General features: G+C 39.7%; 1 protein-coding gene across 1 annotated transcript; it reads left to right on the forward strand.

Annotated features, from left to right (window-relative positions):
- The first annotated feature begins 18,906 nt into the window (after positions 1–18,906).
- On the forward strand, positions 18,907–116,703 carry LOC117421535 (guanine nucleotide-binding protein G(q) subunit alpha). The gene is made up of 8 exons (XM_034036058.3): positions 18,907–19,089; positions 19,828–20,006; positions 50,833–51,017; positions 71,243–71,397; positions 92,877–93,005; positions 93,405–93,534; positions 104,888–105,041; positions 107,044–116,703. The coding sequence occupies exons 2-8, from the start codon at positions 19,871–19,873 to the stop codon at positions 107,232–107,234; spliced, it is 1,080 nt and encodes a 359-aa protein (XP_033891949.1). The 5' UTR covers positions 18,907–19,089; positions 19,828–19,870; the 3' UTR covers positions 107,235–116,703.
- Positions 116,704–118,053: the final 1,350 nt, after the last annotated feature.

Below are 118,053 nucleotides of genomic sequence, written 5' to 3' on the forward strand. Positions count from 1 at the left end.
TAGTGACTTTATTTTTTTTGTTGCTTATAATGGTGTTGAGCATTTCAACATTGCGATTATATAAATGTAAACATGAGTGGGTTAATATAATCAGAAAAAAACTTACCTGAGAAAGGGGTGTTCCTAGCGTCTGGTCCAGTCTGAAACCTGTAAAAAGAATGATGTATGCATGAGTTTTTAAGTTTTGCAGTGACTGTGTGGATTTTCGAGATTAGGTGCACATTTGCTTGGCAATGGAACAATCTGTTACAAGCGAGTTTATACATTTTAGGCTCAGAATAATATTTAGTTAAAAGGTTAAACTTGGGGGGCATGTGTGATGACGTAGGGATTTAATATAGCCAGGAGTGTGCCCAATACAAGTACATGGGGGTATGATAAGGGTGTGCCGGTATGTTATCTGTAATGTATGTATTTATTTTGTGGTATTCAGGGGTAAATAAGTTGAAGTAACCCAAATGTTTCAAAATTACGGATTTCAGTCAAAGGGGGAACTGGATGTACTTTTTCTATGTCTAAAGTGTTTTGGACTAATTCAAAATAAAAACTCCCAACAGTTTTATTTCATGGATTGTTGTTTATTTTGATTATTTTGCAATGTACGGTAACTTATTTTCGTACTTTTGGCTACGTTAAAGTAAGTGTGTTTGTAATGTATTCATTTGTTGATTTATAAGTTTAATTTAAAGCATGGTTAATATAGATATTAGTAAATTTATTTTCTTTTTCACATCAGTTTAGCTTATACTGTAGTGTGTTAATCTACATGATTAGTATGAGAAAGACATTACTAGCGCACTTACTTAATGTGCTCAACAAATATTTTTTATTTAACCCAAAACAAAATAGGTAAACGTTTCGTAAGTGTGTGAGTAATTGTGAACAGGATGGCTTTGTAGGGGTGACGTCAGACCAGAAACACAGATTCAACACAAGGAATGGCGGTGCAAAACTGAAATGCTATGGCGTTCAGTGCGTTTATTTAATAACAAAACAAAAGATTTAAACAAAACAAAACACCAAACAAAAAAGGCACAAGGGCCAAACAAATAAACAGTAACAAGTAGTATGCTGGTTGCGAAACCAGCATATGTAGCAATTGTTTACTTCTCTTCACAAACTCATCTCTCCTCTGACACTCCTCTTCTGCAGCCAAAGCTGCAGGTATTTTATATTCTAGCAGAGGGGTTAACTAGCTAGTAATTATCTTATTACCCCTCGGCCATAGTCTGCACAAGTTTAATAAGGATGCGTGACTGTCAGCTAGTAATCAGTAGCTGATCAGTCACGCATCCTCACAAGGTTTCTAAAATATAAACACAAAACAATAACAAATGATATTGGCTTTCGCCATCATATATACAAATCAATCATAATATACATAAATAAATAAAGGGGTGGGACACTCCGCCACAGTAATGATTTTCTCATACTGATTTAATTTTGTACTTTGCACCTTATGCATTTTGGAGTGTGTATGCTTTTTCTTACTTAATTAAAATAAAAATAAAATGTTTACGATTTTCAGTCTACTTTCTGGGGTACACCACTCACAATACTTTATTTATTTGTTTATTTATTTTTAAATAAAGGCTTGTGACAGTCTGGCTCGCAGTGGTGAGGTGGATGACATCACGGACCAGGAAGTAACTGACACCAAAACAGTGGATGGGCGGGTGAAGCTGAATGCAATTGCATTCAGCGTATTTAATAAACAAACAAATGATTTTAACAAAACACCAAACAAAAGGGCACGAGGGCCAAACGAATAAACAAACAAACAAGTAAGTGTCGTGCTGGATACTCCAGCACGTTTTAGCAATTGTTTTTAACTGTCCTCCTTTCTCTCCGCTCCCCGTACTCTCCTCTCTACACCCAAAACCCCGAGTGCAGAGAGCTGCAGGTTTATATACTCTGGCCGAGGGATTAACTAGTTGTTAATTATCTTATTATCCCTCAGCCAGAGTCTGCACGCGTTTGGTAAGGATGCATGACTGTCAGCTAGTTAAATAATCAGTAGCTGATCAGCCATGCATCCTCACGGGGTTTTTAAATATAAAAGACGCGGCGCTTTTATCCGCGCCGCAAACAAAAATACTAATAATACATAGGGGCGGGACACTCCGCCACAAGGCTACTTTGATTTTTTTGGTAAGAAACTATATCTGGGCAATAACTTCTGTATTGGAACCCACACGGTTATTATTATTATTAATGGTTCACAGAGTTATCACTGCCATAAACCCAACAAAATGTTGTTATGTTGTTTTCTTGTGATTTATTTTCAGCCTTAGAATAGTCGCCAGTTATTATTATTGAGGTGTACTTGCCGCTCGGTGTGTGTTATTGTTTTCTGTCACACCTTCCTGTTAGTTAAGAAAAGGCTTAATGCAAAGCTTGTTTTAACGTTGTCTTTATTATGCCGGCCAGAGACCCACGCTTATTGCATTAACTGCATTGTCATATTTTCTACATTTTCTTTAAATTCTCAAATTAATAATCGATACCCAGGTAGTAAAAAGAGCCCACCGTTGGGTCAAGTAATTTAAAACCCGACGGTATGATTTATTTAATTTAATCAACTAATGAGTTGATCGCAGATTACACTATGTAACACAATTTTTGTTCCTGGGTAGTAAGTGTTATTTCCTAATTGCTTATGCCTCAAAAGTATAGAAAATGGCTATTATTCCCCACAAACTTTGCTTTTGTGACCAGGAGTGATATTTTGAAATTTACCTATTTCCAATGAGAAAACGGGCGAATTTGTGTCTTTTCGTTCACATAAAGTCAGAAAAAAACAACATATGAATCCAAATTAACATGTATTTATACTAAAGTAATACAAAATGACTACAAAAGATTTAGAAGTGAGAAGTTTTTTGAGATTTACGATTATACTGTAAATCACTTTCACGAATCAGCTCCAAATGTAGTCTCCCATCATGACTGCGGGGTCCAGGGGAGCGCATAAATCCTGTTCGCCTGCGCGGGGGCGTATCAACTTCAACCTCTGTCTCGATCTCCTGCCTGTCACTAAGCAGCGAATGCACGCACACACACGACAGACAGCTACCCTGTCTCAAGCATTAATACCCTGTATCTTTGTAAACAAGGTTAGGGGATCTCCCTAATAAAAGCTGAATCTCAAAACAATAAAGATATAGTACAGTAATTGTTACAGCTGTGTATAATGGTAATTAAAACAGGATTAATTTATCTGCCTTTTTACATATCCGCCCTTACTATGGGGTCCCATCGCAGTCGGATATGCGATGGATTACTGTACTTTTTATTTTATTCATAGGTTTTAACCCTTTGCGGTCCTATGTCGGACCAAGTCCGACATTACAATTTTCCCTTTCCATCAAAAAGATGTAAAACACAGGTCTCTAGTCGTTTTTTTCTCCGGAAAAAGCCAAGAAAAGCATTCAATAGCCGAGTGAGACCGATAGGAACCGAAAGAAGCTGAAAAAAGGGGCGGATCTGAGCAATACACTTGGCCCCGGCACCACAGAGATAACACGGACATAAACAAACAAGACAGCTGCTTCTGCATCCAGCGCTCAAAGAATATCACTGATCTTTGCAGAGCTTTTTGAGATGTTATAGTAATAAAATAATGATTATTGAGGAGTTTGGTGATAAATCGAGTGATCAGGAGTTGATATATCGGTATGCACGACTATGAAGAGGTATGTGAAAAATACAGCGAACAAGGGATGGGGCAGGCTGGAGATGCAGTACTGAGTGTCCTGTTGATATGCAGTGCCTTTTAAACCTGTTTTACTGTGAAAATAAATACTTTTAAACAGCATGTCTAAAATAAACTGCGCATGTGAAAATAAATTGGACCTGACGCGCCTGAGACGCACTGAATAAATGGACCGCAAAGGGTTAATACAACTTTTTTATTAGTGTTATGAGTGTCTTAATAAAGACTTTTAACTGCATACACGCTTGTTTGTTTTGATTACTGTACTGGTGATTGGGGGACATTTTGAATGTCAGGTTATTGTGTGGGAGTTTATGCCATCCATCGCTTACTGCGGGTGAATCACGTTAACACAAACGCGCCCATTCTAAGCATTGGTGACTGTGTGTGTGTGTGTGTGTATATATATATATACAGTCAGCATTCAGATATCCGTTACTCAGATACACATCAGTCGCGTTTTACCGCCCTTGTGTTAAGAATAAAATCAATCCCCATGTAACAAGGGAGATCTGTGGTGACTGTCTGACGCATGCATGGATCTGCAGGAAGAGGGCAGCAGCCTCATAAGATCCGCCTGTCAGTCATGGCGATGACACGGAGAGGTGGGGAAGAGGGTGTGTTGGCTTTCCCTCTCTCTGAGTGGCTGAGTGGCAGGTCTTGGGGGATTGCTCGGCCCATAAGTACTGCACTTGGTTATACATTCGGGTGGCCGTGACTGGGAATACCCAGACACGCTGGCTGAGAAGGCCAGTGTAAACATAGACCAGGCAGGAACGCCAGTGGTTGGAGCGAGAGAACAAACCAGACAAGCACGGCTGAGGAAGACAGCCAGTTTAGTGAAAGAAAATAATAAATAAAATAAATTGTTACGTACCCGAGGGAGCATGTGTAAGTAGAAGGGGAACCTTGGCCACCCCAGTGTATAGTGCATAACAGAGCGTAGGATGGAGACCCGAGCTGACCGGCTTAGCGGCAGTGGGGGCACTGTGTAAGCAGCACCTTTATTTTGTAGTATTATTACTGTGTTTTATTTTCCCTTTTCATTTCACCTTTTGTTTTCATTATTATTTTGAGCACCTGTGAGTGCGCCAGCATCAACCTGACTGTATACCTGTGTTGGTAACTGTGGTCCTGATTACTGTTGCCGGTATTCAGGCCACAGACAACAGCGCCTTCTGCAGGCCAAAGTAAATCAGTGCCACGGAGTGGCGTTTCAACTACAGTTCTGTCTCCTGTGTGTCAGTGAATTGCCCACCACCCTTCCACACCCTATTATATATATATATATACAGTACTGTGCAAAAGTTTTAGGCAGGTGTGAAAAAATGCTGTAAAGTAAGAATGCTTTCAAAAATAGACATGTTAATAGATTATATTTATGAATTAACTAAATGCAAAGTGAGTGAACAGAAGAAAAATCTAAATCAAATCCATATTTGGTGTTACCACCCTTTGCCTTCAAAACAGCATCAATTCTTCTAGGTACACTTGCACAAAGTCAGGGATTTTGTAGGCATATAGTCCGGTGTATGATTAAACAATTATACCAAACAGGTGCTAATGATCATCAATTCGATATGTAGGTTGAAACACAATCATTAACTGAAACAGAAACAGCTGTGTAGGAGGAATAAAACTGGGTGAGGAACAGCCAAACTCAGCTAACAAGGTGAGGTTGCTGAAGACAGTTTACTGTCAAAAGTCGTACACCATGGCAAGACTGAGCACAGCAACAAGACACAAGGTAGTTATACTGCATCAGCAAGGTCTCTCCCAGGCAGAAATTTCAAGGCAGACAGGGGTTTCCAGATGTGCTGTCCAAGCTCTTTTGAAGAAGCACAAAGAAACGGGCAACGTTGAGGACCGTAGACGCAGTGGTCGGCCAAGGAAACTTACTGCAGCAGATGAAAGACACATCATGCTTACTTCCCTTCGCAATCGGAAGATGTCCAGCAGTGCCATCAGCTCAGAATTGGCAGAAAACAGTGGGACCCTGGTACACCCATCTACTGTCCGGAGAAGTCTGGTCAGAAGTGGCCTTCATGGAAGACTTGCGGCCAAAAAGCCATACCTCCGACGTGGAAACAAGGCCAAGCGACTCAGATATGCACGCAAACACAGTAACCGGGGTGCAGAAAAATGGCAGCAGGTGCTCTGGACTGATGAGTCAAAATGTGAAATATTTGGCTGTAGCAGAAGGCAGTTTGTTCACCGAAGGGCTGGAGAGCGGTACACGAATGAGTGTCTGCAGGCAACAGTGAAGCATGGTGGAGGTTCCTTGCAAGTTTGGGGCTGCATTTCTGCAAATGGAGTTGGGGATCTGGTCAAAATTAATGGTCTCCTCAATGCTGAGAAATACAGGCAGATACTTATCCATCATGCAATACCATCAGGGAGGCATCTGATTGGCCCCAAATTTATTCTGCAGCATGACAACGACCCCAAACATACAGCGAAAGTCATTAAGAACTATCTTCAGCGTAAAGAAGAACAAGGAGTCCTGGAAGTGATGGTATGGCCCCCACAGAGCCCTGATCTCAACATCATCGAGTCTGTCTGGGATTACATGAAGAGAGAGAAGCAACTGAGGCTGCCTAAATCCATAGAAGAACTGTGCTTAGTTCTCCAAGATGTTTGGGCCAACCTACCTGCCGAGTTCCTTCAAAAACTGTGTGCAAGTGTACCTAGAAGAATTGATGCTGTTTTGAAGGCAAAGGGTGGTCACACCAAATATGGATTTGATTTAGATTTTTCTTCTGTTCACTCACTTTGCATTTAATTAATTGATAAATATAAACTATTAACATGTCTATTTTTGAAAGCATTCTTACTTTACAGCATTTTTTCACACCTGCCTAAAACTTTTGCACAGTACTGTATATATATATATATATATATATATATATATATATATATATATGTGGTTGTGTGTGTGTAACAAATTAATGCATTTAGCTGTCACACACGATTTCCGACTCCATCACCAATTCTCTGATGCAAAGCCCATCTCTTCAGTGTTACAATTTGTCTGAAAATCCGTCACTACCTGTTTTTTTTTTAATTCTCTCTAATGCCAAATCAGTCTGTCTGTTGTGCAGTTACACAGCGTTTCCTCCAGTTTCACATGACGAAAATGCAGCCAAAACGAAGCGAAGCGAATGAGGTAATGTAACAATTAATCATTAAACAGTTCTAGCTACTGTGATGTACTGTGATGTATTTTTCTTTTGTTGCTTTTGATTTGCAAGTGAACTGTGACATTACGGTCTTATCGAGCACTATATTCTGCAATTTTGAATACTGACTTGGGATACTGTTTTAATTTTGGAAACAGCGTTTTTGTTGTTTTTTTTTAATCTTTTGGTTTTGCTAAATTGCATTGCCTTTTACGTTTTACGCAGTTCTATGCATGGATAACATTTTATTTTGCTGTTAGGTCGTTAATGGGAAATTTTACATACTGCTACAATACGTACCGGATTTAAAAGTATGTCCTGTATTACAGTTAACGTGTTGTCTCTTTAGTTTTGGCAGGTGATATTTTCAGAATCGTTCTGAATTAAAATACTACTTCTGTTGAAAATATAGTACTGTACCAACAAAACCAATACAGTACATCTAAATGGAAGCCTACTTATTTTAAAACACAGTCCTTTCAGATATGTATTTTTGATATGGTATCTTTTTTGTGTTCCCTGAAAAACAGACAAGGGTTGGAACGGGCCAAAATGATATAATCAGATATGCATTACACGTGTTTAACCATCACTGAAGTCAAAATTTTATAGTGTCGGATATGTGAGTGCTGACTGTATGTATTTATTTATTTATTTATTTATTTATTTATTTATTTATTTATTCTTTTGTGTTTTGTTTCTAAGGTGCAACACAGAAAATATTCCCTGGGGCAAAACAGTCAGACGTTGCAAGAGCAATGAATGACCCCCCCAACATAACCCCTGAGGACACTAACAGTTTTTCAGAAGGTTTCTGGTATTCCTTGTGGCCATAACATTACCAAAATAATCCTCTTTTGCAACTGTGGCAATTGCGAATGAATGGAAATTCTCTATATAAAATCACAATGAGGTCAGAAATTTGAGCTACACTCCCCCAGTAGTACATTTTCAAACCACTTCAGTTTTTAGGAGTCTTTTTCTGAAGTAGACCCAGTGGAAAAGGTATTTTATTCAATAGAAGCAGCAATAGAGAACCATGCTGTAAGCGGTAGGGGTGGATAAGAGCAGTAGGACCGATACCAGCCAGGCTACAGTTGCTTCTGGGTTGGAAGTGGAAGGGACATACATTTTTTCGGACATTTGCGAAAAAAACGTGGCCCATTGCATCTTCTGCTGGTTTTCCTGGGCATCTCACTGCTATTCTTGCAGTAACTCCAAAACTGGTTTGTATCCAGGAGTGTACTGCTAGGAGGCGCTATAATCCCACTCTAACACCAAATGTAAGCGGTAGGGGTGGATGAGACATGTAGGAGTCACAAAAAAGAGAAAAGTCCAAAGTATCAGATGCAATTCACACAGTATATATTTAGTATTTACAATATATACAAGCTTGTACAGTTCCACAGAACGGGACAGGAGTTGGCTCCTGTCTGGACTTCTCTGCTGTGGTTTCCTTCGGCCCTGGTTACAAGGGCCACTTCTTGGTTCCATCCTGGTCACAGAGACAAAACAGGTTTTAGATACTTTCCATGCAGACAGCCGGTGTTTCCCTTTCTCTCTCCCCACCATCAACTAACCCTCTCGTGCTAACGCAGTTCCCTATATTGTTCCTGGTTCCACTCATATTGATTGAGTGGAACCAGGAGCACCTGTGCAGCTGCCCTTACCAAGATGGCCACCACAACCCGACTAACTATTGTCAGTTCTATGTTGATAAGGGCAAGAAAGTTAACCTCAATAGCACCTTCGTCTATTAGAGGTTTCCATGTGACTGGACCCGAAAAACATATAGGATGGCATGGAAGGGTGTGGGAAAACACAAGGCAGACACCAAGCTCAAATATGAAAATGCCGGCACAGGCGCCCAGATTTATTAGTTTGCACTCGGTTGGCAGGTGTTTCTGTGGCAGTTCGGGGCACTCTACCAACAATGGTATTGTGCTCCATCTTCATACAACACACACACAGATGTGTAAAACAAAAACAAATAAGTGAAAAAGCGAAAGGAAAACAAAAGGAAAAACTACAAAATAAAGTGTGCAGGTTTTTAACAGTGGCTCATTTCTCCCTTTAGCGGTGGAAGCCCTTGAGAAACAGGCACTGCTCTGTACCCGCTCGTAAACACTGTGGGACGGCTCAGTCCTGCTAAACTCACTATCTACAATAGTAATGCAGAAAATAACCGGTGTGTGGCTTGCTTGCACCACCAGGTCTGTATGCCTCGCGCTGGGGTTGACACTCTGTCTCCTCGAGTCGCTGCTCCAAAGCTTCCAGTTTCCCTTCCGAGTCTCAGGATTCTGCCGTGAAGTCACGCTCCACTATACTTCCTGTATGAGACAGAGAGGATACAAAACAGTGCCTTTTTATTCATTCATTCACCCCGTGTAGTCCCACCCCCCAGCCAATGACAGAGCATCAGTTGATTTCTTCACAGCTGACTCCTGTCAACAAGACATTGCCTGACAGCGTGGGAATACACGGGGTGTATGGACCCCCTACAAGCTCCCGCATCACATGACGGCCAGTCCAGATCCCTCCCCTCTCACACATCCTCCCCCTCAGAATGGTACCACCGGTCCATTCGAAAATCCTACACCCCTATGCCTTCCTGAGAGAAAAAATCTGCATTTTGGTGCAGTTTTCCTGCTTGGTGGACAACCCTGAAGGCATAGGGCTGCAGCGCCAGGTACCACCGCGTGATACGGGTGTTGTTATCCTTCATTCGGTGGAGCCATGCCAAGGGGGCATGATCTGTGAAAATTGAAATTTGAAAGTCCATATTCATATTGTTAGAATATTTGGAATGTATGGTACTTTCAATGGAGAGATATTGAGCACGGAGTTTAGGTGGGGTATTTTGGAATGCAGGGTCTGTCTCAATAAATTCCAGATTGACTAGAGGGAGAGCAAATATGACCATTTATGGGCATTTGTGAAGAGGGTGCCCTGTTCTGCTCTGTTTGGTTGCATGGGGTGGTGGAAGAATCTCAGAGATAACAGATGTAGAGGAATGTTTGTCAGGCTTGAAAACTTGCCACGTACACAGATATAGTGGGGAGGGGTCATAAATGACATAATTAAAAGAGTGTGTTATGGAATCTACAAAACTGAAGTGAATGCATTTTCTGGTGCTTAGTTCTATCAATCTCACTGCAGCCCAGAGTGACGCGACTCTGTTCAATACAATTGTCTATTCTACGCTGTACCAGTAAACATATATAATTAACAACTAATATTGTTTATCAATATCAATTTTTCCTTACAAGTGTCGCCCCAGGAGGTAATACCGGAGTGCCTCGACTGCCCATTTTACTGTGAGACACTCCTTCTCGATGGTACTATAGTTTATTTTTTTCACGGGGAAGGAGCTTCCTGCTGATATACAGGACCGGGTGCTCACTTCCCCGCACCTCCTGGGACAACACTACCCCGTGACCTGTCTCAGATGCATCCGTCTGTAGGGTAAACCTCTGACTAAAGTCCGGACTGCACAGCACTGGCTTGCTACACAGCCTCCTCTTCAAGGCGAGAAAAGCCCTCTGACACGGCTCCGTCCACTGGACCGTATTTGGGGCAGCCTTCCGGGTTAGGTCTGTCAAGGGAGCAGCGAGAGTAGCAAAGTTTGGGATGAACTTACGATAATATCCCGCCAGTCCCAAGAAAGAGCGCACCTGGGTTTTTGTTGTAGGAGTCGGCCAGTCAGCCAAGGCTTTCACCTTTGCAACAAGCGGTCTGATCTGGCCGCCACCTACTCAATACCCCAAATACTCCGACTCACTCTTCCCAATTGCACACTTCTTTGGGTTAGCAGTGAGCCCGGCCTCCCGCAAGGTTTGCAGCACTGCTGCTACCTTACACAGATGACTCGGCCAGTCCTCACTGTGGATAACCACGTCATCTATGTAAGCAGCGGCGTACTGCTGATGGGGCCGCAAAATGCGATCCATCATCTGCTGGAAAGTGGCCGGTGCTCCATGCAACCCAAAGGGCATGGTAGTAAACTGGTAAAACCCGAAAGGAGTCAAAAATACTGTTCTCTCCCATGATTCTGGGATTAGAGGTATCTGCCAGTGCCCCTTCGTTAAATCCAGTGTCGTCATAAAATAAGCCGTGCCTAAACGCTCCAGAAATTCATCCACCCGGGGCATGGGATAAGCATCAGACTTCGATTTTTCATTGACTCTTATAAAATCAATACAAAATCGTCTCGATTGCCTGTCTGGCTTATCTACTAAAACAATTTGACTATTCCAGTCACTCCGGGACTCTTCTATTACCCCCAGCTTGAGCATTTCCTCAGTCTCCGCTTTCACTACATGCCTTTTACATTCAGGTATGCGGTATGACCTTTGACAAACTCGTGTCCCCGGCTCAATTTCAGTATGATGATGGGCTACTCGAGTCTGCCCCGGGACTGGAGAGAACACGTCAGGAAAAGCAGCCACCAGATTGTGAACCTCATGTTTCTGTCTTGGTGTCAGGTTACTTCCAACCTGAACCGACTCCATCCTCGCCAAGACAGAAAGATCAGGTCCCTAATCCGTGACGTCATTCCTTGCCACTTTGCCAGGAGTTTAGACAAGGCTGGGTAATAATAAAAGCACTTTATCCCCCGGCTGAAATGTGCGCAAACAGGCCCGTCTATTGTAATTGGTCTCCTGTCTGTGTTGGGCCTGCTGCAGATTGTCACAAGTCTATTGACTTACAGACTCAAGATGCCTGCGCAGATCCAACACATACCGGACCGTATTGGTTGAATTATCCTGCTGTTCCTCCCACATCTCTCTGACGAGATTGAGCACACCCCGGGGTCTCCGCCCATACAGCAGCTCGAACAGGGAGAACCTCATGGAAGCCTGCGCTACCTCTCTAATCGCAAAAAGGAGGGGAGGAATCAGCTTATCCCAGTTGCACACATCGCTTTCAATAAACCTACGCATCATGCTTTTTAGAGTTTTGTTAAAACTTTCTACCAAACCATCAGATTGAGGGTGATAAACTGATGTCCTGATAGTCTTAATCCCCAAAAGTTTGCATGATTCGTGGACCAGCCGTGACATAAAATTGGTTCTTTGGTCGGTAAGTATTTCTCGGGGAATCCCCACCCGGGAGAAAACTTTAACAAGCTTGTCGGTGCCAGATTTAGCAGAAGCAGAGCGAAGTGGTATGGCCTCTGGATAATGCGTAGCTCCAGCGGTCCGATTATATCTACCCCAATACGCTCGAACGGAGCTTCCACCAGTGGCAATGGCACAAGGGGAGCTCGTGGCACAGCTCTGGGGCTGGCACGTTGGCACTCTGGGCATTGCTCACAAAACCACGTCACGTCGCCATCCAGCCCCAACCAATTGAACCGTGCCTCAAGTCTTGCTTTTGTTTTGTCCCTACCCAATTGACCAAACAGGGGAACAGCATGAGCCAGATGCAACAAATCCTCCCTAAAGGGTTTAGGGACAAGCAACTGGCGACGCACCTCCCTGGTCTGTTGCAATTTATCAACCCGATACAGTAGGTCATGGTCAATTTCAAAGTGTGGGTACGTGGCGACATGACCGGGCTCAACCACCCGACCATTTACCACAGCTGCTTGATCAAAGAGCCGGCCTAGTGCGTCATCACGTCCTTGCTCGAGTCGAAAGTCACGGGAGCGAGTTAAAAAATCAGCTCCCATGGCTTCCAACTTGGGGTCAGGTCGGTCCCGAGCGGAGGTGGAAGGACCAGGCCCCTGTGAAACTTCACCAACCGCCCCCACCCAAACATGACCGGACTCCCTCCATTGCCAGCCCTCATTCTTAGTGGCCCGTGTTCCCTTTTTGTTTTTCTGGGTTTAAATCTGTGACAAAACCAAGCCGGGTCGCGGAAGAAAAAGATATCTACAATTACTTCCTCCTTCTTTACCAATGGGGAAGACGGGGCCATCGCAGCAGCTACCCAATCATTAAACTGCTGGCAGTCCTGCCCCAAAATGACGGGTTGTGGCAACTGAGGAACCAAGCCTACCTGTATGCGTGTCGTTACAGTGCCAATTTATAGTCTTATCCATTCCTTAGGGTAGGTGCGAATATCCCCATGTACGCATTTAATGTTAACCCGTCCCAACAATCGCTTATGTCCCGGTGAGATCAACCCTTCTTGTATTAGGAACTGACCACACCCTGAATCCAAGAGAGCCCAAGTTTGTGTCCCTTCCACTGTCACAGGAAGTACAAAACTCATTTGCTGGAGTGACTGAAATAATTGAACATGCTTACCTGGCCCAGCGAGGTCACACTCCATGGCGGGGCAGTCGTGAGCCAGGTGACCCAGGTTGTGGCACATCCAACACCTCGGTTGGCTGCTTTCTCTTCCTGAAGCCTCTGCCGGAGGTTGAAAAACTGGAGCAATCAAAGGGCGACGATGCGGTGGCCACCCGAGACCCTGGCCCAACACTGCAATCGGTTGTGGAGCAGCCCACCCCGTCCCAGTTCCCGGACCGGGAGCTCCTGCAGCCACAGCCCGTCTAAACTTGTATCTCTCGGCCATGGTGACCACCTCAATCAGGGTTCCAGGTCCCTGTGTACCCACAGTCCCAGGACCGGTCCCAAAGCCTCCAGGAACTGCTCCAACACTACCAACTCCACGACCCGGTCCTTTTAGCCACGATCCAGCCATTCCATGGCATAATCGCGGAGACGGTGGGCCAGTGTACGGGGATGTTCTGTCTCACCTAACCTCCCCTCCCCGTCTCCATCGGTACCCTTCAGGGGTGGCTCCTACTCTGTTGAGGATAGTTGTCTTAAGCGTAGTTCCTCATCTCCTCCGCGGACAGAGTTTGGGCAGCAGCTTGCACCTCCCCGGTTAACTGTGGCAGTAGATAGCTCGCCCATCGGTCCTGGGGCCACTGATTAGCCTCAGCCAAAGCCTCAAAGAGGCGGAGGTATGCCTCCGGGTGATCCTCAGCCGTCATTTTAGTAGGCTGCTGCTATCTGGAAGCAGCCCCGCCCCCTCCCTGCACCGCCCATTGTCAGTGTCTGGCGCAGAAGGGTCATCATTTCTGCAAATTGTTTTTTTTTTTAATGGGCACTGCTGTGTCTTGGCAATGCCAGTTATCCCACTCTTCACACCACGTGTGGACGGATGTGGGAAAACACAAGGCAGACACCAAGCTCAAATATGAAAACGCCGACACAGGCGCCTAGATTTATTAGTTTGCGCTCAGTTGGCAGGTGTTTCTGTGACAGTTCGGGGCACTCTACCAACAATGGTATTGTGCCCAGTCTTCATATACACATATGTAAAACAAAAACAAATAAATGAAAAGGTGAAAGGAAAAAAGAAAACAAAATACTTTAAGAAAAAACTACAAAATAAAGTGTGTGGGTTTTTAACCACAGCTCGTCGCTCCCTCTAGCGGTGGGAGCCCCGAGAAACAGGCACTGCTCTATACCCTCTCCTACACACTGTGGGATGGCTCTGTCCCGCTAAGCTCACTATCTACAATAGAAATACAGAAAATAACCGGTGTATGGCTTGCTTGCACTACCAGGTCTGTATGCCTCGCGCTGGAGTTGACACTCAGTCTCCTCGAGTCGCTGCTCCAAAGCTTCCAGTTTTCCTTCCGAGTCTCAGGATTCTGCCATGAAGTCACGCTCCACTATACTTCCTGTATGAGCCAGAGAGGATACAAAACAGTGCCTTTTTATTCATTCATTCACCCTGTGTAGTCCCACCCACCAGTCAATGACAGAGCGTCAGCTGATTTCTTCACAGCTGACTCCTGTCAACAAGACATTGCCTGACAGCGTGGGAATACACGGGGTGTACGGACCCCCTACAAGCTCACGCATGCACCTGACAGCCAGTCCAGATCCCTCTCCTCTCACAGATGGGAAGAGCCCCTATTGCTCGGAGGACCACGTTCTAGTGGCCTGGGTAGACTCGGCTTCCCAAGGGGCAGAAAAGTCTCGGACCTGGAAGCAGAAAGAATTAGACAGTGCTGGGCATGACCACAGCCTCGAGGACGCCGCCTGGTGCCAGCCCTGTCTAATTCTGTCGTGAGCCCCGAAGGGACCTGTGAATAAGAAGACAGTTAGAGGCCAGAGCGCGAGATTTGAACTTAGCTAGTAGAGATTAGGATAGAGCCTATGTAGAGGTAAAGTGTATGAGATGTTAAAGCACAGGTGTGGCCGGGGGTCCCCTCTTGCTTCCCGTGAGAGCTTCTGCCATATTGGCATACAGTGCAGTGAAAAAGTATTTACCCCCTGTCTGATTTTCTGCATTTTGCACATTTTTCACATTGTATTTGGTCAGATTTGTTTGTGGGTTGTAGTAGTATATAGAGGGAGTCTGAGAGAAAAAATGACACCAAAGTTTGGTGCTTCTTTCATTTGTTTGGTGTGCAAGGTAATCAAACATGCAATCTTCAGGTGTGAAAAAGTTATTGCCCCTCCTAGTTAACTCAACCCAATTAAAGGGATAATTAGGGTCAGCTGTTTGAGTAATTTGGTTAACAACCAGGCCTGATTTGGGCCAGCCCTGCCCAATATAAATCTGACTAACTTTGGGTCTTACCATCAGGGTGAAGTTGTCAGCACACAGGTTCTAGAGGCACATCATGCCACGAACAAAAGAAATTCCTGAAGACCTTTGGAAAAAAGTTGCTGATGCCTATCAGTCTGGAAAGGGTTACAAAGCCATTTCTAAGGCTCTGGGGCTCCACTGAACCACAGTCAGAGCCATATTGTCCGAATGGAGAAAGTTTGGGACAGTAGTGGATCTTCCCAGGAGTGGCCGTCCTGCCAAAATCTCTCCAAGAGCAAGGTGTAAAATCATCCAGGAAGTCACAAAGAACCCTAGAACAACATCCAGGGATCTGCAGGCCTCTCTCGCCTCGGCTAAGGTCAGTGTTCATGACTCCACCATCAGAAAGACACTGGGCAAAAATGGGATTCATGGCAGAGTAGCAAGGCGGAAACCATTGCTCACTAAGAAGAACATGAATGCTCGTCTCAAGTTTGCCAAAAAGCACCTGGATTATCCTCAAGAGTTCTGAAACAATGTTCTATTGACAGATGAGTCAAAAGTGGAACTTTTTGGCCGACATGGGCCCAGTTATGTCTGTCGAAAACCAAACACTGCGTTCCACAGTAAGAACCTCATACCAACGGTCAAGCATGGTGGTGGTAGTGTCATGGTTTGGGGATGCTTTGCTGCATCAGGACCTTGCCATCATTGAAGGAACCATGAATTTTGCTCTGTATCAGAGAATTCTACAGGAGAATGTCAGGCCATCCGTCCGTGAGCTGAAGCTGAAGCGCAGCTGGGTCATGCAACAAGACAATGATCCGAAACACACAAGCAAGTCTAGATCAGAATGTTTGAAGAACAAGAAATTTAAAGTTTTGGAATGGCCTAGTCAAAGTCCAGACCTAAACCCCATTGAGATGTTGTGGCAGGACCTGAAACGAGCAGTTTATGCTCGAAAACCCACAAATGTCACTGAGTTGAAGCAGTTCTACATGGAGGAGTGGGCCAAAATTTCTCCACAGCGCTGTGAGAGACTAATCAATAACTACAGGAAGGGTTTGATTGCAGTTATTGCTACTAAAGGTGGCGTAACCAGTTATTGAGTCTAAGGGGGGTGATTACTTTTTCACACGGGGGCATTGGGTGTTGTATAACTTTCTTTAATAAATAAATGAAATATGTATCAAATGTTTGTGTTATTTGTTTACTCAGGGTCCCTTTTATCTAATATTAGTTTTTGGTTGAAGATCTGATAACATTAAGTGTAAAAAAAATGCAAAAATGCAGAAAATCAGACAGGGGGCAAATACTTTTTCATGGCACTGTATGGGCACTGCGGCCAGAACCCGAGGCAGGGGGAGTGAGCTTCACTGCCCCCCCAGATGGAGCCCTGTGCATTTGCTTTGCAGTATAGAAGGAAGTGGAGGAGGAGGAAAAGACAAATGCAAGACGAAACATGGGTGTTGTGATCTAGCTTTTATAGGAGAGTATAGATTGACAGGTAAATTAGCCAAAGAGAGTTCCTGCTCACCCCACCCCCCCGGGAACTGACGTTTTTCAGCAGTACCTGGAGCAGGAATAAAAGATGGGATTCTGGCATGCGGCAGACCTTGTATCCAAAACTACACGCATTGACTTGGCCAGAGTGTTTGGGAAAGACTGCATCGAAGCAGAATTGAGGTAAGGATAGGAATCATATCAAATTATGCCTTAAGGCTGACATGTAGTGTATTAATTTAAAATAGAAGATAGTTGGCAATTAAACGTTACTGACAGTGGTATTATTGATCCACCACATATGTGCAGTGTAAAGAATAACATTGCAATACCACGTTGTTGTATATTTTGGCTTTTTTATTTCATTTTTATGATGGACTTATTGAAGTCTTGTTATAAAAATAGATGCCATAGCTCATCCTTTGATGACAAGGTCAATGTACCAAACTCAGCCTTTAGATTTGTTGTGTAATGAAAGTAACAACACTAACTGTATGCTTTGCAGTCATACAAAATCAACTTCAGTGGTGCTGCAGCCACCTACAACTACAGCACAATAAGAACCACAGGAGCCAAGAGAGAATTGGATTGTGAAGCATCTCATGATTGTTTTTCTGTTTTGATAGTTTTCCTTTTTAAAAGCAATTCGAAGGAGCACTGTATCACAATGATTCATTCTACCAAATAATAAAGTGGAATAGTTGTATGCCTTTGTCTTATGTAGGTATTCACTTCAATTCAGGCCACTATTATTTAAATTTACAAAAGCTGCCTTATTTTGAAAACTCAATGTTGACAGGTATGTAACTCTATATAAATGTATTATATTTTTGCTTGGCCCTTTTGGGAACTCCCCAAGTAAATATATATTTGTATAAACATGATAGTTCATTTCTCTGTTGAAGTGGACTGTATTTACAGGTATATCAGACTTAGTGAATGATTTGTATGCTTTTGTTACAGCTTTTCTATTTTATTTTTTCTAAATTACAAAGTTCAGACCTATTATCCAGTTAAAGCCATTTGTTTTATTGTTTGTAATAAGTGATTATTTTGATGCCTGTAAAATTATATATATATGTGTATATGTAAATATGTGAAAATTACATAACAAGTCAGTTCTTTGAAATGTTTTGCTGATTTATATATTGAGTGCTTACTTAAAATAAATTATAAACATGTTTAAACAATGCAATGGATCATGGTTGCATTTGTAGGTGCAACATTCCACCAGTCGATGTGATTGTACTTTAAATAACATTACTATGTAAACAGTAACCCATTTATTTGTTTGGTTATTTATTTAAAAATATTTCACACGGTGAAATTCAGATGGCGTAGCAGTATTCAGTTCTAAGGCACAAACGAAGGTGAATATCGCATATTATATTTTTTAAGTCTAGATGAAGGAAATGCGCATCCTACTACTGGTGTTATTATTTCAGATACATCGAATACTGTATAGCAAGATGTCCTTATGCATTTCGCAGTGCATTTCCTTCCTCTGGTTACCGGTAATTGTATCTGTTATGTAAGATTTTTACTGAACCTGTATCTCAAATAGATACAACCTTCCTAGTAAAGAAAGAACTGCTTCATACAAAGCGCAACCACCTTTAAGGTTACTAGAATTAAATCATAGAAGATTAGATTACGTATTGTAGTTTGTGAATGAATTAATTCACGTTTTATACAGTCCCTTCCTGCACCAATAAACTGCATATGTGTTGAACCTAGAATATATGATGAATTAAATGTACATGTTTAGATAATGTTGTTGCGATTGTGTAAAAGTTTTTTTGTTTTTTTTTAATCTGTATAATCTCCGCATTTCCTTGTAATAGAAAGAGGCAACGTTAATGGTCTTCTCCTACAAGTCCATTTTTTAAATTTTATAATTGAAGGAAAACGAGTGCTCTCATTCACTTCACAGCCACAGGTTAGAGAGCGTGTGTGTGTGTGTGTGTGTGTGTGTGTTTCCTTCAAAGTTGATACATTCTCCCCTCCCCAATTCCAAACGTCACTTTGCTAGGAGTGGATGGTGTGTATAATAAAATTACATGCTTGGAATAGAGGAAAAGGGGAAATAAAGAACATTTTCTTCGTTGGAAAACATCTTGGTGAAAAACAATTTTATGAAATACTTTATATGGACATTGGTTGGCTTGGCAGCACTATTTGTTTCATGAGGCATGTATGATTTTTTTTTCTTTCCAAACGATTTTTAACTGGAGATAACTGTATTCTCCTCTAGTGTATTGGAGTGAAGGTCCGCCATATTCTGCCTTACCACGCCCGGGGAGCTGAGCCATTGAAAAAAAAAAAAAAAAAGAAAAAGAAGGCTGGATGTTTGTTTTTGTTCACATAGTACACAAAAGGAAATATTTTATGTTGATGCAATGCCTTAATTATATATATATATATATATATATATATATATATATATATATATATATATATATATATATATATATATATATATATAAAAATAAATTAGGACATTGCAACAACATAAAATAATACAACGAAGAATATTTAAAGAACCAAATAGATCAACAGGCCAGACAGAAATCATTAATACGATTATTCATATAGAAGGCAACGGGCACTGTTTCTAAAGGATCTGTTGCTCAAAGTGAGAAGGAAAAACAGATTAGCCCTATGATTTTAACAGGGTTTGCTGAGGGTTCTTAGGGTTGCAATTTTGTTTAAAGGGGGAGTTGACAATTGCCAAAAACAGGAGGAAAATAGGGCCAACTGTACTATTTTTTGAGTGCTGTTTTTGTTTTAATTTTGTTCTAGTCGTGGATGTGTCCAGGTTTAGGGGGCTGGTCTGAGGAGAGATCTGATCTTAACGGTGCAAAGTATTTTGATTTATATCATTTTGTATTATAAAAAGGATACAAATGTCATATTTGTAAATTAAAGGTTGCAGTCGAAGGTTGCAGTCTGAATATATATTTATTGAAGAATGACTCTGGAGTCCATCATGGCGTGCTGCCTTAGTGAAGAGGCAAAGGAAGCGAGACGGATCAACGACGAGATCGAAAGGCAGCTCCGCCGGGACAAGAGGGACGCTCGCAGGGAGCTCAAACTACTTCTTCTCGGTAAGAGACTTGTGGAGATTTAGTTATTTACAGACACACCAAAGAGTGCACTGGTAGCGACTTATTGTTACGTTATTTACACAGACATGCGGTTCATGCAAATAAAGTGGTTTTAAATGTAAGGAAATTACCAAAAAGGCCACATAACGAGTAGTATGCTATTATTCATGCAACTATTTTTTCTGAAGTAGTTTTGATTGTATGCTGAATTACGTAGTTACATTATCTTCTTAGATATATTTATAAATATAAGTACAGTATTTTCCTGCTGTAGTCCAAAAAAAAAAACGACCAAAGTCTATTTATTGGTTTTTCGTAAACGCACAAGATGTATTTGCCTGCAAATGATTAACTTAACAGATTTAAATTATCTACACTGTAGTAAAGAGTATATCATGAACCTGAAACTACCTGAAAGTAATACAGCCCAGTATCTGCACCTAGACATTAAACATATACATACACTTCCAAAAAAACATACAGTGAATGTTTCATGACAGCAGTTCATGGGTTATATATTCTATAATTGTTTGTAAAATGTCTGATTTCCATGAAAATTACAATAATCACATCGGCCACATGTTTTTGATTTCCAAAAGCAGTGCGGCGTGTTCTTCAAAATGGGTGGAATGCAACTTGTTGGATGACTTTTTCAATGTCTATGCATACTGTTAGACTCAAAATTGGTTTTGCCGTCTTAAGTTGATTGTATTGTTTTAACTGTTGTGGCAGAGGTGATAAAATATTAAAATAGAAAACAAAAATCATAATATTTTACATATTCATAAATAGAAGCAGTTATAATAAATAAATAAATAAATAAATAAATAAATAAAAACATTTGCACAAGGCCTGTTTTAAATTCAGTGGTTGGTAAATGTAATCCATGGCACCCAGAGCAGTACTTACAGGCTGCATTTGTTTACCATAAAGATGTTATGATGAAGTGCATAACAATGTACAGCATTTACTTCCCATACTTGAGTTCACTACTAATAGTAATAATAGTATTAAATAATAAGCTTGTTTTGCAACAACAGTATCAGAACAAAATGGTTATGGTGGTACATTTGAAATAGACATACATAGGCTATTCTTAACAGAAATGCATATTGCATAGTTTAGGTTTTCAAAACAGTAGCAGTAATTTGTTTATTAGAGATACAGATATAGAAGTTTGACAACCACACACAAACTATACTACTAAAGTGATGTGGAGATTCGTTTTGTTCTGTCATGTTAACCACAAGAAGGGCTGTTACTCATTGGGAAAGCCAGTACTTGTTTCATGTGAAGCATTTAGAAAAGCTCTGACCGAAAAAGTGTAGTTCATTGCAAGTTGAAACACACGTCACACGTTTCCAGGACACTGTTGTTACACAACAGACAGCTGTACTTATATATCCAGTATGTTTTTTAATTTTTTAATTTTTGCAAAGGGGAATGTTTCATTATGCATACAAGCATTTTATTAGCTTATTGTTTAGAACATTTAAATAATTTCATATAGTGTGTTAACCTGTAGTTTGGTTTTCTTATGTCATTTTGAATTTAAATGATCACCATAAACAACTGCTAATTAACACACAAAGGTGATTCAATTGGATCTTTATTAGAACAGAAGTAATTCGATCTAAAGTCAAAAACCTGTTTATAAGATTTTCAATTAAGTGTTTCTGCTCCCTTCCGTGAATATTCAAAGCATTCAGCACTGAATTTATTTGCCTTGCACTTCACATATTGCATCACATCTCACCCTCATGGAATTAATGTATTTTGAAAGCCTGTTTGTGGAATGTTCTTCTTTTGGGGTTGTCTTTGGAGATGTCTTAGCTCATCCCTGCGTGTTCAGCAAGGTTTAATTTAGGTGAGGATGCAGTCCATGGAGGCACGTGGCTGTCTGTCTGCTGTAGCAGAATGGGCATGGGCATTGTCCTGAAAGCATTGTGGATATAAGTTTGCATTGCCAAAAACAGTACAACTGTAGTTAGACTTCTTCACTGTATTGACTAATCAAATTATGCATGTACATTGCACATCAGTGTACAGTATTTACTTCCCAGTGTTTACTGGGGTAGTTTAAAACATGGTCGGATCTGGGTCTGTGTTGCCTGTTGGAGCCTTACAACAACAAAAAAAAGGACCACATGATAACCTCTCAACCTCCCAATACCTGGTATCTCTCAATGCCAGTAGCCTCATTTCAGTATTAAATTAAACAAAAACCCTAACTTTGTGTACCCTAGACATTGCCTGGCCATGTATCAGATATTGGCCAATTAATTTCTTCCTTTTGTTTTTACTGTAGTACAGGAGGTACACATTTTACCCTGTAATTGCTGTATTAGTTTTACTGGTCGGTATACCTTTTATTCGTAGGGGTCTACTTAAATCGCTGTAAATTTACGTATTTTTCACGGGTATGTTGCGGAATAAAATTAGGATTTCGCGGACATGTTTAAACATTAAATAAACCTAAGTAGACAGTATTTCAGAACACTATAAAGCCTAAAAATAGTGGTACTCGCTTCCTTACTAAAAGAGAGTGCTGTCATTTGTTAAAGGCAAGTATGCAGCATCCCCCTTCAGTTGACTTGCCCATACATTGAGATTGCACGTCTGCTTCCACTGAATTGGTTGTTAAGGCAAAGCTTTGCCAAGTTATACAGATGTGGAAATCGATTAGAAACAGCCCCAAAACTCGGTTACACAAGGGCATCTGGCATACTTTAATAAAGTCAATGTATGCAGCACGTTCGTTGTTGTGTTATTTGTCCCATCCAATAATTTATTTTATTAGTACCGAGTCAAAACAAAGACGACGTGGCTATTCGGGTCTAAAAGTACAGTACAGATCACATAAAAGCAGTAAAGTAAAGACGCACTGATAGGCTGATTAAAACATTGTCATTTGAATAGTAAACAAGAACATTAACTGCTTTGGAGAATTTATTTTGTAAATGTTACTTGTGGACATTTTTTGTTTGTTTTTTGCTTAAGTGCAGTGCACACGGGACGGCGAAGGAATAAAAATGGGCTATCTGCAGAAGGAAGATATGTAGTTTGCGTCACTTGCGTTGTGCAGTAGTTCATTTAAACAAGTTTTTTTTTCCTCTCTGTACTTGTTCGTATGCATTGGCCCCTAAGAGGTGAATTTCGCAGTGACCCCTCAATTTCACGATTTCCGCGAAATCGCGAATTAGGTAGGTCCCTATTTATTCGTATGAGAAATATCAGTTTATACTGTTGTTGGCTTGAGTGACTTTAATTCTTCGATATTTGTTGATAGTGGCTGCAGAGCTAGATACAACATGTGTTGATACAATATCCTGGTCTAATTGATAATGTGAGGACGCTCTTGGTTTGTGTTTCTGGGTAATGAGCATATTAAACATCATAGAAACATCTTATTTTTAAATAGTCTCTAAAACATAAACAGGTAGTCTTACTGTCACCATTGATGCCATGAAAGGGCTGCTTTCCGATCCTTGCAGCAAATATTTAATATGGAAGAGTAGCATCATAAAGAGATTTTAAAGTGTTGAGTCATATTTTGTCTAGAAAAGGCATTTTTTGAGGATGTGTTTTGAATGAAATCATTTTTTTTTTTTTTTTAATAATAGTAACTCTAAAATGTATTGGCCTGGGCCATACTTTGTATAGACCAGTTTAATTTGGTACTGTATGTTTGCACATGTGCATGGTTGACAGGATGGCTATTGACTGGGAGCTCTGAGCTGTTCATACTATCCATTTATTTAGATTTTGTCTAATCATCATATTTGTTAAAATGTTTACATATAGTATCGTGCTTGTTTGGAAAAAGGTTTGAAAAACACAAACTTTCTTTTATTTCATAGTCACAATGCCATCATCTTCATTTTTTTCAATTTTGCTGACCTCTAAAACCAGTGCTATATTTCTAGTCTTTTTATTGTTTACCAACACCCTGCCCAGGTTACTGTAAAATGATCAGATGTAGTCTGGATTACAGGTAGTTTACTAGTTCAAGGTTAATGAGCTGTTCATACAGGTTGAGTAAGATGGTTTTCTTCCTGCATCAGAATAGTATAATAAGAAATGTAGAAACGGAAGGACAATAAGTCTGAGGATACATCTTGTAAAGGGAAATGTCTCTCTGCCAACTCACTTTGTACTGTAACCACTTCTACATCTGCCTTGCTTTCCTTTCCTTTGAGAATACTGTAGTTTTTAGATATGCTGAACAGATTTTGAGGACAGAGATCTCCCTGAAGTTGGTGACAGGGCCAAGTAACTGGGAGAAATAATGCTCTGTTTAATTTTAGACATATCCATGTTTGGTTTCTTTGCTTAGTACTGTCCCAACACATTTATTCATTCATGATGTTACAGCATTTAAAACTGCCACCATGCAGTGACATCTGTTCACTTTTAAAATGAATTTATTTAGATGGAATTTGCTTTTTCTTATTTTAATTATTAAAGGTTTATAGACTACAGTGCATTCTCAAAAAACATAATAACATTGACAGGAAGACCATTTTATCTCTATAACACTGTCTGAACAAGCTTGAGAAGTCTATGGAGGCTGCATAGTTTTTTTTCTTCTCTCTCTCTAGGTTTGTAATCAAATAATTCCATAAATCTTACCATTTATGCAGTTCTGTTCACTATACATGTACAGTTTTGAATGAAACTCAGTATTTGATACTACACTTAGTTAAATAAAGTTCTACATTTTCTAGCCTTACTTTCAGGAATCTGTTACTGTTTCAATTCATATGTCACTTTTACCTTAACAGTCTTCAGGGTCAAAGCATGTTACTGGCAGCTAAGCATGTCAGTCAATAGGGTGAGCAGCTGGTTGGTTAAAGACTGGAAAGAGGGCTTTGAAGGGTTGGGGACAGTTTCATTCTCCATTTGAAATGAGCACGGAAGTGCAAGACTACGTGTAAGTAAGGCTTACAAACAGAGATGCATCGTAATAGTATAGTAATAGATATCATGCTCTGAAATGAGAGAGAGAGAGAGAGAGAGAGAGAGAGAGAGAGAGAGAGAGAGAGAGAGAGAGAGAGAGAGAGAGAGAGAGAGAGAGAGAGAGATTGTAACCCAGTGGCTAGAAGGGTAAGCTGGAATCAGAATAAAAGCGCTTGGAGGCTGAAAGTGGTCTTCAAAGCAGGACTGGCAGTTTATTACTTACAGGTTTGAAATAAACAAGGAAACAAAAAAAAACACAGCACCTCACAGGGCACAAAAGAAAAGGCCTAGCTCTCCACAGAGCACTAACTAAACACAGGCTTTCCTAAACTACGGTTGGAACGGATAAGCCGCTTATCCAACAAACAAAAAAACAGTTACCAAACCGTAACTAAACACAGGGTTAATTTCTGTAGTAAGGGATTATATTCCTTTTCACAGACCATGTAAAATAAACTTGCCTTTAGTCTTCCACACTCTCTCACTCACAATCACCGAGCACTGACAAAGAGACAGCTTATATCTCTGCCTGATTTAGCTTAATTGGAGACAGCTTGACTTCAGCTGCTCCTACTAATCAGCTAGTTAAGCATGAGAGAGAACTGGCTCCTGATCCCCTAGTGGACATTCTGCACATAACCCTTTTCTACAAAAAGTTTTAAGATCAGGAGCTTTCTGGGAACAGTGCCCTCTTCATTCTCAAGCTGATATATCTATTTTCCAACACAATTCCACACACCATATTACACATCCCTCCCCTCAGCTCAAACCCCTGGGTTAGAGCATCTGACTTAAAAAAACAGTGTACCCTAGAGAGACCATCTGCATTTCCATTCTTGCTACCACTGCGATGTTCTATTTTGAATTTATAAGGCTGCAAGGATAGACACCACCTGGTCACTCTAGAGTTTTTTTCTTTATTGACCTTCATCCACTTGAGGGGTGCATGGTCAGTGACCAGTGTAAATTCTCTGCCCAGTAAATAATACCGTAACGTTTCTATTGCCCACTTTACTGCTAAACATTCTTTCTCCACAATGGCATATTTACGTTCTCTGGGTAGCAACTTCCTACTTAAAAACAAAACTGGATGTTCTTCCCCATTCTCTACTTGTGACTGCCCCAAGCCCTACATCTGAAGCATCTGTCTGCAAAATAAACCGTTTTTTAAAATCAGGTACCCTTAAGACTGGTTCACTGCAGAGTATATTTTTCAGATAACCAAATGCTTTTTCTACCTCGATAGACCAGTTGACCATTGTTGGTCCTTTGGCTCTGGTCAGCTCAATGAGGGGGGCTGCTTTGGTTGCAAAGTCAGGTACAAACCGCCTGTAATACCCCACTATTCCCAAAAAAGCCCGGACTTGCTTTTTATTCACTGGCCGAGGCCAGTTTTGAATGGCTTCAACTTTACTCATTTGTGGCCTGACAAGTCCATTGCCCACCACATATCCTAGATATTTAGCCTCTTTTAACCCGACATAACATTTCTCTGGGTTTGCTGTCAAGCCTGCTTCTCTAAGGCTACCTAACACAAGCTCTACCTTAAGATAGGTGAGATTCCCAATCCTCAGTATATATTACGATGTCATCTAAATAGGCCGAGGCAAACTTTAAATGAGGTCTTAGGATCCTATCAATCAACCTTTGGAAGGTAGCGGGAGCACCGTGTAGGCCAAAGGGCATCACCGTGTACTGATACAACCCATCTGGAGTAACGAATGCAGTCTTTTCCTTGGCTGTATCAGTAAGTGGTATCTGCCAATACCCCTTAGTTAAGTCAAGAGTGGTTAGATACTTAGCTTTTCCTAGCTTTTCAATGAGCTCATCCACTCTGGGCATCGGGTATGCATCGAACTTTGAGACTTCATTCAGCTTCCGGAAGTCATTACAGAACCGCCAGGTTCCATTGGGCTTAGGAACTAAAACTATAGGGCTTGTCCACTCACTTTTCGACTCCTCAATTACTCCTAGTTGAAGCATTCTCTCTACTTCCTTGGTTACGTCGGCGCGTTTTGCTTCTGGAACTCTCACGTTTATTTTAACACCGGGGTCCGTCACACTGTCATGGCTTATCACATGAGTCTTCCCTGGGAGAACTGAAAAGACATCTGTGACAGCTTGTAACATCTCAAATACTTAATGGCACTGGGTTTCGGTCAGTTCAGGGCCTATGTTAATTTTAGGAACAGGTGACCTACTACATGCTGCCCCAACCTCAGTTGCCACATATGCTGGTTCCCTGTCCTTCCAAGGCTTCAACAAATTGATGTGATAAATCTGCTCTTTCTTTCTTTTATCTGGTTGTTTTGCCTTGTAGTTCACCGGGCCAAGTGCTTCTATGACTTCATAGGGTCCCTGCCACTTTGCAAACAATTTGCACTCTGAAGTTGGAACCAAAACCATAACCCTATCCCCAGGCAGAAACGTCCTAACTTGCGCTTGTACATTATAGTGTCTAGACAGTGCGGCCTGTGCGTTCTCGAGATGTGTCCTAACTATAGGTGTCAGGGTTTGTATTCTTTCTCTCATACCCATTACATGTTCAACAAGGTTCTTCCTATGACCACCCTGTTCTTCCCACAGCTCCTTGGCAATGTCTAGGATCCCCCTAGGTTGATGACCATACAACAATTCAAACGGGGAGAACCCAGTTGACGACTGTGGCACTTCCCTAACAGCAAACATGAGATACGGAAGTAGCAAATCCCAGTCCTTCCCGTCTTTATCAATAACATTCCTTAACATGGTTTATAAGGTTTTATTGAACCTCTCCACTAAACCATCGGTTTGTGGATGATAAACTGACATACGGATTGGTTTAATCTTTAAAAGATCACACAGATCTTTCATCAGGTTCGACACGAAGGGCGTCCCCTGGTCTGTTAAGATTTCTTTTGGCACACCTACCCGTGTGAACATGTGGAACAGTTCTTTCGCTATGGTTTTAGCTGCCATGTTTCTCAAGGGTATCGCTTCCGGATACCTGGTGGCATAGTCCAAGACCACCAAAATATACTCATGCCCCCTAGTGGATCGACTTAGAGGACCAACAAAGTCCATAGCGATTCGCTCAAAGGGTGTTTCTATGATAGGAAGCGGTACGAGAGGTGCTCGTAACTTAGCTCAGGGACTGGTTTTCTGACACTCAGGACATGAGTTACAAAAACGTTCAACTTCCTTATATAGTCCGATCCAAAAAAACCTTTTTAAGATGCGCCGAGTGGTCTTTTCAATTCCCAGGTGAGCGCCAAACAAATGACTATGTGCCAGGTGCATTACGGTATTACGGTACTGTTGAGGCACTAACAGTTGTTCTACCTGGTCCTCTCCTACTTGGGTGACTCTATACAACAGGTCATTCTTTACTACATAATAGGCTCCTGCACCCCTACTTGGAGCGTCCTCCATGGTAACACTGTTTACTTCCACCACCTGGCTTTTAACATTTACTAGAGACGGATCATTAGCCTGGTCTCTCACAAACTGCACACTTGGTACCACCCACTGCTCAACGGCGTCGGGACCATTTCCGTCCATTAATGCAGGCGTAGCGCCTGTCTCATCAAGTATATCCTGGGCCTCACACTGAGTGCTAACTCCCTTCTTATCCCTTTTTGTACCCCTTCCCAACAATACTAAAGCCTGTTAAAAAATGTTCTTATTCCACTGATACTGGTCAGCTCGCTTTTCTTTGCGTGTTTTACGTACTTTAGTGCTAGGTGGGTCCAGTTCCTGGTCAGTGAATGGGAGCACCTGTTTCAAGCCCTCATGAGGGTCACTCTCACCCTGCACACCACTTTCAGTAGGGGGGGGGCAATTCCCCATTTAATTTTACCAAGTCTTCAAAACCTGGATAGTCTCTACCTAATATCACCTCGTGTGGCAGTCTGGTTATCACTCCAACTCTCATAGCATTTATTATACCGTTAAATTCAATGCTAACTTCACAGGTGGGGTAGTAATTAATATCTCCATGCACACAGGTGATACCGGTCCTACGACTATTGTCTAATTGTTCTGGCTTCACATATTTAGGTGAAAACCACTGTGACAGCACTTCCGGAATCATTGAGGGCTTGAGCTTGTTTCCCGTTCACCAAAACCTTTACCATAAACTTATGAGCAGCTAGGGCCACATTTACCACACTCGCTACACCACAGTAGTTCTGCTCACCTACATTACACTGCATTGGCTCAGTTTCATTGGGACATTGTATAGCTATGTGGCCAAACTCATTGCATTTAAAACACTTGTAGTTTTTATACCGTTCTACAATTGGTGGATTAACAGCTCCTCTATAATCCCCAGTTACCCCCAGTCCCTTTGCAGCCACCGGCCGCTCTTCCTTTAGTTCTGGCTTACCCGAATTCTTGTCAGGGTGTTGTTTCAGTCGGGGGGACCGTAGACCACTCCTGGCTGAAGCGACACTTGGATGGATGGCTAAATCCTCAGCGGCCATAAATCGCTCTACGACCGCAACAAAGTCATCAAGAGTTGAGGGTTCATTTTGTCCTACACACCTCCGCAAAGGGGGTGGCATAGCTCTCAGGAACCTGTCCAGGACCAGTATTTCGACCACTCTGTTAGCAGTATTCATATCGGGCTGCAACCACCGTCTGGCCAAGTGAACCAGGTCAAACATTTGTGACCTGGGAGCTTGTTCCTGCTTGAAACTCCAGGCATGAAACCGCTGGGTCCTTACTGCGGTGGTCACACCTGCCCGGGCCAAGATTTCTGTCTTGAGCTGGTCATAGTCGGCCGCTGCATTATGGTCCAAGTCATGATAGGCCTTTTGGGCATCACCTATTAGAAATGGGGCCACAAGGCCAGCCCACTTTACTTTTGGCCAAGCTTCTCTGGTGGCCACACGCTCAAATGACAACAGGTACGCTTCCACGTCATCGTCCCTGGTCATTTTCTGTAGCAGGTCAGTTGGCTTCATGTCAGTCACCCTTGTCCGGGAACCTTCAAGGGAGTCAAGTCTAGCAGCCATCTCCACTCTCTCCTGCCGGGCATGTTCCAACTGGGCTTTCTGTAGAAACAACTGTTCCTGCTGAAGTCGGTTAGTCTCCCTCTGGGCTGCAGTCTGATCCTGTTGGGCTGCGGTGGCCTGTAACAGAGCTTTCAGTACATCTTCCATGGCAGCAGTGGAATTTTATTTGCTTGTCGCTTTCCCTCCAAGACACTAGGGGGTGCTCTGATCCCACTTCTGACACCACAATGTAACCCAGTGGCTAGAAGGGTAAGCTGGAATCAGAATAAAAGCGCTTGGAGGCTGAAAGTGGTCTTCAAAGCAGGACTGGCAGTTTATTACTTACAGGTTTGAAATAAACAAGAAAACAAAAAAACCACAGCACCTCACAGGGCACAAAAGAAAAGGCCTAGCTATCCACAGAGCACTAACTAAACACAGGCTTTCCTAAACTACGGTTGGAACGGATAAGCCGCTTATCCAACAAAAAAAAAACAGTTACCAAACCGTAACTAAACACAGGGTTAATTTCTGTAGTAAGGGATTATATTCCTTTTCACAGACCATGTAAAATAAACTTGCCTTTAGTCTTCCACACTCTCTCACTCGCAATCACCGAGCACTGACAAAGAGACATCTTATATTTCTGCCTGATTTAGCTTAATTGGAGACAGCTTGACTTCAGCTGCTCCTACTAATCAGCTAGTTAAGCATGAGAGAGAACTGGCTCCTGATCCCCTAGTGGACATTCTGCACATAACCCTTTTCTTTAAAAAGTTTTAAGATCAGGAGCTTTCTGGGAACAGTGCCCTCTTCATTCTCAAGCTGATATATCTATTTTCCAACACAATTCCACACACCCTATTACTATATATATATATATATAAATTTATTTATTAGTGCTGGGACGAACACAGGATTTTCATGTTCGGATATTTGCTCATAAATTTTATATTTGTTCTGATATTCATTCATTTTCAAAGAGTAATAAAAGCCATTATATTGCTCAGAACGCAGGCAGAGGCAGAATAGCAGCCGGGGAAGGGTTTGTGGCCCCTGTGTGTGTGCCTTTTATTTTACAGCTAGATGTTACACTATGTAACACGTTAAAGTAGAAAAATAAAGTAAAGACTACATTGTGTAGGCCTTACTTTACCCAAGTGAATTAACTACAAAACAAAGGATGCCAAATAGCAGTTCAAGTTAAACGTTGTTTTATTTATTTCTGAAATAAATAGTACATGAAGTTGACACCACATTTTATTTATTTATTTTTCTTTTTTTCATTCCTTGCCATTGCCCTTTCTTCAAAGTAAACAGTGGCCAATGACATGTTTTCATAAAGTAATAATATAGGGTTTACTTGTGCCTTTTTGTAGCTGAACAATCAAATGAAAACTGAAATTGTATTTTAAACACTTCAAATAAAATGTGGACATGGCATTGTAAAATGAAGAGGGGAAAAAAACTCACTGTTTTGGTTCTCATTTATTACATTCCACATAACAGAAACTCGCAACAAAAATATATAATTTATACTGAGTCTTTTCATTTTCATTTAAAGTAGGAGGCTAGAAATCCCAAGTAGAAGTCAGAGGGGTGTGGGGGTCCTCCCCCAGCGCGGGTGTATGTACCAACACCCCAGCTGAAAATGAATTTTAGGGTTTTGCAGGGGTCTAAATCCTGCATACCCCTAAATATGTGCCTTAACCCTCAAGATACCAACAGGGGTCATTTTGACCCCATGCATATATTTTATATCTCTGTGGAGGTTTATTAGATTTTTCTCAACTTGTTTTGAATAAATCAATGTCATTGTTAATTGTATCTGCATCAATATGAACCTCTTATAATTAAAAATAATTTGGGGTCATTTTGACCCCAGTCAAAAGCACCCAATTCCCCCTATGAAATTGATGGAAGCATTTTTAGGGTCTGTGTTTCTGTGGGGACATTAGATCAAGTGATACACACCCTCGGGGGGAAGAGGGACCTCTGTCAGTAATTTTTCAGCAGGCAGACAGATCAGCTGCAGACTCAGAGCTCACCATGTGCGCAAGTCACATCCGGAAAAACTGCTCCTCCTTAGGTAGATCATATTCAGAATATATATTACCTCTGAATTATACACAGTTTATATGGTTATGACCATATATTTATGTTGTATATTATGAAATAAGACTGTAAAGATTGAAAAAAGTTCTCCCTAAGAGACATAGCATTATCTATGTCATATGCGTGGGAAAAAGTGCAACTGTAACAATTTTTGATGCTGCAGTACACAGTTGGGGGAGGGGCTTAGCCTACAGTGTTTCGGAGCCTTGTTTAGCTCAGATGTATTTTGAATGCTTCGATGTGAGGAATATTTGGGTGATAAATGTTTTGTTTTCAGATAACAATGGCAAACAGATCAAGACTCACAAGATTTGATGTAGCAGAGGTTGTGATACAGATTCTGAATGACCAGGGCAGTTCTGAGGACAGTGAGGATTCAGGAACTGATTACGACAACCATATGTCAGAGGTGTCTGAGCATAGTGACACTGAAACTACACCTATAGAGGTTCACCCTGTCACTGCAGAACCTTACATAAATACTACTGAGCAGCCACTGATTGAAGGGAGACAAGAAAGGGGAAGAGCAAGAGACAGAGGTGGGGCAAGGGGCAGAGGGAAGGCTAGGAGCAGAGGTCTTGGCAGTGCTCATTTGAAAAGGCAGAGTAGAGGTCGAGGCCATGGAAATGGTACTCCACATTCTGATGTTGGAGGATAGGAGATTGATCAGGGCACAGAGACTGTTCACGTAGCTGAGGAGACTGACACCATACCATATGTCAGCAAAAATGGGATGGAGGGAAAACACCCTCCCCCAGCAGGGCGCAGACGCGCAGCCGACATCATTAGCAGTCAGCCAGGTATTACAAAAGCAGCACAATGCAAAGAAGTTGTAGAGTCTTTTCATTTATTCATGACCCCAGAAATGATTGACACTATTTTACTTGAGACAAACAGAGAGACCAGAAGAAGAATCAGGGAGTGGAATGAAGGTAATCCCATGAGTCATGCGCGATGACTGGAAAGCAGTGGATGCCACAGAGATGCAAGCTGTCATTGGCCTTCTTATCATTGCAGGGGCATCCCGAAACAACCACGAGTCTTAAATTTCCCTCAGGTCAGAGGCTGACGGCAAACCTGTGTTTACTGCAACAATGCCAGAACAAGATTCCAACAAATATTGAAATATATGAGATTTTATGACAAGGCCACAAGACAAGAAAGACTGGCAACAGACAAGCTAGCCCCTTTTAGAGATATATGGACTATGTTTGTAACCCAGCTACCAAAATTCCTGATCCCGGGCACAGACTTGTGTGTGGATCAGCAGTTTGTTGGTTTCAGAGGCAAATGCAGTTTCCGCCAGTACATCCCATCAAAGCCAGACAATGGAATTCAAATCTGGTGGAACTGTGATGCAGAGACCAGTTACCCACTGAAAGGAGTGGTGTACCTCGGCAAACAACCAGGAGAGCAACGAGAAGTAGGCCAAGGGGCCCGAGTTGTCAAACAGCTTGTGGCACCCTGGAACAAAAGTGGTAGAAATGTCACCGCAGACAACTTTTTCACATCCATTCAATTGGCTGAAGAACTACTTTCTGATGGACTAACATATGTTGGCACTGTCAGGTCTAACAAACCACACATTCCAGATGAGATGAAGGCCAACCATGCCTGAAGAATAACACTTCGCTGTTTGGATTTCATGGGCAGCTTACCCTGGTGTCATATGTACCAGCAAAAGGCAAGGTGGTGCTGGCATTATCTACCATGCACCATGACACTAAAGTTCAGGGTGAGCAGCAGAAACCAGAGATCATACTACACTACAGTGCCACCAAGAGTGGTGTTGACAATCTTGATCATCTTGCAAAAATGTGCACAAGAAGAAGCAAGATCAATGGATGGCCCATGACACTCTTCTTCAACCTGATAGACATTGCTGCTATCGCTGCGTTCATCATCTGGATGGGAAATTTCCCTGACTGGAGGTCCTCAGATGGGAGCCGATGGTGTATTAATTTCTTGAGAGAATTAGGGAACGTCCTCGTCATGCCAAACATCAAGAGAAGAGCTCAAACTCCAACGCTCAAGTCTCCAATCAGAGCTGCAATGCTAAGCATGGGGGTGAAGAAAACAACTTGCGCTGTGAAAGTGCCACACTCTGCTACCAAACCCACTAAGCACAAATGATGTGGACTCTGCAACCGCAACAAAGACAGGAAAGTAGCAAGTGTCTGCTACTCTTGTCAACAGCCAGTATGCTCTGAGCATAGCATTCATCAGATTGTGTGCCATGACTGCCTGTAGAATATGGGGGTATCATATAACGAAAATGAGTCAGCAGTCAGTTTGAACAACTTTCAATGTGTGATGGCATATTTGGTATGCTAGACTATGTTTTCATTGTTGTTTTATGCTCTTTAAAAAATTTCGTACATTGATGTTCATGCCAAGTACCACAGATAAGTAGTTTTCTGTTAGTTAGTAGTTAGTTAGTTAGTAAGAGTTTTCTGTTAGTTGCTGTTCTTGGTTTTATGTAAATTCCGTTAATTTGAACTAAATGCATATGAAAAAATGAACATTTAGAAAAAAAGTTAAAATATGACAGAAATGCATGAATTAGAGGATTGAGAAAGAAGAGATGATGATGTCATATTGCCTTTTTACAACTAAGGAATTCGTTTAACAAAATGGCAGTTTATGATACAAAAAGTTAGTCATATTTCCGTTTTTTATCATTTGAAATTATATTTAGAATTTGACAGAATTATATAATATTTGGTTATTTGATTCAAAACAAGTCATTTTTGACCTTTCTGAAAGCTTAATAAAAGAAAAAGTGTTGTTGTTGCAGTGACTGTGGCTTTATTTCAATAGTTTCATTTTGGGGTCAAAATGACCCTGTAACAGGGTGACGTGTTACATGTGTGGGTAGTCACTGGAAAATACTGACAGACACAGAGCATTGGTTTTGATACGCCGCTCAGGCGTGCATATTTAATTTTAACACCGAGCTGACACTAGGGTACCAGCAATGGTAGACCCAGTGTCGCATTTAATAAGGAAATAAAAACTAAAACTAAAAATAAAAATAAAAGTTTGCCACACAAAAAGACGAGTGCTAGTCCCACTAAAAGGAACGTCTCGCTCCAGGAATCTACTACTCTATGGTAACCCTCTTTATACTGTTTTGGGATCCACATCCCCTAAGCTGACCTACTTCTGTTGTGTTGTTTCTGAAGTCCTGGCCTCCCAGCGACTCCGGGCCATTCTGACGGTCCTGGCTGCGCAATCGCCTTCACAGGCCCCGTCTTGCAGTTAAAGGGCTCCGTAGTAGTAGTTCTCGCAGAGCAGACGCTTCCCTCCTGATGTAAACAAACACTCTCACTCAGCACCCGTCTGCACAGCAATGGCCTTGCAGCAGCCCCGAGCTGTAGCGCAGCCACTTTTAATAAATAAATAATACATTTTTAAAAATGCTTATGAGAACTGCAATTTCGAACACTGTTGAGTTTACAGTTTTCAGAAATTCGTTTCTGTTGCATATTCTGTAAACATTAAACAGATTTCTACAGCAAGTTGTATTTTTTCTTTCGTTTTTAATATTTGTTTTAATTCTGTTAACTGTTGCTTGATTAAAATAAATACAAATAACAATAAATAATGCATTGGCATTTACTTGAACAGCGTAGCTTGAAAGTAAAAGTCCAGTACATAAATAAAGTTATAGGGTTATGAAATGAAAAATCACAACTTAAAATGGAAAAGAGTAATGCTGAAACGGAAAATCACTTTGGTGTAGAAATTACATACACAAATGGTTTTGGATGTGTCTTTTTCATTTTATTAATACAGATTAGTACAAACCGACATACCACTTCTTTAGGAGATTAGCATACGATAGGAAGTCTGGAGCAGCTTCCCTTTTTGGCTGGTGAAGTTGGCTGGTGCTTGTAGTCTGCTACAAAACACTGCAATACACTGCTAACTAGCTTTTAATTTGTATTGAATTAAAGTATGACCACTTACTGTAGAAATCACATTAATGTTTATGTAGTACCCTGGACAAGGGTAAAAGTTATTAACATAGATTGTATACACTCTATTAAAGAGTTTTAATGTAATACTGCTGTAGCTCAGTGTTGCCAGAATGTGTCGCTGAGCCAACTGTACAGCTGGTGAGTGTGTAGGAGTAAAAAGTTTCAAAGTGAAAGCAAACTCAGAGTTAACCCATTCATTAATGCCTAATTTTTTATACTGTGTATCTATGTTTGCACCATGCCTTTTAGCACCCTAAAGGCCTGGACATACCAGCACTTTGCTTTTTGACACACAGTAGATACATTTAGCGTGAAACTACGTGGAAAGACATGGAAAGTGTGATATCAACAGAAGAAGAGGAGGAAGAAGAAGAGATTTATACTGTACATAAGTTTGAACATTTCCATTTGACTTGAACTTCTTAAAAAGGGAATTTAGATAGTAAATTGATAATTTACCTTTGATTAGTAAACGTCTAAAAAACTATTCAAATGTGCACACATCTGGTATTTTTGAATTCAGGACACTCAGAGCAATTCAAGACTAATGTATTTTTACCTAAAGCTGTCAGTATTCTGCCATCTTGTATGACAAGTTATATGACAAGCTACGTCACTTAAACCTGCTTCACTATTGGTTGACACCCTTATGACTAATCGGTCTCAGTCAGTCTTAGTTGGCAACTGCCACACACAAACAGGCTGATCACATCTGAACGAAACTGCGTCTGAAAAAGATTCAACACGTTCAATATTCAAATCTGAAGACATCCTGACTGAAATCTGCATAATCTTGGTTTTAAGTGCACGCACACTGCTACGATTCATCCAGACTGTATGGCAGTTGAGGTGAGATGAGTTGGGTTTCTCTTACCACGCAGTATTTCAGGCAATTTACCACCATTTAGTGCATGATGCCCTTAGACAGCAAACTAGATTATGCGCGTGCAAGCATAGTGCTCTCTATGGAAAGCTATCTGGGTCAAAAAAGTGTTGTCAGAATCTCATGGGACAGAAAAAAGGTAAGCATGTCTTCTTCCATATTAAATATTTGCTGCAAGGATCGGAAAGCAGCCCTTTCATGGCATCAATGGTGACAGTAATGTAAACTGTAAACATGACAGTACATTTAAAAAGGAGTGGTGGCCCATCAATTCCTACATTGATCATTTATGCACCATGTCTTATGTGGTAAACTAATCACCCTGTATATATGTGTGTGTGTGTGTGCTTCTTTCAACACTGCACATTTGAGGCCTTATTTAAAGCCACTGGCGACAAGCCATGTATTCTATAGCACACAGTGCTTGTCCTTTCTCTTCTTGTGTAAACCCAACAGCCTTTTTAAAGGCTACAACAGCATTAAAAGAGAGAAATTTCCTTGACAGTAGTGTCGTATTTACAAATTGTTATCGATATTTCTGTCATATACACTCCTGCATAAGTAAAAATGCACGATTATACTTAAAAAAAGTAATGCACATAACACAAGCAATCAGCTTTAAACTTAGATTTTTTTCTCAGTCGCTTGTATGACACAACAGAGCAGTGTACTTTATACTTTATTGTATAGCCTTCGCAATCACTAGATCTCAATCCATAGAAATGCTTTGGACTGATCTGAAGCTGTAGCCAAGCATTGTGTATCCACTTTGTCTGAGCTGAAGAAAATATGCAAGACAGAATGTGCCCAGATTTAACCAACAAATGTAACGTACTAGTTAAGAATGATCATAAACATCTGAAAGCCGTAATAAAAGCAAAAGGAGGACACATGAAATAATAAAGCAGGGGTGTCAGTACATTTGTACTGAATGAATACTTTTAAATACATTATTTTAATAACAATTATTTGTTAAATTACTTGAAATTGTGTTTTTAGCTATTTTTTTTTTATTAATAAGTGATTAAAGTTTACTAAATGATCCTTAATCTGTGACCTTGAATCATTGTATAATAAGCACAGCGTGCCAATAATTCTGTCTGCAACTGTATGTTTAGATATGAGACCTGTTTTATTTTTGTATTTTTAGAAGCCATTAAAATGCCAGATTTTTGTAAAATGCCATCTGCAACAGTAATCATCTACAGTAAATTAAATACCAAGACTGCTCTGGTTGTGAGCTGAGGTCATAGGCGGGGCAAAGCTGCCGTATCAATATAACTACTTATTAGTAGTGGGAAACACACATAAAGCAATAACGTAGGGCACAGCCAATAGCCAGGACCAGAAGTAGTGGATGAATAAATGTTAACAGATATTAATTTAGCAATCTCCTGTGTCGTGACGCGTGGTTTACGTATTCCCTCTGCGAGTGACCTACCACTTGCAGTTCTGACTTGTTGCTGGTTGTTCTTGCTCTGTGCTACTTCCGCACGACACGATCACCACTTCTACATTCAAAATCGGAGCCCTGATTGGATAGCATATTTCCCAGCCTACTCAACATTGATTGGCTGGGTGCTGTCAATACGCCACTAAACGCGCTTGCACTGGGTTTTTAATTTCATCCGAATCACACTTTTGGAGAAGCCACTCCCTGCGGGGCAGGCGCGATTGACTTGAACCACTGCGTTTGCAATTGCACTCATTTCATCAGAATAGGGCCCTATGTATCTATTTCATAATGCATAATGTTTTTTCTAACTTCATAGAGTTCACATAAACTGTTTTAAAATTTCTAAAAAGTAAATGAAAAAATCATGACCGAGGGGATATACATTTTTACAAATTTGACAAAACAACCCTTTTTCCTATACCGTCTCCTGGTCCACACAGAGAGGGAAAATTATTTTAAATGTTGACACTGCATCATGATAAACAAGCAAGGCAATGCACACTCCACGCCAGCCTCTGAGAGTTTGTTTGGCAGGAAGTTGAGTCCAGTCAGGTGCATTGTGAACCAGTTCTGGCACTCACATATGTAAAGAGAAATACGTCTACAGCTATTTTGTTGTTTTAGAATGAACGAGAATGCCATTGTCAGTATGCAATTGAAATCTAATACAATAATACACCAGGGATACAATGATACAGACTTGTCTGCTGCTTAATGTTGATGATTTGCACGTGTTTGTAACCATTTCGTATCAGGTTGCTGCAGCAGGATGTCCTTGCGAACATGATGCTTGCATCTTAGTAGACTTGTCTGTAAATAACATGACAATCAAAATAAAATAAATAGCTTAAATGTCTTGCTGTGAAAGTTTGCTGATCCTGTGGGTGGGAGATAACCTACTGGGTTACAATAGTAAAAATTGGCAAGACCACCACAGTACAGTTGTCAGTGTAGTACAAGCCCACTGTAGCACAGCATGCAATCCATAAGGAGAGGATTTTACTAAGCCACCTGCACATTACATAGTGAAGGAGCCTGTTCCTTTTCAAATTATTTCCAGATTTAAACAGGCAGCAGAGCAAAGCTTGGCTGATACAGGAACCTACTGAACACTATCACTGACCATGTAAAAACTGTTTTCATTATTTATATATGTAGTGCAAATCTATTAGACACTTGTCAGATTGCACTGATCCCCCCCAAAAAAGTAATCATACTATTTTGTAACCGATTGGAACTGACAGACTGAAACAATAGAAATTAGCATGGTATTACTAGTGTTGTAAATAGGAAAGATGTTACCAAACCAAAACTGACATTTGCATAAAATTCCAAACCAAAACTAAATTTCTTGTGCAGTGAAAAAGCATTGGCAGTTTCATGAGTACATCACACACTTTGTTGCATGTAGATGGTTCATGTTAACATCCCTTAACAATTTTAATATGGTAACATTAATCAAGTTATAGATAAGACTTAACTGATTGATTCTGACAGCCTGCAGTAGGAATAACGAGGCTTCAGATGGCCATGTCTGTTTTCAAACAGACATGTAAGCCTGTGTTCTGTGTAACTGAAACATTTTGTTAATAAATGCACCTTAAGCCCTGAAAAGCTGAATCTGGAAGTTTTTTGAGTTTAAAAAAAACATTATATATATATATATATATATATATATATATATATATATATATATATATATATATATATATATATATATATATATATATATATATAATATCTATCGCATGAGCTGCAGTTGTGCTTAGACGTGATTTGCATGTGACACTTGATGATGATGGGGGTACCGGGGTATAATTTAATGCCTATTACATTATTCTTTCTGTATAGTATCTACTTGTATAATATATTGGTATGTGTGATGCAGTAACATTGTATTGAGCTTATTTGTCACAGTTAATAAACAACTTGTGTATAATAATGGTATCTCCTGTTCCCTTGTCTGCACAAATGCAGTTCGGTTTTTCGGCTTTAAACTTTCATTTCGGTTTTACTGAAACTTAGTGGAAGTCAAAATGCCTGAAAGAGTTAATAAAAAACTGAACCAATCGTCACCGACTTGCATCCCAATTTTGAAGCGACTATTAAATGTTGTGACACCATTCGGGAATTGCATTCCCTTGTCACGCAAGTATGCCTAGTTTTATTTCAAAATTGTTCTTAAAGCACAATGAAAACAATAAACTAGCTGTTGGTTTCAAAATAAATCCATAAATCTTAGTGTGTAATTATTTGTCATATAGGTTTCAAACATGCATTTTTATTTAAAAACATATCTGATACTACACTAGTTTAAAGAAATCTCTGTTTGCAAGCCATGCTTTCAGATAGCGTTGCACTCCCTTAGTCAATTCACCCGAACAGTGAAATTGTCCTTATTCCCTCAACTGCTTCTTTCCTGTCATTACCAAACCACCTGCTTCCCCTATATGACATGCTTTGAGCCAGTAACATGCATGCTTTGCCCTAGAAGACACTGCTGAGGTAAAATAACCTGGGATGTGACGTTGTAGCAGATTTCCTAATAAAGGCATGGAAACTAAAAATGTTCTTTAACCATGTAAGAAGGTTCGTTTTAAGCCCTGTGGGGAAGTGTATAAAAGCAGAATTTGGCCACAGTTTCAAGAAGAAACAATACTCTTTTATTAACAAGATCAAGTTTTACCAAATCAAAAAAAAAGAAACAAACAAGTGTGCTGCACTACAAATACAAATGTTATGAATAAGGCCCAATTTGGGGGACCAGGGTCTTTTTACCAGGGCCGTAACCAGCCATGAAAAAAATTTTGCACGTTAATCGCTGGAATAGAAATCTTAGTTAGTCGGCTCTTTTCACTTTTAAATAAGTCGGCAAAAAACATTTAAAGGCAGGTACATTTGTCAGAAATAAAACCCCAAAAACAGAAACTCTGACAATTTAAATACCGATATTAAATTGAAGTACAAACAGGAGTGTAGTTGGGGCTATACAGAGACTCATCATAAGCAAATAGACACAATTTAAGCATACAGTACATTGAGCTGCACACTGCTTGATTCACTCACACCCAATTTCAACTGTGTATTGGCCTATTCATGGAGCTCAATGTTTGTCTGTCAGGACCGAGCTGTGGCGACATCGCTGTCTATAAGGCATATTTATGTATAGTTAGTTACAGTGTCTATCAGTGGCAAGCCCCCAAACCGCTACATAAAATGACCTAATAATATTCACAACCTGATAGGGCTGCAACGAAGGGTACATTTTCACCTTCAAAGGTTTGGAACACATTACCGAAGGAAGGTTTGGTACTAAATTGCATCATTTACCATAGCTACTTGTTTATATTTGACTGAAAACAGGTAATCCATATAAATGGAATAAAACATTTGCAACACTTTGCTGTCGAGATGGCGAATAAAGAAATTAAAGGTTTGCCTCTGGATAACTCGAGCTGGAGCAGGGAGGGGCGGACAGTGCTCAGTTTTCAAAATTAAAATTATTAGTGTTAGCGTATATTTTGTATGTTTCAATCATATTCTACCAAAGCACTTCTCTTACACTGTCTTGTACACTAGGTATTCAGTACATATTTTACTGAAGCAATACAACCGCTATAGGTACCGCCCCAGTGCTTTGGCATACTATACCCTACTCCATACATGGCAGAGGCGCCGAGTTGCTACATATAAAGATTTGGTAGCGGATTTTAATACAACAACTTTTGTTTACGTGATAGCGAACAAACCTTCGAACACAGCCCCACAACCTGAATAGCTGGCTACGGCTTTCTTTACCCTGTCATGTAACTTTTGTGTTTCTTTCACAACTGCACATTTGAGACCCTTGCAGCTAATATTTAATATAATAGCTAATACAGTAGTCTCTGCATATGAGAACACCTCCTAAGAGAACACTTCACTTAAGGGAACACCCTTGTGGTAAAACTGATTTTTCCCATTGTAAATGCTCCGGCTAAAGGAACAGGAACTTCGCTTAAAAGAAAACCTTCTTGACACCGATAGCGATTCGTTCACAACGCATACAGTACTGTTTTGAAACCTGATAACTCCTCATCATCAAACTTAAATTAAAATGGTTTATTCAGTCTTTTCATATCATTGAATTGTTTTGTATTTTGATACAAATGGCAAAATGTGCCACTGTTTCTCTTGCTACACAAAGCTGGAAATTGTTCTAGCTCTTGAAAAAACCTGAATCGGACACAAGTCGCTGAGCAATGTGGTGTTTCCCATTCCTGTATATTGCTGTTGCATTTTGTAATGTGTGTAGGGGTGCTGTGTTAATTTAGTTTTGCTTTAGTTTTATTAACGTTAGTTTGTCTGTTACTTTATTATTACAGTTTATTAACATATACTTGCTTATTGTTTTGCTTTTACTTAAGTTAATTTCATATGCTGATGCACGTGCGTCATGACAAGTAATACATATGTATTTATTTATTTATTTATTTATTCATATTGTGTCTGGTGGCTAACTCCGTCTTAGAGAACACTTCACTTCTTCCCGAGGGTGTTCTCTTATCCGGAGAGTACTGTAAAATTGAAGTTCAAAGGTGTGATTTTATAGAATTATTTTGTGAACTGGTAATAAACAGCTCGGTTCATACACAATATTACTTCACAGTAGCTGGGATAAAAAAAATATCTTCTAACCATAGCATTCTGTAATAAATACAAAAGGCTAATTTTAAGTTGTTATAGTAACTTAGCCATATAGAAGATGATTATTGCATGGATAAACAAGGATTTTCCCTTTTGTGCTTTGCTACTAAATCGATTAATGAAAGTGTCTTGGAAGTTGAATTTTATTTGTGCTAGTGTGCCATCAGTGTTTATGTACAGTAAGTTAAGCATAGAATTAAGGTTAATTCTCTTGGGGAAATAATGACAAAACCCAGGGTCAGAGAATTGTAATTGTTGATCTGTAATTAGGAGCACACAGAAATTACAAAGTCATTTTTGTTTTTGTAATATGTATTGATTAGCAGTTTTCTTAGCATTAGATGGGGTCAGTAGTCTTTTTGTCTATTTTTACCTACTTGACAGCTTTGCCCTTAACCCTAAAACATATTTTGTATGTTTTATGATGGAGTAAATAGAGACAGGTACTTGGACTAATAACTATTTCATAAAAGGTGATCTTGATCTGAATCAAATGTTCATATATACTTGCAAAATATATTGAATTGCAGTATGATGGGGGGAGGAGGTATAAATTAACTTGTGTATAAATCAATACATTTAAGAAATTATTATTGTAGATAGGGATCATATAAAAAATGTGTGACACAGTGACTAATTTTAACAATTAATCTTGATGAATCTTGTAACATTGTGTCAACCAGTTGAATTGAGTTCAAATTCTGATACCTATTTATACAGAGGTTTTAATGGAGCCATTCTTTCTATGAGATAGCTAGCTCATTAAAATCGTTGTTGTCCGAAGAGTAGACAATTATCTATTCAGGCATACAAAAATATTTAGTAAGTAAGAGTGGAGTAAAACGGGCAAAAAATGCTCCAAACCCAAACACCACAAACTGAGTCTATGTACAGTATGTGTGTGAGGCCTCATTCAAAAAACTCTTATGTGCCTATGGTGTCTGTCCTTCTCTGTTTGACTGTCATATTCTACATGGTGAACATGACATCTGCCACTATTATGCACCAATCTTTAACCAAACTTGTACCATACATTACTAGCCTGCTTAAGGCATTTTGAATTGCATATGCTCATAATCCGGTAAACTTGATATTATACACATATTGTTAACCTGTACATTCACTCTGTCTTCCCTTTGCAGTTCAAACTGCTGTTGCTGTGCCTTAGCTGTACCCAAACTCAGCCTTACTGAACCACAGAAACAATATTTCACTTGTAATAAATAATAGATTCAATCAAATGTAGGGTTATACAAACAGGTGCTATGCGATTGAGAGCCCGCTGAATGTGGCTGTACTGGTTTACATTCTGGGGTAACTATTCACAAATGTGCCGCATCGGCATAGCTGTTGGCTAGTGAAGGTCATTAGGATGATCAATACAGCCCCATGAGTTTGGAGTTTTCCCTACAGAGTAAAGTGTTTTTCCTGGCTCTTTCTTTATCACTGTTGCTGTCTTCCATCACGAAATCCTTATGGTCACGGGCAGATTCTTATGTTCTTTTGTGTGTTTAGGCATTTCTTTACATTTCGCCACAATTTGCAATTCTGTTTTAAATTCCACGAGGGTGTAAATACTCACTATTGAACTGGATTATAGCTTTACATCTCGCGAGCAAGAAATCTTGTTTTAAATCTTGCAAGCATGTTACAATTTGTTTACGACTGTAAGTCGCCCTAGATAAGGGCACTGCTAAGAAATAAATAATAATAATAATAATAATAATCCCCCAATAGAAATTTATGAAGTGTAGGACATTTTCAGAACAAGTCAATGCGAGATACATACAAGTCAGGAAGGAATGACATTGCCCAACTGTATTGCAAATTATTATACTTTTTTTTTTTTTGGTAGGTATTTTTTTTTCACGGGGAAAGGGGTGAAGTCAACATGAATTGATTAACCATTTCCAGTGTTTTTCTGGCGTTTATTGGATATACACTGGTTTCTTTTTTGTATCGGGAATTTTATTGTTTTTTCTCGGTTAAAACCGAAAATCAGAAACCCTGATTATTGGACACTACATAGCAAAGAATTAATGACTTTTTAAGAAGTTTTCACTGGGATAAAGTGCTTGTTGACAGTTTACATGCAGTATTAGTAATATATGCCAAATACTCAGTAACTTCTGTATTTCTTGGTATTTTCACTCCCTCCATTTCAAACTCTTCCAGGGTAATGTACATTCTTAAGGAGTTTTAAAATATTTAAAAGCTAAACGCTGTTTCCGTAAAAGTCTGATCTAAATCTTTATATCAGTATGTACAGCTGAAATGTTCACACTGTTTGTTTTGTGTAGCTATCCTGTCAGCTGTTGTACCTTAATTTAATCTGTAACCATCCTGAGACAGGATCATGCTGGCCACTGATCACTGCAGGCTTTTTCATAGCAGCACTTTCCATAAATGTCTTTTGATTAAATTGAGTACATTCCACAGAGAATAAAATGCTGCAAGGTGAGACTGGCAGGTTGACTGCTTTCTTACCTTATTAAAGGTGGGTTTATAACAGTGACAATAGTGCAGTGCTGTTCCGGGTTTTGGTGCTGGCTCTTGGCAACAGCTCTGGAATGTGTTAACTGTCTAATAATAACAAAAAAGACAATTATAGACAAACAAATAAAACACTCACGAAATGTATAATCACTGCTCTCTCTCGGGTCCTTTCAGGTTTAATATACAAACCAAAGCAAAGGAACAGATTGTGATTCTCCGTCGCCTTTTATGCTGTCACACATGACCCCTTGGTAAACGAGTGCAACCGCCTCTCCAATCTGCGGCTGCCATGTCGTTTCCCTTCCAGGTCAATGCATTCTTTCAACGGAGTCGCGCCTTCATCCAGACTGGCCGACTTCCCGACCCTGGGAAAGAACTGTCAGAGCAGCTGCTTAGCGCCCTCACAGGTCGGGAGGGAGATTTACAAGCAAGAATCATTGTATTTCAGTCACATATCCCACCATTCAGAGTGGAGCCGAAGGAACACTCCGCTGAATCTATCTTTCCCATTACTCCCCCCTCCCAGGAAAAATCAGCATTTTGATGGTCTTTCCCCGCACGGTGTACCATGTGGTACATGAAGGGTTGCAACGCCAGATACCATCGAGTTATCCGGGCATTGCTGTCCTTCATTGTGCTTAACCACTTGAGTGGGGTGTGGTCTGTGACAAGATCAAGTGAATGTCCCAGCAGGTAATATCATAAAGAATGAGTAGCCCATTAAAAGTTGCGCTCCCGAGGTAGCATCTTTTTACTGAGATACAGTATCAGGTGTTCTACTCCGTCTACCTTTTGGGACAAGACAGCACCCAAACCCACGTCCGACGCATCGGTGTGGAGGATGATTGTCTTGGTGAAATCAGGTGTGATAAGGGTGTGGGCCTGGCAAAGTTTACGATTAATAGTATCAAACACCCCCTGACACTCAGGTGACCATTTAATTAAATTTGTAGCACTCTTTTTGGTGAGGTCTGCTAAAGGGTTAACCACTGTGGCATATTCGGGGATAAAGCTGTGGTAATAACCGGCTAATCCCAGTAGTGACCTCACCTGAGTCTTGGTTTTGGGGATCGTCGTGTCGACCAAAGCCTGGATTTTGGTGACCACGGGTCTCAACCTTCCATTTCCCATTAAAAATTCCAAATATTGAGTCCCTGTTTTGGCAAACACACATTTTCTCAAGTTAGCTGTCAGCCGGGCAGCTTAGAGACTGAAGGACAGCTGTAACCCTAGCCAAATGCTCTTGCCAGGTGGAGCTGTAAATCACCACATCATCAATATACGCTGCTGCATATTCATGATGTGGGCGTAAAACCTGGTCCATCAGTCTCTGAAAGGCAGCGGACGCACCATGTAGCCTAAACGGCATGGTTTTAAAGTGAAACAGCCCTTCTGGTGTTGAAAATGTGGTTTTCTCTCTAGAACTGCAGGTTAAGGGGATCTGCCTGTATCCCTTTGTCAGGTCCAGAGTCGAGTGTTTGCGCTTACGTTACAAAACGTCTCAGCATCTGCTTCAAGGTCTGATTAAAGCAATCCACCAAACCGTCCGTCTGTGGATGATAAACAGACGTCCTGATGGGACATACTTTTTTTGTTTTATTCGGTCGCATGAATTAACCAAATTTTCCATCCCAGTTGTCCTGCTTTTTTTTTTTTTTGTAATACGCATAAAAAAGTTTGATGGAAAAGCAGAATTTTGGTCAACATAATAAAATATACTGGATCAGCCTGTGTTAGGAGTAAGCATTTGGAGCATTTATGAAATTGCACATGTATGTGGATCACGTTGCAGAATTTAAAACTTGTGATGTGTGAGCTGCTGAGCTTTTAAAGCTTGCCATGCAACAGGAATCCAGAACAAATCTGAACTCTAGCATGTTTGTGAAGTTTCATAGATTTGAAGGAATGTCTGGAATGGTACCCTACGTACTATTCTGAGGTGAATTATTTATTATTTATAGTGCAGGGGTTTTTTGTGTAGAAAAACAATAAGCAATACATATTTCAGTAGAATGCTGAACATCCTGTACTAGGATCTGGATTCTGAAAAGCAAAAAGGTGTGTGACCATAGAACTTTAACCCCAATATGACCAGTCTTTGACAACTGTGTTGAATGACTTGCAGGGCTCTACGTTTATATTTTTAACTACTGACCCCTTGAGCCACTGAGCTACTGTTTTTACTGGCCCGGATGCAATTTTATCTGGCCCAATATACTTATATATTTTTTCATGATGGTTTTTATTTTCAGTATGTTTCTAACTGTGTATGGTAACCAAAGAGAGCCCATGTCTCAAAAGAAAGTGACTAAACGAAGCCTTTCAATATATGTTACTTCATCCATTTAACATGCACACATTTGTGTGCTTGTCAGAAAATTAAAATACTATTTAGATTTGAAAATGTATGTGTACAAATGATACTCATTTTTTCACAAGCAAACATGCAATCGAGCCGTTACCATATGGTCACAGCAATGCGAAAACTGAATTATAATAATCCTAATTAGGGATCCGTGGGTCAGTGTAGTAGAATACACGATTACACGAAAAAAAAAAAATTTGAGTACACAAAAAACAGCCTTATACATTAGCTACTAGTAGAAACGCATCTTCATTTTATTTTTTAATGCTAACGCTATGTCAGTCTTAAACCCGTTGTTATTTGCATATATTAAACATAAGGACCCTAATTATTTATGCAATGCTTGTAATAGCAACATTCTACAGTAATCTTATCCTGTTTGAAATTGTTGCCAGTAATCTTATTCTGTTTGAAATTGTTGCCAATTTTATTGCCTTGTTTTTAGCTAATGTTAACAGATCTCTGCTTGAGTTCCTCTGTAATGACTGTACACAGCAGCTTGTGCAGCTGTTGCTAGCCAGTCGTGAAACAGCTTCTGGGAGCATGGCACTGGCGAACTTTGAATGTGTGAACTGAAATAAAATAATGTGTATAGCAAGTGCTAAAAGAAATAATCCAAACTTGGGTAACATTGAATTTAGAAAGGTAATTTAACGTTATGATGAATATAAAGACATACTAAATGTTAAGCAGAACAACGCAGTGACTAATAAGAAAAGGCAAGATACTTGGAGTTGGAAAGGAGTTCTTTTTTAACTCTGGACTGCAGTTCAATGTAAAACATCTACTGTTGACATTCTGTGAATGGATGGAGTAACGTCAGCATTTGCACTGACCATTAAAAGTACATCCAGGTAGCGTTGTTTTTAATAATTTACAGGTTATTGAATAAACAAAGCAACTTGACTTAGATTCATCTGATGTCAGTACTTGATGGCTAGTTAGTAATGTTAATCTGTTGTAATGTTGGAATGGATTTTCTATTGTTTTCCCCAGGTTACAATATTTACACTATTAAGATTATTTTATAAATATTATTTGTTAGAATTAAACCGATGTAGAATATTTATGTTGCTATATGATGAGTGTTATTTTATTCTGAATACACTACAACAAAAATTATTATTTGGTGGTTTAAGCAATATTATGCTACTGTTGCTTTAATTGGAAGAGAGACGCGCTGTGACGATGCTGCTCATTGAGTTCTGTATTTTAATTCAGTAAACAAAAGGAAAAACTTGTGCCTAAGGAAATAGGGTATTGGACGAAGAAATCTCGTCTTGGACATTGTTTGTACACTTTGTGAACCCGGCTAAACTTTACCGGCTTACACTGTTGCTGTCTGCTTGTACACAAGCATTTGCCTTTTACTCTTGGGAGCGTAAGGGACCAGAGTTTGGGTAAAAAATGTTGCACCCTGTGTATTCAAATAAGAAACTATTCGAAATTCCCATCCCTAATCCTAATAATAAACACTTTTAAAACAACATTCATAATAGAAAATAATAATAATCCTTCTCAGAGCGTTGTCACTTGTGTAGCCTCTCCCAAGTCAGCACCAATCTTGTTGAGTGATACCAACGAGTCCTGGAAAGATTGTGAATGGCATTTTTGACCTGGACACATCGGATCCCAAATCAAAAAGTTAAACAATTCGATCGCGTATCTGGGTATCCATCGGGACATCTTACTGTGAGACTGGATATGATGTAAACTAAATGTTGAATTCACAACAAATAAAGCTGCTGTTTTATCTGCAAGTCTGGGAAACTGACACCAAACAAGGCAGAATGTTACTTTTTTTTCACTGTCATAATGAAGCCACATGAAGCATCCACTCTAAATGTTAGTCCATTTTTTTCATAATTACTTTTCTTTATGATTTATTGATTTCAGCGCTTTCCTTTTGGCTTATTGGCTGCTTTGTTGTAAAGTTGTAGTTATGTTAAAAAATGGTTTGTAAATACGTTTTCAGCTTTTTGGCACACTGGCCCATTTTCCTGTATTTATGAAACGGAAGCCATGTGCACTATATATATATATTATACTAGTTAAATGTAACCGGCCCAGTCGGGCCTGTGGTGCTTCATAAGTACCGGCCAAACTGGGATCTCTACCGGACCCGGGCCGCTGGGCCATGGTTAATGTCGAACCCTGAATGATATGAATAAACCAATCAGTGTGCCTCGACACTCTCTCGATTACAAGATTGAATAAACCATTTGAATTTAAGTTTGATGATGATGAGTTGTCAGGTTACAAAACAGCACTGTATCAGTTGTGAAGGAATCGTTAGCAGTGCCAAAAAGATGTTCTTTTAAGCGAAGTTCCTGTTCCTTTAGAACGGACAGACCGGGGATAGCGGCAACAAAACATCCATTTAACCACCAAAGGCTCTTTTAAGAGCGACCCCAATCTTTTTTTTTAAAAAAGCTGAAAGTTTAAGGTCTTTTTTTTAAAACTATTTATTTTCAGAATGGGAGAGGGAAACGCTGTAGTTCACAGAGAAGGAGCAGAGGGCGATCAGAATGTTTGAGTTTTTAATTGCTTTGAATACTTTTGCTTTTTTCACTACTTTAATTAATCATTGGTATCTGATTCAGATGCATTCAATATCTCATGTACACTTCGGTTTCCCAAAAGGACAACATTTACATAAATCTCATCAGTCATGTTTATTGCGATAAATTCCAATATGTCTGCTGTTTTTTTTTTTTTGTTCAATATTCTAGTGGCATATGGATATCTACCAGTGATTTGCCCCTGTTTTGACTAATCAGGATAGATTATTTAAAATACCCATTTTATAAAACTATCTTCTGACCACCTTTTATGAGGACTTGGTATAAACAAAAATGGATCTAAGTAACTTTTAATTCTAACATGTTTTCTTCTTATCCCAAACAGGTACAGGAGAAAGTGGCAAAAGCACATTTATTAAACAGATGAGAATCATCCATGGTTCAGGATACACAGATGAGGACAAGCGGGGCTTCACAAAACTGGTGTATCAGAATATCTTCACAGCCATGCAGTCTATGATCAGAGCCATGGAAACACTAAAAATATCGTACAAGTATGAACACAACAAGGTAAGGATTAGAGCTGTCACTTGCCAAAGTAAACTGAATTGTACAACAGTGGTGTTCTGTGGAGCATCATTTGTGCCACAACTATTAATCAATTCATCAATTAATTCGTCCATCAATTCAAAAATAATGTCAATTCATTAATTAATTTGTCAATTCATCCATCAATTCATTCATTAATTTGTCAATTCATCCATCAATTCATTAATTAATTTGTCAATTCATTAATTAATTTGCCAATTCATCAATTAATTCATCAATTGGTGCAGCAATTCAGAAATTAATTAATCAATTCATCCATACGAAAGGCTTGATGGGCTTCTAGGTAAATTGATTGCTCCATGATTGGCCTGTGAATTAATTAATTGAAAGGTGAATTGCCAACTGTCTGTCTCGCACTGTGCCAAAAAGGTGTAATCATTTCTAGCCAATTGAAGCAGGTACTAAAATTGCTTCAGCCAATAACCTTGCAGCTTACTAAAAAAGGTGTGCATACCAAAGCCATGAATCACATGAAAAACAAAACACAGAATCTATCTTGTGATAACATCTATGGAAAGATCTTGATAGATTTCCATATTAATTTATTATTATTATTATTATTATTATTATTATTATTATTATTATTATTATTATTATTATTATTTATTCATACAGCAGAAGTCTTTATCCAAGGTGACTTACAGTTTTACTGTGCAGTAAGTGACAAATACAATAAATAAAGCAAATATGGTGGAATTACAATAAATGAATAAAAAAACATAATAAGAAGTTTGCAGAATGCATCAGTCCAGTGGGGTGGCAGGATATAGCTGGTGATGCACTGCTAGATCCAGGCTGCTGTAAATCAGTGTGTAGAGTCAGATCAGAGGGGTAGATCAGTGGGGTCTACAAGTAAGTTTTTGTGCTTCGTGTATTTACCAGCTGACATACCATTCCATGCCTTTAAATCACAGACGCAAAAACTATGATAACAATTCTACAAAGCTGCTAATTGCCAAGTCTTCATTATAGCTACCAGTATTCATGGGTCACCCATAAATAACCCAGTGACACAAAGGCCTAAACAAATGTGTGTTAAGAGAAAACCCGAACAAAACTATTTTAAAACGGGACTCTATTCAATTAAATATTAGTGCCAATATGATATAAGCAGATAAAACTACCCCAAATCTCATTCGTGAATCAAAATGAATAACTTTGGGTCTATTGCAACAAACTAAAAGAAGTGTACTAACTGACTAATGATCCCGTGGTTGGTACTGAGGATGGTACTAAACTAGTACGCAAGTTAATAGCAACTGCAATGAACGAAGCAGCTCAAAATGGTCCTCAGGGGCGTATTAAAAATGTTCTCAATTTCAGCAAACCCAAAGTAACTGCTGTTGCCAGAGATACTATAACACATTACTACATTACTCCGACAATTTCTGTGGACTAAAGACTTGTGGTATTGTACTAACTGGAACAAATATGAAAAATCCCCAAACTGAACTATTCATAACCAAACATTCTGTAAATGATTTGAAATCTATTGAAAAAAAAAGTGTCAAAACGTTTGCAACAAAAACAGTTTCATCCATATTCAAGACTTTCCAGTGTTTCTACTTTCAGCCTCTTCCACAGATTTTTTTATTTTTTTACATTTGCTGCTGTACCTGGTTGCCTCAAGGAAGGCAGCATTAAATCTGCTTAAGTGTTTTCATGCAGCTGTGGAATCCTTTCAGCCATCCCCCACAGTTTCAGTAAAATCTTTTATACACTCTATGAAATAAAGTTTTTTCACTCCATTGTGTAATTTTGCACATGACTACTAGTGTGTGTGTGTGTATTGAGGGGTGGGGCTCACATCACTGCTTTCTTCTGAGTGCTCACTATTTGTTAAAGAATCACCGTGAGAAATTAGGTAATCTCAAATTTAGTTTTAATGTGAATTTGAAACTATACTACTTTTCCCCCTTGCTGTAGGGTTAAGTTCTGTTTTAAGTAGCTTTTTTGCAATGCAAATGTGAAATTACACTCTTTGGTTTGCTCAAAATGCCCTTAAAATGCACTGAGAAAGCTGCAGAAGTGACGCCTCCTGGATGAGGCAGGTCTAGAACAGCAGCTAGCTTTCTATCAGTGCTGGTCCTGATCCTGTAGTGTGCACCTGATTACCATATCCAGTGCAGAATACTTAAAGTTCTTGTTTCCAAGGAGTGAAGTGCATTGTTCAGAATCTTTCTCATCATTGCTGTGCCATCTCATCTGAGCTCAGTGGTCCAAGCTGTAACACAGCGTGACATCTCTCGCTAGCATTTACATCTCAGTATGTGGTAATGGATAACAAGTCCTTTTTATTCTGTGGTTTGACGACAATGCTGAACTGATCAGCATTGGATTACAGAATGCATAAAGTAACTCACTTAATTCTTAAATGTGTGACTAGAGTACGTAAGTGGACTCAGAAATATAGAATGGAGAAATGTAAATAAAATGTAAATAAAATGTACATGGCACAGTGATCAATTGAGGTCCTTGATTTCTACATGACATTTGATTAATTAAATAATTCATTATTCCATATGTGTTTTTTCGTAAAAGGCACATGCAAAATGTGACAAAAGCCAAGACCTGGTACTTTTTTTGTGAAAGCTGTGTTCAGCCATGTAATGAGAGTGACAAAAGGTCAGGCCAGAATTTAATCCCAGTTTTAGTGGAGGTCCCTCAACTGCCATCTAAAACATTTTAAAATGTTTACCAGAACCAGTTGTGGACAACAGCAGGATGCAAAGTACAGCTGCAGGGAAAGGCAACATTCTAAATGTGGGCCAGAAGTAAAACATCGTTGAAGTAGTAGCTCTATAAGAATCGCAATCACAGTCATTCTCTCAACTGCAAACCATTGTGAACACACAGCCCATATAATTGTAGCGTTTTGCATAAGAGGCAGAAAACAGAGAGACGCTTGGTTTCTTTCCAGCCCTTTATTGGGATGCTCTCTCATCACCCCCAAGAGTCCACAGCTCTGTCAGCAACGCAGGATACAACAGAACAGAATGGCGACCACAGTCCCTTTTATACACTTAGCTACGCCCTGTATGTAAGTCAGGGGCAGAGCTTACACACACATCCCATTGGTCCGATGTGTGAGTAAGCTCTGCCCCTGATTTACATACAGAGCTGTTGAGCGCTGTGGTAAAATCCAGCGTGGCGCATTTATCCTGACCAACATAATAAACTGTTGATTTAGTTATAAATCTTTGAGTGTTTTTGCATTGCTAATAATTTTGCTGTTTAGGGGTTACCCCAGAGTGGTTAAACAGTACACGTAACTGTGCTGCTCTGGCCCTTTGGGCTCATGTGAGTTATGAGGTCCCTAAATCTGTTTTATTAGGGTAACTGAATGGAAAGGTAACATTTGTTACATTTACTAAAATAAAAATAAAAAATAATAAAAATGTTTTTAAAAAGACCAAATTCCCATTGTGCTTTTTTTTAGATTCTATTGATTTTTTTAAGTATTACTATGCAGGACAGCCGCTATAAGATCGTTACCTTTATTAAAAATGTGCACGGATGAATCTACCTATTAATCAACTAATGCCCATAAATAAAATGATCAAAATTTGTAATCGAGTCACATACATATATATATATATATATATATATATATATACATACACTGAGTGTACAAAACATTAGGAACACCTTCCTAATATTGAGTTGCACCCCCTTTTGCCCTCAGAACAGCCTCAATTCGTCGGGCCATGGACTCTACAAGGTGTCGAAAGCGTTCCACAGGGATGCTGGCCCATGTTGACTCCAATGCTTCCCACAGTTGTGTCAAGTTGGCTGGTAGTGGATCTCTACTCCGAATAGCTCATTCCATCTCATCGCACAGATGCTCATTTGGATTGAGATCTGGTGACTGGGCAGGCCACTGCAGTAAGCTGAATTCACTGTCATGTTCGTGGAACCATTCCTGGACAATCCTAGCCTTGTGGCATGGGAATTATCCTGCTGAAAAAATCCATTAGCAGATGGATACACTGCTGCCATGAAGGGATGCACCTGATTGGCAATGATGTTCAGATATCCTTTGGCATTCAAACGTTGCTCCACTTTTATCAAGGGGCCCAATTTGTGCCATGAAAACACCCCACACCATCACACCACCACCACCAGCCTGCAATGTTGACATGCGGGATGATGGATGCATGTACTCATGTGGTTTTCTCCATACCCTAGTCCTCCCATCAGCGTGAAACAGCAGGAACCGGGATTCATCAGACCAGTCAATGTTTTTCCAATCCTCCAGTGTCCAGTGTTTTCGTTCCTTAGCCCACTGCAACCGCAGTTTCTTGTGTTTTGCTGAAAGAACTCTGTTAGGTTGTCGGCTGCCATACCCCACTGTGTCAAGGTACGACGAATTGTGCATTCTTTTATGGGTCTTTCGGCACCAGTGTTGTACTGGACTGTCAGTTGACTAACTGTAGCCCGTCTGTTGCTCTGCATAATTCGTGTCAGCCTCCTTTGGCCTCTTTCATCAATGAGCCGTTTTCGACCACTGGCCTGCCGTTGGCTGGATGTCCTTTGGGTGGTGGACCATCCTTGATACACACGGGAAACTGTTGAGCGTGAAAAACCCACCAGGGTTGCAGTTCTTGAAACACTCAAACCGGCGCGCCTGTCACCTACTACCATACCCCGTTCAAAGGCACTTAAATCTTTTGTCTTGCCCATTTACCCTCTGAATGGCACACATACACAATCCATGTCTGAATTGTGTCAAGGCTTAAAAATCCTTCTTTAACCTGTCTCCCCTTCATCTACACTGATTGAAATGGATTTAACAGGTTACATCAATAAGGGATCATAGCTTTCACCTGGATTCACCTCATCAGTCTATTTCATGGAAAGAGCAGGTGTTCCTAATGTTTTGTACACTCAGTGTGTGTGTATGTATGTATGTGTATATATATATATATATATATATATATATATATATATATATATATATATATATATATATATACAGATGTGCTCAAATTTGTTGGTACCCCTCCACAAAAAACGAAGAATGCACAATTTTCTCTGAAATAACTTGAAACTGACAAAAGTAATTGGCATCCACCATTGTTTATTCCATATTTAATAGAAATCAGACTTTGCTTTTGATTTTTTATTCAACATAATATTGTAAATAAGAAAACAAATGAAAATGGCATGGACAAAAATGATGGGACCGCTAACCTAATATTTTGTTGCACAACCTTTAGAGGCAATCACTGCAATCAAACGTTTTCTGTAGCTCTCAATGAGACTTCTGCACCTGTTAACAGGTAGTTTGGCCCACTCTTCCTGAGCAAACTGCTCCAGCTGTCTCAGGTTTGATGGGTGCCTTCTCCAGACTGCAAGTTTCAGCTCTTTCCATAGATGTTCGATAGGATTCAGATCAGGACACATAGAAGGCCACTTCAGAATAGTCTAATGTTTTGTTCTTATCCATTCTTGGGTGCTTTTAGCTGTGTGTTTTGGGTCATTATCCTGTTGAAGGACCCATGACCTGCGACTGAGACAGAGCTTTCTGACACTGGGCAGTACGTTTCGCTCCAGAATGCCTTGATAGTCTTGAGATTTCATTGTGCCCTGCACAGATTCAAGGCACCCTGTGCCAGGCGCAGCAAAGCAGCCCCAAAACATAACCGAGCCTCCTCCATGTTTCACTGTAGGTATGGTGTTCTTTTCTTTGAAAGCTTCATTTTTTCATCTGTGAACATAGAGCTGATGTGACTTGCCAAAAAGCTCCAGTTTTGACTCATCTGTCCAAAGGACATTCTCCCAGAAGGATTGTGGCTTGTCAATATGCATTTTAGCAAATTCCAGTTTGGCTTTTTTATGTTTTTCTGTCAAAAGTGGAGTCCTCCTGGGTCTTCTTCCATGGAGCCCACTTTTGCTCAAAAAGCGACGAATGGTGCGATCAGAAACTGACGTACCTTCACCTTGGAGTTCAGCTTGTATCTCTTTGGTAGTTATCCTTGGTTCTTTTTCTACCATTCGCACTATCCTTCTGTTCAATCTGGGGTCGATTTTCCTCTTGCGGCCGCGCCCAGGGCATGTTGGCTACAGTTCCATGGACCTTAAACTTCTTAATAATATTTGCAACTGTTGTCACAGGAACATCAAGCTGCTTGGAGATGGTCTTGTAGCCTTTACCTTTACCATGCTTGTCTATTCTTTTCTTTCTGATCTCCTCAGACAACTCTCTCCTTTGCTTTCTCTGGTCCATGTTCAGTGTGGTGCACACAATGATACCAAACAGCACAGTGACTACTTTTCTCCATTTAAATAGGCTGAATGACTGATTACAAGATTGGAGACATGTGTGATACTAATTAAAGAAACTAATTAGTTTGAAATATCACTATAATCCAATTATTTATTATCTTTTCTAAGGGGTACCAACAAATGTGTCCAGGCCATTTTAGAATATCTTTGTAGAATAAGCAATAATTCATCTCTTTTCACAGCTTCTTTGTTTTATTCTATGACATACCAAAGGCATGCAAGTATACATGATAAAATAGCTTTTAATTTCATCACTTTTCAGGAGGAATGAAGCATTATTTCAATGAGCTGTAAGGGTACCAACAAATTTGAGTACGTCTGTATATATATGTATTACATGTATGTATGTATGTATGCATATATGTATTATGTTTCTTATCCAACTTATGTTTCTTATCCAACTCCCCAATTATGTTTCTTATCCAACTCCCCAGTAATGTTGTTGAAGCTGAAACCCTGGGATCCTTCAAGAAGCTGCTTGATGAGATTCTGGGATCAATAAGCTACTAACAACTAAACGAGCAAGATGGGCTGAATGGCCTCCTCTCGTTTGTAAACTTTCTTATGTTTCTTATGTTTCGTATGTATGTATGTATATACAGTGCTACCCTGTTATAACGCGGTTGTCGAGGTCCATAATCATAATTGGACACCGAGTTTTTTGTGTTTCGCCGTATAATGAATATTGGCATTTTTGTTCCCGAAATGATTTACAATGGCCAAATTAATACTGTAGTGTACCGTGGAAAATGAAGGAAGGAGACACACACAATTTGCAGATACTCAAATCCAAGGTTTATTGGGACGATTATTCCCTGCCCCTGTCAGCCTGGGCCACACCAAAAACACCAAACAGTCTTGCACATTCACACAGCAGCTTGTCTGACTCAGCTGTCAGCTGTGTCCGCGTTGATGTGGGCTTTCATGTCCCTGCCTACCTGGACATCGATCAGTCCTGGCTGAGGCAAGCTTGCCGCTTCCCTGCTTACACACACACAGGGTCCAAAGACCAGTCGTGTAACTAAATCCAGGGTCGTTATGATAGAAACTGCTATTCCACCAGTTTAAAGTTAATACCACTTATTTAAATTGTATATTTTTTATAATAAATGTTGTAATCTGTAAATAAATAACACAGAATCTAAGGACGTTTATACACACTTACTTGTTTTGTAACAATAACTGACAGTTTGTTTTTACTTTTCGAAAAAAATAATACAGTGCAAGCACAGGAGCTTTATAAGTACTATATGTCCCAGTTTCAACTTAAATCGGTTAATGTAAAACGACAATAAAACCCAACGTTTGTGAGTCAAATTGCAATATGGGGGAAATGGGAGTCACAACCTTAATGTGTTATAACTGATTCCGCACTGTAATGGGTCGCATTGTAACGGGGTAGCACTGTGTGTATATATCAATCAGTGATTGGAAGTCCTTGTCTGTGATTGGTTAAAAGCTCATCGTAGGAGGAAAAATAGGTTTTGGACTACATACGTCTGCCGCACCCGCAAAATGTGCGGCTCCATTTTAAAACGGCTTCGATATGAAAAACAAACAATCGGATACAACTTAATATTTTTATTTATGAACATCATACATAACATTTTCTGAAAACTGTAAAATCAACAGTGTTCGAAATTGCAGTTCTCGCAAGCACATTTTTAAAAATATATTTATGTATTTATTAATGCACTTCTGCATTCTCGGACTCGGTAGTTAATGAGAAATGGTGCCATGGGAAAGTATGTATACTCAGAATCTTGGAAGACTATAACTGAGGTCTATAACTGGGTCACAAACCCACCACGTGTGCCTTGGACCCCCTCCCCACTCACCTCTTTCAAGCTGATGCTCCTGCTCTACTCCCCTTCATCTCCTCCCTCCTCAACACCTCTCTACTTTCTGGTATCTTTCCCTCTGCCTTCAAAAAAGCCTCTATCACTCCCCTCCTCAAAAAACCTACCCTCGACCCCACCTCCCTCCAGAGCTACCGTCCTGTCTCCCTCCTACCCTTCCTCTCCAAAACCCTCGAGCGGACTGTACACCTCCAGCTCTCTGCTTTCCTGTCCAACCACTCTCTGCTTGACCCTCTCCAATCTGGCTTCCGCTCTGCTCACTCCACTGAAACCGCCCTCCTGTCTGTCACCAACTCACTTAAGTGTGCCCGAGCTGCCTCTCTCTCCTCTGTCCTAATTCTCCTCGACCTCTCTGCTGCCTTCGACACTGTTGATCACTCTATTCTACTATCATCTCTTGCTGACCTGGGGATCTCTGGCACTGCTCTGGCCTGGTTCTCCTCCTACCTCTCCAACCGCACTTACCAGGTAACCTGGCATGCAGCAACCTCCACACCTTGCCCTCTCTCAACAGGAGTCCCCCAAGGGTCAGTCTTGGGTCCTCTCCTGTTCTCTCTCTACACCCGCTCCCTGGGCCCCCTCATCGCATCCTATGGTTTCTCATACCATTTCTATGCTGATGATGCTCAGATTTTCCTCTCCTTCCCCACCTCTGACTCCACCATCTCCTCCCGTATCTCTACCTGTCTGTCTGCTATTTCCTCCTGGATGCACTCGCATCACCTCAAACTCAACCTCTCTAAATCTGACCTCCTTTTCTTTCCCTCCTCCTCCCCCTCCTCTGATCTCTCTATCTCTGTTCCTCTGGAATCTACCACACTCTCTCCCTCTTCCTCAGCTAAGAACCTTGGAGTCACCCTGGACCCCTGCCTCTCTTATTCCCAGCACATCTCCACTCTGGCACGCACTTGCCGATTCTTCCTGAGCAACATCCGAAGAATCCGACCCTTCCTCACCAACTATGCTACCCAGCTCCTGGTCCAGGCCCTGGTACTCTCCCGCCTAGACTACTGCAACTCCCTCCTGGCTGGCCTCCCTGCGTCCGCCACCCGTCCGCTCCAGCTCATCCAGAACTCTGCTGCCCGCCTGGTGTTCTCTCTGCCTCGCTTCGCCCACGCTACTCCACTACTCCGCTCGCTCCACTGGCTCCCGATCACCGCTCGCATCCAGTTCAAGACTCTTGTACTAGCCTACAGATGCCTTGACCAGACTGCACCCAGCTACCTCCAGACCCTCATCTCTCCCTACACCCCCACTCGACCTCTCCGCTCCGCCTGCACTAGAAGACTGACTCTACCTCCGCTACGCTCCCCTGCCTCCAGAGTCCGCTCCTTCTCCACCCTTGCTCCGCAGTGGTGGAATGACCTTCCTACAGATATCAGGACTGCCCAGTCCCTGACCACATTCCGGCTCCTCCTTAAGACTCACCTCTTCAAACAGCACCTGTAGAACTCCTCTGTTTGTATCCTGGGACACTATCACCCTTCATGTAAATGTGCTTTATTTTGCTCTTATCTGCCCCCTATTTTACTACATTTAATCCTGTACCTCAGAATACTGTAATCTGCCAAGTGTTTAACCTGTAGTACTTTGTATTTAATCACATCCTGGTGTAACTATCACTATTTAATCATATCCTGATGTAACTATCACTATTATCTGCTGTATTATTGAATTGTGGTTTGTCACACTTGTACTTTGCTTGAACAAAAGTTATTGTATTTCTTGCTCTTATTGTATTACTTGTATTGTAACACTTGAAATGTATTTGCTTACGATTGTAAGTCGCCCTGGATAAGGGCGTCTGCTAAGAAATAAATAATAATAATAATAATAATAATAATAATAATAATAATAATAATAATAATAATAATAAATGTAAGGACTGGTTGGTTCCATGAATATTTTTACAAACTTAAAATTGGTCTTGTTTTTTTTTTTTTTATAAAATTCAAAAAAAATGGAACACATGAAAAATAGAAAACAAAACACAGCTCTCATGGCTTACCTTTTCTGTATTCAAATGTACTACCAATTAATACTGCATCTTATCTAATGTCTTTAATTTAGAAATTGCTTCACATTTATCTCTTCTGGCTCACTTGGCATTATGGTATCAATGCCTGAAATATAATTTCTCTGTTTCATTGGTGTCTAGTCCTGTCTTTTTTTCACCACTTTTTTTCTGTGTAATGAATTATTGCAAAACCGAACAGTTTGCTTAAATATGTGGACTATACTTACTTTGAAATGTACTGTGTGCTAAGACAAGTTTGTGGTTTTAAAATGGTAATATAAATACATTATTTTGTAATTACTTTTCATAGACACATATAAGTAACTTTTAGTTGCTCTTTAAATCTCTTTAAAACTGGACACCTAAAATCATATTAAAAACAAAGTTATACACTTATTTTGAATTTTGGTTCCCTATCAAGACACATATTTAGACCCAGGATATGCAGTTTTAGACCCCTGCAAAACCCTGAAATTAGTTGTCGTGGGGGGTGTTGCCACCTGCACCCATGCTGGTGGAGGAACCCCAATCCCCATCCTGCCGCTGCTGCTTTTTGACTGGATCATTTTTATATCATTAACCTAATGTGCTGGTATTTGAACGTGTAGAATAGGTTTATAATAAATACATACTCAGTCAAAAAAAGTACTACCAAAATAGAGAGAAAAATAAGTCTCACTTTTTTCTCATTTTCCATGGAAATTGCCCCATTGTTAGAGACAGAAATGCAATGTTGTAGGCAAACACTGGTTACACGCAGGGCTAATGCACTGGTCAGAAGTAGTAGGCACTGTATTGTGTCATGTTGTTTTTGCATGATTATTTGTTTATTTAGCAGACGCCTTTATCCAAGGACTTAGAGACTGGGGTGTGTGAACTATGCATCAGCTGCATTTCACACATGCCTGCCAATGAACCAATCCAAACTGCAAACCAAAACAAACCAAGCATAGGAACAAGCTGTATGTGAAAGGGCCCTAACATGAGCTGAACAGTGCTTGGTATGGTTATTTGTTTATTTAGGAGACGCTTTTATCCAAGGCGACTTACAGAGACTCGGGTGTGTGAACTATGCATCAGCTGCAGAGTCACTTACAATTACGTCTCACCCGAAAGACGGAGCACAAGGAGGTTAAGTGACTTGCTCAGGGTCACACAATGAGTCAGTGGCTGAGCCAGGATTTGAACCGGGAACCTTCTGGTTAGAAGCCCTTTTCTTTAACCACTGGACCACACAGCCTCCATGGTTAGGAGTGCTGGAATGGAACACCATCTGTGCTTTTGAGAGAAGGTACTGTATGGTGGTTCTACTACAAGTAAACAAGTGGGAACTAGATCCAATGGCACCAAAAATTTTGAATAATTTACATTATTTTAGAATTGTTCTTTGCATTTTTCCAATGAATAAATCAAGCCTGTAATAACACTAATAGTACACATAACTTTGCAGACAATTTAATAACTTCATTTTTGCAGTTATTACACATTTTGTTTTATAAAGTGGAAAGAAAAAGTAAGATGCAGTCATTTTACAGCCTAGTGTACTAATCCTCTTTTAAAAATGTTTGTTGGTTAGCCTTGGTTGTGTTACAGTGCCTTGCATAAGTATTCACCCCCCTTGGACTTTTCCACATTTTGTAGTGTTACAACCTGGAATTAAAATGGATTTAATTAGGATTTTTTGTCACTGATCTACACAAAATAGTCCATAATGTCGAAGTGGGGAAAAAAATCTAAATATTTTTCAAAATTATTTACAAATAAAAAAACTGAAAAGTCTTGATTGCATAAGTATTCACCCTCTTTGCTGTGACACCCCTAAATAAGCTCTGGTGCAACCAGTTGCCTTCAGAAGTCACATAATTAGTTGAATGGAGTCCACCTATGTGCAATTAAAGTGTCACATGATCTCAGATTAAATACACCTGTTTCTGGAAGGCCCCAGAGTTTGTTAGAGAGCATATTTAAACAAACAGCATCATGAAGACCAAGGAGCTATCAAAACAAGTCCGGGATAAATTTCTGGAGAAGCACCAATCAGGGTTGGGTTATAAAAAAATATCCCAAACTTTGAACATCCCCCAGAACACCGTTAGATCCATTATTAAAAAATGGAAAGAATATGGCACAACCGCGACTCTGCCTAGAGAAGGCCTTCCACCAAAACTCAGTAACCAGGTAAGGAGGGCATTAGTCAGAGAAGCAACCAAGAGGCCAATGGTAACTCTGAAGGAGCTGGAGAGAGCCACAGCTGAGATGGGAGAAACCGTCCATGGGACAACTATAACCCGGACGCTCCACAAAGCTGGGCTTTATGGAAGAGTGGCGTGAAGAAAGCCATTGCTGAAAAAAACCCATATCAAATCCCGTTTGGATTTTGCCAAAAGGCATGTGGGAGACTGTGGCAAAGTGCCCCCCCTGTGTGTGTTATATGTTACGTGTTGTGTGTAAATGTTGGTGTATAGGCATTGGTACACGGGATATAAACGGGTCTGTGTTTCACGTGTATTTAAAGTGTAGATTTGTATTTAGGCACGAGGAGAGCACAAATCACTTCACGTGCTGGTTAAATGTAATATGTGAGCACGGGGAATTGCACTTTAATTAATTCACGTGCAGTTGTACCGAGATTCCAATTGAATGATTGACTAGCAATCGAATCTCGGTACAACTGCATAAAAGCTGCATGTTTTCACTCACTGGGGGTTGGTGTTCGGTGAGTGGAGAACGGGTTAGGAGACGGAGGGTATTTAAAAGTAATAATAGTAAAAGAAGCTCACCGTGTTTGTCTGTGTAGTTCGTTTTGTCTGTCTGTTTATTTTGGCGTGTAGTGCCGTGTCCTGTTTTGTGTTCTGTTTGGTAAACCTTTTTATTTTGTTAATAAACGCTGAGTGCAGCCATTGCACTCAGCTCAGCATCACCACCGTCTCTGTCTGTGTGTTTCTCTCTCTGGTCTGAGTTCCTCCCTGCAGCCATCTTTGTCACACGTGGTGTCAGAACCGGGATAACAGCGCCTCCAGGGCTCAGGCCAGAGCGGGAACCGCAGTTTTTTTTTGGGGGAAAAAAAAAAAAAAAAAAAAAAACCAAAGGAGAAGAAATGGGGAGAAGAGGCTGGAGAAGAGCACAGGAGGGCAAAGGGAGAAAGGTGGAAGCAGGGCTGTGGTGTTTTGACTGTGGCCAAACTAGCCACACCACCATACCCTGCTCCGTCCACAGGACCCTACAGGCAATGGCCCAAAGACTGGGATGGGGGGAGTGGTGCCCTGGCTGTGGGGCATATGGGCACACGTTGGCCCTATGCCCCATGCAGGATGAAGAAGAGGAGCCCTTGCTGCCACGTCCACAGCCCGAGTGGGAGGAGCCCGAACGTCCACAGCCCGAGTGGGAGGAGCCCGAACGTCCACAGCCCGAGTGGGAGGAGCCCGAACGTCCACAGCCCGAGTGGGAGGAGCCCGAACGTCCACAGCCCGAGAGGGAGGAGTCGGTGCGTCCACGGCCCGAGAGGGAGGAGTCGGTGCGTCCACGGCCCGAGAGGGAGGAGTCGGTGCGCCCACGGCCCGGAGGGGAGGAGCCGGTGCGTCCTGTGTCCGGAGGGGAGGAGCTGAAGGCCCAAACCCCTATTTTTTTTTGGGAGGGACGAGGGCGTGAAGCTCGGGCTCCACAGCAGCCGCTGTTTTTGCTGCTGAAGGGAGCCCAGCGGAGACGCCCGCCACCAGCTCTACCCCCGCTGTCGGAGGAGCCGGCAGCGCCACCAGCCCTACCCCCGCTGTCGGAGGAGCCGGCAGCGCCATCACCACCACCCGAGGGAGAGGAGCAGGAGCTGCCTCTGCCTCCACCACCACCCGAGGGAGAGGAGCAGGAGCTGCCTCTGCCTCCACCACCACCCGAGGGAGAGGAGCAGGAGCTGCCTCTGCCTCCACCACCCGAGGGAGAGGAGCAGGAGCTGCCTCTGCCTCCACCACCGCCAGGAGCAGTGGAGCTGCCTCTGCCTCCACCACCGCCAGGAGCAGAGGAGCTGGAGCTGCCTCTGCCTCCACCACCACCACCGCAAGGAGCAGAGGAGCAGGAGCTGCCGCTGCCTCCGCCACCACCACCGCAAGGAACAGAGGAGCAGGAGCTGCCTCTGCCTCCACCATCTCCAGGAGCAGAGGAGCAGGAGCTGCCTCTGCCTCCGCCACCACCACTGCAAGGAGCAGAGGAGCAGGAGCTGCCTCTGCCTCCGCCACCACCACCGCAAGGAGCAGAGGAGCTGGAGCTGCCTCTGCCTCCACCACCGCCAGGAGCAGAGGAGCTGGAGCTGCCTCTGCCTCCACCACCGCCAGGAGCAGAGGAGCTGGAGCTGCCTCTGCTGCCCGTACCTCCGCAGGGAGTACGGTGGCCGGAGCCCCAGAAAGGGGAGCTGCCGGCCACGAAGAAGGGGGAGGAGGTCTGGAGACCACTTTCCCCAGCAGCAGTTTCGCTGCAGGAGTTCTTGTGGCCGGAGCCCCACAGGAGGGAGCTGCCGGCTATGAAGAAGGGGGAGGTCGGGGGACCACCTGCCCCCGCAGCTTTTTCGCTGCAGGACGGGACCAGCATGCTGTCAGCCGTGCCACTACCGGCAGGGGAGCTGACAGCATTTCCAGCCATGGGCCCACTGAAGCCTCCCTTCCCAGCCCGAGACTTTTGCCTGGACTGCTGGGTATTTAAGGGGGGAGGTGGCCGTTGAGGCCATGTGTGCGTTGCACAAGGGGGGGTATATGTGGCAAAGTGCCCCCCCTGTGTGTGTTATATGTTACGTGTTGTGTGTAAATGTTGGTGTATAGGCATTGGTACACGGGATATAAACGGGTCTGTGTTTCACGTGTATTTAAAGTGTAGATTTGTATTTAGGCACGAGGAGAGCACAAATCACTTCACGTGCTGGTTAAATGTAATATGTGAGCACGGGGAATTGCACTTTAATTAATTCACGTGCAGTTGTACCGAGATTCCAATTGAATGATTGACTAGCAATCGAATCTCGGTACAACTGCATAAAAGCTGCATGTTTTCACTCACTGGGGGTTGGTGTTCGGTGAGTGGAGAACGGGTTAGGAGACGGAGGGTATTTAAAAGTAATAATAGTAAAAGAAGCTCACCGTGTTTGTCTGTGTAGTTCGTTTTGTCTGTCTGTTTATTTTGGCGTGTAGTGCCGTGTCCTGTTTTGTGTTCTGTTTGGTAAACCTTTTTATTTTGTTAATAAACGCTGAGTGCAGCCATTGCACTCAGCTCAGCATCACCACCGTCTCTGTCTGTGTGTTTCTCTCTCTGGTCTGAGTTCCTCCCTGCAGCCATCTTTGTCACAGAGACACAGCAAACGTGGTCTGATGAGACCAAAACTGAACTTTTTGGCCTTAGCGCAAAACGCTATGTGTTGCGCAAAGTCAACATCATCCCCACAGTGAAGCATGGTGGTGGCAGCATCATGTTATGGGGATGCTTTTCATCGGCAGGGACTGGGAAACTGGTCAGGATTGAGAGCAAGATGGATGGAGCCAAATACAGGGAAATTCTAGAGGAAAACCTGTTTCAGTCTGCAAGAGACCTGGGACTGGGGCAGAGGTTCACCTTCCAGCAGGACAATGACCCTAAACACACAGCCAAAGCTACACTGGAGTGGTTTAAAAACAAGAACCTGAATGTCTTAGAATGGCCCAGTCAAAACCCAGACCTCAATCCGATTGAGAATCTGTGGCAAGACTTGAAAATTGCTGTTCACCAACAGTCCCCATCCAACTTGACAGAGCTTGAGCAATTTTGCCAAGAAGAATGGGCAAACATTGCAGGATCTAGATGTGCAAAACTGGTAGAGACTTACACAAAAAGACTCACAGCTGTGATTGCTGCCAAAGGTGCTTCTACCAAGTATTGACTCAGGGGGTGAATACTTATGCAACCAACAAATGTCTTTTTTTTTTTGTTTAATTAACTTTTGTGTCACAATAAAAACATATTTTGCACCTTCAAAGTGTTAAGTATGTTGTGTAAATCAAATAGTAAAAATCCCAATTAAATCCATTTTAATTCCAGGTTGTAACACTACAAAATGTGGAAAAGTCCAAGGGGGGTGAATACTTATGCAAGGCACTGTATTACTGCTGGTTCTCTGTAAGAAAGAATAATGTGTTGAGTACAAGCAATATTTGCCAAAAAAGCTGCACCAGACTTTCATATTAACACATAAATGTAACACGAAAGCCTTCTTGTCAAGACACTTCTCTAATTTCTAATGTGTGGTGGAGCTACGAAAACATTTCTCTGCACAAGACAAACAACGTTGGAAAAAATAAAGCCGTACCCAAAACAGTTGTGACCTGTCAGTGACTGGTTATAAAATAGACCTAGTGCTTTTACCAGCAGAGGGCGCCCTTTCACAATGAATATGAAGGGGGGGGGGGGCAATTTGGCAAGTTTCACACAGCTGTAATATATCATTTTGTGGGGTTAACTTGCAAGGGAAATATTGAAGTCTTTCGCCCCTTGAATGTAGTAGTTCATGTGCATTAAAACAATTATTGAGGAAGTACAGTAAGCTTGTTGAAGTTAACTACAATAAAATGTGAATATATGAAAGTGCAAGAAGAGCTGAGTGTTATGATGAAAAGGGTTAAATGTATTTTGAGATCAGGTGTCTCCATCACACAACACACATTTATTTTAGCTGTTTCATCAGTTTCGTTTAAAGACTGCAAACTTTTTGGGAAAGCCATAAAACAAAAATATTTTGGAAAGAGCATTAAAAGAGATTAAATGATTGATAATCTAATATTATCTCTAATTCCATACGTTATTACATCGATTTCATTTTATTGGAACAAAACCTGCATTTATATAGTTATTTTCATTACAAAAACTGTTCATATGTTCTTACAATATGTTCCCTCCTGTGATGTTTGTTTGTTCCTACTAAGTCATTTACAGTAGTTTATTTAGATCAGTGGTGTTTCTGATGAAAACGCAGTACAATAATTGTCTTCTCTATATCATCCCTGTGTCGAGTCTTACCATTTGTCTGTGTTTACTTGCTCCCCCACATTCCTCTTCCACCACTGCAATAGTGCTCTCTTTCTTGGGACCATGACTCTCGCCACCCTGCCTTGGAGGCTCTGCAGATAAGGGGGCTTCACCTCTTAGAGTGGATCAATTTTTTATGTCCCTCGATGTCCCAACCAGTTTTATCATAGTAGGTGTAAAGAAGCTCAATATATTATTTATCTACATAATCCAATACAGTTGTGCTATTGGTGTAAAAAATCACCATTGTAAAGAAGGTTTGTAAGCAAAAGCGTGTCTCCCCCCCCCCCCCCCCCCCCCATCTAGTCAAGTGCATGAGTGTATAGCCCTGATTTGCAAAGTTTATACAGGTAATTTGAATGGACTTTTGTTTGGACAATATTCAGTATGCATCTGGTTTTAGGATGCCTGCAAGATATGTCTGCTGTTTAGCTTCCAACTCCACTCCAATGATTAAGGTGCACTTTTTAAATACATTCTATGCTGCCGCACAAGGGAATGTTAGGTCAGAGAACCTGAAGGTCAGTTTTCATCACCTATAAAACATTGAGGTCTTATCCAGAAATATCCTTTCTGTTAGTTTTTTTTTACTCCCCTTCTGGAGTACATCACTGGAGATTTAAGACATAATTAGTGCCTTCGGGGACAGAATTTCACATTATATTACAGCACATTATATTTGCACTTGTCAAGGTCTACATTTCTTTTATTTCACATACAGTAGGGCTGTAACGAAGGGTATATTCTGACCTTCAAAGGTTCGGAACACCTTACCGAAGGAAGGTTCGAACCTTCGATGGTACTCATTTGCATCATTTACTGGTGACGTCACCATAGCTACTAGTTTATATTTGATTGAAAATCATGTTTTTATAATTTAAATAAAAATACACATTGTTTGTGTACACGTGATTGATGCTGCTTGCAATATATACAGTAAACTTGCATTGCATTGACTTAGGCCAAACAAAGCCTTATTTAATAGTCAACATTCTATAATACTACTGCTAATACACATTAAAATAATAATAATAATAATAATAATAATAATAATAATAATAATAATAATAATAATAATATGAACTTACACTTATCAAGTGATCCCATGATACATCGAGTCGCTTGCACAGTTTGCATTCAGCTTTTTTATGGTTGTCTGACAGTGCTCAGTTTTTGAAATTGTAATTATTAGCGTGTATTTTGTATGTTTCATACATATTCTACCATAGCACTTCTCTTACAATGTCTTGTACGCTAGGGCCCGGACCAAATCAAAACTTTGACAACCCTCTAATCCCACTTAACAAAACTGTATTTAATAACATTTTCCTTTTTTGGTAAGTATCTTATTTCTTCTACTCATTAAAATAAAACACTATTAAATACAGTTTTGTGTGACCAGAGAAAAAAAATAGAAATAAACAGACAGTGCGTGAATGCCGCCTGACGAACCTTTGTAGGTTTAGAACTACCTTTGAATTCCTGGCTAGCAAATGAACCTTTGAACACACACCTAATATACAGTACAATACAGTGCCAGCTTGCTATGAGACACACACAAAATTGTACAATCCATAAAATAATGAATAATTGTATTTGAAAACCTCTGTTGTGCTCTTAAACAGAACCAGTTGTATTATGAAGACAAATGTCTCCCTCACAGTCAAATAACCTTAATTTCAAACATGAAATTGATTTGTACGGTGCGAGAGGATTTAGGTCGCCTAGGGTGTCCTCGGCTCACCACGCACCAGCGACCACTGTGGTCTGGCCGGGCGCGTGGTGCGCCGTGGACACCCTGCGGGCTTGCCTGTAAGCTGCCCAGAGCAGCTTACAGGCAAGCCCGCAGGTAGCTCTGAGGTGGCTGCATGGTGGGCCTGCAGTGTGTAAAAGAAGCGGTCAGCTGACGACACACTTCGGAGGACAGTGTGTATTTGTCTTCACTGCTCCCGAGTCGGCGCGTGGGTGTGGTAGCGGTGAGCTGAGCCTAAAAATAATTGGCTATTCCAAATTGGGGAGAAAATGATAAGAACAATTGGCGACTACTACATTAAAAAAAAAAAAAAAACACGATCTCCCAGAAAGTTCACAGAAGGAAAAAACTGAACGTCAATGTGGGACACTGCAGCTTGTATTGGCCAGCCCTGTTGGGAGGGCAGGGACCAGAGTAGCTTTGAATCCCCCATAGCCAATATTTATCTACTGGGGAGCCATATATATATATATATATATATATATATATATATATATATATAATATAATATATATCTAATTATTTTTTATTTTATTTTTTTATATAGCGCCTTTCATAGTGGACCACCATCACATAGACCTTTACAAGATACAAGACTAGGGTGTGTGAACTATGCATCAGTTGCAGAGTCACTTAGAACAACGTCTCACCCAAAAGACGGAGCACAAGGAGGTTAAGTGACTTGCTCAGGGTCACACAATGAGTCAATGGCTAAGCTAGGATTTGAACCGGGGACCTCCTGGTTACAAGCCTGTTTCTTTAACCACTGGACCACACAGCCTCCAAATATATACTTCAGGAATATTTGGTAATTTGTAAACGGTTCAATGGTCGCTGAAAACACAGCATGAGACTAACACTTCATTTATCCCATCCGGTTGAAGCCTGTTTAAATACAGACTTGTTAATTTCCATTCTTTTTTTTTTCTTCTTAATTTAAAGGTATGCCCTAGTTCCTAAAGATTTCTGCATAATGCACTAGAAATAATATATGTAAGTGTTAGAAATTTGGGAAATCAGTTTGTAATTTTCTTTTGTATTTTGTATCATGTAAATGCATACTTTGACATATCAAACTTCAGTTCACTAGTTAATGTTATCAATGGACCCACTTTTTGTTCTACATAAGGTTTTCAAACAATAAAAAAAGCAAATATCACTGATTGTTTATGCTGTTTGACAATCAAAATGAAGGATGTTGTGAACCGTGTATAAGATTCATTATTTTTTTCTGCAGGGGAATGCTAACATAGTCCGAGAGGTTGATGTAGAGAAGGTGTCAGTGTTTGACAACCCGTACGTTGATGCGATTCGGGCTTTATGGAATGACCCGGGTATCCAGGAGTGTTATGACAGACGGAGGGAATACCAGCTCTCAGATTCAGCCAAATAGTAAGTAATCCCTTTTTTTCGGAAATTAGTTATTCACTGCAGAATACAGATATTTAAGTTACAGACAAGCAGAGGTGGGTTATCTAATGGTGATTTTTTAGTTTCTACTAAAATATACTTCCTCTGTAGCCCTCGCTTAGTGGCCCATTAAATGCATTTTAGTATACATTTCCTGGACTTTGGAGGGGCCATGGTTAACCAAAAAAAAAAAAGAAATCTTGCAGCAAGTTTTTTTTTTTTTTTTTCACTTTCTACATAAACAATTAAGACATAAAAGCATGACAAACTATATATGAAGAAATACATTCTTTCTTAATTGTAATAGGGAAATACTATAAATATTTTTACCTAAGATAGAGGTTACTTTTCGTTCCATGTCTGCTTTTAATTTTAGGGAGCTTTGGTTACAGATTTTATTTAGATAAATGATTTGATAAAATGTTGGACTGTGGATTCTATCATCATCAGTTTTAAGTAATTCGATTAAATGTCCTCTCTAGAGAGTTTCCAGGTTAGATTAAGACAGGGTTTTTTGGGGATATGGTTACCACTGGGGGTACTTCTAAGGGTTATAGGGGTGCGCAGGATGACATTAAAATGTAAGTAAAAGAAAATAATGAAGAACATAAGAAAGTTTACAAACGAGAGGAGGCCATTCGGGCCATCTTGCTCGTTTTGGTTGTTAGTAGCTTATTGATCCCAGAATCTTATCAAGCAGCTTCTTGAAGGATCCCAGGGTGTCAGCTTCAACAACATTACTGGGGAGTTGGTTCCAGACCCTCACAATTCTCTGTGTAAAAAAGTGCCTCCTATTTTCTGCTCTGCATGCCCCTTTATCTAATCTCCATTTGTGACCCCTGGTCCTTGTTTCTTTTTTCAGGTCGAAAAAGTCCCCTGGGTCGACATTGTCAATACCTTTTAGAATTTTGAATGATTGAATCGGATCACCGCATAGTCTTCTTTGTTCAAGACTGAATAGATTCAATTCTTTAAGCCTGTCTGCATACGACATGCCTTTTAAACCCGGGATAATTCTGGTCGCTCTTTTTTGCACTCTTTCTAGAGCAGCAATATCCTTTTTGTAACGAGGTGAGCAGAACTGAACACAATATTCTAGATGAGGTCTTACTAATGCATTGTAAAGTTTTAACATTACTTCCCTTGATTTAAATTCAAAGCTTTTCACAATATATCCGAGCATCTTGTTGGCCTTTTTTTTATAGCTTCCCCACATTGTCTAGATCAGGGCTTCTCAAACTCAGTCCTGGGGACCCCCTGTGTCTGCTGGTTTTCATTCCAACCGAGCTCTCAATTACTTAACTAGACCCTTAATTTGCTTAATTAGACATTTTTACTTGTTTTCAGCTCTTAAACAGTTGCAGTTTAAGTTACTTATCAAATGTTATAGCTAACTTGAAACATGCAACTGTTCAATAGCTGAAAACAAGTAAAAATGTCTAATTAAGCAAATTATCAGTTCAATTAAGGGTCTAGTTAAGTAATTGAGAGCTCGGTTGGAATGAAAATCAGCAGAAACAGGGGGTCCCCAGGACCGAGTTTGAGAAGCCCTGCTCTAGATGAAGACATTTCTTAGTCAACATAAACTCCTAGGTCTTTTTCATAGATTCCTTCTTCAATTTCAGTATCTCCCATATGATATTTATAATGCACATTTTTATTGCCTGCGTGCAGTACCTTACACTTTTCTCCATTAAATGTCATTTGCCATGTGTCTGCCCAGTTCTGAATGCTGTCTAGATCATTTTGAATGACCTTTGCTGCTGCAACAGTGTTTGCCACTCCTCCTATTTTTGTGTCGTCTGCAAATTTAACAAGTTTGCTTACTATACCAGAATCTAAATCATTAATGTAGATTAGGAATAGCAGAGGACCTAATACTGATCCCTGTGGTACACCACTGGTTACCTCGCTCCATTTTGAGGTTTCTCCTCTAATCAGTACTTTCTGTTTTGTGTTAACCACTCCCTAATCCATGTGCATGCATTTCCTTGAATCCCTACTGCGTTCAGTTTGAGGATTAATTTTTTATGCGTGAATTAGTCAAAAGCTTTATGGAAATCTAAATAAACCATGTCATATGCTTTGCAATTATCCATTGTCGATGTTGCAACCTCAAAAAAATCAAGCAGGTTAGTTAGACACAACTTCCCCTTCCTAAAACCATGCTGACTGTCTCCCAGGATACTGTTACCATATAGGTAATTTTCCATTTTGGATCTTATTATAGTTTCCATAGGTTTACATATAATATAAGTCAGGCTTATTGGTCTGTAGTTACCTGGTTCGGTTTTGTCTCCCTTTTTGTGGATCGGTATTATGTTTGCAATTCTCCAGTCTGTCGGTACAACCCCTGTGTCAAGAGACTGTTGCATGATTTTGGTTAGCGGTTTGTAAATAACTTCTTTCATTTCTTTGAGTACTATTGGGAGGATCTCATCTGGCCCAGGGGATTTGTTTATTTTAAGAGCTCCTAGTCCCTTTAACACTTCTGCCTCTGTTATACTAAAGTTATTTAAAACTGGATAGGAACAGGTCGACATGTGGGGCATGTTGTCCATATCCTCCTTTGTAAAAACTTGTGAAAAGTAATAATTGAATATATTTGCTATTTTTTTCTTTGTCTTTTTTTCTTTGTCTTGATTGATTTTTGTTACAGTATTTTTTATTTATCGCAAATCCACTGTGCATAAATATTATTAAACACAAAAAACTATGTTTTACTTGATGGACAATTCCGATAAACCCATGTTCTGACAAGGCTTTCCAGCACACACTGCTTAACTGGTACAGTAGGTGGGTTCACGTCAGACAACATGTCGCTCTTACCTATAACAGTGCTAAAACACAGGATCAGCACAGCAGCTCTTGAGCCTCTAATTAAAAGTTTTAGACAGCAAAAAGTAAACAAACCAGATTATGCGCACGCATGCATAGTGATCTCTATGGAAAGCCATCTGGATCAAAAACACGTTGTGCTGCTTTAGAATCTCACGGGACATTTTTTTTTTTTTTTTGCGACTTTCTGTTATGTGGAATGTAATAAACGAGAACCAAAACGATGAGTTTTTTTCCCCCTTCACTTTACAACACCATTTCCACGTTTGTTTTATTTAAAGTTAAATTTCAGTTTTCGTTTGCTTGTTCAGCTACAAAAAGTATGTTATTACTTTATGAAAACGTGTAATTGGCAACTGTTTACTGTGAAGAAACAGCAATAGCAATGAATGAAAAAAAGTAAAAATAAATAAAATGCAGTTTCAACTTTTATGTACTATTTATTTCAGGAATAAACAAAACAATGTTTAAACTTGAACTGCTATTTGGCCTCCTTTGTTTTGTAGTTAATTCAATGGGGTAAAGTGTAAGGCCTACACAATGTATTCTTTACTCCTGGGATATTTTTTTACTTTAGCATGTTACATAGTGTAACGTCTCGTTGTAAAATAAAGGGGCACGCCCCCTGCCCCTGCTTCTATACTGTCTCTACCTGCGTTCTGAGCAATATAATGGCTTTTATTACGAACGAATATCCAAACGAATATCCGAACATGAAAATCCAGTGTTCATCCCAGCACTAATTTAAAGTGCACTATAACTCTGATTCCCATTTAATAAATGCCAGACTTAGTCCTACATGAAAAAACGTCATTACAGATTTCTTAAATTCTGAATAGGTTTGCAGAGATATTCATGTACTGCATAATCCTTTACATTATTTGGACTGTGACACGGTTTTCTTGCCACTACAGAATGGTAAAGCGAAATTGTGCCAGTAGACAGCGCTATTAGTGTATGTTAATATTAATGCATCCCTGACCAACCACAGCTCTAGTTACACAAGCTTGTACAAATGTGATTAACAATATTAGTAGGATTGCAGGGGTGTGCAATTCGTATCACCCGACACCCAGGACAACAAGATTTGTGTGAGGGACAACAAGTTTTGCTGTTGTAGTTTGCCCGTTGGACAAGTAGTTTTCATTTATTTTGACTATGTTCATTGTGTTGCTAGAAAGACACTCCAGGTATATTTTTAGAGAGCCACGCACGTTTCTGAAAACTGAATTGCGGAAGTTTAGCACCAAAGCACAAACATTTTAAAAAGTGTTTACATCCCACCCCTATCACTTCTGATTGGCTTGCTGTGGAAGAAGCTGATCTTATATTGGTTACAAAGAAACCCAGAAATGGCTGCCAAGAGAGCCTCTGGCAACGCACAGGCTAATCTTTTAAATTTAAGGTATTACGTTTTTTGTAAATTAGCAAATAAGTGATACTGCTTTCTTAATATGTGAACCTGACATTTTAAATGCTGCATTCCAGTAACGTTACAAAAAAAAAAAAATCCACCATAGTCGCTAAATATTAGCAGATTAGAAAATATTGTGTTATAACACTTGTGGTCAAGCGTGTACTTGGGATGTTTAAAAAAACGTAACGTTTACTGCTTAGAAGCATTTCAAGAGAAACTTCCCCTGGCAAAAAATATAATGATTTTTTTCTTTCGATTTTAGTGTTGCTGCTAACCTAGTTTGCTGTTTACCATATTAACATTTTTCTTTACTAGATTTGAACAGAAGCAATATTTATTGGAGATGCACAATCCATTCATTTGTGAAACTAATAAAACATGAAGATTGACAAATATGTTTATAATGATAGAAATTAAATCCTTATATATGAGATATCTGTCATTATCTGTACTAATTATATATAATAAATAAACAATGCTTATATATAATCTCATATATAAGCATTGTTTATTTAGCAGACGCCTTTATCCAAGGCGACTTACAGAGACTAGGGTGTGTGAAATATGCATCAGCTGCAGAGTCACTTACAACTATGTCTCACCCGAAAGACGGAGCACAAGGAGGTTAAGTGACTTGCTCAGGGTCACACGAGTCAGTGGCTGAGGTGGGATTTAAACTGGGGACCTCCTGGTTACAAGCCCTTTTCTTTAACCACTGGACCACACAGTATATATACAGATGTAAATCTCATGGCAATGTGTTTATGCATTAATTCATTTTTGCATTTATTTTTCAGTGAGTAGTGCAGGGAAAGAATGTTGCCCTCCCTCCCCCCAAAAAAATAAATAAATGAAATAAAATTCCATCAGGATCACCCTTCTGCAGCAGTGTTCCAGTTAGCCATCATGGGACAAGATGCTAGATGAAAAATAGCTGTAAAATGCTGTACTGTTTTTTTTTTTTAAAGAAAGTATATACTAGAAATAAACAAAAGACAAAAACTATTTTGTCTTTACAGCACTACTGTAGCCTACTGTAAATATTGCATGCATTTTGCTAGATAAAACAGTATAAAATGCAGAGACACTTGACAGATATACACAAGTCCTTTAAAAATCTGGGATTCAGCAGTGACAAAACTGAAAACTTCAAGAAAAAGCAGAATTCCACAAAGCAGAAATAATGTTGTACCTGTGATGCAACAAAACCAAAACACCTGTACACCAGGTGGGGTCACCTTTTGTGTATATCTTGAAGAATTTAGTGACCCAGTCAAGCTACAAGGCTAGATCTGCCCCTGTTAATCACTGATTGATTGATTGTGTACACTGCTAAATAAAGCAAAAATCCTACAAGTTATATTCTACTTTTTTGTTTTTGTGTTTTATGCGACAGGTAGGGGGCAAGTAGATTTTTTAAAAAGGACAACTAGATTTTACTAGCATATTGCCATTGGACAACAAGTTTTTTTCAAAAATTGCACACCCCTGGATTGTACAGACACTACTGTGGTATGTTTTGTTTTTTTTGTTTGTTTCCATGTTCTTTGACCTGGGTCTACTGACAGTAATATTGCATTGATTCTGACATTACAACTCATAAATCATAGTGAGACAAATCCTTTTTAAAATAATAAATGTCTTTATTCTTTTATTAACTGTTCCTCTTCCGAATCTTCATGGAACCAGTTACTATTTCCAACGTATATTTCAGCATATTTTAAAGAGATAGCATACAGCAAAAAAAAAAAACTTAGCTGTGAACTTTTGAAGAACAAAAAGGCTCGAATGGTTCATTGGGGGCAATTTTATTTATTTATTTTTTGTCGTAGTGGTATTTCTCAAGGCTTTAGGATAATACAATCCAAAGAGAGCATTGCAGCTTGAAAGTGTTAATCAAAGCAGGTCGAAAATATTCCTTAAGCTGATTTCCATGCAGCAGATAGGATATCATAAGGCATGAGGGATTTGCCTTTTGGTGCCATGTGAACAGGTTAAGGGATAGGAAAATGTGTCTGTAAACTTTTGACTTGTCTCATCTGTCACTTAGTAAATATTCCAGGCCCTGTTCTTTACAGCCTTTAATGTTTAGGTTTATTTAATGTTAATAATATTTTATTATCGTGTAAGTGGATGTAATGTTGCAGTTTTAATTTGTGGTAGTTATAGTGTAGTTTACCAAATTCTCTATGAATTTAATATCAATTATTAGTAAGGGGCTATATGAGTGGGGTTGCAGCAGAACCAAGTCACTTCACAGGAGTCCCAGTTAGAAAAAATTAGAAAGCCACTGCTCTACCTGCAAGATACAATGTAATGCTTACAGCAAAATGTCCATTACCAAGCTGGTGACTAAGAAATTGAGTGTGATACACAGCTATTTAAAACAGTGTATAGCACCTCTATTCCCTGGCCCTTGTTTTCTCAAGAGAACCTTTTTTACTCCATTGGGTTTTATTTTTGTTTTTTTTAGTGCACCCACAACAGGAAGTAGAAATACACAAAGCTCTGCTTAGAAGTACTGTATTTGTTCACTGCAGTACAATGTAGCTAGTTAATAATACACATTAGTAGAGGTATTTAGCTCCAAGAATGATTAAATTAGTTGTGGCAACTATAGTGCTGCATAGTTAGGACTGTTCTGTGGAGGCCTGCCTAGGTATCGCAAACAACCGTAAGTATAGGCCTCCTTTAATCAAACACATTTACACAAGGAAAAGGCTGGTTTGGCTAGCTCTGACTGCATGTATGATAGGCTTTAATACAATGACAGTTTGCATCACTAGCATCTTAAATACACATTGTCCTGTTGCAGTATTTGAAAATCACCACATAAACAGATGGCCTTGGAATCTTTACAGACATGGTGAAATCAGTGGCAGCTGGTGGCCAAAAAAAATGGCTAGGCAGAAAAAAAGCCAGCGTGCTTGGGGGTCCCCTTAAGCCCAGCAGCAGTAGAATCGTATTATTGTATTCTGACTGACAACACTTTTCATATCTTCTTAACGTTTTACCCCAAGTTGGCTGTTAAACGCATTTTCTTCAGTGGCCAGCAGAGAAAGTAAAACAGTAGCCCATCATAGTTTATTCTAATAAACTTAACTGGGGTTAAGTGTGGGGGGATACAAAACAGTAAGAAAGCCTATAGTAAAGATACATCACGCTGGTACACCATTAATATGGTAACATCTACCCCCATGCAAATGTTATTGTTGTTTAACATGTTATTATTATTATTATTATTATTATTATTATTATTATTATTATTATTATTATTATTATTATTGATGACTAAAAGGCAGTAACACTTTAATGCTACAAACAAAATTTGCCAAACAAAATGTACACAGAATTGACATGATATATGCAAAATGTTTGAATATCATCTGTACATGACATTTTCCAGCAGAAAGACATTGTCAGTACAAAATCTATTTTCCCTGCCAGTGATGAAAATTAAAGAGTAGAGCCTGGGATACAAAAAGCAGAGCCAAGGACACTCCCCTGCTAATACTTTGCTTAAAAAAAAGTTGTTAAGGTGACATTGGTTTTATGTTGGGAAATATTTTTAAGAAAAATAAAAAACTGAAATATCTTGCTTGCATAAGTATTCAACCCCTGTGCTGTGGAAGCTCCCAGTTTACACCGATGAAAGGAATTGCCCTAACGAGGACACAATTACCTTACCATTGGTCTCCACCTGTGAACCATTAAAGTTGCTGTCACATTTTCTGGATAAAAACCCCACTGTTGAAGGATCATTGGTCAGGCTGTGAATCTGAAGAAAAATGAAGACCAAAGAGCATTCTACAGAAGTTAGAGATAAAGTAATACAAATGCATAGATTAGGGAAAGGGTACAAAATAATATCCAAGTGTTTGGATATCCCAGTGAGCACAGTTGGATCAATAATCAGGAAGTGGAAGCTGCATCACACCACCAAGGCACTGCCAAGAAAAGGCCGTCCCTCAAAACTCAGCGCTCAAACAAGAAGGAGACTTGTGAGAGAAGCCACAGAGAGGCCAACAATCACTTTGAAGGAGCTACAGAGTTCAGTGGCTGGGAGTGGAGTAATGGTGCACCAGTCAACCATATCAAGAGCTCTGCATAACACTGCCCTGTATGGGAGGGTGGCAAGAAAGAAGCCGTTACTCAAAAAGTACCATCTGAAAGCACGTCTGGAGTTTGCCAGAAAGCATGAGAGTGACCCAGCTGTGATGTGGGAAAAGGTTTTGTGGTCAGATGAGACCAAGATAGAGCTTTTTGGCCAAAACTCAAAGCGCTATGTGTGGCGCAAACCTAACACTGCCCATGCCTCAAGACACACCATCCCTACAATGAAGTATGGTGGTGGCAGCATCATGCTGTGGGGATGCTTCTCATCAGCAGGGACTGGGCATCTTGTTAAAATTGAAGGAAGAATGGATGGAGCAAAATACAGGGAAATACTGCAAGAGAACCTGCTTCAGTCCGCTAAAAAACTGAAGCTTGGGAGGAAATTCACCTTTCAGCAGGACAATGATCCCAAGCACAAGGCCAAAGCAACATTGGCGTGGCTCAAGAACAAAAAGGTGAATGTCCTACAGTGGCCTAGTCAAAGTCCTGATCTCAATCCCATTGAGAATCTGTGGCACTATTTGAAAATTGCGGTCCACAAGCGTCGTCCAACCAACCTGAACAACCTGGAGCAAATCTGCCAAGAAGAATGGGCCAAAATCACTCCGACACTGTGTGCAAAGCTGGTACATACTTACCCCAAAAGACTTAAAGCTGTTATTGCAGCGAAAGGTGGCTCTACCAAATATTAATGTGTGGGGGTTGAATACTTATGCAAGCAAGATATTTCAGTTTTTTATTTTTCTTAAAAATATTTCCCAACATAAAACCAATGTCACCTTACAATAATTGATTTTGAGTTTCAGTGTTTTAAAATAAAATATCAAACAGAACAAGATTTCAATGTACCATTTGTAATTCAGTAATATGAGAGAATTGGTCAGGGGTCTGAATACTTTTGCAAGGCACTGTATATATATATATATATATATACAGTACTGTGCAAAAGTTTTAGGCAGGTGTGAAAAAATGCTGTAAAGTAAGAATGCTTTCAAAAATAGACATGTTAATAGTTTATATTTATCAATTAACAAAATGCAAAGTGAGTGAACAGAAGAAAAATCTACATCAAATCAATATTTGGTGTGACCACCCTTTGCCTTCAAAACAGCATCAATTCTTCTAGGTACACTTGCACACAGTTTTTGAAGGAACTCGGCAGGTAGGTTGGCCCAAACATCTTGGAGAACTAACCACAGTTCTTCTATGGATTTAGGCAGCCTCAGTTGCTTCTCTCTCTTCATGTAATGATGTTGAGATCAGGGCTTTGTGGGGGCCATACCATCACTTCCAGGACTCCTTGTTCTTCTTTGCACTGAAGACAGTTCTTAATTACTTTCGCTGTATGTTTGGGGTCGTTGTCATGCTGCAGAATAAATTTGGGGCCAATCAGATGCCTCCCTGATGGTATTGCATGATGGATAAGTATCTGCCTGTACTTCTCAGCATTGAGGAGACCATTAATTCTGACCAGATCCCCAACTCCATTTGCAGAAATGCAGCCCCAAACTTGCAAGGAACCTCCACCATGCTTCACTGTTGCCTGCAGACACTCATTCGTGTACCGCTCTCCAGCCCTTCGGCGAACAAACTGCCTTCTGCTACAGCCAAATATTTCAAATTTTGACTCATCAGTCCAGAGCACCTGCTGCCATTTTTCTGCACCCCAGTTCCTGTGTTTTCGTGCATAGTTGACTCGCTTGGACTTGTTTCCACGTCGGAGGTATGGCTTTTTGGCCGCAAGTCTTCCATGAAGGCCACTTCTGACCAGACTTCTCCGGACAGTAGATGGGTGTACCAGGGTCCCACTGTTTTCTGCCAATTCTGAGCTGATGGCACTGCTGGACATCTTCCGATTGCGAAGGGAAGTAAGCATGATGTGTCTTTCATCTGCTGCAGTAAGTTTCCTTGGCTGACCACTGCGTCTACGGTCCTCAACATTGCCCGTTTCTTTGTGCTTCTTCAAAAGAGCTTGGACAGCACATCTGGAAACGCCTGTCTGCCTTGAAATTTCTGCCTGGGAGAGACCTTGCTGATGCAGTATAACTACCTTGTGTCTTGTTGCTGTGCTCAGTCTTGCCATGGTGTATGACTTTTGACAGTAAACTGTCTTCAGCAACCTCACCTTGTTAGCTGAGTTTGGCTGTTCCTCACCCAGTTTTATTCCTCCTACACAGCTGTTTCTGTTTCAGTTAATGATTGTGTTTCAACCTACATATTGAATTGATGATCATTAGCACCTGTTTGGTATAATTGTTTAATCATACACCGGACTATATGCCTACAAAATCCCTGACTTTGTGCAAGTGTACCTAGAAGAATTGATGCTGTTTTGAAGGCAAAGGGTGGTCACACCAAATATGGATTTGATTTAGATTTTTCTTCTGTTCACTCACTTTGCATTTAGTTAATTGATAAATATAATCTATTAACGTGTCTATTTTTGAAAGCATTCTTACTTTACAGTATTTTTTTACACCTGCCTTGAACTTTTGCACAGTACTGTATATATTTATATATACTTTTTTTTCACTTTGAAATTTTGAGGAGGCTCTAAGGAGCCTCCACTGCGTGAAATGTAGCCCCATGCGAATCGTCCATTTCATTTCATCCCAGATCATTTTTCTAAGAGGTACTCTGATTTTTTTACAGGACTTCGAGACCTCCTATAAAATTTCAAACTCAGGCGCCCTCTGCCTTTTTAGTCCTGTGTGAATTTGAACAAAGCATTTGGAGATCACTCAAAGGACGAAACAGTTATTCAGTGTTGTCAAGGTACCGGTAGCCTTTGGAAAAGAAGTTGATTCCCTTTCATGTATGAAATGGGTATTTACCGCCTAAATTTACCAGAAAACATATCCCAAAGCTGCTCGCCAAGCCTGTGACGCAGTCCTGGCCCGGCCCTGAGGGTATAAAGGGACTGCGTATTAATCATGGCTCGACATAAACCATGGCTCAGCGGCCCCGGGCTGCTAGAGATCGCAGTTTGGCATGTAGGTATGAAGCACCACAGGCCCAACCGGGCCAATAACATTTTTTAACTGTATAATGTATATAGTATAGTGCACATGGCTTCCATCATGAATGCAGGTAAATGGGCCAGTGTGCCAAAAAGCTGAGAAAATAAATTTACATGGGTGAAAGTGCTCCATATGTAGACAGAATTCCATCAAAATGGCCTCTCCCAGGTCCATTCCTATGATTTGTGTAGAAATGCCAAAAAAATCTGGGGGTGAGGGTGGGGGATGGAAAAATGTAATGTTTTTGCACATACTTGATGACTTGTAACCTTTTAGTATATTTTTCCCCTGTTGAACTGTAACTTGATTGAGACCGTGGGCACATAACCCATAGAGCACAGGGGAGGCAAACTATATATATATATATATATATATATATATATATATATATATATATATATATATATATATATATATATATATTATTGGGCCAGTTAAAATTCTATCCGGGCCATTAAAAACACTACCTCAGTGGCCCAAGGGGCCAGTAGTACAAAATCTAAAGGTAGAGCCCTGGAATGGACTACCACCTCTCCCGTGTCCCTCCCCAGTGCACCCGGGGTCATCTGGCTACAGCTCCTGCTGTTTCTCGGTCGATGGACACCCTATATGGGGTGCATGATGCAGAGAAGCTGAACCTGGCCCAATTGCCGTTTTGGTACAGGCGCCTAATTTAGTGCTCCTGTCCAAGGACACTATCTGCCTGTGGCGGAGTGTCCCGCCGCTATGTATTATTATTTGTATTTTTGTTTGCGGCGCGGGTAAAAGCGCTGCGTCTTTTATATTTAAAAACCCCATGAGGATGCATGGCTGATCAGCTACTGATTATTTAACTAGCTGACTATGCATCCTTACCAAACGCGTGCAGACTCTGGCCGAGGGATAATAAGATAATTAACAACTAGTTAGTCCCTCGGCCAGAGTATATAAACCTGCAGCTCTCTGCACTCGGGGTGGAGTGTAGAGAGGAGAGTACGGGGAGCGGAGAGAAAGAACAACATTAAAAAAACAATTGCTAAAACGTGCTGGATTATCCAGCACGACACTTACTTGTTTGTTTGTTTATTCGTTTGGCCCTCGTGCCCTTTTGTTTTGTGTTTTGTTAAAATCACTTGTTTGTTTATTAAATACGCTGAATGCAATAGCATTCAGCTTCACCCGCCCATCCACTGTTTTGGTTTGAGTTACTTCCTGGTCCGTGACGTCATCAACCTCACCACTGCGAGCCAGACTGCCACATATGGTGTCAGAGTGGGATAAACAACGCCTCCAACAGCCGGACCAGGAACAGCAAAATAAGTTTTTCTTTGTGTTTGTTTTTTCAAAAAGTGTTTTTTTGTGAAGGGAGAAAAAAAAAAAAAATGGGGAAAAGTAGCCGGAGGAGAAAGCAGCAGCAGCAGCAACAACAACAGCAGCAGGAGGCGCAGCAACAGCAGCCTTACCTTACCACGCTGGATGTCTGCCTCACCTGCCTGAAGGGTGAGGAGTGGTGCTTCGCGGTTGGTGAGGTCGGGCACGTGGCACCGGACCAACCCCCTCCATGGCAGGAGAGGAAGGAGCCTGAGCATCCAGCAAGGGTGAGAGAGGACCCACATCCTCCGAGGCGGAAGAATCCTGTCTCCTCTGAGGGGATCTGGGACTGGCTGGCGGAGCCTGAGAGGGATATAATGGTGGCCCTCCCTGCTGTGATCACCCTCCTGTGGGCGAGAGATGGGGAGCGCTGGGAGGCCTGGGAACAGACACACCACCCAGCATCCCTCCCAGACATCACAGCCATGGTGCTCAACTACCTGGCTGCAGATATGGGAGGGGCCCCGCTGCTGTTTCCAGTGCCAGAGGGAGAGGAGCCATCACTGCCGTCTCCAGTGCCAGAGGGAGAGGAGTCATCGCTGCCTTCTCCAGCGCCAGAGGGAGAGGAGCCATCGCTGCCTTCTCCAGCGCCAGAGGGAGAGGAGCCATCGCTGCCTTCTCCAGCGCCAGAGGGAGAGGAGCCATCGCTGCCTTCTCCAGCGCCAGAGGGAGAGGAGCCATCGCTGCCTTCTCCAGCGCCAGAGGGAGAGGAGCCATCGCTGCCTTCTCCAGCGCCAGAGGGAGAGGAGCCATCGCTGCCTTCTCCAGCGCCAGAGGGAGAGGAGCCATCGCTGCCTTCTCCAGCGCCAGAGGGAGAGGTGCCATCGCTGCCGTCTCCAGCACCAGAGGGAGAGGAGCCATCGCTGCCGTCTCCAGCGCCAGAGAGAGAGGAGCCATCGCTGCCGTCTCCAGCGCCAGAGGGAGAGGAGCCATCGCTGCCGTCTCCAGCACTAGGAGCAGAGCAGCAGGAGCTGCCTCTGTCTCCACCACCACCAGGAGCAGAGCAGCAGGAGCTGCCTCTGTCTCCACCACCACCAGGAGCAGAGCAGCAGGAGCTGCCTCTGTCTCCACCACCACCAGGAGCAGAGCAGCAGGAGCTGCTTCTGTCTCCACCATCGCCAGGAGCAGAGCAGCAAGAGCTGCCTCTGCCTCCGCCACCTCCACCAGCAGAGGGTGAATGCCTGCTGGTTCTGCCTCAACCGCCGTGGGAGGACTGCTTGCCCCTCCCACCTCCACCAGCAGTGGGTGAATGCCTGCTGGTTCCGTCTCAGCCGCCGTGGGAGGACTGCTTTCCCCTCCCACCTCCACCAGCAGAGGGTGAATACCTGCTGGTTCCACATCCACCGTCATGGGAAGGACTGCTCCTGCCCTGCCTCGCACCACCCAGGGATGCCTGCCTCGCATCGCCTGGGGCTGCCTGTTGCTCTGCATCGCCTGGGGCTGCCTGTTGCTCCGCATCGCCTGGGGCTGCCTGTTGCTCCGCATCGCCTGGGGCTGCCTGTTGCTCCGCATCGCCTGGAGAGCCACCAGCTACAGGGAACGAGGGAGAAGTGGAGCTCCCGCTGCCGCCTCCATGGCCAGGGGCTCCCCTCCCAAGTTCACCTCCCGAGGGTCCGCTGCTGCTGCTGCCGTCGCCTCCCGAGGGTCCGCTGCTGCTGCTGCCGTTGCCTCCCGAGGGTCCGCTGCTGCTGCCGTCGCCTCCCGAGGGTCCGCTGCTGCTGCCGTCGCCTCCCGAGGGTCCGCTGCTGCTGCCGTCGCCCCCCGAGGGTCCGCTGCTGCTGCCATTGCCTGCCAAAGGTCTGCAGCTGCTACCTTCGCCTCCCGAGGGTCCTGTTTTGCCTGGGGTCGCTACCAGTCCTGCCATGTGGCAGGAAATACTGTGGCTGGAGCCCCATGAAGGGGAGCTGCCGGCCACGGAAAAGGGGGGGGAGGTCAGGAGACCAGCTCCCCCTGCTGCACTTTCGCGGCAGGAAATACTATGGCTGGAACCCCATGAAGGGGAGCTGCCGGCCATGGAAAAGGGAGGGGAGGTCAGGAGACCAGCTCCCCCAACCGCACTTTCGCGGCAGGAAATACTGTGGCTGGAGCCCCGTGAAGGGCAGCTGCCAGCCATGAAGAAGGGGGGGGAGGTCAGGAGACCAGCTTCCCCCGCAGCAATTTCGCTGCAGGAGAAAGGGTGGCCGGAGCCCCACGGAGGGGAGCTGCCGGCCATGAAGAAGGGGGGGCAGGTCTGGAGACCACCCCCAAAATTTTTCTGGCCAGAGGAACCGGCCTGTGCGTCGTTCACTGGGACGCTACAGTTGTTTGGGTGGGAGGAGGACATCCCACCGTGGCCGCCACCTTTGGCCCGTTGCTGCCCCTGTTCCTGCGCCGGGACTGCTAACCGGGACTTTAGGGACTAAAGGGGGAGGTGGCCGAAAAGGCCATGTGTGCTGCACACAAGGGGGGGCATGTGTGGCGGAGTGTCCCACCCCTATGTATTATTATTTGTATTTTTGTTTCCGCGTCTTTTATTATTATATTTAAAAACCCCATGAGGATGCATGGCTGATCAGCTACTGATTATTTAACTAGCTGACAGTCATGCATCCTTACCAAACGCGTGCAGACTCTGGCCGAGGGATAATAAGATAATTAACAACTAGTTAATCCCTCGGCCAGAGTATATAAACCTGCAGCTCTCTGCACTCGGGGTGGAGTGTAGAGAGGAGAGTACGGGGAGCGGAGAGAAAGAACAACATTAAAAAAACAATTGCTAAAACGTGCTGGATTATCCAGCACGACACTTACTTGTTTGTTTGTTTATTCGTTTGGCCCTCGTGCCCTTTTGCTTTGTGTTTTGTTTAAATCTTTTGTTTGTTAATAAATACGCTGAATGCAATTGCATTCAGCTTCACCCGCCCATCCACTGTTTTGGTTTGAGTTACTTCCTGGTCTGTGACGTCATCACACATCACCACTGCGAGCCAGGCTGCCACACTGCCCCAACAACCAGTGCCGTGTCTCGGAGGTAAGCCTCAAGTGTGCCTATTTAGTTGGGCAAAGATAATAGTATTCTGGTAGCCTACCAGTCCTATTTGTTGAGGTCTCTCTCTCTGACAGTCACAGGCCCTTACTACAACAGCTGGACGAGCTGCATCTGGTTAATAAGAACCTGCTTCGTGTATCAAACCTGAACAGGCAGGCTGTGGCAGGAACCTGGCTGTGCTGATAGCTGCACGTAGGCAGCTTTGACTTTCCCAGGCACATGTGGGACACGCGGGGGCAAAGCACCGCTGTTTGATGCCCCTATTACACCAGGGCATACGTTTGGTCCCGTGGTGGACGAGATGCTGCAGCCCTCTCACCGCTTGCGGGAATCCACAAAGGAGCTGGTTCGCTTACATCCCAAGCGACCACCTCCAGTGTGCAAACCAGTGGCAAACTGGCGCCCAAGACCCAGTTGCCAAGGTGGTGTTAAGAACCGGCCCGCGGCTGCTCACCACGGAGGCTTTAATAGATTACACCACCCGGCACAGGGACAAAAGCTTCAGGCCAAGCCACAAGCCAAGCAGCACCCCTAGGAGTTTGCCAGAGGCCCCTTCTCAGGGAGCCATCTGGAGTATTGGCATCAGTGCACCACGGACATCTTGGTGCTTACTACTGTTAAAACCTGCTACTCTGTAGTTCAAGCATGGTCCTTCTCCCTTTCGGGGTGTGACTCCAACATCAGTCACAGACCCGCAAGACGCCAAGGTGGTGTCTCAGGAGGTAGCAGCTCTGCTGCAAAAATGAGCTGTTCGCATGATAGTTGGAGGAAGGGTTCTACTCCAGGTACTTCCTAGTGCCCAAGCGGGATGGTGGCAGACCAATCCTCGACCTCAGACAGGTCAACCTATATCTGAGCCGAAGGATGTTCAAAATGTTAGCGATGCGATAGCTGTTACACTTAATCAGGCCATGCGACTGGTTCACCACGGTGGACCTCAAAGACACCTATTTCCACATCCCTATAAAACCAGCGCACAGGAAGTACCTACGGTTCACCTTTCAGGGAACAGCGTATGAGTTCCACGTCTTGCCATTTGGCCTCTCTCTAGCCTTCTCGAAGTGCATGGAAGTTATTGTGGCCCATTAAGACTCAAAGACATCAGAGTGCTCAATTATCTGGACGACTGCCACCTTCAACGGTTGGGCTTTATGGTGAATCATGCGAAGAGCCAGCTCACGCCTTCTCAGACAGCCTTCTATCTAGGAGTGTGCTTGGATTCCAGGTCCATGCTGTCCACTCTGTCGGACAGCATAGTGCAGAGAATAGCCGCCTGTTTAAAACTCTTTCAGCTCAACAGAGCGCTCATGGTAGTGATGTTCCAGAGACTTCTGGGCTTGATGGCAGCAGCTTCCCAGGCCCTTACATTGGGTCTCCTGCAGATGCACCCTCTGCAGGCCTGGTTCAACAGCAGGGTTTTTCATCCTGCATTGAATCGCGACTGCCTGTTAAGTGTCTCGTCATTTTCTAAAGGCACTCTCTGGTGGAAATAGCCTCAGTGTAGCACTGGGCAGTGTCATCAGAAGAGTTGTCACCACGGGCGTGTCAAGCCTGGACTGACGCGCTGTGTGGAATGGCAGGGGTGCGCAAGGTTTGTGGAACCCCCCTTGGCAGGCGAAATTTTTAATAATACAAATGCTTTTAAAAAGACCCAATTTTTTTTTTTTTTTTTGTTTTTTTAGTGTTGCATGCAGAACAGCCACTCTAAGATTGTTACCTTTATTAAAAATGTGCACGGATGAATCTACCGATTTAATCTACCGGTTAATCAAACTGATGCCCATAAATGAACTGATAAAAAATTTGAATCGAGTGACAGCTCTAATTTCAATATATACTTTGATGTACGTGTTATTTTTTTATTTTTTTTTTACTTTGCAGTTAAGTCTTTGCGATGTTAAAACGTTATTTGCTTATTTAGGGGTTCTTTACTTAGGAAATACTAATTAGGGTTGTCACTATACACCAGAATGTAGTATAAAGTGTGTGTATGTGGATATGGTTTAAATGTCTAAATGCTGACACCTGCATAGCATTTAAACGTTCATAAAAATGTACCAAAAGCACATCCCTACACAAAAGCACACTCTCTCCACAAAAAAGTATTTCGCTTTGAATTTACTAACTTTCTTTGAAAACTAGTCCACATCTGGACTCTTGACCAACTCTGAGGACAGCTGATTTTTAGTCTCATGCACAAATCATGCTTTAGAATCCTTACACTCTTGCTTTAACCATGGATTTTAACACCCACTGCATATTACTGATATCACTGTCAACTGTTGCAAAAAAGGGAGACAATTGCAAGTTAAGATTATTGGTCAGGTTCATACAAACCCAATTTTAAAGTCTGTGTAAGAAATCAGAAGATACAGATAGCATGTGTTGGGTTGAAAAGGTCATTTTCTGATTTCCCCCTGAGAAGCAAATCAGTGTTTTCACTCTGTGCGCTGTTTTGCCTTGTTAATTTGTATGTAAATTGTGCTTAAACTGTGCTGCACATAGTCAAATGAACATGTTTAGGGTTTGCTGAGAATTGATGTTGTCCAGAATATCCAAATAAGGCTAAAACTTAAATGTTTCGGTGATTAAAAAGCAAAAAACAAATCTGCATTCTGCAAACAACTATTCTCCCAGTTTTCCCAGTGTAAATATGAGTGGTAATATTGGGGAATGGGCAGAAAAGCAGCTAATCTGTTTCTGTTTTCTGTTTGAGTGACAGTGTAAACAATAGTAAACAGACAACCTCGTATTTAAGGCCATTTTACTTTCATTTCGTACATTTTTTTTTTTTTTTTTTTTACAGACTAATACTGCGGTTTTACAGAAGATATATAAGTTGTTTTTACATTTATGTAAATTACTTTGTTTTAGTGCAATACAAGGCCACTTGTTTAATGTACTGTAGTACTGCCACAGGTTAACTTCAGCAACTTTACACAGTCATTTAAGGCAGATGTTCGCATTCACAGTGAAAGAGATTACTTTTTGTTCAGTCTGTTCCTTAATATTTATTTTTTTATAAGAGACTAATTATTGGAAAATGTTCTAGAAAACAAATAAAATAAAGGGCCTTGCTTTGCTTATACTCAGATTAATGTATTATTTACTTAGACATGTCTACCAAATGTAGCCAGGGATTTGACATGCTATATTTATTTTTCTTAGCTATTTGTTAAAAAAAAAAACAAGAATGTTGGTAAACATAAGTGAAAACGGGAAATAAATAACCCATTAGACAAACCATAGCAGCTCCAGAAACAAATTTGATGGTATATTTACCAGCAGGTGGTTCTGAAAAATATAGTTGTGTACGCAGTTGTGGGGAAAAAAACAAGACAGAGTAGCTTTATTCTTATTTCCAGAACCCGATGAGATTAGGCTACAGTGGAGGCTACTTGTATGATTTCATAATCCTACTTTCCAAGAGAACAACAATTCTACAATTTGTAGTGATCATTTTGATCTTAATGTATTTCATTGTATCCCTTAGGATCACAATCCTCACTAAATAAATTAACCAAAACTAAATTACAAATTTGTTCACAATAAATGCTAAATGAAAGAGAGCTCCATGAGTGATCTTTACATGATACTATACAAACTTTATTTTGCAGAAATTGATGAAGAGGATTTACTTATTAAACTTTGGCTTACACAAATACAAATAAGTTGTATACATTTCAGGGATGGAAATAAGCCTCCTTCTGCATAGCAGTTTCGGTATAGACTAACTAAACTGGTTTGCACAGGTTGTAGCAATAGTAGCAGCCAATAACTACTGTAATTATTTGGAATATAATCATAAGGCTTAAGTATCAACCATGTAACATTCTTTCTCATTCTACAGCTATTGTAGTGAGTATAATATCCACCAGGTTCTCTGCCAACACCACAGGGATGTGCTGCAGGCTTGAATTGTCAGCAATCGGCATGACTGGATATCCATTTGATCTGAAAAATGTTATCTTCAGATACAGATTGCAGCTTGTTGTATTTCCCATTTAGCAAGGTCTGTATACTCCCAGTGTCCTTCTGTTTTAATTAGGTTTGGGTCCTATAAAATCGTACATTGTATTTTTAGGGCTACTTATTTTCCGTAATCGTGGAATTATGCATTGGGAACAGAATTAGGCATTTTGGGAATGGAATTTTGTAATGTTCTTTTTCTCCTCGCAACTCCAGTTCTGTTTTTTTTTTTTTTTTGTTGGGGGTTTTTATGCGCTACACCCAGTCAAGTTGAGTTCATTCAACATGTGACTGCACTCACGTGTCTGCTGAAACTCAACATGGCAGCTGCACCAACGAAAAAAAGAAATGCACTGTTTCAGCAAAAGACAGCTAAAACATTTTCTGATTATCTATATGAGGATGGCAGGATAGTATTCTGCACATTTTGCTGTCATTTGATTGATCGTGTACAAGTTCATACCATTAAAGACCATATTGCCAGTCAGTAAATACGTAGAGAACAAGAAAGCAAAAAAGACACTAATGGTGAAGCACTGCATTCGTCTATGCTAAAAAACGTAGACCTAAGGTACTGCATTCTTGGGGCGTTCCCAAAGTAACTAAGCTAAATTAATTGCATATTTAATTATTGTTTAGTTTATTTATTTCCACTCTATGTGCATTTATTAATTCTATAATTAGCAATGTTAAACCAATGTTAAAGGATGTAAACATTTTGTCTGGAGACACACCTCTTGTTAGATTTTGCAAATAACAAGGCAGAATTAGCAAATAAATATTTGGGAGGGTTAATTATGCGTTTACATTAAAAGGGGTGCTATTTAAATTACAATTGAGTGATACACAGCAGTGAACCAGTGTAGAGCAACGACTCAGTCAACAGTGCACCTTTTTTTTTTAATCTCTGTTTCATATTTTATCCTGGTTATTGTAATTTCAGCAATAAACTTAATTTGTATAGTACTGTACATAGGATTACTCTCACATGACATTGCTGGACTATTACTAAATTGGTATTTTCAAAACACCTTGATTTGTAGACTGAACTACATTTAGTGGAAGACTGTAAATATGATTCAAACAGTGTTGGACATTTGTTTTCTGGACTGTTGTAATATAATTAAGTTTTCCTGCTTATTTTGATGTCAGCAATGAGCCAAGTGATGTTTATAAACATTATGACATGTTTGAAGTGTCTTCAGGTGCTTTACTTACTAATACAACAACAAGAGTCATTGAAAATGTTGGCTATACAAAAATAGAAAGAAATGTGTGGTAATATTTATTAATTTACTTATTTTAACTATCAAGATTATATTTATGTTTAAATGCCATGTTTAATTATCAATAAATTGATCAAAAGTGGGGAAAAAACAAACAAAAAAAAGTGTTATTCTCCAGAATGAAAAATAAGTAGCACAATATTTTTCATTGTCTTACATTTGGCATATAACACCACACACGTATTTCAAATTAGCAAAAAAGCAATGCTGGGACAGTACATCTTGAGGCACTGGGAAATCTGTTGAGGGGTGTTTTCATGTTTTAGCAGGTGCTTATACATGTTTATACATGTTAGCAGGTCAATTCAACCTCTGGTTGATGATGATTATGATGTTGTGCCAGACTGGGAGACGGATGGACTTCTTTGCTCACACTTTCTCTGTCCTTCCTTCAGTGAAATCATGGTGTCTCTCCCGTTGTTTTTCCTTGTCTGCAGCTACCTTAACGGCTTGGAGCGCATTGCAGAACCCAACTATCTGCCCACCCAACAAGATGTGCTTAGAGTCCGAGTTCCAACAACAGGGATCATTGAGTACCCTTTCGACTTACAAAGCGTCATTTTCAGGTAGACAGCCTGTTGCAGAAACCAGTTTTTCATTTTGAATGTGTTTTAACAGATACTTATGTATCTGTCCATCCATGTCAAAGCATGAAATTGTCCAGTTAATTCTTAGAGCCTTGACTGCATAACAGAAAGCCAGTTCAGATCTTAGTGAATGCCTCAGTAGTGCCAAGTTCAATGCACTGGAACTGGTTCATGTGTTGCCATGATATTATCCTTGGAATGCAGTGATTGTTAAATGTTAAAATGCCCTTGTTTGCTGATTCACATGCATTATACAGTTTTACTAGATTGTGTAAAGTACATCTATTACATGTGAATTTATATAGTTTGTTAAAAAAATAAAACCCTAGCTGTGTGTTTTGATATCCCAAAAGAGTGAAATTTCACTTTTTTTTTTAGGATGGTGGATGTTGGAGGGCAGCGATCGGAAAGAAGAAAATGGATTCACTGCTTTGAAAACGTGACGTCTATCATGTTTCTGGTTGCCCTCAGTGAGTACGACCAAGTACTCGTGGAGTCTGACAATGAGGTGGGTTGGAATGGAAACATATAACTCATTTGTTTCAGTGTATTTGAAAGAAATGGAAATTAAAGGAACATTTTTGCATTTTTTGCATGATGAACTTGACTCTGTGGTGTTGGGGTCATTTCAGGATCATGTCTATCATTTTGAAATGTCCTACAGTATTCTTCTGTATAAACAGTGGACTAAGGAATAACTGCAGTAATTAGAAGTAGACACTATTTTGTATGTTTTGAAAGTTCTACACCTATTCTGTTTTAGACGTAATGTTGGGCGCTAAGATGTAAGAACATAAGAACATAAGGAAGTTTACAAACGAGAGGAGGCCATTCGGCCCATCTTGCTAGTTTGTTTGTTAGTAGCTTATTGATTCCAGAATCTCATCAAGCAGCTTATTGAAGGATCCCAGGGTGTCGGCTTCAAAAACATTACTGGGGAGTTGGTTCCAGACCCTCACAATTCTCTGTGTAAAAAAAAAAGTGTCCAAGACAGTTTAAACATTGCACATTGTTGAGTGCTAATCCTGAGCATGCAGGATTAGCACAATTGTGACTACGTATATATCTTTTTTTATAATCAGTGTTTGTGTGAAATTAGTCCTTGTGTCATAGTTATTTTAATCAATGCAGTGTGTGTATGTGTTTTATACATTATTTTAAAAATCAGTTACCACAGATCACCCTTTTAGTATAAATGTGTTAAACTGTGTCCTCCATTCTAGGGAAGGCATGGTTTGTTTTAGTTGCTGCCGTAGGGTTTATACAGCTGTTTCCTATTTTCGATTAGTTTGTACTTACATTAATGGGAGACTGAGCCAAAAACCTCTGTATTCTACCACAAGAGAGACATTTGCATTATGTGTGCTAACCTGCAGTAACAGCAGAGGCTCTGAAACACCATCAGACCATCAGAATTCCTACTTACATGACCACAGTAAATCCAGTCTCTGATTTGTTGAAAGATCAGCTGGCATTTCACTGCCATATTTTCCTTCACACTATTGGAGCTTTAGGATATATATCATGTGGTATTTAAGTATTTATTGCATGTTAATAATGTGTTTGATTTGGTTCTAGATAATACAAATACACAATTTTATAATTCTTCCCATTTAATTACAGTACAAGCCAAACACAAACTATGATCTGCTCTGGTCACGGGCTGTTACATTTTGTCATTTATATATTATTTAAGGATTGCTGAGTTTTACTTGTGGTCTGCTCTTTGTATAACTTATTTGAGAAGTTTAAAAAAGATAGACAATTTAACAATGCAAATATGCTTTTGTGCTTACATTGTAAATGTTAAAGTTGAATCCTGAAGAGTCAAACTAAAGGCTCACGTTAGAGTAAAATAAAAGTAAACAACAATTTTATAGAAATTGTGTAAGGATTAACAATTTTGAATACATAATATAAACCAATGGCCCTTTGTACTTGTTATTATTTGTTGTACTTCTTTATCAGCTTAATATATGTCATAAAGCAAACGATTTCCTAAAAAATATAAAACACCCAATTAGAATGTTTCTTACTTGATGTCTGAACAAACTTTGTACATTTTGCATTTATTAAAAAAGATATAGTAAAAGCTGTTATTGCACAAAAAAGGAAACACTGTGATTTAAGTGACCACGACAGGAGTTATAGCCTAGTAGCAGGGATTCAAGTAACTCAGTATCCTAGTGTTCATGCACAAGAACTTGATAATGTTTCTGGTGCAAAACACAAGCAGAGAACTGATGTGCCGGGTTGGCTTTGCTGTTTTATGAATTAAAAATATATTCAGCTTAACCAACTGTGTAGTTCCAGTACTCGATAGAATACTGTTTCATAATGCCAGCTAAAGTTTAATATACATATGTTTACTTGCATGTAATTTAACAGTTTGAAAATATTTGCTTACATATAATTGGTAGTTAGCCAAAGTGAGTCATTTAAAATATTAACTTAGTTTTGAATTGCTGTTTTTGGTATACCGAAAACCTTCAAGTTTCAGACGAAGCAAGGTAACTCATTGAGTGCTAATTTATTTAGGTTAGTTGGAGAACAATGCAATTTATTGAGTGCTATTTAAGCAATAGAGCCCATCGATGCAGGCTCTACCGTGTGGTAGATGACCGCGACTGGAGTTATGCGTTCCGAGCTGTAGGCGAGAGCGCTAACGAAAGTCAAGGTCATCTACCACACAGTAGAGCCCGCATCGAGAGGACTCTATCGCCATTAGAAAATGATTTATTTCTTTATTTTCTCTTTTAAAAAAACTTTAATTTACCTTGAACCTTCTGATTTTGCTGGGTAACCTTCCGCTGAGGAAAATAGTCCCTAACATAATTAGAATAGAAAAACGACATACATGTATATTATTATTGTGTCATTGCCAGATAAATTAACTGTAGGATTGTTGAATAGTCTGTAGTATAGAGTCGGACTCGAAACTTGTTGTTGGAGGCGGGGCATCATTCAAACTGGAAGGGAGTGGATTGGCTGGTGCGGAAAGAACTGAAATAGGGTTGGCAGTTTGACTGGCTGGTTTTGAGGTTTTGGATCCAGCTTATGACAGAATTGTTGACCAACCGTGTCTTTCCTGCTGATTTGCTTTACAGTAGCTGCAAATTGAGCCTTCATTACGGTGTCCTGTCACAGACATGATTTCCCTTGTCTCTAGACCAGCGTCAGAAAGTATCAATGTTTATGTAGCTTTTTATGTCATAAAATTTGTTGTAGATTAGAATGTAAAGGGGAAAAGCCGGTATTTATGTGCGGATTGATTTAAGATTTATTTCAGATTTTCTATGCAAAATAGAAGCCTGCTAGATCTGGAAGCTGATTGGCTGTTCACACTCAATTGTTTTCTAATTTATTTTATTTAGCTGAAGAAAAAGTACAATACTGTATATCTGTTAAAATTCTGATACAGTTTGAAAGAAATACATTAAATAAAAAGAAAAATTTACTTACTTGCGACTAAGATGATATAATAAACTTGTAGAACTACCGTGAGTAGGGCTGTATTTTTTCACAGTAAAAATGGCTTATTTCATGGCATTTCACAGTCCAGAAATAGGTATTTCAAGGTATTTCACGATTTAAACATATTTATTAAAGCAGAAGAATAGCGTTGTCACATTCAAAACTGATCATTTTTCTCTAGTTATTATACAACAAATGTTCCTAAATATTGAAATGCTTATCTGAAAAACAGTAAATGCTAATTTCAGTGAATTATCAAAAAAAAAAAAAAAAGTAAATAAATGTAAAAAATAACAGTGAAATGTCCCCATCTTATACCAGACAGAGTGATCTTTAGCAGTCTGGTATTCTGAACAATTATTACAGCTTACACTCGCTTTTTTCACTCTGCAAACACGCCGTGCAGCCATATCCAGAACTTCCAGCTTCGGAGGACCACGCAGTTCTGAATTGTGTACAGGCCAGCTTGCAGGCGCCCGGCCAGCCACAGGGGTCGCTGGTGTGCTCCACAGCTGACCTAACTCCTACCCCGCCTGGGCAGCGCTTGTCCACGGTCAGCAGTGGCATAGCTTGGATTCGAACTGGCGATCTCCAAGCTATAGGGCGCATCTTGCACTCCGGCCAGTGCCTTTACCTGATGCGCCACTTGGGAGCTCCCTTTGAAGACATTTGAAATAAATCATGTATCTCTATGCAGTGTGTTGATTTACCTGCTGCCAGGTTCCTAAATGCAGTGTAACAGTTACCGGTATTGCGTCAATGAGGCAACATTTGCTGTATTTATTTTGAAAGTGATTAAAAAAATATTTACATTATTCTTTTACTGGGAAATTTACAGGGAACTACATATTAGGTAATGGGTACATTTAACAGAAGTCTGTGATAACCGTGAAAAAAATGCAGCCTTACCGATGAGCAAATGTTGCAAGTTGTGTCTTGTTTTTTTCATTCTGAGATATTGTGAAATATTAGAAATATACCTTCCAGTTGCCCTTTTGCCAAGGTCTTTAGAAGATTTATTTTTCATGCACTTTTTTTTTGATAAATCGATTAAAACCCATAGTTTTTACCTATAAACCAGTATATATATTCTTACTCAGAGGTGTAAAAATAGGCTGTAAATTGCTTTTCTTTTTCGAGGCGAGTTAGTGCAGCATGGAACTTGACAATCCCCATTTGAGTGGTAAACAAGGCCTTTCATTCTGCGTGTTCCTTTGTGGTGATAATAGTGTGGGATGCACCCTTTTTGAAAAAAAAAAAACTCATATGGCATCAACATCAAAACGAAATAACTTTTGGAAGGCATCGGTCTTAAATTTGCCAGTTTTTAATTTCACCACCCTACTCACGAAGAAGAACAAATTGATATTCCTTCTCTTGCTAGCAAGTTCAAACCACATTGGTCTGTTGTATGTAACGACCAATAGATTAGACCTTCTGTTGGCAATTAGGACAGATTTGGTTATTTTAGTAAACTTGATTACTCAGCTAAGATTCCTGCAGTAGACAGATTGACACTGAAAAACATGTTTTTGTCTCATCCGAGTAATATCCCTTATTTGCCCAAAAGCTTTTCTACTTGGTATAATATGCATGATTCAAGATTTGATCTCCTAGCTCAGTCCTCCCCTGATACCAATTTACATGGTAGTGCTTTTCAGTCACAGCTTCCAAATAAAGACCTGAGAGCAGTGGAAGGCAATGTTAATCCTCCGTGAGCAGGAAATGCATCCTGCATACATAAACTTGATTAATTGATGATTTTAAAGCAAAAAAATGACCCAAAACTATGAGGTGCCACGTGTAAAAAAAAGAAAAAAGCATTAATATTTTTTTTCCAGATTTATCTTTAATCTTGTATTTTATCCCAGATTTATAAATGTTGTGAAAATAAATAAATATTTAAAATGTGTACATTCAGATATAATTTATAAATCTTAAAATATTTAGCAAGTTTTCAACATTTAAATGCTAAATCTTTATTTTAAAAATAAATATATATTTTCTTATTAAATATTTATTTTGAGAATCAAGATTTAGCTGTTCGCAAATAAATCTGGATTTTGTGAACTTAAATATTTAACTAAATCTTAAATCTAAAAAAAGATTTAACATTTAGCTAAATATTTAACTCAGTCTTAAATCTCTTAACAAGATTTAACATTTAGCTAAATATTTAACTGGCCAGCTAAATCTCTAAAAAAGATTTAACATTTAGCTAAATATTGAACTCAGTCTTAAATCTCTTAACAAGATTTAACATTTAGCTAAATATTTAACTGGCCAGCTAAATCTCTAAAAAAGATTTAACATTTAGCTAAAAATCTCTGAACAAGATTTAACATTTAGCTAAATATTTAACTAAATCTTAAATCTCTTAACAAGATTTAACATTTAGCTAAATATTTAACTGGCCAGCTAAATCTCTAAAAAAGATTTAACATTTAGCTAAATATTTAACTGGCCAGCTAAAGCCTAGGAGACACATGAGCGGCGCGGCATCGCTAGCGGGGAGCGGCAAAATGCCGCACATATCGCTCACCTTTTATTTCAATTAGAGTGAACACACATTGACGAAAAAATGACATTACGGAAAAGTGTCGCTGCGGCAGAATTTTAGAACCGCAAAATATTGCTCGGCGATATTTTGCTGATCAAACATTTTCCCACAGCGGCAAATCTGGGTCTAGCCAATCGTGGTGTGGGATACGTCATGTCTTGATGAACTCGAATATCCATCAACATGGAGGAGCTACTGATAGCTGAAGTTGCTCAGCATCCCGAGCTATTTGATTATAAAAATAAGAACTTCAAGGACGTTGGTTATGGGTCTAATACACCCTGCATTTATCCAATTACTTGAGTATCATTTGTCAGATATACACGTCAAGTAATTAACCAGTTGCAAGCCGACTGATTATTGTGTATACAATTGCGAAGAATGAGATCCCTTTTTTCCTTAATAATAGCACCTCCTATACAACGTATAACTCCAGATACAGTACCACAGCCCAGTCTTGTTAACTGCGGTGCTGGGTATATAATAGCTGTTTCTTTGTAGAAAAAGGCTTTCACATTGTATCCCAAAATAAATATCATATTTTACATACATATCCTTAAAAAAATGCAATATTTATTTTTTTAGGTCGGATCATCCTCAAAGACCTCATTCCGAAAGAAATACATTGTTTCCGAATCTCATTAGCTAGTTTATTTGATACGTGTCCATTCTGCAAACATTCCGAATCAGCTGGAGCTAGATCTAAGACTTTGGGGATGTATATTGAAATAACACAATGCTGCTATAATTGTGGGTAGGTCCCTTCATTAGTTGGAAGTGAGAACAACTCTTGTCTTGGGTTTTCTTTTCGCCACAACCACTTACACAGCACAGATGTTTGTTTTTTTTGTTTTGTTTTTTTTTAATCATAATAATACATCAAAATACAACATGCGAAGGAAACATGTACAGTGTGAAAGATGTCTACTACACAAAACGAAAGCAGGTACAAGTTCCTTCCTTATGGAAAATTAGACAGACTATGTTTGTCACACAGACTAGTGTGTTTCCACATGGAGGTACTATAGCTTATACAACGCTTCATTGGGCATGCACTGGTACGTTTCAGAGCACATGTGAGGGTACATGCGCAAGTCATGTTTTTTGGCTCAGAAGAGATGCACGAGAACAGTGATTTTGGACATAGCAGTGTGGCATTCTGCAGATGTTTGGGCGCATACGGATTATTATACAATGAGCAAATGCATTTGGAACAGCAAAGTGGGATAGTTTATGTTTTATTTTTCATGTAGTGCTGATGTACCCTTTAATTCATTGTAGCCATCCAGCTGGCCATCCCCTCTACAACAGGGATGCATGTATGCATATATGTCACATTTCTAGAGAACTAAATAACTGTGGTGAAACTTGATAAGGTAATTATTTAACACAACTTTAATGAAGATATTTGGACAGTGCAGGTCCAATAGCAGCTACACAGATATTTTCATTGTTTTCTAACATGCAAGAGCAAAAAGTAGTGAACAAAACAACCTGGCAGTAAGACTTTCCCGACTCAGGACAAAGCTAAGAACGCTGTGTAGCCCACCTGATGTACTGCAAATGAAATTCCACCTCATCCCTGCCGTATCCATGGTAAAGACATGCAGCAGTGTGGAGCAGTGTGGAGTAGTGGTTAGGGCTCTGGACTCTTGACTGGTGGGTTGTGGGTTCAATCCCAGGTGGTGGACACTGCTGCTGTACCCTTGAGCAAGGTACTTTACCTAGATTGCTTCAGTAAAAACCCAACTGTATAAATGGGTAATTGTATGTAAAAATAATGTGATATCTTGTAACAATTGTAAGTCGCCCTGAATAAGGGCATCTGCTAAGAAATAAATAATAATAATATACTATTCATGATGTCATTTAGTTTGTATACCAATGGTAATTGGGGGAAGTCTATTCTCATGCTACTGTACTGTTTTCATTCGGTTAAAACAAACTAACTTGTGAGATGCTCCGTAAACATTAGGGATGGCATGCAACCGGTTAAACTGGTGAATTATTTTTTGTTCCGTTTTGTTTTTACAAATATATCTTTGTTTTAAGTCTGACTGAAGCTCAACATTGCATGTGTGTTGTTTTTTTATCTTAAGGATTATCGAAGGAAAAGCTTCAAAAGTCCTGCTTTAAGCATTGTGGTGTTTATCTTCTTGTTTTATGCCAAGGGAAATGTGTTGAAAGGTGATTAAGGCATGTAAATTGGCATACAGGTCACAAAGAATATTTATGGAGTCATAACTTGTAGTTGTTATTTTTCAAAATTAAAGTCACAATTAAATAGTTTTGCTTATCATACACTGGTATATGTACCAGATAGTATACAAGTATATCCAAACAAGGCTGTGAACAGGCTGGCTGTATGGGTGACGTCAGGCCAGAAAGAAACACACACAGACAGTACTGGCAGGTGAAACTGAGACGCTGCAGCGCTCAGTGTTTTATTAAATAAAAAAATAAAAGATTTAAACAAAAACAGCACACGGCACTTGAGGCCAAAATAAATAGACAAACAAAACAGACAGTGGATGAACACTAAACGAGTAGCATTTGTTATTTTGCTTACTTTTCTCCTTCTCTCTCCACACCTGTTCTCCACTCATCGAACACACAACCCTGAGTGAGTAAAACGTGCATCTATATATACTGTTGTGCCGGGATTCAATTACCAATTAATTATTCACTTGAATCCCAGCACGTGAACTAATTTGTGCAATCCCGTGCTCACATACTTTATCTGCACGTGAAGTGATTATGCATCCCCATGCCTAAATACAACTATATATTTTAAATCACTAGTGCTACACAGACCCATTTATATCCCATGCACCAATACCTATACACCAACATTAACACACCACACGCAACACAGAACACATAATCCACACATGGGCGGGGTACACTGCCACAAAGGAAGATACAGTATGTAATGATACAGCCTGAAACTGTGGCTGCAGCAACAGATGATATCATCAGTTGTATGCAGGAGGTTTTGCATTTCATTTTAAAACAACTGCAAATGTATTCAAACTGGGTTTGAATACACTATGATGGCGTTTACATGGACAAGTCATGACAGTTTTCCTCACAATGTTTTTGCCGTACTTTTCAGGAAATTGCATTGCTATGCTGTTCAGATTTTGGAAAAAAGTTGGCCGTACCAATGCAGATTACTGAATTCATAGTAATTTAGTGGAGGGGATATTTAAATGTCTGTGTCTGCCTAGCAATTAGGAAAAGAACGACTGAATATCGTGAGGAGAGCTTCATGCGAAAAGAATTAACTTGTTGCGCACATTCCGAATTATCACACTTGTTTGTGTCTCGTCACCTTTCCAACACACACACACACACACACACACACACACACACTTTTTACTACTTTGCGTTCTTTCTTGTCTGTCTGTGTGTGCGTGTGTGTGGTTTGGTACGGCTTTGCTGAGGAATAACGTGAGATTCTGCCAGTTAAACGGGATTTTGACTGCTGAAATCTTGTGAGACACAAGCACGATTCCTGCTCCAGTTTACATGGGTTTTTACAGCTATTTTTATCGTGAGAAAGTGATTGACCCTGCCGTCACACTGCCAAAAGGACATCCTTTTGCTGTTTCATGATGATGTATTCGAGTGACAACGTCACACAGTCATGACTGTAGAGTCAATTTTCACGTGCATGTGAACCCAGCCTAAGTTTCTACCTTTATGAATCAACTCCTTTAAAGATGGACTCTGAATAACCTAGCTGGAAGCAGCTCTTAGAATCTCAGGGTTTTTTTTATACATTTTTTGTATTGCTTGGTTTAGGAGTCAATCAATTCACTTCTAAAGACTAACAAGAGGATGTTTGGTGGAGAATACATTATGAATTTCAATTGCTTATAAATAATTTGTACCACAGCCTGCAATGAGTACAACTTGAAACTGAATGCTTGCATTATTTTTGGGCCCCTATTAGAAGTAATTTAATGGAAGTATGTATGCATCCATATACAATATATATATATATATATATATCTCTCAAACAGATACTTGGTTGTCAATTTAAAAAAAAAAGTTTGGGTAGCATTTTAGTTTATAAGAGTCTGAGACTGTTGGCAAAACACTGACATTCTAGCCTGCAGTTAACTGTTTAGTGGCTGCCATATTTTAAATCTTTTTACCCTTTAATTTAGTCACATTAAAGTGTGATCAGTCCAGCACAGATTAACTTATCAGAACCCACTGTTGCCCTGCTGTAAATCTTTTTCTTTCTAACTTTTGTCTGGCCTCAAAAAGATTATCTTTTTTATGCTTTTTGAAAATGTAATGGTCGTCATCCAGCTTCATCTTTTTTTGTGATAAAGAAGCAATTGTATCCAAAAAAAAAAGATAATCTACATGGTCAGGTAGAAAAAAAACAGAGTTGGTGCAGTAGACATGTTTGCTTACTGTAGCTTGCTGGATTGTTCTGGGAACAGGGATCACAAGGTTATGCAAACTGGCCTATTTGTCTGAGCTTCTCTGTGTTGAGATGAGCAATGCAGACAACAGAAATGTTGAAGTATGCTCACAAATACACATCTAAGGGATCAGTGGAATGCTAAGTGAAATATGCAGCACCCTGTAACTTGATGTTATGTCAGCTGCAAGGCTTAATCAGTGAAGATTTAGTATTCCAAGTAGAGGTAGTTAATAGGGGGTTTTGGTTAATAGGTAACAAATGCCACATGTGCTTTGGGAAACTCCCTTCATGTATTGGCACACACATATTGTAGCTAAATGGACTCTGAGCTAATTGCAACGGCTGTACCTGCTCTGAAAGTAATGTGAATGGTTACACTGTCAGGAGAAGGATGTCACCTTTTGTATACAGGAATGTCTGCGTTTGTCCTCACCTGGATATTGATATTATGGGTAGTGTATAATAAGAGCATTGTCTGTAGCTGGTTACAGTATTTAAACTGTTAAAATCTCATAAACCTAATGGCATTTTTCATATTGTGGAAACTCTAAATCTCAATCTAACTCTACCGTTCAATTTGACCTTCAACCTAAGATGGTATATTGTGGTCAAGTGAGACCTAACGCTTTGAGAGATTGGCTTCATACACGGTACACAACTGGATTCTATGATTCGATTCGATTATTGATTCAAGACAAATGAATCATTTTATGGCAGTAATTTTGCAAGGCTGCCGCTGCCTGACTTCATGTTTGCAGGGTTATATAAACACTGCACACTAAATGTGTTGATGACCTTGGCATTGGACTCTGACCTAATCTGGCTGCCATGTTAAGGTTGTGTCACTTTTTAAGTTTCTCGATTTATAGACTAGAGACAGTCTACTGAGTTTTATTTGAAAAATGTCTGCGTAGGTAGCAAACTAAGTTCCCATTCATTTAATGCAGCTCAAATACTGTATGATTTTCCATACATATCTATCTACAAAATGTATTTTTTTATATTTGGGATATTCTGCTTTGGTAAGTTTGTTTGGTAAGTAACCTAATAACCCTGACAGGTGGGAGGGGGGAGAACATACAGAAAAACAATCATAAGAAATAGAAACGAACAAAATCCATAGGGCCTACTGTCTTATCAAGCTATTTCCTTACATTATGCCCTCCAGGAATGCTTTTTTGTTTATAAAATCACCCAGTTCCAGTTGAAAAAAAAAAAAAAAAACACTTTTATACGGACTTACTGATTTAAAACTGACCAATGCATTACTAATTTGAATGCATTCTTTAGACAACACACACATTTGCTTTGTTGTGTAATTTATTTACAAAGTCTACAATGATTTGTTGACAGCAATCTTCTTTCCTGTTTGCTTTGTTACAGAACCGAATGGAAGAGAGCAAAGCACTATTTAGGACGATAATCACATATCCCTGGTTTCAAAATTCATCAGTTATTCTCTTCTTGAACAAGAAGGACCTCCTTGAAGAGAAGATCATGTATTCTCATCTAGTTGATTACTTTCCTGAATATGATGGTAAGTCATTAGCTAGCTCACTCGCTTGCTTCCTCCCTCCCTTCTATTGTACATTGCTCCTTCTCTCCCTCCCTTACTCTGATAAATGTAAGTGTATAACAGGAAATGATAAGAATAATCTTGAAGTACAAATTTTATATGTGCTCTTTCAAACACTCCTACTAAGATAGATACTGCCATTTAATAGTAATAGCCATGGCTCCAAGTATAGTAAGTGGCTCAATGCAGTCTGCCAAAGTCTTTGAAACATTACAGTATCTGTTCATACACATATTAAAATAATCTGTCACAAGTAGACTTCACCATGACGTTTGTATGATATTTGATCTCTTCCACTTAGATATACAGTATTTGTAGTTTTGTTATAATTATATTAATGTCTACTCATTAAATGTGATTGTTCGAGCCAGGTACTGTAGGGACAGAACAAAATACATATATTTTTAATTGTACACCCATTTTTTTTTTTTTAAACTTACTCACTAGTTTACAATGGAAAAGTGTGAAGGACAGGGTTATTTCAATGGAAAAGTGTGAAGGACAGGGTTATTTCAATGGAAAAGTGTGAAGGACAGGGTTATTTCAATAGAAAAGTGTGAAGGACAGGGCTATTTCAGTGGAAAAGTGTGAAGGACAGGGTTATTTCAATAGAAAAGTGTGAAGGACAGGGTTATTTCAATGGAAAAGTGTGAAGGACAGGGTTATTTCAATAGAAAAGTGTGAAGGACAGGGTTATTTCAATAGAAAAGTGTGAAGGACAGGGTTATTTCAATGGAAAAGTGTGAAGGACAGGGCTATTTCAATGGAAAAGTGTGAAGGACAGGGTTATTTCAATAGAAAAGTGTGAAGGACAGGGTTATTTCAATGGAAAAGTGTGAAGGACGGCTATTTCAGTGGAAAAGTGTGAAGGACAGGGTTATTTCAATGGAAAAGTGTGAAGGACGGCTATTTCAGTGGAAAAGTGTGAAGGACGGCTATTTCAGTGGAAAAGTGTGAAGGACAGGGTTATTTCAATGGAAAAGTGTGAAGGACAGTTATTTAAATGGAAAAGTGTGAAGGACAGGGTTATTTCAATGGAAAAGTGTGAAGGACAGGGTTATTTCAATAGAAAGGTGTGAAGGGCAGGGTTATTTCAATGGAAAAGTGTGAAGGACAGGGTTATTTCAATAGAAACGTGTGAAAGACAGGGTTATTTCAATGGAAAAGTGTGAAGGACAGGGTTATTTCAATAGAAACGTGTGAAGGACAGGGTTATTTAAATGGAAAAGTGTGAAGGACAGGGTTATTTCAATAGAAACGTGTGAAGGACAGGGTTATTTAAATGGAAAAGTGTGAAGGACAGGGTTTTCTCAGTAGAAAATTATGAACGACAGGGTTTTCTCAGTAGAAAAGTGTGAAAACCCTGTTTTTAGCAGACAGGGTTTTCCATTGAAATAACCCTGTCCTTCACACTTTAATGTGTGTCCTTCAGTTTAGTAGCACCGAAAATGGATCTCTGACACTCGCTGTCTGTGGTGATTAAGAGTGAACTCCTAGCCTGCAGTGACACTGCATAAAGTATTTCAGCATTAAATGCCTTAGTTTCCGTTTAGTTACCTAAACATTTCAACTTTTAACATATATTATTTTGAGCATTGGTAACCACTCACTATATTGATGTGTATAAGACTACATGTGTACAGCACTAATGTGTATATGAAATAAACTATGAAATACTGGATAATACATTTTTAAAAAGTTACACTTAATAGGCACTACTGTGTAAACATCTGCATTTCACATGGACATTTTTGATAATGTTTAAATGTTTGGATACCAATAAAACGTTAAACTAGGAAGTTGACATTCTATTGTGTACATGTACGTTAACATTGAGAACCTGGTTCTCGGGAGCACTCAACAGGAAATCTGTTTGTAATGGTTTTAAATATTGTAGGAAATGGGTATTTCATACAGTCATTTGAGTATTCCTTCACATTTTATCCTGTTTTATTTCCCTCAGGCCCTCAGCGAGATGCTCAAGCAGCGAGGGAGTTCATATTGAAAATGTTTGTGGACCTGAACCCTGACAGTGACAAAATTATCTACTCACACTTCACATGTGCCACTGACACAGAGAATATACGCTTCGTCTTTGCTGCTGTCAAGGACACAATCCTACAGTTGAATCTGAAGGAGTACAATCTGGTCTAGGGGCTTTTAGACTGTAGGAGGCTGAAGAGGATATGGAAGAGTGACTGTATTATCTGTGAAAAAAAAAGAAAACAAGTAATTGCATAATACTAATTTATTGCCGTCCTGGACTGTGTGGTCACAAAACTTGTAGTCACTATTATGATTTTATTTTCAAAGAAAAGTGGGGGAAGGGGTGGGGGGTGCGATGCTGTGGAAAATTTGCAGCACAATTCCTCATTTTAGGCAAAATATTGTTAACTTCAAATTTATATGTGTGTTTTTAATTGTATTATCTCAGTTGTGCACTCAAGAGGGTTGGAGTATTTTATTTGCTTCTGAAACAACCCCCCCCCCCCTTTCCAGATGTATCTGAGGTACAATGGCCTTTCATTTTGATCCATTCCTTAGTAACAGTGTTTTGCAGTGATAGAAACTAAGCCATCTGTTCTAATTTATGTGCTTTTTTCTGAAGGATGAAAAGTATTGATGCTGTGATTTTTAAATTATTGACATGTATAAATTATTAATTTGGTTTGGTACTATCTATCTTCATCATGGGCTACAAAGGAAAACAAATCGGTAGCTCTCCAAGCAATAGGTAGTTGCTTACAGAAATCTTCAGTGATAGCTATGTATCCAGAAGCATGGATAGACAAAGGCAAATGTAGTTCCTAACAATCACATGGTTATATATATCGGATTCTGCTGAATCAACACCCATGTTTGAACTATTGCCCCACCCCCACTTTTAGCTGAATGTCAATTTTTCACTGTTTCTAATAACCACCAAAATAACCATGTGCAAATAACGCCTGAGATTTCAAATCTCGTGCTTCAAGTGAGTAGAACACACTGTGCAGTAAAGTAGTTGCTCTGTACATTGATTGAATACATTGTAAGCACTTTTCATTTTGGATCCGACAATACAGACTCTGAGTCTGATTGATTACGCTTTCCTGTTAAGCTACAAACCATTTATTTTTATTTAATTATTATTTTTTTTTACAATAGACTTCAGCTTTAAAGGTTAATGTGTGTTTTATGAACATTTAAAATGACTTACACTGCACTCTTTTACTTTGTATTTCACCATTTAACACTAGAACCACCGCGGTTATACTCATACCTAAAACCGCTGCCGGCAGTCATTATGATGGTTACATTTTGAACAACATCAATATTAAAATGAAAGACAAACTATCAGATACAACTCAAAAGTTTTATTCAAGCACATCATATCAAACATCTGCACAGCCAAAACGCCGTATTTAAATGAACAATTAAACATAAAAGGGGTTATTTTCTAACTTGCCACATATAAAACACTACAAAAAATGAAAAACTATAATAAAATAAACATTTAAAAAGAAACTAGTGTATAAACAGATGTAAACAGGTATATGTACATACAAAACTGTTAAAACGAGTCGTTTTTAATTTAAAACTCGGTGCAGCACAGAATCCAGATTGAGCTGCTGCAGCCTGCTGCTTCTTTTTCTGATCGAAATGTTTCTGCCGAAGTGCTGTAACTGCACTTCTTTATTCTTTAGCGTAACTGTGTGCTGTGCTTTACCTTTTGAATTTTAAACATGCCTAATTCTAAATGTAATCTATCTAGCTAATGTTAAAAATATTACAGTAATATTGCTTGTTATTTCGCCCGTCTTGAGTCAACGCCCCTACCCCACTTTTGCCTTAACGTCAGCTCTACATATATATATATTTATATATATATATATATACACAGTTGTAGTCAAAAGTTTACATACCCCAATGGAAATTTATAATTTCTGGAAATTTCTCAAAAACAAATACAGGAAAAATCTTTTGTAGCAAAAGTTTTGCATTTGTAGATAAGAAAAAACCGTTACAAGAAATAGAGGTCTACAATTATTTATTTCAGCAATTTTTTTGCAAAACTCCAAATATGCTAATTCTAAAGTATTCATACCCTGACATGGAAAATAAATTAAATTAATAGCTAGTTAAGGTACCTTTAACAATAATAACTTCTTTTAAATGATTAGGGTATTTGTCAATGAGCTTTTGGCATGATTATTTAGTGATTTTTGACTATTCTTCAACGCAAAATTGTTCCAGTTCATTCAAATTCCGAGGACTTGTGGACAGCCTTCTTCAACTCATACCAAAGATTCTCAATCAGATTTAGATCAGGACTTTGACTAGGCCATTACAGAACCTTGATTTTATTCTTCAACCCTTTGCAGTCCATTTATTAATTGCGCGTCAGGCACGTCAGGTCTAATTAATTTTCACACGCGCAGTTAATTTTAGACGCGCTGTTTAAAAGTATTTTTTCCACAGTCAAACGGGTTTAAATGGCCCTGCATATCAACAAAGCACTCACTAGGCATCTCCAGCCCCGCCCAACCCTTTCATTCGCTATAGCTTTCACCTATGTAAGAAATAAATAATAATAAAAATAATAGTCGTACATACCGATCAATCATCTCCTGATCACTCGTTTTATCACCAAACTCCTCAATAATGCGATCCAAGTCATTATTTTATTACTATAACATCTCAAAAAAGCTCTGCAAATGTCTGTGTTCTCTGTGCGCTGATTCACAGGCAGCCAGCTTGTTTACTTACGACCGCCCCGTTATCTGATACCAGGGCCATGTATGACTATTCATGAGATACGCCTTTTTTTTTTCGACTTGTCTCGGCTCCTGTCACTCCCACTCGGCAATTGAATGGTTTTCTCGGCTTTTTCCGGAGAAAAAACGACTAGAAACCCGTTTTTTGCGTTGCTATAATGATGTAGGACCCAGTCCAACAAAGGACCTGAGAGGAATAATTGCAATGTCGGACCCAGTCCGACAATGGACCGCAAAGGGTTAACCATTCTGAAGTAGATTTTGATGTGTGCTTTGGATCGTTGTCATGTTGGAATGTCCAGTTGCGCTTTAAACCAAGTTTTGTAGCGGAGGATTTCAGATGATTGGCCAGTATCTTTTGGTATGCAATGGAATCCATTTTACCATGTATTAGAACTACATTTCCTGTGCCATTAGAGGCCAAACAGCCCCATAGAAAGATATTACCACCATGCTTGACGCTAGGTATGGTGCTCTTTTCTTTGTACTCCTCACCAGACTTTCTGCAAACATAACGACTATCAGCATGACCAAATAGCTCATTTTTTTGTTGCATCACTCCACAAAACCTTTGACCACAACTTATATCCATCATCCAAATGCCGTTTTGCAAACTTTAAGCGATTGTCCTTGTGACGTTTTCCAAAGAGTGGCTTTTTCCTTGGCCTGCAACCATTGAGATCTTCACCATGCGATACTCGACCTATGGTTGAAATGGAAACCCCAGTCCCACTTGCAGCCAATTCACTTTGAATATCTTTGGCAGTCAATCTTGGATTGTTATTAACCTTCCTCACAATTCTTCTACTTGTTTTTGGAGAAAGAGCCTTCTTTCTTCCAGACTGAGGGAGCATTGTGACAGTACCACGAGTCTTGTACTTCTTGATTTATAGAAACAATAGTTGAAATTACTCAGATGCTTGGAAATTTTCTTGTATCCTTCTCCAGCTTTATGGCAATAAATAATTTTCTGCCTAAGGTCTTCAGATAGCTCTTTATATTTTCCCATATTGACTTATTGGTAATGACAGCAAACATCCTATGCCTAACCCTTTTATACTCTCTAAGAATGTTCACCTACAATCCAGCATTTTTATATTCTAAATGATCATATTTCTAGCACCTTGTAGACAACGCTGTCATAGCATCAAAAGGTATTAATACTTTTGAATTAGAAAATTAATTTTGAGTTTTGCAAAAATAGTACTATAATAAATAATTGTAGACATCTATTTCTTGTAACTTTTTTCATCATCCACAAAAGCAAAGCTTTTGCTACAAAAGAGTTTTCCTATAATTCTTTGTTCGAGAAATTTCTAGAAATTATAAATTTCCATTGGGGTATGTAAACTTTTGACTACAACTGTGTGTGTGTATATGTGTGTGTGTATATATATGTGTGTATATATATATATATATATATATATATATATATATTTTAGCTCAAAGAGCCAGCTGCCCATATATATATATATATATATATATATATATATATATATATATATGCACGGCAAAGCCTTTTCCAAAAAGAGGTGCCAACCATAAGGCACTTTTATGTATTAATGTCTCTACAGAGTTAAATAGTGAACAGCAATGACATGTAAACCATGTATGCTTTGCTTGATGGTGCTCGTAGAGACCAGGTTGGTCGCACACTCAAAAATCTATTTCCTTTTAGACTTGACCGCTAATATTATGCATCAGATTCATTTTACATTTTGTTTTAAAAACTTGTTTTAAAAAGGTGTAAAACACAGCTTTATCATGTATAAAGGACACCAATCAATCCAATAGTTAATCATTAACTGGCTAATAGCCATAGATATTATTTAAAGTTACAGATGACAATTTTGACCTATTGTAGCATTCATTAATTGAAAATGATTTTAAAATCTATTAATCCATACATAGTGTGATTATACAATAATTACACTTTTATATATTAAACACTTTAAAATACAGCCATATATGCTGGTATATGTTCCAGAGCATATTACATAGTTAACTTAAACACAGTTATTCAACACTAAAGATTGGAAGACATTGCAACATGATTCTCAACCTCGGACATCTGAAGATTAATCATTACATTTCTAAAACATTTAACGTTTTTAGAGATATGGATTGAGATCTAATGCTTCATTAAGTCCATGTGGTTCCAAAGTATAACCCCAGAATAACTCTCTTCATTAGCAGATTAATTGTATTACCACCTCTCTTAGAGACTGAGACTTTTTCAAGTTCATGGCTTTATAGTGTCGCGCTAACGCATAATCAATATTGTTGTTTCCTATTGCAGCCTTATCTTCTGCTATATGTATTTTTACATTTATTTTTGTTTGTATTACATAAACCAAGCCACAAGGGCATTTTAGCATATATACCAAATGGGTTGTATTACAATTGATAAAACCTTGTATCATGTATTCATGTATTCAGTGTGGATGATTAAAATATTTGATATCGTGCGTGTTAGAACAATGAACACATCTTCCACACTGAAAGTTACCGTGCACTGTTTTAGTAAGCCAATTATCATTAAATGGTATTGATTTATACATAAAAGTAACTATGCATCCTTAATATTCCTACCACGTCTAAAATAAAATCTAGGTGGAGAGGTAATGAAAGGACGAACTTGATCACATTCCAATATCCTCCATTGTTTCAAAACTATTCTTTTAATGTCAATGGAGATATAATTATACTCAAGTGACAAAAGATATTCTTTCATGTGTAGTTGAATCATTAATCTTCATAGTTTGTATAAGCTCATGACGTTCTTTCTTTTCAGTTCTACTAAAAGCGGTATTAATTAAGATCGAAAGTGAGCCTGCATGTCTTTAGCTTCAATTTTAAAGCCAGACGTATCACTACATATTCTTTTTAGCCGTACAAATTGACCATATGGTATATTTTTGATCAAATGTTTTGGATGATCATTATCTACATGCAAAATTGTATTTTTATCTGCTAATTTCCGAAAAATATATGTATTAAGAGCACCCTCATCGTTTACTGAAATTAACAAATCCAGAAGATGTATCTTAGTTTGGCTATATTCCATAGTAAATTTTAGGTTCAGATTGGTATTGTTTATGTAATCTCTAAACAAAAATAGATCATTCTCAGATCCTGTCCATGTTAATAACACATCATCAATATATCTCTTCCAAAACAAAACATCCCATAGGAGTGGGTTAGAGGTAGCCATTAATATATATTGTTTTTCCCAATATATAAATTTGCAAAGTTTGAAGCAAAAGCAGAGCCCATGGCTGTGCCTTGAATTTGTAAATAAAATGTATCTTTAAATAAGAAGTCATTTGATTCCAATATAAATGTAGTTCCCAGAGGAAATCCATGGCTAAATCATTTTGCTTTACTTCAAAGTCAAGTCACAGTGCCTAGTATACTGGTATGCTAAAATACTTCTAAGGGAAATGTATATTGGGAGATCTGACTTGATCACATCACGAGTATCAGATAAATAAGATGGCAGATCTTCAATGAAAAAATCAATACATTATATATAATTATTGGTATATTTTTTTCCATTCTAATGATTACTGTATGCCACAGTTGCTTTTTTTATTGTCTTAGAATTGTTTTTATTGCAGATGCCAAACAAATTTACATGGACACTACATCTTACCCAAACTGCTAAATATAAAAGGTAATAGCCATTGTGTTTCTCGTTAAATCTTTTTTATTAATAATATTATTATTGTTATTATTATTATTATTATTATTATTTTATTTTACTGTGTACATATTTTTTATGTTGTGAAGTATTTGGCACAAGTTTCTCAAATTGTAGGTTTTTACTTAAAATGCCAAAACCACCGATTGGGAACCAACTTGAGACACTGAAAGCCATGCCTATATTACACGTTGAGGTATCAGCTCATGGGGTACCCTTTAATAAGTGTTGTATAGTTAATGCCAAATAAAGCAGACTGATAAACATATAGAATATGAAGGGGCTTTTTGCACATATTGTGATACTTTCAGACAGTGTGAATTACATCCTATAAAACCCTTTTGTGCCTGTGCGTGGTTGGTACATTTTATAATAGGATATGAAGATATTATTAATGCATTTATATTGAGAAAAAATGAAGCTAGTTTTATGAAGAAGTTTCTCTTTACGTACATTCTTGTAAGTTGGGAAACCTATTTCTAATGTGCTTTTCAAAAGGCTTCCGGAAATAGGCCTCTGTTTTGTCCTTTTTGGATGACAGAAGGTGTTTTTGACCTGCAAGCTAGTCTGCTTTGAGTACAAGTGGTCAACCACCAATAGAGTTTAATTGTGAAGGTTTTCAGAAAAATGAGGAGCAAAGAGTAGATCAAGTACAGTGTCATCTCTAATTGGCTATGCCCACTTTTATTCTTTCAGTGTTTATTATTATTATTATTATTATTATTATTATTATTATTATTATTATTCCAATTAACATATGCCTATAATTTAAAAAAAAATGTAAACCTGGTTGTAGGTATAGTGCAATTATAAATGCTATTATCATTGTACATATCTCTCTCTCTCTCATTCATATTCATATACCGGTATATATGTATGTGTGTGTGTGTGTGTGTGTGAATGTATGTATGTATGTATATATATATATATATATATATATATATATATATATATATATATATATATTATAGATAGATAGATAGATATCACACACACACCAATATTGGCTTTGTAATCGTACATTTTTGGCAGATTAAATGTGCTGTATTGATAATATGTATCCAAGTAATTGTATTGTGTCTTATAGCCAATTCACATTTTTAATAATAATTATTTTTTAAAAGAGGAGAATGTACATTCTTGCCGGTTCTCAGCAAGGGACATATATATTTGCTCTTTTTTTATATCATACAGAGCGGTACATAAGAAATTACTGTAGACAAATTTCATATATATATATATATATATAATTTCAAGGTATTTTGTGTTACATAATTTCTCATGGAGCACTTGCCATAAGGTTTAACATCCAAACTTTTTGACTAGATCTGTCCCATTAGAAGGGCACAACTCTTCAGTTTGCTTTGCAGTAAAAGTAGGTGATTGTATTCCTTTACAGAGCTGTATATTAAAATGTTGTTTACACGTGGGTGGATACACTAATTGTCTGTCAGACGCCTTTCTGAAGAGAATTCTTTTTCTTTTTAAACAGCCAAGATTTAATGACTTGTTGCCTACAAAATCATCCTTTTATTGAAACAAAAGGGTCATTTTGTAACAAGTACATGTAGATGAGAAACATAGGAATGCTTTTTTAAATGCTCAGTTTGAATTAAATCATTAAAGGTTTAATTCTAACATGCATAAATTCTTAAACCAGTAAAACTGCAATTTCCTGGGAGGTAAACCTGGTGTATATTGCATGTGATCTGTGTTCACACTACATGCCAAGAATTAAACATTTTTCTATCTAAATGATATTGTTAGCTGAATACACATTTAAAACAGTGGGTTTCTTTAGAATGTATGCTTCTGAATTTGAAAAATATAAAGAAAATATTGGTTTTCAATGTATATATTGCCTTATAGAACTACAATATGTGTGCCTCAAGACAAGAGGTAAAACAGTCTCTTAACCTTAAATAAATAATTGAAAAATTACAGCTAATATCACAATTTCCCCTGTGAATGATACATGGCAACTATGAGACTAGTAAATACAACTAAAATACTCTTTGTTTGATAACTATGAAATTCATACTGGTCACTTACAACAACAAAAAAAGCACAGGTGAACTAGACACAAATGTGTTTTGCCTGTTTATATTTAATAAAGGTCAGCTTTTGTTCAGTTAATTTATCTAGAATATTTTCAAAATGTGGTATTATACTATCAAGAAAATCAAAAGAATGTTCTTATACTTATTTAAAAGAAGTTAAAGCAACTTTAAAATTGAGCACTGCTAAGTATGGTCTTTATTAGCATATGTGAATTACTTTGTAAGGATAAAGATTATCAACTACTTGCTCTTCAAATGTAAAATCCGATTTGTTCTTTTATTATGATAAGTATACCACAGGCTGTCATGGCCTACCAAAGACCTATTTTCATTGATTTTATTACCACTGCTCTGCTGATCAGTATGTCCTGAATTCCAGCATGTTGGCATAGTCAGACCGGAAAGTGGAAAGTATTCCGAGTTACTTTGAGTAAGGAATTGCATTTGCTGTATTTAGTTTTTTAACCACTTACATTGAATTTAAACCTGGAACTTTAAAAAGGTTCCTGCATCTGAGCATTAATACTAAATTTGAAAAAGAGCAACCAAGTCTGAGCATTGAAGATACTACTTTAATGAGTTATACTACTTGGTTTCACTTTTGATTTGTAATTTTAATATGTGTTTTACACAGTACTCAAACATTAAACTATAGCTCCACTCCTATGCCATAATACCATAAGATGTGCTAATATAGCAAGAAAAATAAATGATTAAATGAGCCATCGGTTTTTATCCTGTTGCTGTTTGCTATATCCTGCATGCCAACATGGTGGAAACTCTGACCAGACCTGTACATTTACTTTGTATTATTTTGATAAAATGAAATCGCAACAAAATAACATGCAGTATTTAAAAAAAATAAAAAATACATACTTTAAAATGTAAAAATTGTTATTAAAATGCATGTATTGTCTTTTTTTGGGGAAGAAATTTTTTTAAAATGTTATTTAATGTATACAAACTGCCCCAAATGATCTTTCTGGTTAAGTATTTTTTGGCCATAATTTTGTACTACTATTTAGCTTTTCTCAAAGTATTACAGCTTGTCTTTCTTCTTAAATGCTTTCTAATGTTATGGAATAAATGATTCCTGTTTATAAGACTGTACAGCCCTTTTTCACATTGATAAGCAGAACCACTTGGTACATTGTTTATGTTTAAAAATCAAACATTATTTATCAGAAATATAAGTTATTCAATTTACTGAACAAACTAAAAAAATCACTGGATCTCTGAAGCACACCTTGCCAGCTCACCACAATCAACTAATCACCAATCTCAAGACTCCCTTATTAAATGATTTGGATAAATGAAACGCTGTGATTGGCTAACCAGGGTCACATGACCCATGGCTGTGACATCATAGACCAACTCACTTTACTTCACTTTAATGATCTATATATATATATATATATATATATATATATATATATATATATATATATATATCAATTAGCCTGGACCTGAAATGGTGCCAAGTGTTCAACTAAATGAAGTCCTAAGGCATTTTTGTGCCACCATTAGAAACGCTCAAGTAAATTAATACAGCATCTCGCTTTTTGGGTCTGAGAGTTGCTATAAATCGCAATCTGAATAGTGTTTCTGTGGGTCAACATAATAATATCTGAAACTGAGTTTAAATTGTCCAACAATGTTTTCATGTCTGTCACTAAGAATTACAAAAATATACAGGCTACCACCACCCTCTGATATCAGAAACACATTTAAACAATTTAAATCTCTCCTACCCTCTCTGCCGACAGTCGTCTGGTCTGATATACTATTAAACACAAAAAAAATACATTTTACTTGACGGTAAGAGCTGCCAATTCTGAAAAAGACAGGAAATTGTCAGGTAAGGTTGCCACATGTGCCCTTACCTTACCCATGTTCTGACAAGGCTTTCCAGCACACACTTCTTAACTGGTACAGTAGGTGGGTTCACTTAAGACAACATGTGTAGTTACCAGTGGGCATGTGAGATAAAGTCTAAAACCAGAATTGTAAACTTGGGTGCTTTTCTGCAAAGGAGAATCCGCCCCTAACCAACATGTCATCAGCAAGCACATAAAAGCTCTGTTTTATTATTTCATGTTGCTTCTTTTTGCTTCGGCTGCTCAGTCAAGCGCTGGGAAGCCGAAACGGGAGTTGACCGCTTAGAGCCTGGAGGAAGGGGTGCCCTCAGCCACGGATTCTCTGAGGTTTCCTCCTAAAAAATAAAAAAAATATATGAGTAGGGGGTTTTTCCTTACCTGAGTGCTGAGCGGTTCATATTTAGCTCTACGGGGTGCGTGGTCGGGTTGGACAGGCTGGGCTCTCTCACCCAGTGCAGTCATGCTATGGGGGACGGGCCATGTCTCAGCTGCTGATTTTCATTAAATTCAATATTTGGGGGATAGGTGGCAGGGGGCCACTTTGGAGCACGTTGGTGGCCTCATCTCTTTGGGGGG

Source organism: Acipenser ruthenus, chromosome 1 (genome assembly GCF_902713425.1).
Source record: "Acipenser ruthenus chromosome 1, fAciRut3.2 maternal haplotype, whole genome shotgun sequence".
Lineage (NCBI taxonomy): Eukaryota > Metazoa > Chordata > Actinopteri > Acipenseriformes > Acipenseridae > Acipenser > Acipenser ruthenus.

Excerpts from the sequence above, each read along its gene's own strand:
- LOC117421535 (XM_034036058.3), top strand. The coding sequence starts at position 19,871 with ATGACTCTGGAGTCCATCATGGCGTGCTGCCTTAGTGAAGAGGCAAAG. Across the intron at positions 51,018-71,242 it reads ACAAGTATGAACACAACAAG|GGGAATGCTAACATAGTCCG; the intron begins GTAAGGATTAGA and ends TTTTTTCTGCAG. Across the intron at positions 105,042-107,043 it reads TTACTTTCCTGAATATGATG|GCCCTCAGCGAGATGCTCAA; the intron begins GTAAGTCATTAG and ends TATTTCCCTCAG.